Source organism: Equus asinus, chromosome 2, assembly GCF_041296235.1.
Source record: "Equus asinus isolate D_3611 breed Donkey chromosome 2, EquAss-T2T_v2, whole genome shotgun sequence".
Taxonomy (NCBI): domain Eukaryota; kingdom Metazoa; phylum Chordata; class Mammalia; order Perissodactyla; family Equidae; genus Equus; species Equus asinus.
In genome coordinates, this window is record NC_091791.1 from 58,119,173 (window position 1) to 58,246,177 (window position 127,005).

The window sequence follows — 127,005 nt, forward strand, 5'->3', positions numbered from 1 at the left end:
AGTCCGCAAACCACACCGGTGTCCACAGCACATGCACGCTTTCCTCCATCAGTCCGCCCCGTACTGCTGATCCTGCTGCCCACGTGCTTCTGAACACGCGCTCACGGAAAGGGCCAGCTTGCGTCACGTAACACAGCTCGCAGGCCCCGCCTCTTGTCTGTGACATCCCCAAAGGTGCCTGATTGCTTTCTTTTTTTTTAGAGAAAGCTGGCCCCAATCTCAAGTGAAAGAGAGAGAGAATAAGAATCTATCTTTTTCTGGTTTTCATTTCTAAGCTTTTCTTTCCCTTTCAGAGCAATCTTACGGCACTACTTTTTCCTTACTGTTCGGCCGTTTTTCTGGGCAGCTACCCTGCTCGGTCTGGGTCTTTCCAGACAGTAGGCGCCGACGATGTGCGTCACTGTCCACCGCCGTGTCGCCAGGCTGCTCTAGCCAGCCTCCTGTAGGCCCTGCGGCCTCGATGTCCTTCCCCCGGTGTGCCCTGTTGTGGGCTCGGCTCCCGGCGGGGCGCCGGGCTGGCCACCGGGCAGCCGTCTGCTCTGCCCTTCGCGCCCACATTGGGCCCTTTCCTGGGGCTCTGGGGCGCGTCCCTGCCGTTGCCTCCTCCTCCTCTGCCTCGGGAGGCTCCAAAGCCCCGAACACCTCCTTGTTCGTGCCGCTGACTGTGAAACCTCAGGGCCCCAGCGCGGATGGCGACGTAGGGGCCGAGCTAACCCGCCCTCTGGACAAGAGTGAGTGCAGGAGCTGGCGAGGGCAGCGGGGGTGGTGTTTGTAGAGCCCCGGCTCGGCCGGGAGGAAAATGCCCCCCCTCCCCCTGGAGACCCGAGGTCCCCTCGAGCGTTGCTCTCGTGCCTGTCAGTGTCTGCCTCCCTCTCTGGTTTGTGACTTCAAGGCTTGGGACTGCGTCTGATTAGTCTTTTAATGTGCTACCCTAGAAGGGGTCTTTTCCCTTTCACTGGCCTGCTTGTGAATGGTTTAAACTCTCTTGTGATGGAAGCCTTTATGAGTCGTTAGGTGGACGAGCGCATTTTCTAGCATTTTTCTTTATTCCTCCCTCGCTGCCCAGAACTGTTGTCCCCGAGAAGAGGCAAGGGAGTGTGGCAGTGAAAAGCGAGAGGACTTATTTCAAGAGTCTTTGTCATTGGGCACTTACACAAACCAGACGCTGTGTTAGGCGGTATGGTGGTTGCCGAGAGCAACCAGACTCAGAACCAGATCTCTTCTGTTCCAGAAACTTAAAAGTTTTGTGGGGAGGAAAGACATGGGTAACCAACTGTGATACAAAGTAGACCATGATACTGATGTCTTTGCTAAAGGTGGTGGGTACCCTGATCACCTGGGGCCCCAGAGAGAAAGGAATCGCTTAGCATCAGCAAGTGGCAGTGGGTTTTGTCCCCAAAACTAACTTTGGATGGATTTGGTAGGGAGGCATGTGAATGTTTTCAAGGGGAATTTCGGATTATAGGGTTGTACTGCTTGAGTGTCTGGATGATTAGGGAGGTGAGGGAATTTCCTCTGAGCAAATGCAGCTCAGGAAGGCTGAGGGAATGCTGTAGCTCCTCAGAGCACTAGCTGCCCAGGAACTATCTTCAGGCAGTTAGCTTCAACCAGCCACATTGTTGCCTCCTATGGTAATTTTAAAATATGGACTACAACATGCTATGGGTCAAATCCTGGTTTTCAGGGCAGAAGTACAATACTTACACTAAGAACGTGATGGAACTCACAGTATCTTATTCTTTAACAAGGTCTTCGAAGCCCGTGTTAAGCAAGCCGGTTCACTTTACTTGGAGTTGGGGGCTATATTATTTTGATAATTTTAATAATGTAATTATATTATTACTTATTTTAAAGTTGTGATGAAAACACATAACATAAAATTTACTATCTTAACCATTTTTAAGTGTAAAGTTCCCTAGTAAGTATATTCGCATTGTTGTGAAACAGATCTCCAGAACTTTTTCATATTTTGCACCTGAAACTCTAAACCCGTTAAACAACAGTTTTCCCTTTTTAAAGCATACAGTAATTTGTGAGATAATTTGCCTTATGTATTAAATTTAAATATAGATAAATTCTTTTTTTTTTTTAAAGATTTTTTTTTCCTTTTTCTCCCCAAAGCCCCCCGATACATAGTTGTATATTCTTAGTTGTGGGTCCTTCTAGTTGTGGTAGATAAATTCTTATTTTGTACAGCTATTGCAATTTATCTGAAAGTGTGAATGCTTTTGATGCTCCCAGTAAGGAGGTAAAATGAAGCTGTGGACTGTCAGCGTGAGCTTTTCTTCTGGTGGAGAATCCTTAGATACCTCATTGAGTGAGTGTGTGCTGGGTGATTTTTCATTTCCTTTGGCTAGGATTGGTCCAGATGTTGAACTTACTAGAATGATTGTTTTCAGCATTGCAAGAGGGACTCCAGAGAACAGTGAATTACTACAATCTTATATAACCTCATGGTTAAGATATCAAGATTTTCGCACAGAGATTGAGACAAGAAGCTGTTACCTTTTAATCTCTTTCCTGCTCTTCGCCCAAAACATTGGTGTACTTCAAGTCTCTGTCCTGTGTCACCTTGCCTTCTTATTCTACGCTCTCTGCCTAGGGTGGCTCGTTCTCTCTCCTTTCCCCTCAAGTCAGTATTCCCCTCGGATCTTTGTCTCTAGCCTGGACTGCTCTCATTCTCCTTGGACCTGTATATCTAGCTGCCTACCAGGTATCTCCGCTTGGATTTCTTATGTGCACCTGACCTTCGCATGTCCAAGACAACTTATCTACCCCTCACCCTGTTCCTCTCCAGGTGCTCGGGTCAAAAACCTGGTAGTCTTGGTTCTTCCCATCCCCCTCCCCCTACTTCTGACAATCAGAAAGTCCAGTTGACAAGTCCTGTTGATTCTACCTCATAAATATTTATTGGATTAATTCTCTTCCCTCCTTCTCCACTGCAACCAACCTAGCCTAAATTACCAGCTTCTGTCTTTTGACGGGCTATTGAAATAGTCCTTGCGTGTCTCCTTGGACACCTTTGATCTCTCTAATCCATTCTCTGCCTTCAGTCAGAATGTTCTTTTACAAAGATCTAATCATGTTGCTCTCCTGTATGAAATTGTTTAATGTTTGCCGTTGTCCCCTGTGTAAAAGGGTCCTCAGTCACTAGTATGGACTGTAAGGCCCACCTGATCTGGCCTGGGTACCTCTCCAGTGTCATAGCACACCAGTCTCCACGTTCAGCCATATTGATGAAATGTGCACTTTTGCCCCAGGGCCTTTTACACGTGCTTCTCCCTTCTGCCTAGAATGCCTCTGTGTTTCCCTCATTTTTTTTTTTTAAGGAAGATTAGCCCTGAGCTAACTACTACCAATCCTCCTCTTTTTGCTGAGGAAGACTGGCCCTGAGTTAACATCTGTGCCCATCTTCCTCTGCTTTGTATGTGGGGCACCTACCACAGCATTGCTTTCGCCAAGCGGTGCCATGTCCGCACCTGGGATCTGAACCGGTGAACCCCCAGCCGCCCAAGCAGAACGTGTGAACTTAACCACTCTGCCACCGGGCTGGGCCCTCATTTTTTTTTTTAACTGGAATGGCTGATATTGAATGGTTGTGAGACACGGGCACCAATCTAAGCATGTGACTCATTTAATCTTCCTAATAACCCTTATGAGGTAGACACTGTCTTTATTCCCTCCAAATGCTTATTGAATGCCTAATATGTGTCAAGCACTCATCTAGTCACAGAGTAGGTGCTGAATATATATATATATTTTCTGGTTGAATGTAACACATTAGCCGTGTGGATGTAGATTGACTGACTACAAGTAGAAAGATGGTGCATATTTGTGATAGTCATACGGTACTTAAGTGTCTGACCTGCTTTACAATTTACTTACCTCTTCTCCATTTCCAAATTAGTAAAATGAGAATAATATTTTCTCTGCCTACATCTCTGGATTGTGAAAATCATCATAACATGTTTGGCAAAGCACTTTGGAAAGTGTAAGGGGGTGAAAAAAATGCAAACTAGTATCATTTGTACTAAACATTTGCTGTTTGAAAAATGAAATTAAAAGTTGTTGGACTGTTGAGTCAGCCCTGCTGGCCTAGTGGTTAAAGCTGAGCGCTCACTGCTCGGTGGCCTAGGTTTGTTTCCTAGTCGTGGAACCCGTCTGTCAGTTGCTGTGCTGTGGTATGGGCTCACTTAGAAGAACTAGAACGACTCACAACTGGGATATACAGTCATGCACTGGGGCTTTGGGGAGGGGGGATAAAACTGAGGAAGATTGGCAACAACCGTTAGCTTAGGGTGACTCTTGCCTGGGAAATAAAAACGTTAGGTTGTTATCCTGCAGTAGAATCTGTGATGTGTGGAAATTGGAAAAACTATTCCCCTAGGAGCCCAAATAATCTACCCTACCTGTTTAATATAGGTTGATGTGAGGATTTAACAAAATAATGTACAAATTGTTAGCTTATTGTATAAATAGGGGATTTTCTTTTAGCCTCTCTTTCTGTAGGCTCTTAATAGCCAGTGTAAAATTCACTAGATATATTTCTACTCATAATCAGCTGGCTCCACCATAGCAGTGTTTTTGTGTCTTTTGGGCACTGTTATGAATTTTTAAGTGTTTGGAGCTACATTTGACAGCAGAGTGGCCCTCCTCTTTCTGGGAAAGTTGACCAAGCCGGAAGCTTTGAGTGGTCTCAAATGGAGCAGTGAAGGAGGAGGGTAGCACCCAGGCGTTGAGATCAGCCAGGTGAGCCCAGGCTGACCATGGGTGACGGATGCACCTCCAGATCATGATCTCCTTTGATTTTTGATTCATCACTGGCATGTTTATGGGAGGTGGCAGCAACAGATAAAATTGATGGTGGATTTCATTAGCAGCTGTGACTCCTAGGGAAGGCATCAGATTAATTGAGGCAGTTTGTGGTAGTTTGCTCATAGATTCTAGTGGTGGTAGATGACTAGATGCAGGTTGGAACTTGGGTTCATAGAGCTGTGGCAAGAGGGTTGAAGCCACTCACCTCCCTATTAGGGTGAACTGAAGTCGGAGTTTTGGGGAAGCTTGCTTGTTAAAACACCTGAACTGATACGTTCTGGCATACCACTTATGAAGTACAGAATTAGGGTGTAATGCTAAGGGGGTCGAGATTATGGAGACAGTCTCAGTATAGGCTATTAGGCGACACTTTTCTGATCAGAGCGCCTCTGGCTTCCTGGTTGAGAATCATGTTGTTGGTTGCAAGAGGAACCTTATGAAAGAGCAGAGGCTTAACGACGTCACTGTAATTTGATGTACGTATATCAGGTACAGACACATTTGGCAGTGTAGGGAAAAGCCAAGGCTCATCAATCTTAATGCTGCCGTCACACCCATCACCTGAAAGAGATGCAGAAATGTCAGAGATATTTAGCCTAATTTTTGTAATATTGCAGTTTTAGCAAATCTAGTACTACTTCTTTATAATTCCCTTTGTGATGACGTGAAAGGTTCAGCATGAGTTCCTGCCACTACTAGAATGATATTCTGCTGCAACTTCATATTCAGTGACAAGGATAGTAATACTAGTTGCCATGTTAGAGGGGCAGGAACTAAATGCCACTACTAGGTGGTCTTTGATACAATCTCTTCAGGATTGATTCTGCTTTTCCCTTTTAGATCCTGGAGATTTTCTCACCTCTCCTGATCCCTTCTCTCCACCTCTGTTTCCACTTTACCTTTGGCCTTTCCAATTCTGTTATGAAGAAGTTGAGTTGCATACCGTCCCATCTGCTTCTCCAACCCTCAAGTGAGCATGTGGCTTTGGTGTTTGGATGGGCTTCTAGTTAATTACTGATGAGTACAGTGAAACAAGTGAATTAAAACATTTTAACAAAATGGGTAAATCATAAGGTTTAAGTAGTCCCAACCCTGTAGTACTTTGTTCTTCATCCTGATGTCAGTGGAGTGAGTAAAGTGGATCATTATTTTTGTGTAAAGACTCACGTGAGGACATTTGCATCTTAGAAGAGAATCTACTCTGATGGACTGTCTTGAACGTTTTGCTTAGAGTTTGCAGTGGGTTTCTTAATTTTAGCAAATGAGGTTGAATCTCAAAGTAATGATATTAAGTCCCAGGCCCCCATTGTAGGGAGCTGGGAGAAAGCTGTTGCCTGGTTAAAAGTTGTTGTGACTGAGTCATTTCCACTGTGGCTGAAATCCAAAGAGTGTCTCCTTTAATCACTGTTAATTTTAATGAGAACTAATTATGACCAAAAATCAGGTCATTCTGTTAGGAACAATGAAACAGTTAAAGCTTAATTTTTATGAAAAACAAAACTATGTATCTATATACTTCTGTAGATTGCAGTTTCTTTCAGTGCTATTTCCCTTGTGTTAATGTTTTGCAGTTATCTTTTAAAAATTGATAGTGGATTTTAGAAAATCCTTTTAGGTAAAATAAAGTACTGATACAGAGAAATCTCTTTTTTTGTGTGGGTAATACTCATTTTTTAAAACAGCTTTAAAATACCATTTTTATATACCATAAAGTCATCCACTTAAAGTGTATAATTAAGTGATATATTTGCAGGAGTGTACAACTATCACCATAATCTAATTTTAGAACATTTTCATCACCCCACAAAGAAATCCCATACCCGATAGCAGTCACTCCCCATTTCTGCTAGCTCCCTCTCCCCTCTGCCCAGCCCATGGCAACCACTAATCCATATTCTGTTTCTGTTTGGACATTTCATATAAGTAGTATCATATCATATGTGGTCTTTCCTGACTAGTTTCTTTCACTTAGCATGAGAAACCTCATATTTTTGAAGCATTTTATCATCATTCTTGTATAACACTCGAGAGTGTTAGTTACAGAAAATGGGTTAATTCTAAATAAATGTGATGTCTTCGGTTTTTATTGAGTTTGTAGATCAGCAGAATTTCCCCAAGCAATTGCATGTGCTTTTTTTCCGATCTTTTATTTGCCACTGATTTTTCCACTATTGATGCTAAGAAACTGTTGCCCCCACTGAGTACAAAGTAACAGAAACCCAGAAATATGAGGATAGCTGCCTGTGATGGGAGATATATATATGTATGTATCTCACATTTAGTTGTGGGCAACTGTAGTGGCTAAACGAGTGATTATGAAATCCCCTCATTCTGCAAAACAAATTATTGGAAGTGGGATGCTTTGTTCAGGCTTAATTTCTTCAGTGAGCATTGTGTGTGTTGTGGTTGTATGAAAATGCAGTTGGCACTTTTGTGGGAGGTAAAAATACAGGCCATTTGGCCTTTTTGTGTTTCGTGAACAAAAGTTGTATCCTCAATTTTGGCCTCCCTGCCCAGAAATGCAGAGTGTGCGGCTGGATCAGTGAAATATTTATCTCTATAGAATAATGCAGCACAATTAACATGTACAATGTTAATACAATCTCAGTTTGATTGATTTAAAGTATTTTCACCTATAAAGTTATTCACAGTGGCATGTTACTTCATCAGGCATCTAATTCAACCTCCCCTACCACACAGTAATTTCTCTGCCATCACTCTTTTTTTTTTTTTAAAGTTTTTATTTTTCCTTTTTCTCCTCAAAGCCCCCCGGTACATAGCTGTGTGTTGTGTTTTTTAGTTGTGGGTCCTTCTAGTTGTGGCATGTGGGTCGCCACCTCTGCATGGCTTGATGAGCGGTGCCATGTCCACACCCAGGATTCGAACTGGCGAAACCCTGGGCCACTGGAGCAGAGCTCGCAAACTTAACCACTCAGCCACGGGGCCGGCTCCTGCCATCACTCTTGAAATACAGTCATCTAAGCCTTGCTTGAGTACTTTCAGTGACAGAAGGCTGGCACTTTTGTTTTCCTTTTTATTTATTTATTTATTTTTGGGGGAAGATTAGCCCTGAGCTAACATTGCCACCAATCCTCTTTTTGCTGAGGAAGATTGGCCCTGAGCTAACATCCATGCCTGCCTTCCTCTATTTTATATGTGGGATGCCTGCCACAGCGTGGCTTCATAAGTGGTGTGTAGGTCTGCAGCCGGGATCCAAACTGGGGAACCCTGGGCTGCAGAAGTGGAATGTGCAAACTTAACTGCCGCTCCACTGGGCCACCCCCAAGGGCTGGCACTTTTGTGAGGCAACCCTTTTCACTGTTTTAATTGTTAGGAAAGTCTTGTGTAAATTCCACTGGGATCTGTTTCCCTCACTTCCCACTGACTTTAATTATGCCATCTAGAACAAGATAGGTATAATCTGTCCTCCCTAAAATCATCTTCTTCAAACTAAAGGTCATCTTGGCTCCTTTAGTCATTTGTGTGAAAACACGATGATCTGCCCTGACAGTATTGGTTGTCTTTCTAGATGCCTTTTAGCTGCTCACTTAGATGTTCAGAATGGTTGTAAGTAAATGAAACAGAATGTGGTTGTCTAAGGGTGGCCTGATGGAGGCTAGGGGCACTGTCTAATCCTGTAGCAACTTGCTTGTTCCTCTGGAGTAGAACAGGACTATTGCATTGTTTGACTATGATTTTTCTAGATACTCCATTGCACTTAAACCATAAAGAGTTTATGATCAACTAAAACCTTTAGGTTCTTGCAGCACTCAGTAGACTGCTGCCTTGAGTGTTATGACTTCAAGTTTCTTTTGCTTTTTGGGCATTTCTCTATCTGGAAAACAAATGTTAAACAAATGTTAAATTTTGATATCTTTCTTCCAGATGAAGTAAAGAAGATCTTAGACAAGTTTTATAAGAGGAAAGAGATTCAGAAGCTGGCTGCTGATTATGGACTCGATGGTAAGGCTAATAATTTTTCCATTAGAGATATTTTATTACTTCTTAGATTACAGCTTTGTCAGTATTGTGTGGCACCTTGTGTGGTCTGGACATAAGTACACTGTAATCTGGAGGATGTTCCTGACCCTTGCTTTTGTCTGGGCAGGAGACTGGCGAGATGTCCCTGGCTAACCAGACACATGGCAAAGGAGCTGTGTGTTCAGCTCTCCTGCATGTTGTGCTAGGATTTCAGTTTTAGCCCAGACAGTAATAGACCAGCTGTACTACTAGAAAAAAAAGACACTTTGATGAGTTAGGTGTGATGTGTATATGTACTTCTTTTTAATGAGAAATGAAATGAAAACTAAGCCCTACCTATTTTGATTTTGTGTTTCCCACAGCTCGTCTCTTCCACCAAGCTTTCATAAGCTTTAGAAATTATATCATGCAGTCTCATTCCCTGGATGTGGACATTCACATTATTTTGAATGATATTTGCTTCAGTGCAGGCAAGTGTTTAGAGACTTTAAAAAATCCTGTTGAACATACCTTCTGTTTCTTTCCATACTTCATGTTTGTTTCTGTAATCAGGGCTATTTGTCTGAGAACAGGCCCTATTAACATCCTCTGTAGATAATTCAGTGCTTTCCTGAGGCCTTCTAGGTCCTTTTGTTTTTATAGTGGGTCCCTGAGCTAGTTGTTAAATCACCCATGCGTCTTAGACTGGAGGAAGCCTGGGGCCTTAATATGTCACCATCTGCTTCCCACTCTGTTCATATAGGGCACCGTGAAATGAACTCTCACACAAGATAGAATTAATACATAGCAGATTCCATCTGTTTCTGCCACTGGCTTCTTCTTCCTCATATCAGGACAAAGCTTTTGCTATAGAAGAAAATGTAAAGCATCATTATTTTGTTGCCATAGACAGTTTGACTTTGATTATATTTTTAAGATGCATTTGACTATTAAACCTTTACCCTGTGCTAGGCATCGAGCTAAAACCTGGATACAAAGCAGAGTGGGATACAGCCCCACCCTCCTCAGAGCCACTAAGGTGTGGAGACTTCTTGCTGAGGAATGAGTTCACTTTTGTGTTTTGTCCCTCAGTGGTCTCTGTGGTTTAAAAATTATTTTCACCTGCATTTTTCTTCAGTAACCACAGGCCTTCTCTCTAGTGTATGTTTCCAGGTTCTTTATTTTTAATTTAACTTTCACCAGTACTGATCTTTACCTGTTTGTGGAGGAGTAGAATATGGTGGTTGGCAGCCAGTTTTCTGTTTTTCTAGAAAATATAAATGAAATTAAGAGGAAAATGTAAGACAAAGTAGGATCTCAGAAAAGGATAGAGGTCCTTGCTCCTGGGTTTTCCTTTTTATCCTGGCAGTGTCCCCATAACTTAACTCACAAAGAAAAAAGGGTTCACTCACTTCATTTATGGATAACATGTAGATTACACGCGTTAATGCATTGTTTTATTTTCCAGCTCATGTGGATGATTTATTTCCATTTTTCTTGAGACATGCAAAACAGATATTTCCTGTCTTGGAATGTAAGGATGATCTACGTAAAATCAGTGACTTAAGAATACCACCTAACTGGTTAGTTTCTTCATTTATGGATTTGAAATTTTCAGTTTCTAATTGGGAGATTAGTGGCCATTATATTTTTTTATTGTATGCTGGATGATAAATCATAAGGAGTCTCCCTAGAAAAACTGGCATTTAATTTTGGAAGTTAATTAACTGGTGTCTCCCCTTGACCCTGATCAGGCTTGGTTTTAGGTTTTATTAAGACAGATCTAGAGTAGCCCTTACTTTAGGATATTGTCCTTCTGGTCCAGATGTGGCCTTTCTGGTGTCTCAGCTGAATGCCTCTAGAGTGTCAGTATTCCCTCTCTGCCGCCACCGTGGCTGGAACGCCACCGTCTCCTAGCACTTTGCTCCCTCTTTGAGACTTTCCACTCAAACCCTTAGCAAGCTATTGTCTGCTAGACCCTGCACATGTTCAGCCCAGCCATTGGCCAAGGACCCATGGGGAACCCCCCCACAGGCTTCAAGGCTCCCCCTCCATTGCCTCTTTTCCTCACTTCCACACACTGCTGTTCAAAGTCCGGCTGCTTCAGCAGCACTGAACTTGATACCTGCTGCTCTGCTCAGTGAGACTGTCATACTTTGCTTGGGTTCCACCTCCCTGCGTCCTACTGGGGTACACTGGGGCCCATCTCAAGTGCCCTTCTTTCAGGGCTTGTAGTCCTGCGTTGCCTGTTGTCCATGTCCTCAAGAAGCTGCTGCATATATTTCTTGTTTATGGTGGGAGGGCAAGTCCGGTACCATTCATCATGAACAGAAGCAGAAGACTCAGTTATTACATTGTATACATTGAAGTTCAGAAGCCTGGGAATATTTGTTTAGGGATCATGTGTTTAGAGCTGTGGAAATGATGTGAAATGATGGAGCTAACAGCAGTTTAAACTTCTTTTAAGTAACTCCTGAGGAAAAGGGATTGGTACAATGGCAAAAATATCTGAGATTAATTTGCATTTTTCTGTCCTCTAGTTAGTAAATGCCATTCTTGGAAAGCAGTCATTATTTTAGCATGGATATGAAACTCATTTAATTTAGTTTTTCAGAGATATCTTGTGAATGTTAAGAGGATGTTTCATTGGAATTTTTTTTAATTGATACCTTTGCCAGGATGGATTTTGAGGTTAATGAGATTAAGCTATTTACCTACTCATGTTTTAGGTACCCAGAAGCCAGAGCCATACAGCGGAAGATAATATTCCATTCAGGCCCCACAAACAGTGGAAAGACTTATCATGCAATTCAGAAATACTTATCAGCAAAATCTGGAGTGTACTGTGGCCCTTTAAAATTACTGGCACATGAGATCTTCGAAAAGAGTAATGCGGCTGTCAGTATATTACCAAATATTCGCTCTTTTTCTTGTTAATGGGAGTGGGCTGGGGACAGAGTGAAGTGGAGGGGGGGTGTGTGTGTAGTAATTTACCATTAACAAAAATTGCCATATTTCGTTGCATCTAAGCAGCCATCAGTTGTGAGACGTACCATTATTTTATGTACAACTGAGAAAGAAAAAGATGCTGCTAACTGAACTCTGATATGCCATCAATTGTTAAGATGTATCCTGATTTCAGAGATACTAAAATGTGAAAAAATGTGTGTATTAGAATGAGTGAAATACAACATTACAGAAAATTTCACATATACAGAGAAATGCAGAGAATAACATACAAATAACCTGAGCCCACTACCCAACTCCCATCAGATTCTAACATTTTGCCATACTTGTTTTATGTTTTTTTTAAGAAATAAAATATTGATTTAGTTGGAACTCCCTTTGAACTCCTCCTTTGCCTCCTCAGAATTAACCACTACTCTGTTAATTTACCTTTTTTAGATTAGACCTCTGATGCTATCTACTAGAACTAATGATAAAGACTGAAGCCACCTTTTCAGACCTGTAAAGGACTACATGCCCTGTGATCTGAGGCATTATTTCACTAAATGGGCCACATTTTGGTTCATTGTTTTATTATGACTTTATAATGTGAAATTAACCAGTTTTGGTAGGTAATTTGCATTCTCTTTTTTGTTCTGAAAAATTTGTGTAATTTGCATACATAATGCCCTCTTATCCATAAATGCTTTCAGAACAAAGACTTCCTTTTACATAACCACAGGATATTTATCTGAAGCAGGACGTTTAATAGTGATCAAATACTATTATGTAATCCACAGTCCATATTCAAATTTTGCCAGTTGTCCAATAGCAACACCTCTGCTACTTCCCTTCTCCCTGAGATTCTGTTCAGGATCTCACACTGTATTTTGTTGTCATATCTCTAGTTTCCATTAATCTGAAACAATTCCTCAGTCTTTCTTTGTCATAATCTTTACATTTTGGAAGACTACAGGTCAGTTGTGTTTTAAACTGTCACTCAGTTTGGATATGTCTGATGTTTCCTCCTGCTTAGTTTCAGGCCACCAGGGAGACCACTTGTCCCAGTTTGCCTGGAGTCTCCCAGATTAAACAGCAAAAGTCCTTCCTCCTGGGAAACCCCTCAGTCCTGGGCAAACTGGGGTGGTTGATCACTCTACTATACTGTAGCATTGATGTTGGTCCTTCTCAAGGAATTATCTTAGATCCTTACATTCTTAAATTTTATTTATAATATTCTTCTTGAATATAGAAGCAATTCATGTTCATTTTATTTTAATGAACTGAAATAGTGCAGAAATGTACAGTTAAAAAGTGAAACTGCTACAATTTCTCATGCTTTTGTTACCTGAGAATTTAGCTGATTTGAGATGTTTCCAAGTTTACCTAGTTATGTAAGAGAGTGGCTTTTATTTTATTTTTTATAAAAAACTTTTTTTAAAAATCGGTTATATTTTGTTTCAGCTATTAGACAAATAAATTTGTTGGTAATGGAGAGAATACTCTATTAAACATCCAAAACTTGTTTTCTAAGTGGAAATAATTTCAGCTTTCTTTGTGTCATCCTAGGGTGTGCCATGTGACTTGGTAACAGGTGAAGAGCGTGTGACAGTAGAGCCAGATGGGAAACAGGCTGCCCATGTGGCTTGTACTGTTGAAATGTGCAGCGTTACAACTCCTTGTATGTATATGCCATTTAAAAAAACCTTATGATTTTTTTTATTTTAAAACATGTATGAACATATGAAATGTATTTTTTATTGTGAAAAAATTTTTAAATTGGGACAAAGAAGAGAATAGTACGATAAATACCCAGTACCTACCACCACTAATAAATGCCGGACTCTGTCTTGTTTGCATTGTCAACACAAATAATCCATAACCAATTTATAAATCCAAGTTGGGGTGAGTTTATAATTGTAAAGTACTTAGAACAAGCCTGCCAGAAAAGAAACACTTAGTGAGCAATGATGATGATTATAGTAGTGTTGAAAGCTTGAATTTTGGTGGTGTAATTTATTTATAATACTATTTGAGTAGATTGTATTGCTCATGATAACTTTTTATTTTAAGATGAAGTAGCTGTGATTGATGAAATTCAAATGATTAAAGATCCAGCCAGAGGATGGGCCTGGACCAGAGCACTTCTAGGTTGGTGGTCTTTTTTTTTTTTTAATTGAGGTAACATTGGTTTATAACATTATATAAATTTCAAGTATACACCAATATATTTTGATTTCTGTGTAGATTTACATCATGTTCACTACCCAGAGACTAATTACCATCCATCACCATACACATGTACCTGATCAGCCCCTTTTGCCCTCCTCCCTCCCCACCTCCCTTCTAGTAACCACCAATCCCATCTCTTCTCTATGTTTGTTGTTGTTTGTTGTTGTTGTCATCTGCTGAGGAAGATTCACCCTGAGCTAACAGCTGCTACTAATCTTCCTCTTTCTGTATGTGAGCCGCCACCACAGCATAGCTACTGACAGGAGTGGTGTAGATCCATGCCTGGGAACAGAACCCAGGGCCCTGAAGCAGAGCATGCCAAACTTAACCACTAGGGCACTGGGGCTGGCCCTGTTGTTGTTTCTATCTTCTATTTATGAGTGAGATCATTCAGTATTTGACTTTCTTCCTCTAACTTATTTTGCTTAGCATAATACCCTCAAGGTCCATCCGTGTTGTTGTAAATGGCAAGATTTCATCTTTTTTTTTATGGCTGAGTAGTATTCCATTGTGTATATATACCACATCTTCTTTATCCATTTCTTTCTTGATGGGCACCTAGGATGCTTCCAAGTCTTGGCTATTGTGAATAATGCTACAGTGAACATAGGGGTGCGTGTATTAGGTTGGTGGTCTTAATGCTGTAAAACCTATGCCTTTTAACATGTGCACTGAGATACATTTATCTGCTTAACATTGCCAAAGAGAGCCAGCTAGGTCCTCTCTTTTTAACACAAATCAAACAAAAAAGTCAGCTAAGTGTGAGTTTTTATTTTCTAAATATTATTTTAGTAGGGGGAAGTCCATTTTTCCTATTATAAAATTAGCATAACCATTTAATTAAAGTTAAAATGTTCAAATCTCACCATATTTAAACAACCACTATTAATATTTTGGTATTTCATGCCAGTCTTTTTCTCATGCGTATGGTGTTTTGTGAATATATATAATTATGTATCTTGCTCTTTTTCAGTTCTGTTGTTTCATACTTTTTTTTCACACCACGTATTAATATTACATGTTCTCCATTGAAGAGTTGTGCTGTAATTTGTTCCATAGCGTTGAACATTTTCCCTCTTATTAATAATGCTGCAGTAAAGATGTTTGTGGCCATAGCTTTCTATTTATTTATTTTATTATTTCTTTAGGATAGGCTACTGGGAATGAAGTTTTTGAGGTCCAGGAACGTGAAGGAATGTTTCTACTGCTTGATATTGGAGTGAATTTTTGATCAGCATGTTGTGGGGCAGGTGTTGTCACATTTAAAAACAAATAGCTGAACTCTTTCTTCAAAGAGTATGCATTGAAGCCTGTAATGTAAAACAGATGAAAGTGGATCTGCTGAGGAGTAAGGAGCTTGGAGGTTCTTCTGCCCGCCAGCCCCCAGTCTCTTGAGGCACCTCAGTGAGTCCATGGAGCCTAATTTGAAAGCCACAAGATTGGTCTAATGTTCAGTACTATCCATCAGTTTGCAGGTTCTAGTCCTGACTGGCTTCACCCTCTAGTACACTCAAAACCTTGGCCAAAGTAATTTAAAAGCCCTGAAATTTATAAAAATGTAGATAATCTTTGCCCACTAGAAGGTTGTTGTTTTGAGGTTTGAATCAAAGAGATAATATTTATGAAAACACTTGTAAAGTTGTAAACCAGTAGGTAAGCAAACTTTAAGTATTTTTGCTATGTAAAGTGTTGCATGTTTAATTTTTTATCTTTAAAATTAAGAAAAAAAAATCCCTGTTTTGTATTTAACAGGACTCTGTGCTGAAGAAGTCCATTTGTGTGGGGAATCTGCTGCTATTGACCTGGTTACTGAGCTTATGTACACAACTGGGGAGGAAGTGGAGGTACCAGATTATGTGCTTTGTTCTCAAGGGTACATAGCAAATAGCCCAGTACCCAGGCAGTGGCTTCATAGGCCCCAGGTAGTGGCAAAATCAGAACTTAAATGAAAAGAAAGCTTTGTTTCCTCGTAGTTGGCTAGATCATACACACTTGGTTGAACCTTACGATTTGAAGTTCTGACAGAGTGGCCATCACACCCTAAGTCTTCCAAAAGTGCAGGAAGGAGGTGCTTCATCCTCTCATGATAAAAGCTTTTGGAGTTTGAGCAGATCTCCTTAGAATTAAATAAATCAGTAAGGTTGGAAGTTTGAGGCTCAGCAAAAGGTTGTGGTTTTCAAAGTCTTAGATATCAGATATTGGGGCCTTTGATATCCATCTAATTGCTAGAGATAGTTTGTATCTTGTTCTTACATTGCTAGAGTAGGAGGAAGTAACTAGTTTCCTTTTCATCCTGCTTTCATTTTCTTTGCCAGAGTTCTATAATAAGAGATTTTTTTTTTTAAAGATTGGCACCTGAGCTAACAACTGTTGCCAATCTTTTTTTTTTAATTGCTTTTTCTCCCCAAATCCCCCTAGTACATAGTTGTGTATTTTAGTTGTGGGTCCTTCTAGTTGTGGCATGTGGGATGCCACCTCAACATGGCCTGATGACCGGTGCCATGTCCACGCTCAGGATCTGAACTGGTGAAACCCTGGGCCCCCGAAGCGGAGCACACGATCTTAACCACTCGGCCACGGGGCCGGCCCCAAGAAATATTTTTAAATCGGTCTGTTACCTTAGTTTTGTGCTCAGCTTTCAGCGAGCGATAATGGAATGTAGTGGAAGAAATTCTGGGTTCTGGTCTGGGCTTTGCTGTTATTAACTTTGTGTTCTTAAGCAAATCACAGAAGTCTAGAACTGGAACAATCCTCATCAGACCTGATCTTTTTAACGTTTTATTCATTTACAAATACCAGTGAAAACTGATGGTAACATTTATAATTTCAAAATAAATGTTTTTCTCTATTTTCTCTTGAAAAACATGGGATCTTGTCAGGTTTTTAGCTACTCTTGATTGCTTTGCAAGTTTTTCACTCTATTAATTACAAGAAGTTGAGTTAGGTGTGGTATTTTACAAATCATGTCTTTATCGTAGGTTCGAACCTATAAGAGGCTTACCCCCATTACTGTGCTGGACCATGCACTAGAATCTTTAGACAACCTTCGACCTGGGGACTGCATTGTCTGTTTTAGCAAGAATGATATTTATTCTGTGAGTCGGCAGATTGAAATTCGGGGATTGGAATCAGCTGTTATATATGGCAGTCTCCCACCTGGTAATTATTGGCTTTCATCATGATAGGATATGAAATCTCCTATTTTTGCCATTTATGTTGAGATATGTGTAGAAAACACCATAAAAGATATTGAATTAGGTTGCTTGATATATTAGTAATTTGTTATGGGTCATGTAGAAGAAATATTTCACTAATTCATCTTGGTGGGCATAGAAATATTTTAATTATTTATAGCTCTTGTTATTTGCTGCTATTGTTAGACTATATTTTAAATGTTGAGCTGATGATTTTCTTATAGAGATGTCATTAAAATTTGAACTTGGTAATATTCTTCAGGTTGTAGTCCTGAAATCTGTTAATAAGTGTCCTCAGAAATGCTAAGACTAAGGTGGTGGTGAATTGTGTTGCTCTATATGGGATTATTTAAAGGAGTGGAAATAAAGGATAAGTGGTTCTTTGAGGATATGAAGAAATAAGTTTAAAACAATAAGAGTTTCTTGCATAAAAATGAGGGTTTCCGAGATATACTTAGTGTAGTGTAGTAAGAGATTGAGAACGCTGATTTAACATAAACTGTTCTTATTTTAGGGACCAAACTTGCTCAAGCAAAAAAGTTTAATGATCCTGATGATCCATGCAAAATCCTGGTTGCTACAGATGCAATTGGCATGGGACTTAATTTGTAAGTCATTTGTTTTTAATAATTATGGATATTCAGTGGCTTAGATGGCAATTAAAAAATTTCTAACTGGTATTAGAATGACTAAACACTTTGATTTAGGAGAATGGGTATTTTAGTATAGATCTGAGATTTATTTTGCTTACAGCTGTTGAGGGAATAAAAAGAAAATATCTTGTAGCACTAGGAGTTTTGAGTGCTGCTCCTTACCACTGCTAACCTGTTAGGTTACCTCACTTTATTTTCGGTTTCTCAGTCAACAAGTGTGGAGGGTCTGTTATGCATGTGGGACTAACCATTATCTCTAGGGGTAATAGTATTAAGCCTAAATATTCCTCTCTGGGGAATGAAGGCATCTATATGAATCAAAGAACTATTCAAAGCCATTAATGGCAGCCAACTTTGAGAAGCAATCTGAGGGGGCCGGTCCCTTGGCCAAGTGGTTAAGTTCATGGGCTCCACTTTGGTGGCCCCAGGTTTCACCGGTTTGAATCCTGGGCATGGACATGGCACCGGCTCATCAGGCCATGCAAGGCGGCGTCCCACATGCCACAATTAGAAGGACCCACAACTAAAATATGCAACTGTATGCTGGAGAGATTTGGGGAGAAAAAGCAGGGAAAAAAAAACCAATCTGAGAACAAACTATGTAGCTTATTTGTAAAAAAGTTATTTTCTATAGTCTTATTGAGGTATAATTTCCATACTATTTACCCTTGACTGTTGTAAATGTTAATTTGATGATTTCTAGTAAATTTACACAGTTGTTAAACAATACTCTTTAAAGGGAAGAAAAAGAATTACCAACAAACCTCTTTTCCTTATTTTGTAAATAGTGGGCAAGATTGCAAGTAGACCTAAATAGAATCAGAGTGAGCATTTCTGCAGTGACCCAGATGATGGAGGGTTTTTCACACTGCAGTCTGTGAGATCACTTTTATTTCTATTTCAGGAGCATAAGAAGAATTATTTTTTACTCCCTTATAAAGCCCAGTATCAATGAAAAGGGAGAGAAAGAAATAGAACCAATCACCACCTCTCAAGCTTTGCAGATTGCTGGCAGAGCTGGTAGATTCAGTTCGAAATTTAAAGAAGGAGAGGTTACAACAATGAATCGAGAAGACCTCAATTTATTAAGGGAAATTTTGAATAGGCCTGTGGATCCTATAAGGGTAAGGTGTAACATGTTAATTACTTCCTCCCTGTGGTGGAGGACAGTCAATCCTTCCTTTACCTACCTTCCAGACTCTTGCCTCAGACAGCTGAAAACAGACACAAGCGAAGAAAATTTTGCACCATGAAAATCATGTCGAGAAAGCCCTACTTTATTGCTTTGGAGAGTCATAGACTCTGCTTGCTCAGAGAATGGTATGCAAGTGACAGATCCAGATTAAACAAGTTTAGTAAACCTGATTTTCCTTTAGTTCTTCGTATAATCTAGCAGTGGGTGGAGACGGGCACAGTTGCTTCAGGTGGGCACACAGCTATGTCAGCTGACTGAAAAAGTGCCAGAAGCTTGAATGTAGAAGAAACCCTTGAGTGTGGGACAAAAACAGCACTAAGCAATACAACTTCGAGCCAGTAAGGACAAGGTTAAATTTTGGTTAGTGTAGTTAATGAGGCAGAAGTATACTGTTTTAAACAAACTAACTGTTACAATTTAAAGTTGCCTGGAAAATTCACTTAACATGGCTCATCTAATTTTTCAGTGACCCTAGGTAAAAAGGACTATAAATGAGATAATGTAAGGAAAAGTTCCTGGAGGAAAGCTGTGGTTGAAATCATTTCTGTTGCTTTTGTTAAAAGTGCAGTTAATAGGGGCCGCCCAGTGCTACAGCAGTTAAGGTCACACACTCCACTTTGGTGGCCCAGGTTCACTAGTTCGGATCCCAGGCATAGACCTACAACACGCTGCTTATCAAGCTATGCTGTGGCAGGTGTCCCACATATAAAGTAGAGGAAGATGGGCACAGATGTTAGCTAAGGGCCACTCTTCCTCAGCAAAAAGAGGAGGGTTGGCGGCAGATGTTAGCTCAGGGCTAATCTTCCTCCAAAAAAAGTGCAGTTGATAATGACTCACCCCATTTCCCTCCTCTGAACCTCATTTCTTGTGCTCTTTCTCCTTCCCATGACTCCTATGTCTGTCCTCTCCTCTTTCTTTTTTCCATTCTCTCTTTTTTCTTGCTTATGCTTACCTGTGGGCATTTCTTAACACTGCAGTATACTGTTAAAGAGATAACTGACCTCCAGTTTAGACTCATGTATGTATGTTAGTTTTATTGCCCTGTTAGGTTTTTCCTTGTTCGTTTTTGTTCAGTAGAGAGAATTGAGACCCTGAAAAGCATTTTTGGTACTCTATCAGATCATCATATATTTTAGAAATATAACTAAAATAAATAGTTTATATATAACTAATATATGTAGTGTTATTAAATCATCTCATCAGTCTTCCTCATTGCTAATAAATAGTACAATAATGATGCTTTCTCTATTTTACTCAAATTCTTGTCATTTAATTCATTTGATGACAGCTTAGCCTGAATATAGATTTTATCTTGAAATAACTTAAGAAAACTTATCCTTTTTTTTAAAAAAAATAAGCTTAAGGTTGTTTTTTCTTTTACTAAAGGCAGCTGGTCTTCATCCAACTGCTGAACAGATTGAAATGTTTGCCTACCATCTCCCTGACACAACGCTTTCTAATCTCATTGTAAGTAGAAACTCACTTCTAAATCTCTTTTCTAAAAATGTTGATATGCCAGACAATTACCAGTTAACTTTGTGAGCATGACTGAATAGTCTGTTTTAGTGAAGTTGCTATTTATGAAGTTTATCTTGAAAGTGAAAACTTTGTCTCACAATCTGGGACTTTTCTCCTAAGCAGTTCTGTGTATCTCAGGTTGGGAAGGCTGTGGGGGCGTCTTTTAGCTTGAGGCAGTGAATTCAGCAGCCTTTCTGAGTCTGCTATGGATTCAAGAGGTTGTCTTTTGTAGACATGAGTGCTTTATTCATGCCCAATTAGTCCAGTAATTTATCTGTTTTCCCCCCAGGATATTTTTGTAGACTTTTCACAAGTTGATGGGCAGTATTTTGTCTGCAATATGGATGATTTTAAATTTTCTGCAGAATTAATCCAGCACATTCCATTAAGTCTGCGAGTGCGGTATGTTTTCTGCACAGCCCCTATCAACAAGAAGCAGCCTTTTGTCTGCTCGTCATTGTTACAGGTGAGCCTTTATCTCTATGATATTTTGAGTTGTTTCAGGTTGATGCATTTTCCCCAAACAATACTTTGTTATTCAAAATAAAACAATCGGAGAGCACCCTTTAATATGAAATACTATGGAAGAACTTAAATATAAAGTGGCTTTTATTTCTGAAGGATAACTTTTTGAGGAAAGGTGAACTCTTGCTTTGTATTTGAGCTTACATGGTAGCCTTTGTGAAGAAGCTGAAACAAAGATAATCACAATCTTTTCGAAGGACGGGGGTCTCTGTTCTTTGCTGTTGGTAACTTTTTGGAAGGGAGGGGGGTTAGGGATTAGCAGTGGAATAGTGCTCCGTTTTCTTAACGCCAAGACACTGCCCCAGAGATTGCTGTTTCACCTGGGCTTCGGTGCCAAGGTTCCAGCCCCTTTTCTTTTAACTCATTTGGGTCAGGATACAAATCTCTGACTTCTGAGGAGCACAGGATTCACCCAAACAAAGGGGCCAGGGAAGGGCAATGGAAGCCGAACTTGCAGGCCCCGCCGTGTCCTCTCCCCTCTTTGGGCCCGTGCTCACCCTATTGCCTCTGCTTGGAGTGCGCTCCTCACCCCACTAATCCCAAAGCTCCCCTCTTTGGATCTTTTCCTATCTCATTATTGTAGTTTTGCTGCCGTGTTCTCTATAGACCTTAGCATTCTACATACCAGCTCTGTTCTTATCAACCCTGTGTCTAAATTTATGTTTTAAATTACATAATTAATACATAAATACTTTCTCTTTGCACAAAATTGAAACATTACAGATAGATTAAATTGGGCTGCCACCCCCAATATCAGTCCTCTGATGTAACTACTGTCAGTTTGTGTGTGTCTTTGCAGACCTTTTCTGTTGTGTTTGCCTGCGTGCGTGTATGTGTAGAAATTCTAGTTTTGTGTGTGGGTGTTTTCTCATTATAATGAATTGTTCTGCAATTTGCCTTCTCTTTTTCCCTAAATATGTCTTAGAGGTGTTCTACGGCCAGATATTTACCTAGAAAATATATTTCTTAGAGCTGGCATTTGTGAGAGAGCTAGCTAGCATAAGGTTGAAGTTTTTGTGACAAAGGCTTAAATGCTGTAAACTGACCTGGATGGAGCTTGAGTGCATGGCCCTGACTCTGTTTACACCATCCTTTAAGCAGCTATTCTGATGAAGCAGAAGCATTTTACTAAGGAATAAGGAGTTTGAAGCAGTACAGGTCAACAGTTGCTTATGTGTTCTGTTTACAGGTTAGAATGTGAAATCTAGAGGTATTTCCTTTTTTCTTGATCTCCGTTATTACTGAACTATAAAAAAGCTCAATTCCATTGATGGCCTCTGATGCCTCCTAGGACAATTGTTTTGAAACTGTGCTCCACGGAGCTCCTTTAGGGCTGGCTGCTGGATGGAGGTATCTGCATAGATGGGCATCTCTCCCTCCCCCTCTCTAGGCAGCTCTGTACTTACCTTTTTTCCATTTTGGGCTTCCGCTAGTGTTGGCCAAAAATATTAAAGACACTGCCTTTATCAGAGAACTTGCGTTTGGCATGTCCTGCTTATTTAGCATGGTCACATTTCCATCCTTCATGACTATCCTACTTGATATTTATTAAACTTAGCAGAATGCACCAGACTGAATTTAATAAAATCATAACATTATTTAACCACAAATGTTCTAAAACTGCCTTGCCTCTCTAAAGTATTGGCCTTGCTTAAGTTAAACATTTAGAGAGAATTTTCCATAATCAGGAATTGAGCCATTTGAAATCAGCTTATTGTTGAAGCTAAAGATTTTAAACTCTTGCCTGAGAGGTCTTATATGGTTTGTGTTCCTGCCTCCTATAGTGTATTGTGATGTGTAATCATGCCAAGCAGTGTCGAGGGGGCAGCATGGTTTTCAAAGCACATTCTCCAACAGTGTCTTGTGATTCAAGAAGGAGGGATGGTGGTCTTATGGTATTGATGAGAAAGCTGAAGCACAGAGTGGTGACTTGGCCAAAACCAGACTCTGTCTCTTTACTAGTTTGAATGACTCATGACCAACCTTGCATCAAGCCACCTCAAAGAGTTTCTGTGAATAAAAGAGGACATTAACAAGATACAGAAGATTAAGCTCATGTTAGAGGTTATGGGACTATCACATGAAGGGATAGAAATGAGAGTCTTGAGGTACAGTCTGCCCTGAACTTAGAAGGTGAAATGTTCATAGGCTCAGGCCCTGGAAAGTTAGTTCTTGTACAACTTCTGATGCACGTATTATTGCCCTGGTTTTGGAAAAAGAAGGAAATCATCCTTTTTTTTAAAAAAAAAAAAGTACCTATATAAAGTATTAAATGTCCTTAAAAATATAGAAAAGTATAAAGAAGGAAAGAAACCAGCCTGCCTATTGAAATACACCCACAGTTAATATTTTGTTGTGCTTTCTTTTTTTTTCCTAATCACAGACTGAAGTGAATTCTGATTCTTTTACCAAACTCTTCTGTTTCTCTCAGTTTGCCAGGCAGTTTAGCAGGAATGAGCCCCTGACCTTCTCTTGGTTGCGCCGGTATATTAAATGGCCATTACTTCCACCTAAGAATATTAAAGACCTCATGGATCTTGAAGCTGTCCATGATGTCTTGGATCTTTACCTGTGGCTGAGGTACCAACTTTTTCCTTTATGTATTCTAATTTTTCTAAGTAATATGGCAAATCAAAGGTTTTATGAATGATCTATTGCTCTTTCAAATTAGGCACCTGTTTGCAGGGTGCTCTAAATTATGTTTATTCTCCATTGAGACAGTTGAGCCTGGTTTATACCCATTCCAAAAATGACATGAGGAGTTTGTATGATTCTGGTTAAGATGAGGTAGGTGAGGAGGGTCTCTAGATTCATGCTACACAAATGGTGGGCCCTGGACCAAAAGCATCGGTATCACCTGGGGCCTTGTTAGAACTAGAGTATCAGGCCCACCCCAGACTTAATCAAATTCTGCGTTTTAACAAGATCCTCAGGTGATTTATTTGCATGTTAACATTTGAGAGGTACTGCTCTAGGTTGTGATTCTCAAAGAAGGGGCGTGTCCCACTGGGGAGCATCTTGGAATCACTTAAGATACGAGTGAAGACCCACTCATAAAGACATGTTCCTTAGTGTATTGGGGCAGAAATAAAGGTTGAGCAAAGTCGCTGGACAGAGTTTGCAAAAACAGAATATTTGGAATTAATCAGTGTCAAGGTGTAGTTATGTCATCGAGAGTAGTTCAACAACTGTGATAAGAGCTGTTGCTATAATGTAATATGTCTTTTTCCCAGCTACCGATTTATAGATATGTTTCCAGATGCCAGCTTTGTTCGAGACCTCCAGAAAGAGCTAGATGGCATTATCCAAGATGGTGTGCACAACATCACCAAACTGATTAAAATTTCAGAGACACATAAGCTATTGAATTTGGAGAGCTTGTCAACAGAGAGCCAGTCCCGTTTGTCAGGCACGTTAAAGAGCCAAGCTAGAAGAACACGCAGTACCAAAACTTCCGGGAGTAAAGCTGCTGAGCCACCCAGCCCCCATGCAGGAGAGAAGTCCCTTGCTTCCAGATTGGTTCAGCAAGGACTCCTCACTGCAGACATGCTGAAACAGCTAGAAAAAGAGTGGTTGACACAACGAACTGAGCATGGCAAAGAAATAACGGAATCTGGGACTTACTCAAAAGGGACAAGAAGAAAGAAGAAGGAACCTGATTCAGATTAGTTCTATTTTATTTATATTTTTGCAAATAAAAATCTATTTTAAAATCCTCTTTTCCTCATGTACATTTACTGCCTGCTATGATATTGTGGCATACTGGTTTATTTGAGGTTTTTTGCCCAGAAAAATTAACTCTTAAAGATGACTAAACTGCTGTTTGTTTCAACATTTGTAAAATAACAGAATGTCTTAGAGATTTTATTTAAAACTTTATATAATGGCTGTTCGTGGTATAGCACTAACACAGCGCTCTATAAGGAACTCTGCACGGGAATAAAATCAATGTAGTGAGTTGTTTTGACCAGTTTCCTGCCCCTTTGCTAAGGATGTCATCGATGGAATTCTTTGACACACCTTGCTGTCTATTGCACTTGTGTATCAAAGACTGTTCTAGGTGCTGGAAATAGGCAGTAAGCAAGACAGATAATGTTCCTGCCCTCATGGAGATTATGTTTTGATATGAGACAGACAGGAATAAGTTAACAAATAAATAATGTCAGCTTTGTGGAGGCAGAGATTGTTGTTTGTTAGTTCACTGCTAGATCTGCAGTGCTTGGAATATAGTAGAAGCACATTCAGTCTTTGTGAAATGAATGGATGTAATTTCAGAGATAAATGCTAGAAAGAAGTAGAATAAGGGAAGAAAGTGGCAAGTGGTAGTGGTGGGCTATTTTAGATGGAGTAGGTGGTCTTCCCATATCCGAAAGCCAGTCTGATAGGCTTTGGAGCTGGACAGACCTGGGTTCAGCTCCCATCACTTCTAGCTCAGTGACCTTACCCTCTCTGGGGCTTGGTCTCTGCATCTGAAGGAGATGGACAGTGATGCCCACCTCGAGTTGTTCCGGAGGTTAAATGTGATGAGATGCTGTTTAGCACAGGGCCTGGTATACAGGAAGTGTTTTAGGAATGAACCTGAAGCTTTGGGTTCATTCTGGGCTGTAAATTGAGCTCTTAGGTCATTCTAAGAACTGAACTAATTTCTTGAGCAACTGCTAAATTGAGGCTGACTTCAGACTAGGGATTAAGCCTGATTTGGTTGAAAGTGGGTAAGGGAACAGTCCAGTTTGCCAAGCTAGTCATCTCTCTCTGGCTTTTTCTTCAGTAGTTCAAAGTTCAGATGATATCAGATGGCAATCTTTATTCTTTTAACCTTTGCCTTCATGGAAATAAAGGCTGAACAGGTGGCACTAACTATATTTCTCCCTGGCTTGTGAGTAAACAGTAATGAAATGCCTGGAAGGGCATATTTCTTCTAATATTCTACATTTGAGCAACTTCAGCTTCAAGACTTTGCTTTTGCCTGTGACTTACACCATAGCAGACGTAGTCCATTCTTGCCCAGATGATCTCAAGAAATACCCATGAACTGAACTGGATAATGGATTTGGTCTCCTTGTATTTAAGTGATGAAGTACATCACTGAGAGCGTTGTTAATTCTCCCACTTTCTCGAGTTTGAGGACCAGAGTTAGTATGTCGAAGATAAGACAAACTTAGGCAAGTTAAATGTTAGTGAAGCCTCAGACAAAAGGAGTTGGTGTGGGCGTGCGGTAAGGGAAGCGCTGCTTGAACATTGAGCTAAAGAGTGTTTATAAATATTGGTAGATAGTTCACCCCTTCCCCTTTCTCTTCTGAGAGGGAGAGCTCTGTGGTCAGGCAGAAGAGACTAAAGAAAGATGAAGCCAGTTGAAACAAAAAAGGAAAAATATTTGGAGGGCTCTGAATGATTCTCGGCAGTGTGTTTAAAATCGTCACCATGAAAACGGCCGGATCTTCCTTTTCTGCGACAAGTTTGACGTGTCACATCTTCCTTTGTGGGCTTCTTGGCCAGCTTAGTTCCAGACGTACATTTCACTAAGGTCATGTTCTCAGCCTTTCTAAAACACAACTCTTTTTTTTTTTCATGCAGTTTTCTAACAGCTTTTGAAGTACGTACCTGAAAGCCCTCCTTGGATTATTGTGGACTCAGCTGAGTATCAACATGGGGAATGGACTGAGGCGTAGACGCTGACCTCAGGTCCATCAGTACAGATCTGGGTAACTTAATAAATAAAATGTGGTTAGTACATAACTGGATAACGATAATAACCATAACCAATGACTGGTAATGCTTCCGCACATTGTATTCGTGAATGAGTGTAAATCTGCAAAATGGAATTGGATCTTTTGAAAAATGTCTTACTGTGAATCACAAACATACAAAACTATCATCACAAATCACCAGTCTGTTGGAGCTCAGAACTGGGAGTCTGTAATTAGGATACAGTCATTCTATGTGTGTCCAACTCAAAACAAACCTATTAGGATAGAATGGAAAGCTGTGGTTTGCTAAGAGAGAAGCAAATGGATAAACGAATCAGGCCATTTCCCTTCTCTATTTCAAAGCTATAAAATATATAAACGAGCAGAGATCACAATGTTTATAAACGTGCTTCTAAGCTATCTCTTATCCGAAAGCCTGTTGCTTAACACAGTGGGACAATTCCACTCAGAGATGATAAACAATAGTTGTCTTTATGGGCAAAAAATGCTAGAGAAAAAAAGGAACGTCGTAGGATTGGGCTTTGAAGGCAATTTAAGAAGCTGCTTTGGGTAAATTTGGCTGGAGGAGGTGATTCTGCAGTTGGTCCTTTAAGGCTACACTCATCTGCCTACAGCTTTGCTACGTGTTTCCTGTCCACTCCATGCCCTTGAAAAGCCCCTGCTGCTTATGGAAGCTTGGGAAAGGCTTGTAACCCCCGAGACTACTTTGAACCACTGTTTGACACACCTGTAAAGTGCAGTGAAATTGATAATCCCCTACTCGAAAACCTTTTTTTTCAAGTGCTTGTAATCAGATCAAGATCATATATATATATTTAAATTCTTAAGTAATTTGTAATGTTCACAAATTGACTTATTCTCTTAACAGCTACATTTTCGTTTTCTTATGTTTATAACTCATTGTTATCCTTTTAAAACTGATAAATAGATGGATGTTGATCACATTCTATCTATAAAATTCCCTCTGCATATAAGAATTTAAAGTTATACATTATATCAGTTCAAAACAAAGCTCATTTGGAAATATGAACTTTCCCCTAAACCACACTTCTGCACATTAACTTATTTTAATCTATGTACATAAGCCAAATAAGTTTAAGCCCTTTTTTAAAACTTAATTTTTGTCACAGGAATATTTTTTGTCAAAGCTTAAAAACCAGACAAGCACTTTCAACTCTGTTATCTATTTCTTCTGGTATTTACCTCATTGACTCTATATGATATGTATCTTCTATTTCCTGAGTCATTTTAAAACGTTACCTACTGATTTCCTGTTATATCAGATGAGGATTTAGCTTTCTTTTTCTTAAATCACTTCTTTTCTCCACTTCTCTTTTGATAAAGGTATTATTCCTTTGTTGTTGTTGTTAAATCAGTATTTAGAAGTTATACTCATGACTTTTGTACTACTTTTTAGGCAATTTCTCCAATTTTATCTTCTATTGAAATTTAAATTTTCTCTGTCATAGTCTTTGTTTCTTTTTCTTTCTTTTTTTGCTGAGGAAAATTTGCCCTATGCTAACATCTATTGCCAATCGTGCTCTTTTTGCATGTGAGCCACTGCCACAGCATGGCCACTGATGAGTGGTGCAGGTCCTCACCTGGGAACCCAAACCAGGCCGCCAAAGTGGAGCACACCAAACTTAACCACTAGGCCACTGGGACTGGCCCATGGTTTTTGTTTCATAGAGCTCTTTATTATTATTTGATAGTTCTTTTTTATTTTGGAAATAAGAGGAGTAACAATAAACAATGTAATTTCTACATCTAAGAAGAGATTCAGATACACATTTGGAGAGAAAGGGAGTCACAGAATTCGAAAGGATGAAGAGCGGTTTGAGGGCATTGAGGGAGAAAGAAGGTAACAATTTTGTTGCTGCTTCTGAGAGTGGTGGCATTCTCATAGCTGCCCGTCCCCAGTTTCTAGAAAGTAGCTTATTTTAGCGCTGGGCTGTTCTTGGAGGCTTTCAGCCATTACAAGAGAAGAGTCTCCACCTTGAGATGATGGAAGAAAAACCTCTGCGACTTAGTCTGCTAAATTCTGCAGTGATTTCGTTTCATCACCAGCTGGTCCATATACCGTGACTTTTTACTCAGTTATAGGTACACATTTCTATAAATGATTTCCAGCTGAATTATCAATTCTGCCTCTTGTTAATTTTTAGTAATAGTAGGACTCAAGTGTTTTTACTTATTCTTTTAACTCTAAATCTTACCCTATCTTGATACTTTTTATCTTATCTTGCTTGTTTTCCCAGGCTAATGCTCTTCTTTTCTTAGAACTGAATGCACCATATCTTGTCTTGTTATAGCAGAGCTTACAATGTATGCATATATCTATTATCCTTATTTCATTTACAGACAACTCTAGTGTAGTGTTTCTCAGAGGTCATTCTCTTATTAGCTGAAATTAAACTGCTCAAAGCTAATTAAGAACGCTGTAAAATGTAACCAGAGAATATAAATGTTTAATACTATCAAAATAAAAAATACTGGAAAATGTGTCAGAGAGTACACCTTTAAATCATTCCCAGAAAGTTTTATTAGGAAGTTCTCTATAGATTCATATAAGCTTTTTATCAGTTATGGCTTTTCCTAATTAGCCTGAAATTAAATTTCTGTTTTTTGAGTTTAAACCTCTTGCTAGGAAAAAATTACTGAATTTTTTTTGTGTCTTATGGTTCCTCCCCCACAGCCCGCAGTTCTCTTTTTAGTTATCATCTTGTTCTTGTTTCATGGATGCAATATCTTGTTTCCCTAAAGATATTGTAATTTTTAAGTTTTCTTCTGTTTCCTATGTTCTTTTTTTTTCTTGTTTGGTTTAATTTCTGCCTTTACCATGGGAAACTTTTCTTGAGTGTCTGGTAATCTTTGGCTGTGTTTGTATTTAAAAGTGAGGAATTAAGCTAATGGGAAGCTCTGTTTGCATGTGTAGGGCTTATCGACGTTTGGGTTTTGATGTAGATTGAATCATAAGCTGGCTTTTTTTAAAATTGAGAAATAATTGTGTAAGTTTAAGGTGTACAATGTGTTGGTTTGGTGCATTTATATATTGTAATATGATTACTGCAGCAGCATTACCTAGCACCTTTATCATGTCACATTTTTATCGTTTCTTTTCTGTGTTGAGAACAGTTAAGATTTAGTCTCTTAGTGGGGCCAGCCCTGTGGCATAGTGGTTAAGTTTGGTGCACTTTGCTTTGGTGGCCCAGGTTCACCAGGTTGGGTCCTGGGTGTGGATCTACACCATGACTCGTCAGCCATGCTGTGGCGGCAACCCACATATAAAGTGGAGGAAGATTGGTATGGATGTTAGCTCAGGGCTAGTCTTCCTCAGGAAAAAAAAAGAAAAAGAAAAAGATTTTAGTCTCTTAGTAACTTTGAAGTTTACAGTACAGAACTGTTTACTGTAATCATTATGTTGTGCCTTAGATCTCCAGAACTTATTTATCTTCTAGTTATAAGTTGTATCCTTAAACAACGTCTCCTCAATTCCCTCACCCCCTAACTCCTGGTAACCACCATTCTACTCTCTGTTTTTAGAAGCTGTTTTTTCAGATTCCCCATGTAAGTGATATCATACAATATTTGTCCTTCTCAGTCTGACTTATCTCGGTTAGGATAATGCCTTCAACGTCCATCCATGTTGTCGAAAATGGCAGGATTTCCTTCTTTCTCATGGCTGAATAATATTCTGTCGTGTATATATACCACATCTTTATCCATTCATCCCTTGACGGACACTTGGGTTGTTTCCATATCTTGGCTATTGTGAATAATGCTGCTATGAACACAGGTGTGCAGATATCCCTTTGAGATACTGATTTCAGTTCCTTCAGATAGATACCCAGGAGTCGGATTACTGGATCATGTGGGAGTTCAATATGTAGTTTTTTGAAGAACCACCATACTGTTTTCCATAATGGGTGTATCAATTTATGTTCCTACAAACAGAGTGTAAGGGTTCCTTTTTCTCTACATCCTCGCCACTATTTGTTATCTCTTGTCTTTTTGATAAAAGCCATCTTAACAGATGTGAGGTAATATCTCATTGTGGTTTTGATTTGCGTTTCCCTGATGATTAGTGATGTTGAGCACCATTTCATATACCTGTTGGCATTTCTAAATCTTCTTTGGAAAAATGTCTCTTCAGGTCCTTTGCCTATTTTTTAATTGGATTATTTTCTTTTTTGCTATTGAGTTGTATGAGTTCTTTATATGTTTTGGATATTAATGCCTTATCAGATATGTGGTTTGTGAATATTTTTTCTCCTTCTGTAGGTTGTCTTTTCAATTTATTGATTGTTTCCTTTGCTGTGCAGAAGCTCTTTAGTTTAATGTAGTCCCACTTGTTTATTTTAGTTTTTGTTGCCTGTGCTTTTGATGCCTTATCCATGAAATCATTGCCTAGACCAGTGTCAGATCTTTTTCCCTAAGAGTTTTATGGTTTTAGGTCTTACATTTAAATCTTTGATCCATTTTGAGTTAATTTTTGTGAGTGGTGTGAGATAGGGGTCCAGTTTCATTCTTTTGCATGTGGATATCCAGATTTTACAATGAAGAAGCTGTCCTTTCTCCATTGTGTATTCTTGGCACCCTTATCAAAAGTTAGTTGACTATACCTGTGGGGGTTTATGTTTGGACCCTCTATTCGATTCCACTGATCTATGTGCCTGTTTTTATCCAGTACCATACTGATTTGATTACTATAACTTTGTAATATAGCTTAAAATCGGGTATTGTGATGCCTCTAGCTTTGTTCTTCTTTCTCAGGATTGCTTTGGCTACTTGAGGTATAAACTGGCTTTTTTAGTACATTCCCCAAATATCAGCATCTGTAGAGTTTTTTTAAAATAAACTTTAAAAATATTTAGAGTACTTTTAGAGTTACAGAAAAGTTGCAAAGATAGTATAAAGAGTTCTCATGTACCCCACACCAGTTCCCACTATTGTAAAATTTCACGTTAGTGTGGTGTATTTGTTGTAATTAATGAACCAAGATTGGTACATTATTATTAACTAAAGTCCACAGGTTATTTAAATTTCCTTAGTTTTTAGCCTAACGTCCTTCTGCTGTTCCAGGATCCCATCCAGGGTTCTTCATTACATTTACTTGTCATGTCTCCTTGAGTTTCTCCTCTGGGCTATGACAGTTTCTCAGACTTACCTTGCTTTTGATGACCTTGATAGCTTTGAGGAGGACTAGTCACATTATTCTATAGAATATCCCTCAATCGGGATTTTTCTTGATGTTTTTCTTAGGATTAGGCTGTAGTTATGGGTTTTGGGGAGGAAGACCATAGAGGTAAAGTGCTGTCCTCATCACATCATATATAAGATACAGTAGTGCGTCACTTAACTACATTCTGAGAAATGTGTCGTTAGATGATTTTGTCATTGTGCAAACATCATGGAGTGTACTTATACAAACCTAGGTCGTATAGCCTACTACACACTAGGCTGTATGGTACTAATCTTATGGGACCTTCATCATATATGCAGTTAGTCATTGACTGAAATGTTGTTATGTGGCACATGATTGTACATACCATCAACATGGCCTACCTGTTGATGTCAACCTTGATCATCTGATTGAGGTAGTGTTTGTCAGTTTTTTCCACTGTAAAGTTACTCCTTCCCCTGCCTTTCCATACTGTACTCTTTGGGAAGAGGTCACTAGGCACCACCCACACCTTAGGAGTGGGGGGTTATGCTCCACCTTCTTGAGAGGGGAGTATATACATAAATTACTTGGAATTCTTCTACATAAGAGATTTGCCTTGGAGCCGGCCTGGTGGCACAGTGGTTAAGTGCACACGTTCTGCTTTGGCAGCCCGGGGTTTGCCGCTTTGGATCCCAGGTGCGGACATGGCACCGCTTGTCAAGCCATGCTGGGTAGGTGTCCCACATATAAAGTAGAGAAAGATGGGCATGGATGTTAGCTCAGGGCCAGTCTTCCTCAGCAAAAAGAGGAGGATTGGCAATAGTTAGCTCAGGGCTAATCTTCCTCAAAAAAAAAAAAAGATTTGCCTTTTCCTCCCCTATTTATTTATTTATACCAGTTTGGATTAATGGATATTTATACTTTGGGTTATAATCCAATAATACTTTATCTTGTTGCTCAAATTGTTCTAGCTTTGGTTATTGTGAGCTGTTTCACTTGGCTCCAGTGTCCCCTTGACATATCCCCATCATTTTGGTGCTTGCTTTGTTTTTTTTTTTAAGCATTTCCTTATTTTCTGGTGCTACAAGATGCTCCAGGCTCTTCTTGTATATACCCTGCCCCAGCTATAGAATCAGACATTTCAGGGCCGGCCCCATGGCAGAGTGGTTAAGTTTGTGTGCTTCTCTTCGGCGGCCCAGGGTTCACCGGTTCAGATCCTGGGTGCGGACATGGCACCACTCATCAAGCTGTATTGAGGCGGCATCCCACGTAGCAGAGCCAGAAGAACCTACAACTAAAATATACAACTATGTACTGGGGGCCTTTGGGGAGAAGAAGAAGAAAAAAGATGTTACCTCAGCTGCCAATCTTAGGGGAAAAAAAGAATCAGACATTTCTCTGAGCAGCCCTGACTCCTTTCTTTTTGGAGGAGGTATTAGAATGCAAGATCTGGGTACTGGGTGTGCTAGTTGCTACTGGGTATCATTGCTTCTGGGGTCTCTCAGCTGACAAAGCGAGGAAATACATGAATGTACTAACCCAAGTACATGCACATATCTACAAATCTTTCTATATACATATATGTATATATCCATCTATATCTATGTTAAACTAATAGTGAGTTTATACTGATGTCCTCAACTCTAATCCGGTAACATGCGTCATTCTAATCCCCCTCACCCATGCTTGACTGTAACCTCTCACTCCAACAGTGAGAAACCTCCCTCCTGCCATCCACCCTCCATTTACTTAATTGTCCAATTCCAGTATCCATGTGTAGTGATTTCAGAATTGTTAAGCCGAACTCCTATGGGAAACAGCATTATCAGCCAGAGTACAGTGCTATGTATAGTTCCTTTTGCCTTTAGTCTTGCTGACTCCATTCATTTCCAAAGTTACTTAGGTTAGCATCTTTTCTCCCCATCCCCTTCAGTGAAGGTATTTCATACATTTGTAATACAGTTAGATTCTTTTGTTAGTCTGTATTACATCTCTGATCTAAATATTTTCTTAAATTCACATACATTAAATTTATTCTTTGTACTCTAAAGTTCTGGGGGTTTTGACAAATGTGTTATGTCACGTATTCACTGTTACAGCATCATACGACATAGTTGCACTGCCCTAAAAACTCCCCTGTGCTTCACTTATTCAAACTTCCTCTCCGAATTCCTGGCAACTGCTGATCTATTTGCTGTGTCTATGGTTTCGCCTTTTCCAGATCTGTAGCTGTTAAAATTTTTCTCTCAGATCATTTAGTTCTACCAGAGGAAAAACTGGATCCCCCCCAATCTCTCCTGCCCCCCACCCACCGCCCCCTGTGAGGGAGGAAGGGGATGTTTAGAGATAGATGTCTGCTGCTGGAAACCAGACAGAAAACAGTGGTTTGGGGTCTCATTGTTTGGTTTGGGGATTTCACTTGGTGGCTTTGTTTTCAGTCTTGTGCCTCACTTCCGCTTCTCATGGTGCCTGATGGTCCCCAGTCTAGAGGCTGTTGAGCTCAGTCTCTCAGAGAATAAACTCCTAGTCTCCTGTAGGGGAGGGAGTTGGGTGGCCATTCATTGCTCTGGGTGGAGGGGCACACCTGGGGCCTAACTGCTTTCTAATATAGACTTTTAGCCCATCTCTTGTTTGCGTCTCTATGTCTTGCCTCCTGCTTTTCTGAGGTATCCAGGCCTCCAATTTCTGATTATTTCTAGTGTCACAAATACCATCGCTCAATTCTCAGCAGAATCCCTCTGCTGGCCCTTAAGGTTTTGTTTCCTCTGCTCAGCTATTACTTCTCTGTCAGCTTTTTGTCTTCCAAAATTATATTAAGATCTCTTATCAATCACTACTTCATTTCTCCTTGTTCTTGTGGGTTTATGCCATGTTTAACCAGAAGTGTGACTTGTGTTTAGAAGTTGGCAGTTTTATGCAACTGAGATTGTAATTACTCTGAAAAATGTTAAAAGCCATAGGAATTTCATTTTCTTGTATCACTAGTCTCTCGGTATGTATTTTGCAAATACGGCTCTTAGTGTACAATGATGTAAAAAACAATTGTGTGCAATTGATTTTTTCATGAGCACTCACTGTCTTCTCTTGTGTTAGGAATAAATCTATAAAAAATGATCAGTCGCGTTCTTTGGAAACTTGCTGAGGTTAACATTTCTGCTTCACTTGTAGTTGCTCCCATGGAGACACCATAGTAACTGTCACTATTGGCAGGGCTTGGAAGTTTCTACATTGACTCTCTTTTCTAGAAGTTTGCTCTCTCACACACTCTGTTTCTTATTCTTTTGCAGCAAGTGGAATACCACAGGTTAGATTGATTTATATAAGGAACAACTTAACTTTGGACTTATCATTAACAAGAACCTGGGACAAAATTCAAGATCTGTTTTCTTTAGGAATAGGAATAGACTTATTTATAAAATTCCTAACTGTTCCTATAATTCCAGTAAATGGAACTATACCTTCTAATGGTTTGTGGTTATGTTCTGGTGAATGTGCTGAAAGGGCTGCACGCATTTTTCTTTTCCTAAGGGATCAAATGGGATGAGATGAAATAGCAGTTTTAAGAAGGGGTCCCTAGCCAGGTGAAGGCTTAGATTGAAGAGATGCTTTTAGTGTGCCCGCTATGGGCCACATGCCTTCCCTTATGTCATTTACTTTCATTCTCATAGTGACCACTGAGGCAGCTGTGAACCCACTACAGATATGAACTTGGAGCCTTCGCCTTCAGTGAGGGCAGAGCCAGAGTGGGAACCCAGGACCTGTGTGCTTCCCAGTGTGCTATCTGGGGCTTTGGGCTGGTTTTCCCAGCTTAAGTCCCATGTTTTCCCTGTGCTTTGCTTCCAGACCAGTGAAAGCCAGTGTAGCACAGTGGTTAAGCCTGGACTCTGAAGCCATGCTGCCGGCATTCAAATATCTATTCCACCATGTGCAGTTGGGCTCTGTGCCTCAGTTTCTCCATCTGCAAAATGGAGAGAATGACAGTTACTGTGGGAATTAATATTGTAAAACACCTAGTTAACCATATGCAAGTGTTTACTAAATAAACAGGTAAATTCTATTGGACTTCTAGTCCTCCTCTGTGCTCAGTAGTTAAAAGAAAGCAGATATTATCCTTAGGCCTTGCCATAAGGGAGAGCTTTTCAGAAACAAAGATGTGTACAGAGGTGAGAGAGTTTCCCTTCTTAACTTCTTCCCTTCCTTTCCTACCGATTTGGGCCACTTGGGTAGAACACTTTCACTAAAATGTCACTTAGCAGTGCCAACCCTCAAATGGGTGTTCTTAAGCAAAATCTAAGTGCTTATAAAACTTAGACCCAGATGTCCTTGAATAGCTATGTAGAGCTTTAATACGGGTGAAAAATTCCAAAGGTTAGACTGGGATAATCAGATGAGTAATAGTAAAATAATCGAATTATTTTGTCTTTATATAGTAAAGGGGCTGAGCTAGATGACTCCAAATGCATGTGACTTTTATAATCATTAAGCTTCTTGGTTTGATCCACTAACTCAGACCTGGAACGCAGATGCCTATGTGCTTAGATAAAAATGGAATCATGTAATAGATGAAAATCCTCTGGTGTCATTTCCTCATTAAAATTTCCAAAGGCTGCCTATCTGGTGATAGAAGCAAACGCGAGATTGCAGAGATCTTTGGTTATGACTTTGTGTCTTTTTGTCCACTGGTCATTATAACCTCTGTATCCCTATGTTGAATAAATTAATGGTGGTGCCATCCTGCACTGCAGAGGTTACTTTTTATTTATTTTTATTGTTTTTTAAAGATTTTATTTTTCCTTTTTCTCCCAAAGCCCCCCAGTACATAGTTGTGTATTTTTAGTTGTGGGTCCCTCTAGTTGTGGCATGTGGGTTACTGTCTCAGCATGGCCTGATGAGCAGTACCATGTCCACGCCCAGGATTCGAACTGGTGAAACCCTGGGCCACTGAAGCAGAGCACGTGAACTTAACCACTCGGCCACGGGGCCAGCACCCAGAGGTTACTTTTTAAATGGAGGAATTAAGACGATTACCATTATCACTTGTGGGCAGGTGACTGGCCCCATGATTTCATCCTCAACCAGTGCAGACTTAGGCATAGCATGCCTATTACAGAATACCAACAATTCCATCTGGTTTGGGGAACTGAATAGTTTCAACAACTGAAGGTTAACCTTTGCTTGGATGATAGACAAAGTAAAGGAGCTGAAAGGCAGGGCACAGTGTGAAGGGTAAACAGACTGAAAAGGATAAGGTTTCTCAATATGGGAGATGGTTTTATATCAGTCTAGAAGAGTGATCTACAAGAAGAATATCTGGAGTAATTTTGATCAAGTAGTGCAGGCTTCAGCTAGACTTCCAATGGCTCATCTACGGGATGGATGGGTAAAGAGCACTATTGGAGAACCAGTGGCTTCTGAAGAGGCAGCTGTTGAATGTTCTCTCACCAGGCAATTGTTTGGTAATTGTTTTGATTAATGAGATTGTGCAGTAGAAGGGCAAACAAAGCTGAGGCTGCTAAACTGACGAGGAAAACACGTTTTTTCCCTTGTATTGAAGAGCATGTGCTGTGTAGAGCAAGAGACACTGGCGTGCCCAGCCAACCTTCATTGGCATCTGGTTGGTTGCTAATTTTAGGAAGCATTTGATTAGTATTTGGCAAGTTATGGTCAGGAATTCCTTCATTTGCCTTTTTCCCCCACTGGGAAGACCCTTTTGAAGTGATATCTCTGTATTTGGTTTTCCAAGAAGTTAGACTTCTTGATAATAACCCAATAGAATGCTGCTGCTATTAATAGTTATCAAGTGGGTATTTATCACATGGAGAAATAAGGGAGTCAGTATAATATATTGGTTAAGGGCTGAGCCCTGGAATCAAACTCCTGGGTTTGATTCCTCATTGTATCATTTACAAGCTTTGTGATTTTGAAAAAGTCACTTAACCTTTCTAGGCCTCAGTTCTCATCTAAAAAATGGGAATAGTGCTCCATCTATGCTCCATCTATATTAGCTGCTGTTGTTAACACCGTTGTTGTTGTTGATTTCCTTAGCTGACCAATGACTGTGGGAAGAGTGCAAGGTCTGTGGTACCAGCACATTGGCCCCTTCCTGGGACCTTCTCACATCAAGTATGTTGAGTGAGATAAATGAGTAAACCAAATACCTTAGTGGCGTGAGACATTTGCCATCTGTAACTTCAATTTTTCTCCTCAGCAGCAGCTTCCCAGTGAGTATTGGTGACTTCAGTTCATTCTTTCTAATGCATATTTTTTTCTGGGTCACTACCTGTGAAGTCAAGGTTTTTAGCTTAACATTGTGGCTAGATAAACATTTATTGATTCTTTTCCATTACCAAGAGCTGTTAGCTAAGAGATCTGACCTGTCACAAATGGAGGAATTTGTTCCGACGTTCTTGAAATCTCCCTGACCAGGACAAAGTTTAGTCTTAAGACAGTGCCACAGAGGAGCAGGAAGTCATGGAGTTATACTGCTGGGTTGAGGAGAAAACGACGAAAGAGAAAAGCCTGAGAGTAGACATTTGCAGAGCAGCTCACCCGGTTGAAAGTTGGCATTGTTTTACACCCAACATCTCAGAAGATTTTCCTCGCCTGAGTGGGCTTGGTGGAGCACTGGCTTGAGAGTGTTGCTTAGCAACAAGATTTTGTGGCACCCACTTCTCAAAGAGTCAAGCAACCCATCAGTTCCGCCTCCCCCTCCACCAACCCTCAGCTGCCATCCCGAGCTTCCTATTAGAGAAGTGTGTGCTGGAGGGAGGGACCAGAGAGAGGGGGCGAAGTTTAATCATTGAACTAAGCAGCCTGGAAGTATTTAATCTGTAGCACCAGTTCCCCCGGAGGTCTGCCGGCTGAACTGGAAGTGGGCAGCGCCCCGGGGCCGTGGAGTAAACACCCCCCAGAAATCTCTGCCCATCTCAGGAGAAAACAAACTTGGGAAAAATGTTTGCGGTACACTTGATGGCATTTTACTTCACCAAGCTGAAGGAGGATCAGATCAAGAAGGTAAGGACTCACAATGCTGAGAGACGCCTAGTCATTCTTCGCTAACAGAACTGATGTCCTGCCTACATCCAAAAGGATTTAAGAGAGCTTATTAGAGGGGCCGGGTCCGTGGCCGAGTGGTTAAGTTGGCGTGCTCCGCTGCGGTGGCCCAGGGTTCAGATCCTGGGCGCTGACATGGCACCACTTGTCAGGCCACGTTGAGGCGGCGTCCAACATCCCACAACTAGAAGGACCTGCAACTAAGATATACAATTATGTACAGGGGTGGGGGTTGGAGAGAGAAAGCAGAAAAAAAAAAAAAGAGAGCTTATTAGAAAAGATACAGGCAGCATAGGACCAGTAAAACACTCACAGAGGGGCAAGGGGAAGTAAGTAAATCTCCCACAAGCTGGGCATTGCATATTCTCCTGAGCCTTGAATTTCACTCAGAACTTATTGGCAGATGTCAGATGGGAAGGGGATGAAGAATATTGGGCTTGAAGCTTGAAGATGACTGTGTTTGATGTAAGGGGTGTCTGGGGGGAAAGGCTACAAAGGAGAGGAGAGTCATTTTTAAGGAAATTTTGAGAACTTTTTAAGTAATTCCCATGATTCTTCTTGTGTTTGAAAAAATATAAATATGGGCACCAAGAGGGATGTGAGTTTTAATGTACAATAATTGAAATATTTGTTATTGGAAAGTGCTGTTTGCCAGTGGTATGCTATTAGTGGTGCGCATTACTTTGCCACTTTGCCCAAGAACCCTGTCTACAGAATTTATTCTAAGTGGGCTGGTTAAAAGTTGCCCAGGCTCAAGTGGGGGCTCCCGGTCTGCCATTCTAGCCACACCAGCTGCCAGCAGCAGGGCCCTGGGCACTAGCATCTCCATTTACAGATAACAGAAGTCCTCCCAGATGGCGAATTTAGCCCAGGTCACCAGGGTATTTAAGGTGACGTGAAGATTGAACCCACGTTGCTGACTGCTCCTCCAGCATTCTTTCCATTGTGCCATGATGCCTCCTGGCCTTTTAAACTGAGAGGAAGCACGGTCCCTTACTGCCTTCATGTGCTTGGTGGGATAAACTCCCACTAAATTCTGTTCATTAGAGAATTGCATTAGAGATTATAGCAAATCTTAAAATATTATAAATCAATCAGATTTAATCCAAGATTTCCACTTGTTGATTAGATTCATGGAGCCTTGTATTAGCTTCTTAATGAAGTGGGGAAATCCTAAAGAGCACTGCTTAAGAATTCACCTTCTGTCATTACCTGCTTAGTCGAGATGCAGCCTGCATGGTGTCTCCCACCCCCTAAGGGGGTGTCTTTAGAACCCTGATGCCTTTGGTTCTGCGTGTTTCATTTCCTCGGGCCCCTTTGTGGTGGTGAACCTTTCATTACACACAAGAGTTAGGCAGCACATGTTTGTCCACCAGCCCAGGTGCAGGCTCAGGAGGCGGATGTGCAGGCTCAGGAGGTGGATGTGCAGCCTCCATCGATCCGTTCCAGGTCCTTCTGGTTGGAGGGTCAGCCTACGTCAAGGCCTGGAGTTGATCCTTCCCTCTCCCTGTGGGAGGCAAGAAAGCTCGTGGGAGTGAGCCGAGCAGGGATGGGCAGGAGCACTTTGTAGCCGCCTTATGCCAGGGACCCAGCAGGCGTCTGGGATAGTCTGGAGGCTGGTTTATGGCTGCTGGAATGAGTCACAGTGCTGAGAACACCGGCTCATTCACTCCTCCACGTGGTGGAAGCACACCTGCTCAAAAGGCACAGGCTCTTTCTCTTTCTGGATCAGATAGCCAGGCCCCTTCTTAGTTCCTGGCTTCCTGACTCTAGAGTTGTGAAGATCCTGGGCCGTGCTTGACTGCGGGGTGACTATTCAGACCCTGGAACAATTTTTTAAAATCTTCCTATACTGTGGCCAGTCCAGTGGCACAGTGGTTAAGTTTGCACGTTCCGCTTCGGTGGCCCTGGGTTCGCCGGTTGGGATCCCGGGTGTGGACCTGTGCACTACTTGTCAGACCATGCTGTGGTAGGCATCCCACATAAGTAGGGGAAGGTGGGCATGGATGTTAGCTCAGCACCAGTCTTCCTCAGCAAAAAGAGGAGGATTGATGGCAGATGTTAGCTCAGGGCTGATCTTCCTCAAAAAAAAAAAAAGATTAAAATCTTCCTATACCAACATTAAAACAAAAACAAAACTAAATGGAAGGAAAGGAAGGAAAAAAATAAACTGAGAAACCACTCTGACAGCTTCTCTTCCAATTCAATATATTGACATTATTTAACCTATTGATGACATTGGCCTGGGCCTGGTCACTGACCTGCAGATTGTTCACTCATAAGAGGAGGACTGTTAGGTTTTCAGTATGTACTTTTTACAGTTTACTAAGTAAGTCAACATTACGAAAAGTGGCAATGTTACCTTTAATCCCACCCCCTCACAAACATTTACGTTCGTGATGTGGAAGCCCTTGTAGCCTTTTACATGGTGTATGTTTTTACAGTTATGTTGTACATACGATTCTGAATCTTGTGTCCTTCACTTACAGTTATATTGTAACTACTTGTGTACATTTCTCCAGTTCTTCATAATTACCATTTAATAGCCTCCCAATATTCAATCAAGTTGGATATGCCATAATTTAACCTTTTCCCCCTTGTTGGACATTCGGCTACTTTCAAAAAGATTTTTTAACAATTAAAATATAGCTATGATAAACATTATGTATTTAGTGTTCTCCCTCTTTGGGATTATTTCCTAAAGATAGATTACCAGAAGTGGAACCACTGGGTCAAAGGGCTGAGACTTTTATGACTCTCGACTCATAATATAGGACCTTTGGTCTAAGTGATCTCTGCTGTCCCTGCCAGCCCGCACTTCTGTAATTCAGTAGCTCTGAGCTTACGTTCTTGAATGGACTCTTCCTACGTTAAACGTGCTGCTCTCGTTGGTTATTTGTTTAGAAGATAGCCACATTCTGGTTTGTGAGTCACTCCAAAAGTGGGGCTTGGTTTTCTGCAGCTCATGCACCCTCCCTCAGTGCCTACAACATGGGTGCCTGATTACACAGGCCCCAAATCACATGTTTGGATTTAAAATATAGCTTTTTTGTCCCAACATATGTTTCATTCTTCTCTTCTAGCTACTACTGTACCAGGTGTTGTGGAAGATTGAAAGAAAAACAAGCAGCCGTGCTAAGTTGACATCCTTTCTGTCATAACTCTAACTTATTCCAACAGCAGCAGCGGCAACCCAAAGTCCTGAATCACTCTGCTAACCTGCAGCTGCCGAACGACCCCAATGGGGCCTCAAACTGTTACTTACATAGAAGGGATGGCGCTAAGGGGATGCCTCTCTATACTCTGGGGACGAGCGAAAGTGGGCAATAGGTTCACGTACACTGTGGAGGGGCCTTGGGATGATAAAGGGGCAGGTTTGGTTCCCGTGTGGTGCATCTCACCCTTCCCCAAGCCCCAATTACTTGAGTCACGTCCCTTCCGTCGGTTTTCTCCGTGTATGTGTGTGTGTGTGCGTGTAGCTGTGCCAACCAATTAGTCATAAACGGACTCAGGGTGAACAGGAAGGCCTAATGAAGCATGACCTGCTTCCGTCCTATCTTCTCAAATATGCTGAAAGCTCAATTGTCCTTTTTTGATAATGGCTCTCTGATGGTTTTCTGGCCCCCGAGTCCCTGGAGCCATTTCGCTGACTCTATATTGGCCCCATTTTGAGCTGGGATGCCTGCCCTCTAGGCCGGGCTAATGACTGGGTGCCTGTCCTATGATGAATGTCATGTGACCCCTGCGCTTGTGATGGAATTTGCCTGTGGGGGCTCGTGGGTCCCACCCTGAGCTGTGAACCAAAACCAGGCTATGGGGTGAGGAGTATGGAGACCGCGTTGTAGACCCAGTGCTGTCACTTAACCATGGCACTCCCAGTGCTGCTTAAGGGCTCTGAGCTGTGGCTTCCTCATCTCTCAACTAGGGACAAGAATTTCGGCCTTTCCTGGCTGCCGCAAAGGGAGGTCATGGAGATTAGACAAGGTGACATACACAAAAGCACTTTGTAGACTGCAACACAGTCTATGTTCTTAGCCTTAGATAAAAGCGTGGGAGAGCACTTCCTCCAGGAGTGTGCTGGGATCGAGGCTCCCTGTGACCTGGATGAGTAGAGAGGCCACTCAGTATATAAAGAAGGGGTGGCAAATACTGGGCAAATACTGTCCCTCTTCTTGCCTCATCGATAATCCATCCCAGTGAGCCCTGGGAATCCAGGCTGCCACCACCAGCTGATTAACATTAGCATGGGGGAGGAAGTTTTTCTGCCATTCCTGATGTGACATATTACCTTCAAGTGAACTGAGCACAGCCATAGTAATTTTTGTAACTTCCTTCCACTGGGGCAGTAGTACTTTGCCCCGATTTCCCGGCTACCTGAGTGGCATCCACTCATATCCCATAGCAATTTGAACTGGCTTTAAAAATTAAACTTTATCTTAATTAGAACAACTTCAGTTAAAAACAAAATGGAGATTTAAAGGACTAGATTTTAGAGATTGCAGTTGGAAACTGAATTTGGTTCTGAGCTTCCTGGCAGCCAATAAACAGAGTGAAACATGTTTGGATATTTATTGTCATCACTGGACACAAGAAAGCTTCTATGTTGGGGAATTTAAGGTTCAAGCCATAGCTAGTCTTTTCCAGCAGAGAGACAATGGAACAATGGTGAGGGCCCTGAACTGGGAATTAGAAACCCTGGATCCTTCTTCGTTATTGTCCCTCCACTGTCCCATAAAAAAAAAAAAAAATGCAGGAATCACTTTTTCCTCAAAGTTTGCCCTTCAGAGGAATAATCCCCACCTCCTCAGCCTTCCCTTTCAGTCCGTTCTTCTAACTCTCCATCTCCTCCCGGCTTGATAAGGAGGCAGGCAAGGAGCCTTTGGGAGCTCACATCAAGAAGCTGACCCCAAAGTCAGGAATCCAGCTTGTGATGGGAATGGGAATTCATAGAATTGACTGGAGGGCAAGCACCCCCTGCAGCCATCCCTGGTCACCCTGGTGTCTGTTTCAGGTGGACAGATTCCTGTATCACATGCGGCTCTCCGATGAGACCCTTTTGGACATCATGGCTCGGTTCCAGGCTGAAATGCAGAAGGGGCTGGGGAAGGACACCAACCCCACAGCCTCAGTGAAGATGCTGCCCACCTTTGTCAGGGCCATTCCAGATGGCTCAGGTGAGTGGGGCTGGGGCTGCCAGGGACCCTGATCCCCTGGTTTTTTCTTGGCTGATGGGTACCTAAATTTTTCTCCTGTACCCTGGCTTCTCTCTCCAGCTCTTTCTCCACATTCCCCCTCCCACTCTCTCTGACTTTCTATGCTTCAATTGTACTGAACGCCAGAAGTTTTAAACCAAAGTTCCACAGACAAATGCACCTTGCTTTCTCTCTGCTTGCCTTGGCTTCACGGATTCTGTTCCCTCTCCTGCTGGAGCAGCCCAATGTTCTTCCTCTTGTGAACACCGACATAGCTGTTCAATCTCAGTGTAGAGATAACTGCCTGCATCTGGGAAGCATCCCCATGCTGGGTTAGGTGCTTGTCAGAATGCCTATCATCCTGCTTTTGGAGAGTCTCCCCACTGGAACGATCTCCATGAGGGCAAGGTCTGTGTCTTCTTCACCACAGTGTTCTGAGCACCTAGCATAGTGCCTGATGCACACTAGACCCGGAAATATTTATTAAATGAATAATAAACGGCATTTTACTCCTAGGTATCTCGATTCTAGCCTATAGATAGTAAACAATAGAAGGAAGCATGATGTAGTGGAAATAATATTAAATGATAATTCAACAAACCTGGGTTCTAGGACCTGGTCTATCATTCCTCAATGACCTTTGGCAAAATGTTGAGCCTTAGTTTCTCCGTCTGTAAAATGAGGGAGTTGGCCTACGTATTAGCTTTCTATAGCTGCTGTAACAGGTTACCACAAACTTAGCAGCTTAAAACAACAGATTTATTCTCTCGCAGCTCTGGAGCTCAGAAGTCTGAAATGGGCCTCTGCTTCCTTGCCTCTTCCAGCATCTAGAGGCCACCTGTGCTCCTTGGCGCATGCCCCTTTCCCTCTCCAAGCCAGCCGTGTAGCATCTTCAAATCTCTGACCCTTCCGCCTCGCTCTTCCACATTTAAAGACCCTGTGATTATGTTAGGTCCACCCAGATAGTCCAGGGTAATCTCCCAAGCTCAAGGTCAATCAATTAGCAGTTTTGATTCCATCTGCAACCTTAATTCCTCCTTGCTGTGTAACCTAACGTATTCACAGGATCCATGGATTTGCATGTGGACGTCTTTAGGGGCCCAGTATTTTGCTTACCACAGCCTACAGAGCTCTAGAGGGAATCTGTGAAGTTCCATCCAACTCCTCTGTTCTCGGCCTCTGGGCAAAGCCGTAGGAGTTCTTCAAAGCCAGTTCTTTTCCAGGTACCTTCTATGGCCGTGGGGTGCTAGGGGCTCACTGCTTCATGCAATCCCCATAAGAACCCTGCGGTGTAACTGTTATCCCTGACTCAGGTGATGAGACCGAGGTTTCCCCAATATCAGAGTCCCAGTGCTCCGACCAAGCTCCAGCAGGGCTTTGGGGCTCTTGAAGGAGCAGGGACTGAAGTTCAGGATGCTCTCAGGGGCCTTTGATTGTATTAGCCAGGTTCTGGGCTCCCTGGGACAATGCCCGGGTCAAAGTAGCTTAACTCTGCTGTTCGGGAGGCCCCTGGGAAACTGGGATGGGAAAGGCCTGTTCCCTTGCTGGTGTGCGGGTGCATAGGGTGGCCAGTGTACCACCCTGGGGTAACATGAGGTTTGGGGAGAGACAGTCCTGCTTCGGAATCTTGCCTGGTTCCTGACACCACTCTGTGAGAGTACTGAGGGGACTGTGGTCCTTGACAGGTCATTCAGGGCTATTCTGAGGAAGCCTCTGAGTCATGGGGTGTGTGTGTGGGAGGAGGGCACCAGGGCAAAGTCCTCCCGGCTTCCTGTGCTGCGGCTCCTCCTGCAGAGGTGCTTTCCCCAGAAGCAGGGGAAAGTGGCCTTTGATGGTCTGGAGTTGCTGGGCCGCATGTGCCTTCCTGGGCGTGGCAGCTTCAGGAGGGTTTGGAAGTGAAGCTGACCGAGTTTTAGAACTCCCTTCTCCTCAGGCCAGGAGACCCCGCCTCCTTCCTCCCTGTCTCCTCGGAGCCCCCCATCTCACCCTAGATCTCACTGGTGGCCCTGTTGCAGTGAGGTCCCTTGCCCACAGTCCCTGTGGAGCCAGGTGGTCTTGGCAAGTCCCAGGAGCACTGCACTCCTGTCCTCCTCAGTAAAAGGGGCTGTGGCCAGTTTGTCCCACCAACTTGCAGGGTTGTTAGGATCAGATGAGGCCATGTGGAAGGAGTGCTTTAAAATCTCCAAAATGTCCCAAGTGCTCTGGAGCTCCTGTGAGCTGGTGGTGTAATGTCATGATTACTAACGAACAAAACCAAAGAAAACTCTCCTAAGCCCTTGGGGTCTTCATTGCAGAAATGTATGCAGTTTCCAGAGAAACCCTTCTGAGTTCACCTGCTGTCTGTAGTTTCCCCTCCTTTCGTCTGAACCTACCTGAGAGGGGACCTGTTGGAGCCTTAGTTACCTCTGGTCTTTCAGGCAGGGAGCTGTGATGGACTGCCCTTACAAAGTGCCTGAAAAGTCGTGATGTCACTTGTGCCTTCTCCTCTAGTTTCAGGGAAGGCGGACAGGAAGTGCCATCACGAGATTGTGAAGGTGACTGTGATTCTGTAGGCCTCACCCCGGCTGCCTCTCTGCTTGGCCTCTGCCTCCAGACAGGCAGCCTCCTAGGCCTCCTGGAGGGTGAGCCCTGAGGTAGTGGGCTGACGGGCCCAGGGGTCTGTGCTAGGACAGGGTCCCGTACTTGCCTGAGAAAGACTCACCTGGGGCAACTCCTAATCATGTGGTTTCCCAGTCCTCTCCCCTTGGAGATTCTGAATCGCCAGGATTCTCCACATTCCGTCACCATGCGCCTCTGGGAGCTGCTGCACTAGGGAATCGGGGGCGGCCGAGGCACAGCCCTGGCAGGGGCCTAGGAGAAGGAGGCTCGGCGCCCGAGGCAAGCTGGAACCACTGAGCCGGGGAGGCAGGATCACCCACGGGGCAGCTGACTCTCACGGCCACCTCACCCTCTTGGGAGATCATTCTCTTTATTGCTGTAAAGACCCTGAAGGCCCCACTGCTGCTGTTGCTCTCTTCTTCTGGGTGGCTCCTCCCTCACCCCGGGGTTCAATAAGTCATTTTTCTGGGGTCAGAGTCACAGAAGGGAGCATGTCACGTGGTTCCCATGAAATAGTGTCTTGGGTCAGTGGTGGAGCGAGGTGATTGATTGCACAGTGATAATGGCGCTTGTGGCCAGAGGAAGGAATGAGTCTGTGCAGACGCTACGCCCGGTCTTGAATATCACCTCCAATCTGGATTGTAGCACAGTACCTCTTTTGTTAACACCCTCCATTCCGTCCTGGTTGGTGCCAAAGGTGGTTTCCCAAAATCTTCATCAGATCTTGGCACTCCCTTGCTTAAAATCTTTCTGTGGCTCCCCCTCACCTGTTGGATAAAGCCCAGCTCCTTGGGGTGGGGCAACTTTTCCAAATCTTTGCTAATTTAACCCGAGACTACCTGCCAGCCTCATTTCTGTGTCAGCCTCCCTGTTTTCTCAAAAGCGCAGGCCCCTGTTTGCGCTCATTCTTTGCTCCTGGTTTCCTCTCCCTGGGACCCCAGTTCTCCCCCGTCTGGCTGCCTGACTCCCTTTCATCCTTCAGCTCTCAGCTCTGTATCACCTCCTCTGGCATGTTGACTCCTGCTCTGATTTAGATGCCTCTCCCTGTGCTGCCCACGATCAGGGCACTTGTCCTACTGTATGGAAATGGCTCATGCACTTGCCGGTATTTCCGATTTCCGTACCTAGTGCCTGGCACGTTACTTTGCATGGAGTCGGTAGTCAATAAATGTTAATGGATTGTGCGATCTACTCTACTTCCTATGCAGTAAAACGTCTGTGAAAGCATCTCTTGCTTGGTACATGATGAGTGCTTAATCAAAGTTGCACAGGATTGGCTCCCCAGATTCCCTCCGCAAATAATAAACAGTTCTGTCAGGTTCCTTTCAGGACTGATCTGGAGAGATAAGAATCCCACTTTCCAGATTTCGCCACAAAAACAAAAGATGGAGCTGGCTGGGTCAGTTAATGAGATTCTAAGCCTTCGCTTCTTTGACTGTGGTCCACAGACCTGCAAGAGCACCTGGGAGCTCGTTCAGAAATGCAAAATCTCAGGCCCCACTTCCACTGAATCACAGTCTGCATGTTAACAAAATTCTTGGGAGGTTCACACACACGTTAAGGTTTGAAGAGTGCTGCTCTATGCCAATTGCCAGTCAGAGGGCCTGCCTCCAGCTCTTTGATCACCAGGAACAGAGAAACCTAGTCAGGCCAGGTCATGCAGCTTTTGTTGTACGAGGACACATAGACCAAGAAGGGACACACGCAGGATCTCATGGGAATCCATGGACAGGAACTGTGGTACATTCAAGCCTCTAGGGAAGTGGGACTCGAGAGGTTTCTTCCCTGTGGTTTCAGCCTACATACACGTGGCCACCTTGGCTATCCAGCTGACCTCTGGTTTTGGGGACGCTTCCATTTCATTTTTTCCTTTTTTTTTTTGAGGAAGATTATCCCTAAGCTAACATCCACTGCCAATCCTCTTTTTTTTGCTGAGGAAGACTGGCCCTGAGTTAACATCCATGCCCGTCTTCCTCTACATTATATGTGGAACACCTGCCACACCATGGCTTGATAAATGGTGTGTAGGTCCATGCCTGGGATCCGAAGCAGTGAACCCTGGGCTGCCAAAGCAGAATGTGTGAACTTAACTGCTATACCACTGGGCCAGCCCCCTATTTCAGTTTTTGCTACCTACTAGCAACTTCCCACTATGGTCTGTTTTTTGGGGGTTTTATTGGTGAAGAAGATTGGCCCTGAGCTAACATCTGTGGTCATCTTCCTCTATTTTGTATGTGGGTTGCTGCCACAGTGTGGCTGCTGATGAGTGGTATAGGTCTGTGCCTGGAATCTGAAGCTGTGAACGTGGGCTGCTGAAGCGGAACATACCAAACTCAACCACCAGGCCACGGGACTGGCCCCCTCTTTTTTTTTTTAAGAGTTACTAGATTTTTGAGGCTTGCCCAGTGGCATAGCGGTTAAATTCATGTGCTCCACTTCAGCAGCCCAGGGTTCGAAGGTTCGGATCCCCTGCATGGACCTACTGCTCATCAAGCCATGCTGTGGCAGTGACCCACATACAAAATAGAGGGAGATTGGCACAGATGATAGGTCAATGACAATCTTCCTCAAACAAAAAGAGGAAGATTGGCAACAGATGTGAGCTCAGGTCCAATCTTCCTCACCAAAAAAAACCCCAAAAAGAGTGAGTTAGTAGATTTTTAAAATTTTATTTATTTATTTATTTAGCAGGGAAAGATTGGCCCTGAGCTCACATCTGTTGCCAGTCTGCCTCGTTTTTTTTCTCCCCAAAGCCCCGGTACACAGTTGTGTATCCTAGTTGTAAGTCCTTCTAGTTCTTCTGTGAGCCACCACCACAGCATGGCTACTGACAGACGGGTGGTGTGGTTCCACTACTGGGAAGCGAACTTGGGCCACGGAAGCAGTGAATGCCGAACTTTAACTACTAGGCCATCAGGGCTGGCACTTTCCATTAGGTTTTATTTCACATTTTGCAAGGAGTGAATCTGAATGGCCAGCTGGCGCCTTAGATCCACACAGCTGTGTCTAGGGTCACATGATACAAAACAAGGCCACCTGGGGACCTGGATTTGTGGGCGTGAAGTTTCACTTATTTGTGCCTTGGGCACATATCATGAAGTGTGCCTGGTACATGCAGCCACTTTTTAGGCCCAGAAAATTCTGTACAAAGGCTTATTGGCTCAAGGGTATGAGTTCCCCTTCCATATCTGTGGCTGACACGGAAGGTGCTAACTGGGGTTCTGGGCAGGAATTCTGGCTGGATCCTGAGTAGAAGTCATCAGGGTGGGCTGCTTGACCCCAACACATGTGTCATTTCCACCTTTCTATTAATAGCATCTATCTTGCCCTGGGCTGGGTTGTGTTCCATTTTTCTCCTTTTGGAGTGACTCTGGCCCAAAATATTAAGCATCCAAGGCCCAGTAAGAGTCCTCATTTGGTCCCTTCCTCCTGGGAGCATTTTCCCTCTGGCTGTGAGACTGAGGCTTGATGGGGCTGGTTTCTCTTCCCTGCACTTTCCCTGCCTTTTTCTCTGCACCTTATCCGCACCTCCCCAGCTTGGAGCATCAGCTCTCTTCCTGGTTGGGGCATGCTAGAATAGGCTCCACCCTCTGGGCCATTTCTAACACCACCTGCCTGAAATGGGTTCACATTTCCTTCTCCAAATGAACACCTTTGTTCCCTGCAGCATGGTCCAGTGGGCAGGGCTCAGGCTGTGGAGTCAGGCAGATGGGTCCCACCCCAGCTTGGCCCCTTCCTGGGGGGGCTCGGGTCAATGCTGCACTGCTGGAGTCTCAGCCAGTGGGCATCATGATACCTAGCTCATGTGCTGGTTTTGAAACTTACTGATACTATGTGTCCAGCTTCTAATGCAAAGCTTGCTGTATAGCGGACCCTCAAGAAATGATAACTTTTTGTTTGTTTTTTAATAGAAAATGGGGAGTTTCTTTCCCTGGATCTTGGAGGATCCAAGTTTCGAGTCTTGAAGGTGCAAGTCTCTGAAGAGGGGAAACGAAACGTCCAGATGGAAAGTCAGTTCTACCCAACACCCAATGAAATTATCCGAGGGAATGGCATCGAGGTACTGGGGAAGGGGCCCTCCGAACTGGGGGAGGCCGGCATCCGGTCTGTGAGCGGCCACACCTCAGCCTGTGTCCTGTGCTTTCTCTCCTCTGCAGCTGTTTGAGTACGTAGCTGACTGTCTGGCAGACTTCATGAACACCAAAGGATTGAAGCATAAGAGGTTGCCCCTCGGCCTAACCTTTTCTTTTCCCTGCAGGCAGACTAAACTGGAAGAGGTAAGGGCCATGTGGAAGGAAGAAGCTGTGTAGGACCAGGGTTGGGGGCTGGAGAGTGTGGGCGTGTGCAGGAGTCAGGCTGGGTACAGGAGGGGTCAACAGGAGTTTTCTTGTTTTCTTTTTCCTTTTTCTTTTGTAAACGATGAGATGGAAATGTGAGACAGAGAACTTGTTAAGGCAGCTGTGGCTGCCTTCATCTTACGCTTACCATGCTCATAGCACAGGGGAACGGCGATGGTTTTCACCCCTCAGCTCAGTGGTTCTCAGACCTTCGTGTGCGTTGGAATTTCCGTCAGGGCTTGTTAAATACAGATTGCTGGGCGCCACCCAGGAGTTCCTTAATCAGTGGGGCCTTAGCTTTGCATTCATAACAGGTTCCAAGTGATGAGGATGCTGCTGGTCCGGGGACCACACTTAGAAAGACTGACAGCTGACTAGAGTAAGAGCAGGACGGCTCGGGGAATCTTGCCTCTACTGTGAGCCCGTAGGAGGAGGATTGAGGTGGAGTCATTGGGGTGACGAGGTTCTTGAGCAGACGCTGCACCTGGGATGTGCAGTCTCAGTTGTGTCACTAGCCCCCGGGGGTCTCAGGTAATTCATCTTTGCCTGCTTCCTTTTTTCAATTTGTTACTAGGGAGGAGTCAAACCTGATCTTATGTACATCTGTGAAAATAAATATGGGGTCATATAAAAGGATAATGACCTTCCTGGGGCCAGCAGGTTACGGTCAAGAGTCAGGTCTTCCTGGGCCACGCCCCTCCGGGGTGGTGGCCTGTGATCTCCCACTGCACACACTGTCATTCTGCCAGCTGCCATTCCTGGAGCACCGTGATATCTCGGGCTGCCTTGGGATGTGTTTGGTGTTGTTTTGAGCTGCATACTGGTGTGGGATAGTGGAAAGGGAACGGGTGTGCAGGCCCGTAGACCTGGCTTTGAATCACGCCTCAGAACAAGTTGTGTGTCCTGAGCAAGTTACCTAACTTCTTGAGGCCCTTGTTGTCTCATCTGTGAAACAGGGACAGTAATACCTACTTGCTGGGCTGGGGTGAAGCTTAGACAAAATGTCTGTACTGTGCCCAGCACTGGGCCCGGGGCATCAATGGCAGCTGAGGAGTACGATGGCTGTCCCTGTGGCTTGTCTCTTCATGCTGTTGTGCCTTGTCCCCCAATTCAACAGCTGTTTCTGGAGAGCAGGCACTATTGTATGTCATCTTCCTATCTGCCCCCAGGGGTGCTAGCGCATGTCTTATGTTTGATAGGGGCCCCATCACTATCTGACGCCTGAAAGGCACAGTCACCCACTTGACCCTGCTGAATGGGAATTTGCCATCATCTATCCACACAGGGAATGGACTGACGTTTACTTTGTCATTATTTTATAAAGAAACGATTGGAAAAAATAGTATAAAGAAAGATTCAGAGCACGTTAGAAGAGGCCAGGCAGACCTTTGCTCTGAAGTCTCACCGTCTTTGCTGGCTGGAGGAGCAGAGGCCCCGGGGGGCACAGAGGAAGGGCAGGAAGAGTTGGGAATCGGGCATTGAGACTGGATTCGCCAAATAAACACCTCTTATTCGAGCTCAGGAACAGAGACCCCAGGAAGAAAGAAGAAAATTCTCAAGCTCTGTGAGAGTTAATTTGACTTTGAGAACCAAACTTGCATATTTTTTTGATAACTCAAGGGTGAATGTATGGTTTGTCAATCCAGGATTTTGGCATTTATCTAAGTCAAATACCCCTCAGCATCTTTCTATAATAATAGTAATAGCAGCACTGTACTTCAGATTCTGACACTGTATCTTGCATTATGCTGAACCCTTTATGTGTCTTATCTCATTAAAATCCCAAAACAATCATATGAGGTACATATGATTATTTTCATTTTATTTTTGAGAAAGCCTGCAGCTCAGAGATGTTAAGGAAACTTGCCCAAGGCCACACAGCCAAGAGTGGCTCAGCCCAAGTTCCCAAACTTCTTGACCACACTGCTTTTCCAGAAAGACACAGCTATAGAACTTTGTTTCGCATGCTAGCAGGTGCCTAAAAGCGTTTTGACCCATTTTGTGTCATATCCCAACAAGGATTTTCAGGCAACATTTAAACTAGGGAAGGGTGCTTGATTTATCTAGGAAGGGAGAAATGCTTTTTCCCGTCAAAGTCTAGTTGAATTACTTGTATTTTACAAAATCTCCTTCCAAACTGATTTCAGTGAAGTCTAAAGTTAAATAGGAAAGCTTCAGCCACAAGAAAATGCATTAGTAATAAGAACCGAACGTGGGCTTTGCTATTTAACCATGGTTCTGCTGCAGGTGTAGATTTCGAGACGCTCAAATAAGGGCTCCTGGAGAAGGCGGGGTCTGATGAGCGAGTACTGCAGAGGGAGGTGGGAGGGGAAGCCTTGCTGAGGAGGTGTGGCTAACGGGGCCTCCTCGTGAGACTAAAAAGTGATTGAAAAAGAGAAGAAGATTTAATTCTCTTACTGGATGTTAAAGGAGCAGGTCACTTTGTTGTTGTGTTGTTTTGTTTTGTTTTTTTAAATGAGAGAACAAAAAAGTCTTAGCCAAGGAGAAATTTCTTAATGTGTGTGTGTGTTTCTGATAATAAAAATGATAATACTTTAAGGTAGAAAAAAAGAGAAAAGGGTAGGAATTGAAAAGTTTAAATAGAAAATAGAAATCACCTCAAATCCCAGCCTTCAGAGATACCCACTACTAGAATTATTGGGTTTTCCTTCCAGTCATCTCTGTATTAAATACTGGTATTATGCTGTGTATATATAGTTTTTAAAAATATAGTTGCATGAACTGCTGTTTTTTCACTTAACGGTATATCACAAGCATTTATTCCCAACTCCCCCCCACACACTCCCCTATGAGGTGCCACATTGTTCCTAGCACCCTTTTTGGGGAGAAGCCACCCTACAGTCTCTCACTGCTTTTATCAGGCGAAGCAGGGATGGTACCATAGCCCGTGAAGGCAGAAGTTAGGGAGAGCTGCCACTAGAAGGCGCTGTGGTGCAGGGAAAAAACCCTGGTTGCTGGTGGCTTTTCAGAGACCAGCGCTCTGGTGGGCTCTGTCCTTCCCTCACTGGGCCACCTAGAGCAATTCCCTCCTCTCCAAATTTCTGCTTCTTTATCCGTCAACTGAGGGATTGGGGAAGCTGTGCTCTGGGTGTTTGTGAGTTTGAGCTCAGCCACTCTCGACCAGGTGGCCTTGGGCACATCTCTTAATTGCCAAGTTGTCTTCCAGTCTGAAAAATACAACTGTTTGCTATTTTAGACATGAAACTCTTGGGAAACATCAATTTTAAGCCAATAATGGATAATGCAAATTGAGAACCGTTTTTCTAAGTTGAAATTAAGTTCCTGAGGGAGTGCTACAAAGTAAAACCACGTTAGTTTTGTTTTGTGGACCTGGCAAACCACGCATTCTGCACACATGGTAGGTACGTACACGCGCCGGATGTCCCATCGGAGCGTTCCTCTACAGAGGCAAGGAAGTGACCTTTCCACTTTACAGATGAGTAAACTGAGGCTCAGAGGAGTTACATGACTTGTCCAGTGTCTTGTGAAGCCAAGTGTTCTGACTCTTCAGCAATTGTTCTTTCCGCCACTATGTATAAAGTTTCCAACTGCTCAGACGAGAGTAATAAAGATGTTTAAATTATTAGAAAAGGCCTCTGAAGAAATGTTGAAAGAATTAGGGTGATTTAGCTTAAAGAAGAGAAGGCCACGGAGGATGCACTTTAAGCATGAAATTTCTGCAGCTCGTTTCCAGAACTGAGTGCCTTCTTCATTTTAACCGGGTCTACAATCTTCCCCCAGGGTGTCCTGCTTTCATGGACGAAGAAGTTTAAGGCACGGGGAGTTCAGGACACAGATGTAGTGAGCTGTCTGACCAGGGCTATGAAAAGACACAAGGTGAGGAATCTGCCTCAGCGTGGGGGCTCTCCCAGCCTGGGTCCAGGGTCCAGGGGAGAGAGAAGCAACCAGGGGCTGAGTGGAAGCCATGCTCCTGTGCTGTGGGTGAAGGCCCTGAACCCTTCTCTTTAAGGTGGGGGTGGGTCTCACACTGCGCCTGCCTGGAAAAGAACCAGGGAAGAAATGGTCTTAGGGACGGTCACTATAGTACAGATGTGGCCAACTGGGATCAACCCGCTGGTGAGACTTGTATGTGGAGCTTCTTCCAATCTGTGGAAAGGTGGCCCCACACTTCCTGGGGACCTGCTCAGCTGTCACAGCCCCCTCAGGAGGTCTTGGTTAGACCCAATGCTGTGTGTAATTCCCCAACCCCACCTCTCCTCTCTGAAGCTTAAAAGATCACTTTCTTTCCAGTCAGCTCTCTGTTCCACTTTCTGCCTTCTAGTCATAGAATATCTCTATTTGTTGGATAAATTTTACAATAATCTAAAAAAGCAAGATATGCTCCCTGCTGAACTGGAAAGCACACGGGTAAACCCAAATCACTGGTTACCCTGACGGCAAGAGGAATATTCTGATGGATACACTTCCAGTCTTTTTTCTCTTTAAAAATCTGATCGTATTCTTCTGTATCCTGCATTTTTCTCTTATTTTTTTCATTTTACTTTAAAATGCCCCCCCAAACCTTGGGGAACTGTGGTGCAATAACCCAAGTTGACTTGGCAGAATGGGAAACCTAGGTGGGAAACCCATGGTGCTGCCCTGGAGAGGCCTGGGCTGAGGATGGTTAAGGTGTCCCCTGAGTGCCACCAGAGTCTCCAGAAAACAGAAAACAAACAAACAAAACGTCCCCAGGGTAAGGACTTTGGTGTCTTCTCCTAGAAACATCATTGTTCCCAGGATAAATGTGCTTTCCTCAGAGTCCCTCAAACGAGGGCTGGGGTCCTGGTGGTCCGTCCCTCGTGTTTCCACCGCACAGAGGCCTTCACCTGTAGCGCAGGAGTGTGGCTTCCATGCAGCTCCCAGTTGCTTTTCTCTGCCCTGGACCCTGAACCTTGACGGAGTCCTGGTCTCTTCCAGGCAGGCCCGGCAGGCAGGATGTCGCGATTGGCTCAACCAGTCGCCCTCATACTTTTGCTTCCTCTGTGGGGAAAGATAAAGGGATAATGCCTCCTTCCCACCCACTGATGCCCTCTCGGCCTGTGTTCCACCAGGACATCAATGTGGACACCCTGGCCTTGGTCAATGACACTGTGGGGACCATGATGACGTGCGCCTATGACGATCCCTACTGCGAAGTTGGTGTCATCATTGGTAACTCAATTAGACTTGCTTTTTGGGGGTGGGGAAAGGGGCTGGGTTGAGGCTTAGTTTCAGCAAAGTCCCAGTAAGTTCTGTGGGAAGAGTGCTGTCACTTTCTATTTAGGAGAAGCAACATGAGGAGATGGAAAATTAATACACGCATTCATTCATTCATTCATTCAACAAGTGTTCACTGAGTGTGTGAGCCAGGCCTGCACCCTGCATTGGGTCCTCAGTGGTGAGTTCACACTCAAAGGTCCCTGTGCTCACGGAGCTCTCAGTGGGGAGGCGGGTGAAAGGCCAGAAAGGCCTGAACAAGTAAGATAATTTCAGGTGGGCATTACGTGATAAAGATGAAGCAAGGTGATGTGACTGAGAGTGAGCTTGTGGGGTGGTCAGAGCAGGCCTCTCTGAGGGGTGACATTTGAGCAGGGACCTCAGTGACGAGGAGGAGAGAGCAAAGTGGCGATGGAGAGGGAGTGAGTCCCTGGCAAAGGAAAGAGGAAACCTATGGCGTCTGAGATGGAGTGAGTCTCTGGAGCTCGAGGAGCACTCAGAAGCTGCATGGTGGCTGGGTCAACCTGAGTGAAGGCTGACAGCCGTGGGCTATTCAGGTCGGAGAGCGCGGACAGGACTGGGAGATTGCGGAGGACATGGGACGCAGCGCCTGTGAGGTTATCGGCTTTGACCCCAAGGGAGGTAGGACGGCACTGGAGGACTTTGGGTGGGGGATGGATAAATGGGGTATGCATTTTTAAAAACCTCATTTTGGCTGCTGTGTGGAGAATCGACTACTGGGGGCAAAAGTGGAAGCAAGCTAGAGGCCATTGCACTGTGCAGGCGAGACATGCTGGCAGCCTGGACCAGGGCGGTCGCAGCGCTGTGGAGGCGTCCAGAGGGTGGTCGCAACACCTGAGCTGAGAGGTGCTCTGACGAGGGGTCTGTGAGAAGGCAGTCTGGGAAAGAATAAAGCCAAATGGATCAGATTTATAGGCAGCTCTTGAATATCCCCTTCTGCTTTCCCATTCCTCTGCTACTATTGGGGAAAGGTTTCTGAATTGCTTTATCCTTGTTTCCAGCCCCACTCTCCTTAGCCTGGCTTCCCCAAAGGGCAGGATCTTTACACCTGAGGGGCTTGGTCTGCCTTCCTGTTTCCAGGGCCCACTCCTCAGAATGGGATAGGTCTTGCCAGGCAGGAAATCCAGCTCCTGTCCACTGTGTCTGTCTTGGTGACAGTCTGGTAACCCACAGCTTGGGTGCCACACCTGAACAGTATCCACACCTTTCTGCGAAAACCTTTCTCCAAATATTGTATTGCATTCTGCTTCTCTACATTTCTTATTTCTCATGTTGGCCTTTAAAATCTTCAGAGTATCAGCCAGGGGAAGATGCTTTAAAATTTTTTTAAAAAACAGTTTTATTAAGGCATAAAAATTCTCTCATTTTAGGTGTACAATTCAATAATTTTTAGTAAATTTACAGAGTTTGGTAACCATCACCACCAAGCAATTATAGCACACTTCCATCATCCCAATAGGTCCCAGAAGGATTGTGCCCATTTTCGGTCACTCCCCAACACTCAAGTGTTTGAGGCGCTTCCTCAGAGTGATTTCGTGTTTGAATGAGGGAATGTTGCTTTCTTATGTGATGGCTAATCACTGTCAAAGATAAGGGTGTACCTCATGCTAGGAACATATTGTGGCAGGCCATGAGTAAGGAATCTTTTTAGTATCAAAGAGAGAAGAAGCTAAGTAGTTTAGGGAAAGGATTAAAAAATTAATTTTTTTCATGGTGGATTGGTGATTTAATTTTTTTGATATTTATAAGCTTAGGATAACTCACCCTCCTCTTTGTAAATGTGCTTTGTGAGCTTTCATACATATTCATCAGGGACTTGTTTACAATTGACTCCATTCATAAGAGCAAACCATTAACAGCCTGAGAAGTGTAGACTTGACATGTCAGCTTTATCCTCATGAACTCCCGGGCTTGCCACAGCTGCTTCCCTCAGCGAGAACCAGCCCCGGGAGTGGATCAAAGGCACTTTGTGGTACATTCGGAAGACTCTCAGGAGGCTGAGAGTTCTCTCTGTCTGTGCCCGGCTGGGAGCCCTTCCGTCTCTGCACGTTCTCTCTGACCCCTTGTTCAGGCACTGGCACCAACGCGTGTTACATGGAGGACATGAGCAACATAGACCTGGTGGAAGGTGACGAGGGCAGGATGTGCATCAACACAGAGTGGGGGGCCTTTGGGGACGACGGGGCCCTGGAAGACATCCGCACCGAGTTCGACCGGGAGTTGGACCTCGGCTCTCTCAACCCCGGGAAGCAACTGTAAGTACCCTTGTGCTGTGATCTGGGCATCGGCACCAGTAAATTCCCGATCACTCAGGTGCACTTTCCCCTGGGGGGTTTTCAGTTGTGACTAGTTATCCATCACAGTGAGGTTATGAGGCAAGGCTTGTATTTAGTTTCATTGGACAGATGAGCAAAGTGAAGCCAAGGAAATTGAGGGACTTCCCTGATGTCAAAACCCGAATTCTAATTTAATCCATATTTCTGGAGCACATATGTGTGAGGCAGAGGAGATATAGCTGTGAACCAGATGTCTTGGGTCCTGCCCTCTTGGCGCATTTGGACGAGTGGCCACAGGACAAACCAGTGCAGCCGGAGAAAGCAGGACTCAGCCAAATTCCTCATTTGTGTTTCCAGTGCTCCCCTGCCACCTTGTTTTCTTAGGTGCCTAATCATACAGCACAGGTGGGAGTCCTTCCCTAAGGTGTCCTGGAGCCTTTCTCAGCTCTCATCCCACGCTCACCTGTAGTACGACTATTTAGGGTCTGCCTCAGCTCCATGTGCTGAGCTCTCTGAAGGCAGGCTACACGGGTGATTTTTCTTTCCTTTCTACACACAGTGTCTTGCACATTATTGCAGCTTATTGAGCGTTTGTTGAATGAAAAAACATTTTTTAAAAATTTAAAATAATTTCACGCTTGAGGAAAAGTTGCGAAAACGGTGCAAAAATTCCCCTTCACACAGATCCCCTAAATAGTAACATGGTCTCTGTATGTTTGTGTGTATATGCACACACACACACACGAAATACACATATGCATAAGTACACATCTGTCTGTATGAAATTATTTTTCGGAACCATTTGAAACTAAGTTGCGAACATAATATCCCTCTTCTCCTAAATACCTCAGAGTGTATTATCTGAAAACAAGTACATTCTCTTACATAGCCAAAGTATAATTATCAAAATTAGGAAATTAACACTTAATCAGTTCTAATGTCTAATTTACAGACCTGATTCAAAATTCACCAGCTGCCCCACAAATGTCCTTTATGAAAAAAGAAAAAACATTGTCCTGGTCCAGGCTCCAGTCCAGGATCACAGACTGCCTGTTGCTGCCGTGGCTCCTTAGTGTCCTTTAATCTGGAAAACTTCTGTAGTCTCTTTTTTTCATGATCTTGAAGCATACAAGCCATTTATTTGACAGAATGTCCCTCAATTTGCATTTGTCAGCTGTTTGCTCATGATTAGGTTCAGATGATGCGTTTGTGCAGGAATGTCACACAAGCGATGTGTGTCCTCCTCAGTGCGTCATATCTGGAGGCGCGTGAGGTTCATTCCGTTACTGGTGATGCTAACTTGAATCACTTGGTCGAGGGGATACGCAACAGGCTTCTCCATCATCAGGTTATTCTTAATCCCTCTGTAAGGAATAAGTAGCTGGTGAAGAGATACTTTGAGACTATATACATATCCTGTTTCTCTTTAAACTTTCACTCTCTCGTTTTAGCATCCATTGATGAATTTCTGAATCCGTCATCCTCTCTATGCTTATGAGCTGTTATTCAAGTATAAGGAAGAAATTTCCTACCTCCTCCATTTACCTAAATATACTAATATGGACTCATGCATTCTATTTTAATTTAATGGGTTATAATTTTTTCCTATCATTATTTCTATGCTCAAACTTTTTCAGATTTGGCCAATGGAAGCCCCTTCAAGCTGATCCCTATGTCCTTTTGACATGTTCCCATTACTCTTTAAGTTCTTCCTTATTTTCTGGCACAGTAAGATGCTCCAGACTCATTGTGCATTTTCCCAGTCCCAATCTGGAATCTAACATTTTTCTAAGAAGCCCTGGTAAATAAATATAAGTGTCTCCTAGAAACCATTCAAACACTAGAAATGCATACCTGGAAAACAAATTTCCACTTTGTGTGTGTGTGTGTGAGAGGAAGATTAGCCCTTAGCTAACTGCTGCCAATCCTCCTCTTTTTTGCTGAGGAAGACTGGCCCTGAGCTAACATCTATGCCCATCTTCCTCTACTTTATATGTGGGACGCCTACCACAGCATGGCGTGCCAAGCAGTGCCATGTTCACACCCAGGATCCGAAACACTGAACCCTGGACTGCCGAAGTGGAATGTGTGCACTTAACTGCTGCACCACCAGGCCGGTCCCCAAATTTCCACTTTTGATGTACCTGCTCCCCAGCACACACCCATTTCACTGGTGACACAGAGCAGTCACGGCCCAAGAAAGAGGTGCCCATTTTTTGGACTTTATCATTCTCACCTTCTCCATTTCACTTAAAATAAATTCCATCCCTCAAACCCAACCTGGATTTTTTTTAAATAGATAAAGTTGGTTAGGAAACAGATCGTCCTTGATTTGTGTCTTCTTATGTTTAGAAAATAAAAATTATATTTAATAGTTTACCTGGGAAACAATTAGTGATTGCCTGTCGGATGCAGACTGAGAGTCAGGGTGTGGGTAGCCTGGTGGGATAGTCCATCCACATTATCGTCAAACCTCTCTGGGCTATCCAAGCCCTTCTCACAGACACAGCATCTTTCTCTCTTGGAGAGAAGCATGGTGTAGAAGTTGGAAGCATCTGACATTTGGATTTGTCTGCCACGGTTGCTGATCTTGGGAAAGTACCAGAAGTCTCTGAAGTTGAGCTTCCTTGTGCCTAACGTGAGAAGAGCACCCCTATGGCCAAGGGTGATTTTTGATAAAGACTCTTAGAATCGAGCACTTTGTGAGCAGGAATATCTTAGATCTCCTCTAGTTTAGTCCTCCCCTTTTCTAGGTGAAGAGAGTGCAGCTCAGAGAGGGTGAGTGGGCTCCCAAGGGCACCTCAAGCTGGGAAAGGGGCTGAGGCCTCCTGACCTGTGGAACAGCCTTTCCACTACTCATGCTCCTGACCAGGGAACGTGGCTCATGGGCTTTGGGAAAGGATGCTACAGAACCAAAGGTGTTGCTGCCACTGATCTGTTTGCTGAATCGTAGGTTTGAGAAGATGATCAGTGGCCTGTACCTGGGTGAACTCGTCAGGCTCATCTTGCTGAAGATGGCCAAGGCAGGCCTCTTGTTTGGTGGTGAGAAATCCTCTGCTCTCCACACTAAGGGCAAGATTGAAACACGGCACGTGGCTGCCATGGAAAAGTAAGCTACCAACTGGGTCTCTCCCGCCTTGACTCTGCAGAGGGTTAGGGTGGCAGTCAAGGTGTGGGATGCTCATGGTAGTGGTACAGCAAGAAGGAACCAGAGCTTCCTTCTACACCAGGCAATTTCAGGCTTGAGCACAGCTTCATGGGGGTTAGCAACGCCTGCCGTGACTCAAATGTGGCTTCTCGTTGATTTCACCAGCCAGGGATTCTGCTGTCAGAGGCATACCTCCTCTCTGTGTTTTGCTGCCTTCTTCTTCACTAAAGTGGAGACCTGGAACTTTTTTAGGGTCGCAGACCCATTTGAGAATCCGATTCAAGTTCTGGACCCTTTACCCCCCAAATGCACATTTACACACAATTTTTCTTACAATATCAGGGCATCCTTGGACCCGTTAAAGCCCATACACGGAATCCAAGTTAAGAACTTCTTCCATAGTGAGCGCCTCCTCTACCTGGTACCATTGGGGACTGGCTTTGGCTCTGATGATCTGAGGCCTCATGCACAGGTCCCTGCAATGAGGAGTTGGCTAGTGAAGGTCCTGGCCCCAGTCAACTCAGGGTCCTGTTCCTCGGGCCTGGAAACCCTGGCATTGCCCTGAGCTTTGTAATCAGTTTAGATTCTGAGCTCAGCAGAGTGGCATCTGACTCCCAGAGTCTGTGTTTGTGCAGAACTTGGTTGGGACTGAGTTTCTGTGAAAGGAAATATTGTACAGAGTGGTTAAAAGGCTGAGCTCTGTAATCTAACTGTTTAAATCCTGGCCCTTGTACTTACTAGCTGTGTGACTGTGAACAAGTTACTTACCACCTCTGTGCCTCAGGTCTCTTTTCTGTACAATAGGGTAATGATAGTAGTTTGCCCCGGATTGTTGTGAGGGTTGAATTAATACATGTCAAATCCTTAGACACGTGCCTGACACGTGCCTGGCACATAGTGAGTACTCAGTAAAGGGCGGCTTCTCTGGTCACTGTTGTTATTATATATATTTATTTATATTATTATATATATTATTATATATATTTATATATAGTTATTATATAACAACTGATATTGTTGTTATTGTTATATTACTATTTGCCAGCCTATTTATTTTCACAGTCCTGAGATGTAGGAAAGCTGATTCTCTGAGGGGGATCCCCTGGGGTGGAGAAGTGTGGTCCTCTCATTACTGTCCCTGGCCAGGTATAAAGAAGGCCTTGCCAATACAAGAGAGATCCTGACGGATCTGGGCCTTGAGCCTTCGGAGGCCGACTGCATTGCGGTCCAGCACGTCTGCACCATCGTCTCCTTCCGCTCAGCCAATCTCTGTGCAGCGGCCCTGGCAGCCATCCTGACGCGCCTCCGGGAGAACAAGAAGCTGGTGCGGCTCCGGACCACGGTGGGCATGGACGGCACACTGTACAAGATACACCCTCAGTGAGTGCTGCCTGCCGGCCCACACCCCCCACGAATGAGTCCCCCCTGGAACAGAGCCCCTGCGTTCTCTGTAAGCGATGCTGCTTCTCTGGGTTACTGGAACCAACTGTCTCCTATTGGTTCTGAGATTATAGGGGAAAGGGTGAATTCAGAGACTACATTCATCTAGCTGGCTAGGTTGCTTTGGGCATCATTCTGTTTTTTTTTTTTTTAAAGATTTTATTTTTCCTTTTTCTCCCCAAAGCCTCCCCCCAGTACATAGTTGTGTATTTTTAGTTGTGGGTCCTTCTAGTTGTGGTATGTGGGATGCCGCCTCAGCATGGCCTGACGAGCAGTGCCATGTCCACGCCCAGCATCCGAATGGGTGAAACCCTGGGCCGCCAAAGCAGAACGCACGAACTTAACCACTAGGCCAAGGGGCCAGCCCCGGGCATCATTCTTAAGGAAATATTCTGCTAACACCAATTGCCTGACTAGAAAGACCATCCGTCTGTGTGTTTATTCATCTTTCCACTCATCTATCCATCATTTCATCTATCTATCCAGTATTATTGAATACCTACTATGTGGTAAGATTGGAAAGTAAGATACACCCAGTTATAGATGGGGAAACCTCAGGATGGCAGAGGTTGCGAAGTTCACCTGAAGGATACTGGTAGGGAAATGAGAATTTCCCAGAAGGAGGGAGAAAGAAGCCCCTCTGGCTAACAGAGGTGGTGTTGGAAGTCAGGCGGGTACACCCAGAAGGAGCTGGGGAAAGCTTCCCCTTTGGGCAGAGATGATGCTCAGCCAATACGTTATACGTGGACATGCTCTACTGGTTGAAGTATTAGTGATAAAATGGCCACTTCTTTGAGCCTCGCAAGTGTCCCTTCCACTGCCCCAGCTGCCCTAGTCCCTCCCTCAGTCACCCCCTGCCCCCAACCATCCAGAAACTGAAGGAGCGAGCCGTGGCCCAGCAGGGCTCCCCACGACCCAGCTCTGCTGCTCCTGTGTCTTCCCTGCTGGCTGGCCCAGCCTTTATGCTTGTTGTGTATTTTGTTGTCACCCTGCCTTCAGATACCCGAAACGCCTGCACAAGGTGGTGAGGAGACTGGTCCCGAATTGTGACGTCCGCTTCCTCCTGTCAGAGAGTGGCAGCGCCAAGGGGGCTGCCATGGTGACAGCGGTGGCCTCCCGAGTGCAGGCTCAGCGGAAGCAGATTGACCTGGTGCTGGCTTTGTTCCGGCTGACGCAAGAGCAGCTTGTGGGTGTGCAGGACAAGATGCGGGCTGAGCTCGAGTATGGGCTGAAGAGGGACACCCACTCCCTGGCCACAGTCAAGATGCTGCCCACCTACGTCTGTGGGATGCCGGATGGCACAGGTGGGCTGCGCACAGCTCCTTCTCTGAGGGGCCACCCAGAGGTCTCATCAAAACTCCTTGAATCCAGTTAGGTTTTTTGTTTTAAGAGCCTTGGATTCATGTCTGTAATGGATTCAATGTCTGTTTGGGAGGGAGAGCAGGGCAGAAGGTCAGTACTCCTTCTGAATCTATTTGTCTTGGTCCATCCAAGGCATTTGTAGTGAAATAATACCTGAGTTAGGTTATGTGCGTGTGTGTGTGTGTGTGTGTGTGTATGTGTGTGTGTCTACATAGTTGAGAACACGGAGTGTACCCCATACTCTTGGCAAACAGAAGACCCAGATGCTGTCCCCGGGAGCTGCCATCTGGACGCTTGGAGTTGTCTGGCTTATCTTCCCACCCGCTTCTCTGCCTCTCTTCTCCCCTGGGGCTTGGCTCTCTTCCCTCTCCCCTCTCATCAGTTTTTGCCCCTGACTTTTCTGACCCTGATCCTTCTCCTGGTCCTCTGTGCTCAGCTGAAAGGAGCCACTAAACCGTGGAGTCAGTTCTTTAGACAAGTTACTTCACCTCTTTGAACCTCATGAGCCTCACCCAGAAATAATGACTTTTGTAAAATGCTTTATGTCTTGTAATTTGCTTTTGAACCTTTAATTTCATTTCATCTTCACAAACACTTTGCATGATACATAAAGAGAGAATGATTCCCATTTTATGGATGCCAAAACTGAGACTCAGAGTGGTTAGATGACATTCTCAAGGTCACACAACTGTACTTGGGGTCTCTCAACAGCAAAGATCTTTTCCAGAATCAATATCCTTCGAGTCTACGTAGGGAAAAAAACTGAGAGCAGTAGAAGACACTGTTCAGTTATTCATTCATCCCTTTTACGCTTCTGCCTTCATTCCTCAAGTTTCATTAAGCACTTACTATATGTCAGGCTCTGTTCTAGGCACAGTGATAGAGCAGTGAGCCTTGTGGCTCACGTTCTATTGGGCTGGCAGACAATAAACAAATAAATGACATATGGTACCATGTAATGAGAGGGGTTATGAAGAAAGATGAGCAGGATAAGGGAAAGGGAGCTGGCTGGGAGTGATGTCTTTGGCAAATTCAAGGAACAGCAAAATGACCAGTGTGGTTAGAACAGAGTGAGTGAGGCAGTGAGCGAGGTGAAATGTTACACAGAACAGACTATGAAGCTCTGTGATGTTGGAGTGGTGAGAGGCCTGGGGTAGCCCTGGGCGGTAGGGGTGTTGGGACTTGATATGGTTTCTTGTTAGTCAGGTGGCATCTGGGGAAGGGGAGAGTGGGGACAGGAAGAATCGTTTCATGCTGGTGATGCACAATTCCTCTAGGCCATACAGACAGGATGGAAACACCTCCCAGAGTTCTTTGCGGTCAGGGTAGCCTGGCCTGGATTCATCCTCAGAGGATCCTTGAACATAAGTGTCATGTGTGACCTTTACCGGATACGAAGAAAAGCAGGCCAGCCTCAGACAGGCTCCAAGTGCGTGCCCAGTGCTCTCATGCTGTGCTTAGTGACCGCCGTGCCCCTCTGGCCCATGAGCCCCAGAGGGGCACGTCCTGGATCTGCTCTGTTTCGGTGTCTCCTCGTCCTCCCAATGCCTCCACATGGGTCCCTGCTCTGTGCATGCTGGTGGAATGCAACCCCCGCTCTCTCCACCACAGAGAAAGGAAAGTTCCTTGCCCTGGATCTGGGGGGAACCAACTTCCGGGTCCTTCTGGTGAAGATCAGAAGTGGACGGAGGTCGGTGCGAATGTACAATAAGATCTTCGCCATCCCCCTGGAGATTATGCAGGGCACCGGCGAGGAGGTAAATGCTGGGCCGGGGGTTCTGTGCTCCGAGGTGCCAGCCTGCCACCTCGTATCACCGCTGACCGAGGACGACTGCCGCTCTCTCCCTGCAGCTCTTTGACCACATTGTGCAGTGCATCGCGGACTTCCTGGACTACATGGGCCTCAAGGGAGCCCAGCTGCCTTTGGGCTTCACCTTCTCGTTTCCCTGCAGGCAGGCGAGCATTGACAAGGTAAGACAGCCCAGCCAGGCTCACAGCCAGCCCAGTGGGCTTCCTTCCTCCACCAGAGGAATCTCAAGGTGCCTCTGAGTCACTGTTCGTCCTAGGTAGGGGTCTCAAGTTCAGGGTAGTTGGGGAAACATGATGGAGGATTCGAACCATTTCTTTTTTTCTATTTATTGTGTTCCATTTTCGTTATTATTTTTTGGATTGGGCTTCACAAAAGAATTTAGGATGGTATACAATGAAGGGACACATGCATAAGAATACTGTTAAAAGAGAGGTCAGATCACAGTATGAAGAGATAGCAAGAGGTAATGAGCAGTTAAGGCGAGTTATCCCTCTAAGCCAGTTATATCATCTGTGTCTTCCTGGGCAGCCAGTGTGCGCCGGGAAACACAATAGGTTGTAGGGTTTTTATCGTCTGATCAACAAAAACTTACCAGCGCATCAGAAGAAATGCGTTTCTTTCCTGATATTAGAATCTCAGAAGACTGATTTAGTTGACTTTGAAGAACATCATGGATAATAATTTTAATAAATTATTTGTAATAATTTAGAAATGTATCACAAGGTCTCTTTGGAATTCTTGGGTAAAAACACTATCTGCCAGCTTGTGGAGAGCAGAGCGTTATCTCTCTCTCTGACAGGCTTATGTCAATCAGGCTTATAGGACTGGCATAAAAACAGAACACTGTGTCTGAATTTATAGGGAGAACTCTGGTCAGCACGGCAAGTCAACCAGAGAGCTCCTGACATTAAAAAGAAGAATGACACCAAAGATTTGTTAAGATTTTGTCTAATCCACTCAGTGTCCCCATCAGGTACACACTGGTTTTGTTTTGTTTTGTTTTTTACTATTTATTTATTTATGGTAAAATAGATATAAAACTTACCACTTTCACCATTTTTAAGTGTGTAGTTCTGTGGCATTAAGCACATTCACATTGTTCTGAAACCATCACCACAGTCCATCTTCTGAACTTTTTCATCTTCCCAACCTGAAACTCTATAGCCATTAAACATTAACTCCCCATATACCCCTCCCCCAGATCCTCGTAACCTCTATTCTGCTGTCCGTCTCTATGAATTTGACTATTCTGAGTATCTCATATAAGTGGAATCATACAGTATTTGTCCTTTTGTGACTGGCTCATTTTGCCTAGCATAATGTCTTTAAGGTCCATCCATGTTGTAGCATCTGTCAGAATTTCCTTCCTTTTTAAGGCTGAATAATATTCCATTGTATGTATACACACTATTTTTAATCACCATTTTGTGGTTGAGAAAAACAGAGACACAGAGAGATTAAGCAAGTTGTCCAAATTGCCACATCTGTGAACGGTGGTGGAGGGTTCCAGCCCAGGACACTGGCCCGAGAGCCAGGCTCTTGCACTTGGCCTGCGAGGAGACCAGGCCTGGGGCCCAGTGTTTTAGCACCATCTTGGCTGTGATGCACAGTACACCTACGTGTGTGTAATCAAAGCAAAAAATCAAGAAATCATACTTCCCCTTACTGTGTGCGTTATGCTCTGCTTTCTATCCTATTTCGTTTCCATGTGAGGAAATTGAGGCATGCGGGTCTCGTCCGATGGGTGGGTGTGCAGTTGGAACTGAAGCAGAGCTCCCCAGGGCTCTGAGAATGCCGTGGAAACACACGCTTCAGTGGGCTTCCCTCCTCCCCCACTCCAGTCATTCAGAGAGCGGGGAGAGAGGGCTTCAGAAGGCCACGTTATCTGGCAATATGGCTAGATCTCTCAAAATTAAAAGTGCCAGAATGCTAAGAGCCAGAAGATCTGTTTCTCAAGATTCCATTTCTCAAACACATGCCCAAGGAGGAATGAACGAGAGGTTCACCACAGCACCTCTTTTTAATCATGAAAAATTAGAAATAACTCCTATGTCTGGCAGTGGAGCAGGACTGAATAAACTGTGCAATCAATCAGATGGAGTTAACTACTTGATTTTTATTTAACAGACACATACATGGTGCTTGCTCTGTGCCAGACGTGGTTCTAAGTGCTCCACAGATGTTACTCACCTGACGGGAGGCAGCGGAGTGCAATAGTTAAGAGCAGGGGCCTGGAACCACAGCGCCTCCATTTGAATGTTGGCTTCTCCACTTACTGGCTGTGTGTCCTTGGGAAAGTTATTTAACGTCTCTGTACCTTGGTTTCCTCATTTGAAAAAATGGGGATAAAAATAGTACTTATTTTATAAGTGTGTTTTGTGGCTTTTTTTATTTCCTTGCAATTATATTTGAGGAGTATTTTGCACAGTGAAGGAATGTGGCAGATCCATGTTAATTGACCTGGAAAGGTCTGGGAGATAAGTTATTGAGTGAGAAAAACAAATTGCAGTAGTCCACACACAGTAAGAATTTATTTATTTAAAAATACATGTAAACAGAGAGAAAAAGGTCTGAAAGGATTCGTATCAGACGGGTAATAGAGGTGACCTCTCAGATTGGGGGGATGGGGAGTTAAGGGAGTTGATCCTTATCAGTAACACTTTAATTTTTAATAAGGGTAATGCGTTTCTGTGTTACTACTGTGTACATTATTAATTAGTAATTAATAAAAATTAATACATCATCAGGGAGGGGAGCCTTGTGCAGCTGTCCACGGTCTTGAACAATCGATGGACGCTAGGACACCACTGTTTCTCCTCACCCAGGACACTGGGCCTCCAGGCCTCTCTCCCAGCACTGCTGACAGGTTCATGAAGACACAGCTAAGAGGGAGGGAGAGACCAAGGGACAGCGGGAGCAAAGGTGTCAATGGCTGGAGAGACAAAAGAGAGACTTTTAAAAAATATTATCTTTATATAATTGCAACTAATAAGAAAGGGAGTTTTTTTATTTGGGGGTGAATCTCTAATGTACGCCTCCCACCAGGAAAGAAACAAGGGAGTCTAGCTTCCCCAGGACTGTGGGGAAAAGGAGAGACCAGGGCTGAGGGCCTCAGGGGGAGGTGGCCATCCAGCCCACAGAGTTGAGAGCACTGCCATCAAAGCTGCTAGCCACCTCTCCTATCCCAGGGCCTCTCCTGGCCTAGATGCCCCAGCTTTACATGCCCGCACCCCACCGCCGGCTCTAGCTATGGAGTCTGAGGCTAGACTAACTCCGGCCTCCAGCTATCAGTGTAACCTTGGGCTTCCTATTAAAAATTAAAAATACGTTTTTATCAGTATTATAAAAATTATGCATGCTAATTTTGGAAAACTAGGAAATATAGACAAACAAAAAAGGGAGACTAAAAGGCACCCATAATCTTGCACCCAGAGAGAACCACTCTCAACCCCCTGGTGTATGCATTGTTCCAGACCGTTTTCCAGATTTGAGTGTGTGTGTGTGGTTTTTAAAATAATAATGGAATAATTCACCATCTGTGTTTGTTTAATGTGTGTTCACTGAACAGTGTATGGTGAACATCTTTCTCTAACATCCAATGTCCTCTTACAGCATGATTTTTTATAGCTGTATAGTATTTCCTATATCGATATACAAGATGATGGATCCATGCCGTTGGAATGATTCGATGCCTCTAGTTTTTCACTGTGCAACAATGCTTTGATGAACATTTTGTAGCTTTATCTTTAATCACATCTTAATCAGTCCTTGGCTAAATTAGAAGTGGGACCACTATGGTCCAGGCCTTTGTTCTGTGCAGTCGTGGCCAGGGAACACTAGTTGACCCTTGATGAATATGAATTACTGCAGTTAATCCACTCGGCAGCAGACCTTGTTTGAGCATCATGCTCTGTGATGCCTCTGGGCCCAGTGTTAGGGCAGCAGAGATGGAAGCACTGTCAAAAGCACATGCGTTTGACCAGAGGTCAACTATAGTGCCTTGCATCTATTTGACTTTGAGGGTGTACAGTAGTCCCAGCAAACTATTTCTCAAATGAATTTCCTCTCCCTTCTTTCAGGGAACACTCATTGGGTGGACCAAAGGCTTCAAGGCCACTGACTGTGAAGGAGAAGATGTAGTGGACATGCTCAGGGAAGCTATCAAGAGGAGAAACGTATGATGTGGTGTTGAGGCTCGTGCCCGATCGTGCCCCTTCTCCCAGGCCCCTCCTGAGCCTGTTTGGCTTGTACACTCTGCTGACAGTAGTGCTGCTTCCTCTGCAGGAATTTGACCTGGACATAGTTGCAGTCGTGAATGACACAGTGGGGACCATGATGACCTGTGGCTATGAAGATCCTAATTGTGAGATTGGCCTGATTGCGGGTAAGTGGTCAGGCATGTCCCATTGGCCTACTCCTGTCTGCTCTTTCCCTTTTTACATAGTGAGAAGCTGGGGGTCATTGTTCCATTACACAGAGGCTCTGAAGCCAGCTTTTCCAAGGCAGAGATGACGTTAAGATTGGAATTCCAGGTGTCCTAATTCTGAGGTCTTTACTTAATATCTTTCTCTTTGAGGGTCCTAAGCCAAGGTTATCCTTTCTATTGAGGATGGAGAATAACATAGAAAGAGGGAATTTTCAAATTAGAGCCTTGGGGCAGATTATCCTGAGGGGAAGGAGGCCGCTGTTGGATCGTGTTGACCTGAGCCCGAGGGAGCTAGATCTTCATGCTGCCTCCAACACATACCTCCTCTGTTCTCTGACCTCTTCTGGCTTTCAGAGTGTACAGGATGGGGAAGAGCAGGAAAGAAATCTAGGAGAGGAGAAGGGTGGAGCGTGAGGTATAACGTAGGCATTTTAGAGGTCTTTAGAAGTCCAGCAGTGATTAAGGGCAAAGGTGGAGTCTAGAGGGATGACTCTAAGAGGTGAGGGGACAGGTGGGATTTGAACAGGGGGAGCAGAGATAATGGACATTCCAAGTGACAGGCACAGGTGAAGTAATGACAGAATCTGGGGAAATTGTTCCAGTTGGTTGTCTGGGCTTCCTGAAAGTGAGTAGTAGGTAGAACAAGGAGATGGGAATAAACTGAGGTGTCTTCATTCAATGCCAGGTAAGAAGTTTCCTCTCACTCTAACTCTTACCCTTTTTGTGACCTTGGGCAGGTTACTTATTCTGTCTGGACTTGAGTTTCCTCATCCGTGGGAAGGGTTAGGCTAGATCTAGGAGGGCAAAGAGGTGAGACTTGTTTGATTGAATATAATAGTTGACTGGACTCTTGTGTTGAGAGTAGTTCTGAGAGTAGGTCATGGGCAAAGGAGAAGAGGGCAGCTTACAGATGCCATGCGTTTACTCATCCAAGACGTGATGATTCTTCATGGTCCCTTCCAGCTCTGACTGCTAACTCGGTGACTACTTGGAAGCTCACTTTGTATACCTGTAGCTTAACAATAACGATGAGGAGGATGATGATGTGATGTGGTGATGGTAATGATGATGATATCATGGGTACCATTTATTGAATACTGTCTATGTGGAGGAAACTAACTGATGTCATCTCGGGTTTTTTTTCTTTATAAGGCAGGTATTATTTCCTTTTTACAGAGGAAGAAATTTGCCCTCTGAAAGATGAGATACTTGCCTATGAGTGTAAAGTTAGAATCCACACCCAGTTTATCTGCTTCAAGCCTAAATTCCTATCCACTGCACTCCACTGGCTCTTTAAGACCTTGTGGTGTCTTTTGAAGACTAAAGTCCCTTCACGATTCCTTCTAGGAACAGGCAGCAACCTATGCTACATGGAGGAGATGAGGAACATCGAACTGGTAGAAGGGGACGAAGGGAAGATGTGCATTAACACAGAGTGGGGAGGATTTGGAGATAATGGCTGTATAGACGACATCCGGACCCAATATGACAAGGAGGTGGACGAGGGGTCCTTGAATCCTGGCAAACAGAGGTGAGGAGGGTGGGTGTGTACATTATGTAGGTTGTGCAGTATATGACTTTACCAGATCTAAGAAGGGTTCCATTTTCATATCATGGACACTATAGCATTGTATATTTATTACAAATCTCCATTAGATGTCAGTGAAGTGTCTTATTTGAAAAGCAAAATATTATTTTTTTATAGAATAAACTATTTTTTTTATTATCATAGTCTATTTTAGATGTTAGATAAATGGTTTTTTCTCTTTTTTTATTGCAGTAACATTGGTTTATAACATTATATAACTTTCTGGTATACATCATAATATATTTTGAATTCTGTGTAGATTACATCATGTTCATTACCCAAATATTAATTACAATCCATCACCACACATGTGCCTAATCATCCTTTCACCCTTCTCCCTCCCCCTTCCCCTCTGGTAACCACCAATCCAATCTCTGTTGCTATGTGTTTGCTTGTCGTTGTTTTTATCTTCTACTTATGAGTGAGATCATACAGACTCTGAGTTATTTCACTTAGCATAATACCCTTAAGGTCCATTCATGTTGTCGTAAATGGCCAGATTTCATCGTTTCTTATGACTGAGTAGTATTCCGTTGTGTATATATATCACATCTTCTTTATCCATTCGTCCCTTGATGGGCACCTAGGTTGCTTCCAAGTCTTGGCTATTGTGAACAATGCTTCAGTGAACATAGGGGTGCATGTATCTTTATGCATTTGTGTTTTCATGTTCTTTAGAGAAATACCCAGTAGCGGAATAATCTTAATTAATCTTAATTTTCTGAGGAATCTCCATACTCTTTTCCATAGTGGCTGCACTAGTTAAAAGCAAAATATTATGATGTTTCCAACAAGTATAAAGAAGGGGTGCCTTTTTCTAGTTGCCATAAGGTGCCATGAGGTCTGGTAGTGGCTTTGGAAGTGAGGCAGAGGTTGTCAAAAAGTCCATTCATTGTGAGCGAGTGTCACAGAGCAGGGATGTGGTGACTTAGTGGGCCCTCTTGGGATGAGCTTCTGGTAGGTCCAGTTTAGAGGTCAACATCCTCAGCCTTTCAGGAGCTGGCTGCCAGATTGATAACCTCTGTTGTTCTGGAAGTGGGGAAGAGGCCACAGGTGATGGATGGGAGTCTGGTTCTCAACCCTGACATCATGTCCCACCATGGATCACAATCACTTGTGAGGTGTATTCCAATTACTAACCATACTGAAAACAATGAGTGATTCTTTTTTTTTTTTTTTTTAAAGATTTTATTTTTTCCTTTTTCTCCCCAAAGCCCCCCGGTACATAGTTGTATATTCTTCATTGTGGGTCCTTCTAGTTGTGGCATGTGGGACGCTGCCTCAGCGTGGTTTGATGAGCAGTGCCATGTCTGCGCCCAGGATTCAAACCAACGCAACACTGGGCCGTCTGCAGCGGAGTGCGCGAACTTAACCACTCGGCCATGGGGCCAGCCCCTGAGTGATTCTTTAAAAAAAAAAAAAAAGAGTGTTTTTTTGATTTGTTTTGTTTTTTTTTGCTAAGGAAGATTCACTCTGAGCTAACATCCATGCCAGTCTTCCTCTGTTTTTTAGTATGTGGGCTGCCAGCACAGCATGGCTACTAACAGAGCTGTGTAAGTCTGTGCCTGGGAACCAAACCTGGGCCGCTGAAGTCGAGTATACTGAACTTAAGCACTAGGCCCCCAGGGATTTCCCAAGAGTACATTTTAATTACATTCTCATATACCTTCCTGAGTAGGAGAGAAAGGGGTTAATGGGGAATAGAGCTAGGATGCTGGGAGTTGATGATTTAACTTGGGCTCATCCTTTACAACAGGGGTTGACAAACTTTTTCTGTAAAGGACCAGATAGTAAAAAATGCTTTACTATCAGGCCATGTGGTCTTTGTTATAACTAAACTTAGTGTCTCAATATACAAAATAAGATGAAAATATAGATTTATTGTGATGGACGATATGTAAGTGGAGAAGTTGAGCAGATAGGTAAGCCCACCTGCACTAGGATTGCTCCAGAACCCAGGGACCTTATCTCTGAATCCCAAGTTGGGACATCTGAGTATCAAAGCTCTTCTCAAGGAGCAGGTTCCCCCTGACTTAATTTTGTGTCTAAATCTACTGGAGGCTCACATTTTTGGAGTGAGAGTTTAAGGGGGCAACACATTTGAATTTGCCTTGCAGTCACCATAATTTGTCTGTATCATGTTGGTTCCTTAGACTGATGAGGTCCTGAACAGTTAAGAGAACACAAGTCCTGGGGCCGGCCCCGTGGCCGAATGGTTAAGTTCATGTACTCTTCTTCAGTGGCCCAGGGTTTCGCCAGTTTGGATCCTGGGTGCAGACATGGCACCACTCATCGGGCCATGCTGGGGCAGCGTCCCACATGCCACAACTAGAAGGACCCACAACTAAAAATACACAACTCTGTACTGGGGGCTTTGGGGAGAAAAAGGAAAAATAAAATCTTTAAAAAGAGAGAGAGAACACAAGTCCAGCACATAAGTCTCAGGCACCCTCAGATTTGCATTTGGCCTTGCAGGCAGTGGCAGTCCAGCTCCACAATAACAACAATCACTGTTATTAATACTGCCACACATACCTGAGCAGAGTGCCTGGCCAGTGCCTGTCTGTTACAAAGCCCCTTTTCCTCTTGTTCCTTCCCTCATGGAGCTCACAGCCTGGTAGAAAGGGGAAAGGGAGCTAACACTTTTTGAGCCCCCGCCGCGGGTGCTGACAGCTCACGGAGCGAAGTCTATAGTGGAACAGATTTCTTCAAATACAAAGCCAAGGAGAATCTCCAGTAGAACAGGTTTATAATACAAAGCCACAGAGAACCGGTTTGGGGGCCAGGAAAGGGACTTACTTTTGCTTAGTGCCTACTGTGTACCAGAAGCTAGCCTCCCAACAGTCTCGTGGGGTCGTTGTTTTGCTCCCTGTTTCATAGATGATGGTTTTCAGTGCTTGCTCAGGTCATGCAGCTAGTATGTGGCAGAGGTCGGACCTGGCTCCTGGTCAACACGGCTCCAAAGCCTGGCTTTCCCACATCATGCTGGCTCCTGCATTGCTTTTCTCTTGGCCTGCTGCCCACTCTGAACCGCTCCGAACGAGGCAGCTGGCCGATCCAGTGGTGTGCTTTCCACACCCCGACCCATGGTCCTTTTGGGAGCCACTCACCAGCCCTGATTTTTCTACTCTCACCAACCTTATCCCTTTCTCCAAACAGATATGAGAAAATGACCAGTGGGATGTATCTGGGAGAGATCGTGCGGCAGATCCTGATTGACCTGACCAAGCAGGGTCTTCTCTTCCGTGGGCAGATTTCAGAGCGTCTCCGAACCAGAGGCATCTTTGAAACCAAGTTCCTGTCGCAGATCGAAAGGTGACGTTTGGCCGAGTTCACCTGCTCGGTGCGAGAGGCCCTGATTGGGATGTGCTGCTGTCACAGCACATTTGGGTGTCTAGCAGATTTGAGATTTAAAAACAAAGACACTGAGGGCCTGGCTGGGCACAGGGCTGCCTCCGGGGGCTGCTCCCTCTCTCCAGCAGCATCAGGACCACAGCACATAGCCGAGGGGCCAGCAGCCTGCCTGGTTCCTAAACTGTTAGACAGGAGTTAGCCTAGCCTAGAAAATGATACTTTTTCATTCCTGAAAAGATGAGGTATCCGTAATATGAAAGAAAAGTCTTTTAAAAAATCATCCATATGCTCACTACTAAATATGGCTGTTTTGATTTTTGCGTATATATTTCCTTTCAAGTTCTTGAATGTGTGTAAACATATTTTCATAATTGAAATCATATTATACATATCATTCTGTATATTGTTTATTCAGTGTTCATGGAAATTTTCATTTATAATTCTGGTTTTTATTTTTTGTTACGGAAAGTTTTAAATATATACAAAAGTGGGGGGAGTAGTAAAATGGCGCTGATGTTTCCATCACCACCTTCAACAATGATCAACTCACGGCCAGACTGGATTCATGTACATACCCCTGCTTTCCCCACTCCCAGACTGGATTGATTTGAAACAAAACCCACGTCTTATGTCAGTTCATCTATAAATATTTCAAAATGTATTTATAAATATGAGTTCTTTAAAAAAACATAACCACATTACCATCACCATGCCTGAAATAGCTAATGATAAACTTTAATCTCATAAAATATCCTGTCAGTGTTCCTATTTCCCAAATTACCTAAAAATAATGGTTTTTACAATTCATTTGTTTGCATCAGTATCCAGACAAGATCCATACAGGGCATTTGGTTGGTATCTTTTGAAAATCTCTTTTAATCTATAGACTTCTCCTTCCTCTCTCATTTCCCCTTATAATATATTTGATAAAGAAACTATCATTTTATACTATGTTTCCTATGTTCTCGATTTTGCTGATTGCAGCATTTAGCATTTTCCTCTGTCCCTTGTATTTCTTGCAAAGTCATAGTTAGACCCAGATGCGTGGTTAGATTCAGTGTGGAATCTTGGACAAGACTATTTCGTAGGTGGCACTGAGTTGTCTGTCTGTCTGTCTCCCTTTCATGTTAGCAGTCACTGATGATCATTGCCTAGATCTATGATTTCCCTAGAGATTGTGAAACGGTGATAATGTAATGCTATCACTCCTTCTGCAGTTATTAGCTGGAATATTTTTAGAAAGAGGAACTTCCCCATATCAACTCTTTGGTGTAATTATCATTTTAAATGGCTGCATAATGTTATATTATGTTGCTATCCTATAATTTACTAAACTTTCCCTTTACTATAGGATGTCTAGCTTATAATTTGTGGATTTCTGCAATTCTAAGTAACACCGTAATTATTCTTTTTGTACACATAGTCATTTGCATCTCATAAATTATTTCCTTACGAGTAGAAGCATTTGGTTAAAAGAAACATTTCCCTATGGACACACTTTTTTAAAAGGTAGTTCTAGTCTCCACCACCACCACCAGTTATGTACAAGTGCGCCAGTGTCACTGCTTTTCATAGCAGCGCTTGATGTTATCAGAGGCTTTGTGTCTGCAATTTCTCTCAGTTTGCATTCATTCATTCAGTTCTCTCGGTCTAGATGCCAGCAAGTCAAAAATCACTTCAGGAACAAAATTAACTTGACAAATGAAAGAAGTGTACTTAATGAGGTAGATGAGATGGATGGTTGCAGAGGAACTCCCGCTGTCTAAGGAGACGGTGGCGGGACGGGCAGCAGCAGCCATTTTGTGTTTTGAAGCATTGATTGGCAGATGCTCTGCATCCTTTTTTGGTCTGGTCTTCAACCCCTCAGATCTGAAAGTGCAAGTTAAAAGTCGTCATCTTTGGTGACCAGGGGGATCCTCTTCTGCTGTGGGGGAAATTGTCTCTCCCTCATGTGTGGGAGAGAAGCAGATTAACTTATCTTTGCCTTGGGTTTTTCTGGCCTGAATAACAAAGAAAGTTGTTTCTGGACGAGAGCAAGTTGGCAGGACCTATATGCCTCCAGAAATCTTTGCTTCTGCCACCCAAAAGCTGCCTGCTTTGGATGCTTTGATTTCTCCTGGTGTTTTTTTAAACCATCATGGAATTAGAGGAAAATCACCTCCATCTAGCACCAATTGTAAGACAGTAGGTGCTGCTGACTGCGGCCCATGTCCAAGCATGTTGTTGGTGGGGTGGGACAGTGAGTCCAGTGATTGTCAGGGAAGAAGCCTGAGATTCTCAGAGCCTGAGTTGTTTTTTTCAAAGATTGGCACCTAAGTTAACATCTGTCGCCAATCTTCTTTTCTTTCCCCCTTCTTCTCCCCAAAGCCCCTTAGTACATAGTTGTATATTCCAGCTGTAGATCCTTCTGGCTCTGCCATGTGGGACACTGCCTCAGCAAGGCCTGATGAGCGGTGCTAGGTCAACACCCAGGATCCGAACCGGGAAACCCTGGGCTGCCCAAGCAGAGTGCGCGAACTTAACCACTCGGCCACGGGGCTGGCCCCCTCAGAACCTGAGTTTAAGATTCATCTCTACCACTTAACTTGTTTGTGCTGTGTGACCTTAGGCAGGTTGCTTTACCTCTCTGGACCCCAATTTCCTTCTTTATAAGATAAATAATTGCTCTGCTGCTTAACCCCAAGGATTGCTCTGAAGATCAACTAAGGGAATGTTTGTGAAAGAACTAGGTAAACTGTGAAGGGCTGGACTGTGGAAGGAGCTTCAGGTTTTATTTTTCTACATACTAGAAAAACCCACTTTTTTTCTTCCTATGCAAATATTACTCATTTATAAGCAAAAGGAAGAAAATAAGAATTACTGATAATCCTATCAACATCTGAATAGATTTCCTTCTGCTCTTTTTTTCTGTGCAAGGGCAGACATTGAAAAACAAACCAGGCTCATACGGCACATAGTATTTTATGATCTATTTTTTCACTTACTATGTCAGGAACATTTTCCGTAGCATTAAATATTCTCATGCAAACTCATCTTTAAGGTCTGCAAAGAATTGTATTGTCTGGCTACACCATTTACCTGCTGAATCTGCTATATGGCCATGCAGGCTGTATCTCAGTTGTCCTCTTGACAGCACTCTTCTTCCTTAAATACGGTATCTCCCCTTTCCATGGTTTCACTTTCCCTGGTTTCAGTTACCTGTGATCAACCGCATATTAAATGGAAGATTCCAGAAATAAGCAATTCATAAGTTTTAAATTGCACGCCGTTCTGAGTAGCGTGATGAAATCTTGCACAGTTCTTCTCCACCCGCCCTGGACATGAATCAGCCCTTTGGCGTATTCACGCTGTATACACGCTACTTGCCCGTTAGCCACTTGTAGCCGTCTGGGTTATCAGAATGACTGTCAAGGTGTCGCAGTGCTTGTGTTTAAATAACCCTTATTTTACCCAATAATGGTGCCAAAGTGCAAATTAGTGATGCTGGCAATTTAAATATGCCCGAGAGAAGATGCTTCCTTTAAGTGAAAAGGTGAAAGTTCTCAATTTAATAAGGAAAGAAAAAAAATCCTATGCTGAGGTTGCTAAGGTCTATGGTAACTTTTATTACAGTATATTGTACTAGTTGTTTTATGTTATTGTTGTTAATCTCTTATTGTGCCTAATTTGTTAATTAAACTTTATCATAGGTGTATATGTATAGGGAAAAACATAGTGTATATAGAGTTTTGTACCATCCACGGTTTCAGGCATCCACTGGGGGTCTTGGAACGTATCCTCCATGGATAAGGGGGGACTCCTGCATTACCTGAGACACTCAAGGCTATAACTTCACACTGTTTAGCTTGGGAGTCAGAGCTCTGTAAGTTCACTGAGAGATCATTAGGGTCTAGACTCGAGGCCAGCCTGTATCCACGATGGGTGCCTCTCTGCGTGTGCTGATGGTCCTAACAGGTTCCTAGTCACTAAGGCACTGATTGTACGTTGCATATTCATTTATTCACTTGCTCATTGAACGTATGCAGCCCTATGCTGGCTACTATTGAGAATACAGTCTTACCCTCAAAGAGCTTGTAGTCTAGTTCGAAAGAGAAAGTAGAGAATCAGGAAAAGTTAAATAGAAGGAAAGTTGGCCCCAGTTGAATGGAGCCAGAGTACTGGAGCGGGTGTGTTCAATGAGAGAGGCTAGACTCGGTGTGAGAAGGCGTGTGTTTGAATCCCTGCTCTCTACTGTCTGTGGTCAAGTCTCTAGCACTCTGAACCTCAGGATCCTCTTCTGAAAATCAGGCACCTGATGTGTTGGTTACTGAATCTAATAATAGCTCCTAGTGAGATAATAGATTTGAACATGCCTAACAATAGAGGTGCTCACACTTTTTTTTTTTTTGAGGAAGATTAGCCCTGAGCTAACATCCACCACCAATCCTCCTCTTTCCTGCCGAGAAAGAGTGGCCCTCAGCTAACATCAGTGCCCATCTTCCTCGATTTTATATGTGGGACGTCTGCTGCAGTGTGGCTCGATAAGTGGTGTGTAGGTCCCTACCTGGGATACGAACTAGCAAACCCTGGGCTGCAGAAGCAGAGCATGTGAACTTAACCATTGCACCACTGGGCTGGCCCCTCACACTTCATTTTTTTAAAGATGATAGGACTTCCTGGGGGTGGCAGACCTTCCTGGGTCTCAGCTTCTAAGGCGTTCTGCTCCAAATTAGCTGTTGTCTGGATCATTTTCTCCTCCCTCCTGCCAGGGCATCCAGGGATGAGGGCTGTGAGCCATGCGGAGCGGGTGCCAGGGCCCCAAGAAGCAGACCCTGACATCCTGCTGTGCTTGCCTGCAGTGATCGGCTGGCCCTCCTCCAGGTCAGGAGGATCCTGCAGCAGCTCGGCCTGGACAGCACGTGTGAGGACAGCATTGTGGTGAAGGAGGTGTGCGGAGCTGTGTCCCGGCGGGCGGCCCAGCTCTGTGGCGCTGGCTTGGCCGCCATTGTAGAGAAAAGGAGGGAAGACCAGGGGCTCGAGCGCCTGAGGATCACCGTGGGCGTGGACGGCACCCTGTACAAGCTGCACCCGCAGTGAGTGCCCCAGAAAGGCGGGACTGGGAGGGTGCTGAGGCCAAGTGTGGACTCAGTTGAATCTGACAGGCAAGGTGTGAGCCCTGGGGGCTCTGCTTCCTAGAAGCATGATGATGGAGTGTTAGCCAGTGTCCTCATCTGTAAAAGGCAGGCAGTAATAATCTCCATCTCATAGGGCTGCATGAAGATTAAGAGGGTTAATACAGGTAAAGTGCTTCACACAGCGCTCAATAAATACAGGTGATTATTATGAACGTATTCCCACCCCACCTCACAAGGGAGGGGAGTAATGAGAACTGATCATTTTGCACAGCACAGAGTATTGGTCAAGTGTGAGCTGGTTATAATTTCCTCAGCTCAGAGTCAGTGGACAGAAGAGTTAAGAGCCCTGCCAGGCAATGTGCGTTTGAATCCCGGCTCCACCACTTAGAAGCTAGGAGGCCTAGGGCCAGTTGCTTACCCTCTCTGAACCTCAGTTCTTTATCTGTAAAATGAGGACAAAAACTGTACCTACCTCACAGGCTGTCATGGGGATTAAATTAAATAGCATCTTAGAATGCATAGCACGTCACGAAAACTTCAATGATGAAAGCTATTCGTTTTATTTAACGTTTTACATTTTATTTTGGTGAATAGGAAAAGTTTCAACACGCTTATACAAATTTCTGATCATGCTGAAATGTATCCACAAACATATTATCACTCTAATCCTTGATCCTTAGCCCTTTCCATGCTGCTAATGAATATCCAGAATAACTGACTGGAGTCTTCTCTCTTGGTTTCCCCTTGGGGTCACATATTTTTAGTTTAGATGGCCTCGCCCTTGAACCAAGACTTGACCAAAGGACAAAAACCGCATGGTCAGGGGCAGACAAAGGATTTGATAAAATCCAACACCTTTCAGAATAAAAGCCATGAAGGGATCAACAAACTAAGTACAAGGGAACTTCCTCAGCCTGATAAAGAGCATCTGTGAAAAACCTAGGGGCCGGCCCGGTGGCACAGTGGTTAAGTTTGCACATTCTGCTTCAGGCGGCCTGGGTTTGGCGGTTTGGATCCCGGGTGCAGACATGGCACCGCTTGGCACACCATGCTGTGGTAGGCGTCCCACGTATAAAGTAGAGGAAGGTAGGCATGGATGTTAGCTCAGGGCCAGTCTTCCTCAGCAAAAAGAGGAGGATTGGCAGCAGTTAGCTCAGGGCTAATCTTCCTCAAAAGACAAAAAACAAAACAAAACAAAAATGAAAAACCCAGAGCTGACATTGTACTTACTGGTGAAAGACTGGATGCTTTTCCCTTAGGATCAGGAAGAAGACAAGGGTGTCCCCTCTCACCCCTGCTCTTTCAACGTTGCGCTGCTTCTAGTGCTGCCTCCAGATGGTCATGTGGTTTTTGCCTCTCAGTCAAATCTTCGTTCAAGGGAGAGGCTTGTAGGAACCAGGCCCAAAATATGTGACCTCAAGGGAAAAATCAAGGGTAAGTCTAGCCAGGGCAGTTGGGCAAGAAAAAGAAATAAAACGCATCTGTATTGGAAAGACCAAAGTAAGACTATCTTTTTTTGCAAATGGCATGATTTTGTATGTAGAAAATCCTAAGGAATCCATGAAAAACTATTGGAAATAATAAACAAGCTCAGCAAGTTTCAGGATACAAGATCAGTATACAAAAATCAATTGCATTTCCATGCATTAGCAATGACTAATATGAAATTAAGAAAACAATTCCATTTACAACAGCATCAAAAACAATAAAATACTTAGTAATACATTTTAAAAAAGAAGTCCAAGACCTATACGTTGAAAACTATAAAACATCATTGAAAGAAATTAAAGAAGACCTAAATAAATGGAAAGATATCTTGTGTTAATGGGTCAGAAGACTTAATATTGTTAAGATAGCCATACTTCCAAAAGTGATCTTCAGATTCAGCACGATCAGTGTCAAAATACCAGCAGACTTCCTTACAGAAATTGGCAAGTTGATCATCCATAAAGTTCATATGGAAATGCAAGGAATTCAGAATAATCAAAACGATCTTCAAAGAAGAACAAAACTGGAGAATTCACATGACTCTATTTCAAAACTTACTATAAAGCTATGATGATCAAGACAGTGTGATACTGACATAAGGATAAACATATACATCATTGGAATAGAATTGAGAGTCCAGAAATAAACCCACACATTTATGGTCAATTGCTTTTCTTTTCTTTTTGTGAGGAAGATTGGCCCTGAGCTAACATCTGTTGCCAATCTTCTTCTCTTTTGCTTCAGGAAGATTGTCCCTCAGCTAACATTTGTGCCAGTCGTCCTCTATTTTGTATGTGGGATGCCACCACAGCTTGCCTTGATGGCGGTGTGTAGGTCCACGCCCAGGATCCGAACCCATGAACCCTGGGCTGCAGAAGTGGAGCATGTGAACTTAACTACTCCACCACTGGGCCAGCCCCGGACAATTACTTTTCAACAAGGATGCCAAAACCATTCAATGGGGGAAGGAGTATTCTTTTCAACAAGTAGTGCAACAACTGGATATCCACATGCAAAAACACAGAGTGGGACTCCTACCTCATGCCATGTACAAAAATTAACTCAAAATGGATCAAAGTCCTGAATTTAAGAGCTAAAACTATATTAGGCAATGATTTCTTAAATATGAAATCAAAAAGCATAAGCAACAACAAAAAAATATATAAATTTGGCTTCATCAAAATTAAAAACTTTTGTACTTCAAAGGACACCCAGAGAAAGTAAAAAGACACAATGGGAGAAAATATTTGCAAATCATATATCTGATGAGGGACTTATATCTAGAATATATAAAGAACTTTTACAGCTCAACAATGAAAAGAGAAGTAACCTAGTTAACAAATGGGCAAAGGGTTTAAATAGGTTTCACTCCAAAGAAGATCTGCGAATGGCCAATAAGCATGTGAAAAGATGCTCTTTATCACTAGTCACTAGGGAAATGCAAATCAAAACCATGAGATACCATTTCACACCCACTAGGATGGCTATAATAAAAAAGACTGACAATAATAAGTGTTGATGAGGATGTGATGAAATTGGAGTGCTCATACATTGCTGGTGGGAAACAGTTGGGAGTTCCTAAGAAAGATAAACGTAAAGTTATGATATGTCCCAGCAATTCCATTCCCAGTTGTACCCAAGAGAATCGAAAACTTGTTCTCACAAAAACTTGTTGGATGTTCTTAGCAGCATTATTCATGATAGCCAAAAGGGGAAACAACCCAAATATCCAACTGATGAATGGATAAACAAAATGTGGTATGTCCATACAATGGAATATTACTCATAAAAAGGAACGAAGTACTGACACATGCTACAACTTTGACAAACCTTGAAAAATATCATGTTAAGTGAAAGAAGCCAGACACAAAAGACTATACGCTATGTATATGATTCCATTACATGAAATGTCCAGAATAGGCAAATCAGTAGAGATAGAAAGTAGATTAATGATTGCTGAGGCTCCTGGGGGTTGGCGTGGAGGGGGAGTGATTATTTATGTGTGTAGGGTTTCTTTTTAGGATGATGAAAATGTTCTGGGATTAGATAGTGGTGATGGTTGCACAACTTTGTGAATACACTAAAAACCACTGAATTGTACAGGTTTCAAAAACTTAAAAAATAAAATAAAGACAGACTTGACTGATGAGGGACTGCCAAGCCATTTCCTCCTTTCTTCCAGAAAGTCTGGGGCTAACCAACCTGCTGTGCCTTCAGTAAGACCTCAGACCTCCTCTTCCCGCTTAACCAGTAGGACCCCAGGGAGCATCAGTGGTTGGCCAGAGTCCCACACTGGCTGTGTGTTAGAGTCGGGTTCAGAACCTGTCCTGGCATGCTGGCCCTCAGAGATGACCACCATCTGTACCATTCACAGTAACCCAGGATCCCAGGACCTAAGGCCTAGATGCGCAGGCCTCTGGTAAACATACTTAGACCCCAGAGACTGGCCTCGTAACTGACTCCGAAGATGTCCATTCAAACGGATTTAATGTTTCAAGAGACAGCTGAGAGAGGCCAAGTATCATTGTGGTTGAGACTATGTGCTTTGGCGGAAAACTAGTGGAGGTGGGGACGGATAAAGGAATGGGTGGAGAAAGTAAATAGGGCAACATTGTAACTTTTTTTGAGTCTAGGAAGAGGGTGTACAGGTTTCCACTGAGCTATTATTTCAACTTTTCTCTAAGTTTGAAAATTTTCGAAATAAAAATTGGGGGAAAATTTGAACAATAAAAAGGTAGAATTTGGAAAAAGGTCTGGTTCAAATCCTAATAAACTTACTAGTTATACAAACTTGCACAAGTTTCTTAACTTTTGAGCATCAATTTATTTATGTAGTGAAGATAGTAATAATTATTTTCAAACTTTTTTTTTTTGAGGAAGATTAGCCCTGAGCTAACATCTGCCACCAATCCTCCTCTTTTTGCTGAGGAAGACTGGCCCTGAGCTAACATCCGTGCCCATCTTCCTCTACTTAAACGTGGGACGCCTGCCACAGCACGGTGTGCCAAGCGGTGCCATGTCCGCACCCAGGATCCAAACCGGCGAACCCGGGCCGCGGAAGTGGAACATGCGCACTTAACTGCTGCACCACCAGGCCGGCCCCTCAAACTGTTATTTATTACACTTTGACGTTCTGCATGTAAAACGTCTAGAATGTTCTCTGCTCTTAGTAGTTGCTCAAAAAAAGGTAAAATTAAAACAGCTATTTAAGAAACGGTGTAAGAAGCTATTCTAGAGCCTTGAGAAGCAAACGGGAAGGAACAAACTAGATTGGCATCATTCATAAATATGTTGATCCGATATGTAAAAGCTGATGGTGTTTCTCTTTCTCTTTTTCATAGCTTTTCTCGGATATTGCAGGAAACTGTGAAAGAACTAGCCCCTCGATGTGATGTGACATTCATGCTGTCAGAAGATGGAAGTGGAAAGGGAGCAGCTCTGATCACTGCTGTGGCCAAGAGATTACAGCAGGCATGGAAGAACTAGCAGTCCCTCGAGGTTGGGCTGATGCGCCTTGGGTACTGACCAGCCCTGCCGCTGGCAGATGAGTTGGTCAGGGACCAACAGGCAAGCTTCTGGCTGACTTCACCTTCTGGATGGCTGAAAGAGAACCCCAGGTTCTCGGGCACTCTTAGCATTTTGTTACTGCTTTTCAAGGGCATTAAATGGCATCTCTATTTGGCATATTTGGGCCAAAGATGAGCCAACTTGTAAAATCAAATTGTTGGACCCAAGAGATCCCCTTTTAGCAAAGTTTTCAGCTGAGGCCTGAGCTGTTAGTTCTCGCTGGCTTTGGGTCCCGCGGCTGCTGGACTCGGAAGCATATACATGATCTGCCCATGTGACCTGACTGGCTGAGTTCCCCACTGGGATGCTTCAGCCATCGCCTGGCCAGGATTGGGCCCTCTACTTGTGGATGAACAGTGGAGAGGGATAGAGACTCATGCAACAAACTGGAGATCTAATCTAACGTGACCTTAACTTGTCATGTCGACTTCAAATGTGAAGAGAACAAAGACTTTGGAGCATTCAGCCCCAGGATGAAGAAGGGTTGATTGCCAGGGAGCCCTGTAGGAATCTATTCATGCCTAAAGTGAGTCATATCAGCACCCTGTAGGGTTTTGTTTCTCAATATGCTTGTGTCTTGGGGAAGGGTGCCATTTGGGGCACCTGTTTTTCATTTTACATCTGGTTTGTGTTGCTACTGTTGATAGTTGTTTTAAGGACTCTTAGGTATATGAAATCCAGTAAATGAATAAAAAATGTTTGATTTCCCAAGAATCTTTTCATGAGGTATTAATATTTCATCTGGGAGGCTCTGTTGATAACTTCATGCTCTGCTGATGGAATAAGGGACATGTGGAGTCAGAAATTGCTGAGAGCATCTCTTTAGTCCAAACTTCCTTCCACAGGGGGAAATAAATGGAATATCTTCTACGATATCTTTAACAAATTATTCAATTTCATTTGAATGAATACTTCGTGGATTGGGCATTTACCACATGCTTTTAAACAGCTGGAGGTGACAGGAAGTCCTTTTGACCTCCAAGCTGACCTTGACCGCCCTGGAACCTGGCGTCTCCCACATGCCCCATTAGTCTCCATTCTGCCCTCCAGAACAAAGTGGAATTGGCTTGTCCCTGACCATTTCTCCAGTGAACATCCTCTCTCTTTCTTTTTTGATCCCCCACTTTATCTGAACCACCTGTGACTTTCTAGTTTGCCTCGGTTATCTGTACGCCTTTCTTATGTGGCCTAGTGGGTTATAAGCTCTTTGTTAGGTGCATTTTTGTATTGCCTCAGTGAACCCAGCATTGTGCTGTTCTTATCAGATACTTATTGGGTGGAGGCATAATTGAAAAATAAAGTGTTCCAAGAAATTTTCCTTGGAAAAAGTGGAGACCATTATCATGGGAAACAGAATGCAAATGATCTTCCAGATCATCCATGATGATTTTATTTTGATTTATGTACTTAATTCCTAGTGCTAATTGTCACCATTTGCTGAAGCAGGACATTAGACAGAATGGTGGAGGCTGGAGGAGGCTAAGAGAGAGGCCAGCCGGGGCTAGGGGCCGATGAGGGAGCTGAAGTGCCTTGGGAGATGTTTTTTCATACGTTCAGTAAACATGTGTGGAGATACTGCTATGGGAGGGTACTAGATTTACCAAAATGAATTTTTGGAATTTTAAGGTTATATCTCTCTGTGGAGATGTGGTATGGATTTATTAAATTTATTTTTTTGTATTTTGCGGTTATGCCTCTATGAGGAAATGTCTTACTTTCCCGGATTTTGTCTTAGTAAACCCCAAACCTTGTTGTCGTTGTTATCGTTCTCCAGTCCTCCCATTCCTTAAGACACCCCCAGCTCCCAGCCCCTCTCACCCCTGGTTCTACTGAGAGTCTCTTCCTTTGCCATCTTGGCTGAACAGATGGTCAGGCACAGAGATTCAGGTAGCTGTGCCACCACGTTCTCCCACGCGCTGGTCTCTCAGCACGTTTCATAGGTTTGAAGAGGTCGCCCAACCCACTTGTCTCCCAGCTCCTGTCTCTTACAAGAAAAAGAAGCCCTAAGGTATCTAGGCAACTTTGTACATTCTAATTGATAGCATCATAGAATCCTTGAACCAGATTGGAACTCCAGAGAGAGCAGACATACATCTTGCTGTCTGTGGACAGGCCAGCCCCTGAAACACCTGGGGCAATGGAGGGCTAACCTTTTCTCAGAGTTTACTAGGCAAGACCAGCAACCACACAACAAGGTAAACCGTCCTCATGCGAACCCCACAGGCTTTTCCTCTTGGGAAGAGCCACCTACATTGTCTAGTCCCGTGGTTACTCTTGCCCAGTGACCTTTCGGCTAGACAGAGCTGATGAATACAGATTTAAGAACTGTGTCTTCCCCGTGACTCTCCAAAACAAGGGACCTCATTCCCATCTGTCTGTCTTCAGACATCTTGTTTTCTCTTCTTCCCATTAGCTGAAATGGGCACTCCAGGAGATTAAGGACTTGGGTCTCATTTTTCCTGTTGTCCCCAGAGCCTACCACAGTGGCTGGCATTGAGTAGCCATTGGACAATTCTCTAAATGAATGACTGAATATTCAAACTAGCAGGTGAATGAATTATTGCTCTAAATTCTCCATTCTTATGCCTCAGCCAATGGGACTTGAGCCTTATACACAGTAGATACTCTATAAATGATGGCTCAATGAATGCCAAACACTGTTCTAGGCACCGAGGACCCCAAGACATATGAGACACCATTCCTGCTTTGTAAGAACTCACAGGCCAGCAAGGAAGGAAAGGCATAAATATCTGCAATACAGTATGGCAAACAGGAGCAAGATGAAAACATAATTCCTGACCATGTCCTGCATCCTTTAGATCAGGAACTCACAATCTGTGTGTATGTACGTATGTGCAAATGCGTGCACCTGTGTGTGTGTGTGTGCGCCATAAACCCCTTTGGCAATCATCTGGAACCTATGGATCCTTCCTCAGAATAATGTTTTTAAATGAATAAAATACATAGCATTACAAAGGAAACCAATGGTATTTAATTACAGTTATTAGAATATTAAAGTGGTGATATGGTAATATATGTGCTTACTTGTTTCTTGATACACTCTGTAACAACAAGGTCCAGTGGGAACCTAATGGCAGTCATAATTCTGAAGTCCTGAGGGGTATAGACAATGTTTTGAGACATGCAACAACAGCACAGACATGAAAATGTGTGATTTCTGCTGGAGACAAAGTCACCAGTGCAGCTAACCCTACTGTGGCTTGTTGCCCACATTCATAATGGAAGGAAATGCTAAATTTCAGTTAGAGATGATTGAAGGGGCTGGCTCCGTGGTGTAGTGGTTAAGTCTGGCACACTCCATTTTGGTGGCCTGGGTTCGCAGGTTCAGATCCTGGGCACAGACCTACACCACTCGTCAAGCCATGCTGTGGCAGTGACCCACATAAAAAATAGACAAAGATTGGCAGAGTTGTTAGCTTAGGGCTAATCTTCCTCAAGCAAAAAAAAAAAAAAAAGAATATTGGCAATGGATGTTAGATCAGATCAAATCTTCCTCACCAAAAAAAAAAAAGCTTGAAAAAAGTTGCAACTTTTTCTCAAAGATGTTTATAGACTACCCTCTTTGGGCATCCCCTCCTTGGGGCCCAGGTTAATAATCTTCAATTGAAAAGTCCCGATAGACTGTACTTATTTAGGGATAGCATCCTAGATGGTAGAGAGACAGAGTGTTTTGGACTTAGAAGAACTGGGGATGCGATTTAACCTTCCTGAGCTTCAATTTCTTCATGTGAGAAAGGAGAATAATATAACAGCCTAGCAAGGATATGTGAACCTCACAAGCTAAATGTGTGGACATATGGGTAAGCTCTAAGCCACTTGTACACGTGTGAGGTGGTTGTGTTCTGGTTGTTGCTGTTATTAGGGGACCTGTCTTGCCATTGGTATGATCAACTTAAACATCGACCTTAAAGTCCTTCCAAACCTGTTGCCCAGATACGTGGATGGCTAATGAAGGGCATTTGGGGGAAATGTGTTTCTCACACCCACTTCCCTCCACCCCATTGTATTGATATTCTCTTTCTTGATGTTTCACAGTTGAAACTCCTGGTGAACTATATTCTAGTAGAGGAAGGAGGGAACTTGAGAGAAATTGAGTAATAATAGAAGGATCTGGTAGCTCATATTTGGAGTGGACTAAGAGGGGCAAGTAGAGTGGAAGAGTTGGATTAGTTTTGGTCCAGACAGGGAAAGAATGAAGCTGGGGAGAAAGTGAAAATTCTAACAATCTTCCAGGTTTTTTTTAACATGAGAAGGAAAGAGAGATAGGGAGAAAGGTCATTGACAATTTAGGGGACTCAGAATGGCTTGGGGATTGGCCTAAAGAGCAGGGATGCACTGACACATTCAATCACATTCGCAGTCTGTAGGTGGCCCAGTTCCTGTCTAGTCACCTCTGGGCCAGCTAGCATGGTCCAGAGTGGCCTTCCCCAAAGGATGTCTTAGGTCTAACTGGACACGCCCATGTCCACCAATCTCTGGAGTCACCCTTTCCTTTAATACTCAAGTAAAATGATTCATTTCTCCATCCTACACACTGCAGAGAGGTCTATCTCCCACCATTTCAAACATTTCTGCAGGGAATGCTTATGTCCTCCAGTTGCTACTCAAATTCCTGCTTCCAGTTTGCTCCCCAGGCATCCCTGTGGCTCTCACAATTCCTCTCTGCTTTGCCTGATCTCCAGAACTGTCCCCTCCTCTTTGATTCCCCCAAACACCATTAATCCAAGGCCAATGTCTGGAACAGATTTATCTAAAGGTTTTATTGTGGAGGGAAGCTAATTCACAGAATAGGAACAATTTAAACATGAATATGACATATCAAAGTTCTATGACCAGCCCCACCCCTGAGAATTTCTCACTGGCCATCTTTCTCCATAGGCGCCGCTGGCTACCGTGTTTTATGGGTTCTTCTCACTTTTTCTGGGGACTTCTTTCTCATATTATCGTCTTCTCTGAAATTTTGACAAGTCCCATAAAATGAAAAATTCCTGCTGTTTTATCTCACAAAGCAGGTGATTCTGCTGTGGTCTCAATCCTCTCCTAGGCCAGCCCAAGGAGCCTCACCTTTTCCAAGCAAGAAGGCCCATTGAGGTGTTTCCATAAAAAGAAGGTTTTTCTCTCTGAGAGGAATTATTCTGTTCTCTTAGAGTCACACTACAGCAAGCTTTTTTCCTTGACATACAGTAAATTGCACATATTTAAAGTGTGTAATTTGATGACATCCTTACCAGGATCAAGATAATGAACATATCTATCACCACCAAAAGTTTCCTCGTGGCCCCTTGTAGTCCCTCCCTCCCGCTCCTCCCCGCCTCCCCCATACTCAGATAACTACTGATTTGCTTTCCCTTTCTATATAATTTAGTTTGCATGTTCTAGAATTTTATGTAAATGGTATGCTTTTTTGATCTGCATCTTTCAGCATATTTATTTTGAGACTCATTCATGTTGTTGCAAGTATCAAGTTTTTTCCTTCTGTCGCTGAGTATTCCCTTGTGTAGATGGTCATTGTTTGCTGTCCGTTCGCCTGTGCATGGACATTTGGGTTGTTTCCAGGTTTTGGCGATTACAAATAAAGCAGCTATGAACATTGTAAACAAGTCTTTGTATGGACATATGCTTTCATTTCTCCTGGGTAAATACCTAGGCGTGGAATAGCGAGGTCATTTGGTTAAATTTTTAGGTAAAAGCCAAACTAGTTTCCAAAGTGGTTGAGCCATTTTACACTCCCATCAGCAGTATATGAGAGTTCTGGTTTCTCCACATTTTGCCAACATTTCGGCTGGTTGGCCTTTTTAATTTTAGACATTCTAATAGGTGTGTAGTGATGTTTAGTTGTGGTTTAAATTTGTATTTCCCTGAGATTGAATATCTCTTCATATGTTTACTGATCAAATGTTTTCCTTCTTTTGTGAAATGCTTTATTCATGGCTTTGCCTATTTTTAAATTTAGCTGTTTCTTTTTTATTGATTTGTAGGAGTTCTTTATATATTATGGATCTAGTCCTTTGTCAATTTTAGGCATTCCAAATATCTTCTCCCCATTGTAGCTTGTCTTTTCATTTTCTTTAATGTTTTGATGAGCATAGTTCTTAATCTAATATTGTCAAAATTATCAATCATTAAAAAAAGTTAGCATTTTTTGTGTCTTGTTTAACCACTCTGCTAACCAGTTTTCAAGGTCACTGGTCTTTTTTTCTGCTGTGTCCAATCTGCCATTAAGCCTAGTCAATGAATTCTTTCTTTCTTTGCTTTTTTTAAATGAAATTCTACATGAGAAATGCTTAGCACTGGACATGACTAGGGGGAATGCACAATAAATTATTATCAGCATTAAATTAAAAGAAAATGTTTTTTGCTATTTTTTATATTGATTTCCAGTTTTATTGGGTAGTGATAAGAGAATGTCTCGTGTAGTATGACAACATAAAACAAATTGGGATTTAAATTTTTTTAATTGATATATAATTGAAATATAACTGTATTAGTTTCAGGTGTACAACAAAATCATTTGATATATATATTTATGATACATATATATTTATTATATATATATTTAATTAACATCCATCAGCACACATAGTTACAAATATTTTTTTCTTGTGATGGGAACTTTTAAGAACTACTCTTTTAACAAATTTCAAATATATGATACAGTATTGTTAACTATAGTCACCATGCAGTACATTACATGCTCAGGCCTTATTTATCTTAAAACTGGAACTTCGTATCTTTTTTCAAACTTCACTCATTTTTGCCCACCCCCAACCCCTGCCTCTGGCAACCACCAATCTGTTCTCTGCATCTATCACTTTGGTTTTTTTCAGATTTCGCATGTAACTGACGTGATATAGTATTTCTTTTTCTCTGTGTGACTTATTTCACTTAGCCTAATGCTCTCAAGCTTCATCTATGTTGTTGCAAATGGCAGGATTTCCTTCATTTTATGGCTGAATAATATTTCATTGTATATATATACCACATTTTCTTTATCCATTCATCCGTTGATGGGCACTTAGGTTGTTTCCATGTCTTGGCTACTGTGAATAATGCTGCAGTGAGCATGGGGGTGCAGATATCTTTTCAAGATAGTGATTCAGTTTCCTGTGGATAAATAAATTCCTAGAAGTGGAATTTATGGATCATATAGTAACTCTATTTTTAATTTTTAAAGGAACTTCCATACTGTTTTCCATAGTGGTTGCACCAATTTACATTCCCACCAACAGTGCACAGGGTTCCCTTTCCTCCATATCCTTGCCAACACTTGTTATTTCTTGTCTTTTTGATAATAGACGTTCTAAAAAGTGTGAGATGATATCTCATTGTGGTTTTGATTTGCATGTCCCTGATGATTAGTGATGTTGAGTACTCTTTCGTGTACCTGTTGGCCGTTTGTATGTCTCCTTTGGAAAAATGTCTATTCAGATACTCTGCCCATTTTTAAATTGTATGGTTTATTTTTTTCTATTGAGTTGTATGAATTCTTTGTATATTTCGAAGATTAACCCCTTATCAGATATATACGATTTACAAATATTTTCTCCTATTTGGTAAGTTGCCTTTTCATTTTGTTGATTTTATTTGATGTAGAGATGCTTTTTAGTTTGATACAGTCCCATTTGTTTATTTTTGCTGTTGTTGCCTTTGCTTTTGCTATCAAATCTAAAAAAATCACCTCCAAGACCAATGTACAAGAAGCTTACCTCCTATGTTTTCTTCTGGGAGTTTTATGGTTGTAGGCCTTACATTCAAGTCTTTAATGTATTCTGAGTTGATTTTTGTGTATGGTGTGAGATAGTGGTCCACTTTCATTCTTTTGCATCTGGCTGTCCAGTTTTCCCAACACATTTATTGAAGAGACTATCTTTTCTCCATGGTACATTCACAGCTCCTTTGTTGTAAATTAATTAACCACATATGTGTGAGTTTATTGGTCTGTTCAGATTTTCTATTTCTTCATGATTCAGTCTTGGTAGGTTGTATGTTTCTAGGAACTTATCCATTTCTTTTGGGTTGTTCAATTTGTTAGCATATAATTATGTATAGTAGTCTCTTATAATGTTTTGTATTTCTATGGTATCAGTTGTAACATCTCCTCTTTCATTTCTACTTTTATTTACTTGAGTTCTTCCTCTTTTCTTCTTGGTGAGTGTAGCTAAAGGTTTGTCTATCTTTTAAAAAAATAGCTCTTAGTTTCATTGATCTTTTCTATTGTCTTTCTAGTGTCTGCTTCATTTATTTCCACTTTGATCTTCGTTATTCCTTTCTTTCTAGTAAATTTGGGCTTAGTTTGTTCTTTTTTTTCTAGTTCCTTGAGGTGTAGAGTTAGGTTGTTTATTTCATATCTTCCTAGTTTCTTAATGTAGATGTTTATTGCTATGAATTTCCCTCTTAGAATGACTTTTCCTGCATCCCATGAATTTTGGTATGTTGTATTTCCATTTTCATTTGTCTCAAGATATTTTTTTAATTTCTCTTTTGATTTCCTCTTTGACTCATTTGTTGTTTAGTAGCCAATGAAGAACTGTTTCTTTGTTTGCTACTGTCCCATTGAAACTGTGAACACAAGCCCCACTGGCCACCAGAGTCAGGCCATCAAGGGATGTATCCTTTGGATGCCAGGCACAAAAGCTGGGGTACCAGAGGGGTGCACAAGCTCCTTTTGTGGAGACACTGGAGCCCTGGAGTAGGGCAGAGGAAAAGCACAAAGATGGTGCCTACCAACCTCCTGGGTCTCTGGAGAGGATTGCAATTGTCCTCTAGATGTGTGTTAAGTTAGAACCTGACTCTCAGGCTGCAGCTTTTAAGATCTGTAAATAGGCCTCTTTCACAGAAAAACTGGGTGTTTCAGTCTGGTGCCTCTGCACTGTGCCCTAGGGGGATAGGTGGTTAAGAACTGTTTCTGTTTGTTACAGTCCTGTGGGATCCACAAATATAAGCTCCACTGGCAGCCAGATCCAGCCTGGTGGCAGCTGCAAAACTTGGGGCATTAGACATGTGCACACCAGGAAAGACAGGTGACCTGGAGTGAAGCAGAGGGAGAATGCAAAGATGGATTAATGAATTGTCAATTTAAAATATTGTCTTTTTTCAATTGTGGGATATCCCTGTTCTTTTTTAGCAATTCAATTTCTCTGTTGACATTCTTCATCTTTTTATGTTTTGTCCATCTTTTCTTCTGTTTTTTTTTTTAAACATATTTATAACAGTTATTTTAAAGTCTTTGTCTGCTAATTCTGACATGGGGGTCACCTGTAGGACTGTTTCTATTGTCTATTTTTTCTCTTGATTACAGGTCACATTTTCTACTTCTTTGCATTATCTCTCTCTCTCTCTATCTTTTACATGGTGTCTAATAGCCATAGAGTCTGAAGTAGATGTCATTTTCCCCCAGGGAGAGAACGACCCTTCCTATCTCAAGCAGCTAAGATGATGGCCTCATTACTTCAGACTTATATGGAGCCGGATGAGTTTACCTGTAGTTCAAATATCAAGAGTAATGCCAATATTGTGTTTATTGCAGGCCCTCCTTCGCGCACTTTTCTTTCCCGAGCACAATAATGTCTCAGGAAACCTTGCTTTGACTTTCCAGTCTGGCCCCCAGTGTCCTCTCCTGCCCAGCACAGAGCAAACATCCTGCAGGGGAGCCCTGGCGGTGGGGGAAACGGGCTGTGCATGGGAGGCTTCTCCAAATTCTACTTTGTCAAGCCAGCCCACATGGCCACTAAAAGCCGGCTGGTTTCCCGTTCTCTCAGAGCAGGTTTGCCTCTGCTCTAAGTCCAGTCTCTGTCAGTCGATGCTCAGACTCAGCAAATGCCCTCAGAGACGAAAGCAGTCGCCAGTCTTCCCTCACCTTGGAAGGGTTCTTTCTGCTCTCGAATTTAGTTCCTTTAGACTTCTTTGTATCCATGGCTTTCTAGTGTCTCTAAAAAGAATACAATTTTTTCAGTTTATCCATTTTTTAAACTGTTACAGTGAGTACAATGATCTGCTTCTGCCTTCTATATCTTAACCCCCAGTTCTAAATATTTTAAATTCCCATGATTTCTTATTTCACTCAGTTATTTAAAAGAACTTTTAAGTTTGTACTGTTATAATTTCCAAAAATATGAAGTTTTAAAATTTATCATTTTGTTATTAACTTCTAACTTAATTGTGTGTTGATCATAGAATATGGTCTATATCAGGGGTTAGGAAACTTTTTCTGTAAATGGCCAGATAATAAGTATTTTAGGCTTTGTGGGCCACATGGTCTGTTCCATTGTAGCTAAAAGTAGCCATAGACAATATGTAAATGAATGGGTATGGCTGTGTGCTAATAAAACTTTATTTACAAAAACAGATAGAGGGCTGGATTTGGCCTGGAGGCGATAGTTTGCTCACCTCTGATCTATATTATATTTATTATTTAGAAATCAATAAAGCTAGCTTTGTAAATATTTCATGTGTGCTTGAAAAGAATATATATTCTCTATTAAAGACTTCTATATATGTCTATTAGATTAAACTTGTTAATATTATTGTTCACATTTCTGTATCTTTGTTGATTTTGTTTATTTGACCTAACAACAGAGAGAAATGTGTTTGAATCTCCTCTTAAAATGTGGAATTGTCAGATTCTTTCTAAAGGTCTAACAATTTTTGCTTTAAATATTTAGAGGTCAATTTATTAGAATTTGAATATCTTCTTTAGGAATTGAATTTTTATCATTCTTGTAGTGACCCTCTTTGTCTAATGGTGTTTTTCGTTTTATATTCTATATTGTCTGATAGTAACTCACCAGCTTTCTTTTAGCAAGTATTCACATGATAAACCTTTTTTCACCCTTTTGCGTTCGACTCATGTTCTCCTGCTTTAGACATGCCTCTTCTAAACAGCATTTGGCAGTGTTTTTGTTGCTTAGTACATTTTCATTTCTGTAATTATTGTATTTGAATTTTGCTACTATCTTAGTTTTTGTGCCTATTTTAATCTATTTTTTTAACCTATGTATCCTTTTATATATATTTCCTTTTCCTCCTTTTTTGAGGGGATGGGGTGGGAAGTTGATAGATATGTCTTCTCCTAAAGAAGACAAGTATTTAGGAAGCTTTCATGTACTTTGGTTTCTCCTACCCCTAGATGCCATCATATTTACATTGTTTAGAATTTAGTTATGTTATTATTGATAAACTCTCACTTATTTGACTATTTTCTCCAAAAGTATTTTCAAGGAGAACCTTTATGTGGCAAACTGAATATTTATATGCCTGAAAATATTATTATGCCCTTATATTTGAGTAACAATGTGGTTGGATATAAAATTCTAGATTCAAGAATCCTTTCCTGGGGCCGGCTCCATGGCCGAGTGGTTAAGTTTGCCCGCTCCGCTGCAGCAGCCCAGGGTTCGGATCCTGGGCGCGGACATGGCACCACTTGTCAGGCCACGTTGAGGTGGCATCCCACATCCCACAACTAGAAGGACCTGCAACTAAGATATACAACTATGTACCGGGGGGTTTGGGAAATGAAGCAGAAAAAGAAAAAAATAAAAGATTGGCAACAGTTGTTAGCCCAGGTGCCAATCTTTAAAAAAAAAAAAAAGAATCCTTTCCTTTAATTTATTAAATTTGGTACTCCATTGTTTTCTCACCTCATTGTCACTGTTGAGAAGCCTAATGTTAATCTGGTTCTTGTTCCTTTCTGGGTGATCCGCTCTGTCTCTCCAGAAGCCTGTGGGATTTTCTTTGTTTTGTCTATGATGGTCTGTAATACAGGGTCGATTTTCCCTCATGTCTCTGGTTTAGCACTCTGTGGCCCTTTCAATCTGAGGTCCTTTGTTTTTACTTAATTGGAGGAAACATATCTGTTTTTTCTTCAAATATTTTCTATTTCTATTTTTTTGTCTTTTTCTAGAACTCCTATTTTTTTTTTTTTAAAGATTTTATTTTTTCCTTTTCCTCCCCAAAGCCCCCCAGTACATAGTTGCGTATTCTTCGTTGTGGGTTCTTCTAGTTGTGGCATGTGGGACGCTGCCTCAGCGTGGTCTGATGAGCAGTGCCATGTCCGCGCCCAGGATTCGAACCGACGAAACACTGGGCTGCCTGCAGCGGAGCGCGCGAACTTAACCACTCGGCCACGGGGCCAGCCCCTCTAGAACTCCTATTATCCAGCTGTTGGCACTTCTACTTCTGTCCTCCATTGTTTAACTTTTCTATTCTTTTTCTTTCCCTGCTGTTTACTGGGAGAGTTCCTCAGTCTGATCTTCCAGCTCAGCAATTTCTGCAGCTGTGTCCATCGATTACGTTTTTGCCTTTTATATGCTTAACAGTGTTTTTCAAGAGCAAAAGTTTTTAATTTTGATGAAGGCTGATTTACTATTTTTTCTTTTATGCCTTGTATTTTTTGTGTTTACCTAAAAAATATATTTTTGCCTAATTTTCTGTTATTTTTTTCAACTATCTATATTATATTTTTAATATATAGTATTTCTAGTTTTTAAAATAATTTCATGTTATTTTTAATCTTACTAAGTATATTTCTCATCCTTATTTACATTCTCAGTCTGCTGGTTATAATATTTCTGATTCAAATGGTGTATATAGATTGCCTAGTTTGTTGTTCTTTTTGGGCAGTTTTGTTCCTCAGAAGTCTAGTTAGTTTTGCCTGGTGAGCTTATATTCCCACTACTCTGTCTTGGAAGGTGTATGGGTCAGAGCCTAAGGCAAGGCCTTCATCTGGGTCAGTCCCAGCGAGCTCATGGAGAGGGGAGAGGCAGACCTCTAGGACAGAGTCCTGGCCCCAGACCCGCAGTTCAACACTCCCCTTGGCCCCAGGTGTCTGCCTTGCTCAGGATTTAGGGATTGGCCTTCAGTCTCTCAGGGAGAAGCAGGGCCAGGAGGAAACGTATCTTTGGATTATCATCTGCCAGCCATTGGGGATGGCTGCGTGATGCCGGTGGCTAGTCAAGCCTCACCAGCTTTCCCAACTCTTTACCCAAGCAGGGCTTATGCCGTCATGTTACCCCGTGGTCGCCTGTACCGGGTTCTGAGTTATTCCTGCCCGTTGTGAAGGAGTAGAAAGCAATTGTCTCTGTTTCTATGCAGGGAGAGGCAGGAGCAGATTTTAATCACTCTTCTGTAAACTTTATGATTTTTCACTTACAAAAACAGACGTTTCATGTGGTGCAGTTGATACACATGGACATAGTCGTTTCCGTTTGTGGCAGTGGTGATAAAGATGGAATTCCACTCTACACATTGCTTCTACATCTAGCTTTTTTGGTTTAACAATACATCATGGATAATCATTATGATTTATGTCATCTTTTGTTTTTTTATAGCTCCTTATAAGCCTAAATAAAATACTACGCACCAGGTACCCCAGTGCTGATAAAAACTATGTTATAGTGAACTTTGGAGGGACAGGGCACGGAGCTGGGCACGAAAGTAAATATGATGGTGGGATTAGGGCTGGGGGTGGGGGCAGAGGAAAGGAGATTGACATTTCCCAGGGAAATTGACAGGTTATCCAGTGTCCCAGGCCACGTGCGTCTTCTGGAACCACCTGGCCTTTCCTCTGACACCTAAAGGACCTACCATAAAGCACTTGCTGCTCACACTGTGGCTGCCTGGCTCACTTTTTTTTGGCTATATGCGTGCTTAGTCTAGGTTATGTCTATCAGCTCTTTGACGGCTTCATAGTTCTCTCTGCCTGCCCCTCCCTCCGCTCACCAACACCCTTCCGCTCCTGTGCCTGGTACATAGGAGGCAGCACCTACTAGAGCAAATTGGAAATCCAGCTCCCCTCTCGAAGAGAGCTAGAGCTATGTGGCCAGTCTCTTGCCTCCGACTCGAGTCTGTCTAGATTTCTGAGTCTGCCTGTGAGGTCAGGGAACGCTTCTGGGGTGAGCACAGAGTGGACTATCCTGGGATTGAAGCCTGGATCTGAACTGTTGGACAGTGTCTGGAGTTTTGCACAAAAGAGGATTGAATTGTAGATCAGCTGAGAGGTTATTGTGATAGCCTGGTGCCCTGCGCCTCCCGGGCACTGGAACCCTGTGGGAGCACATAGCTGGCATTTTTTGCTTGAGATTAGGAAGTCTTTTGCTTCCTCTGTAAAGGGGTTTGAATTCAATGGACTCTTGTGGTATGATGGAGCCTTTTTTTGGTAAAAATGGAACATAGATTTGGCTCCGGTTGTTATGAGGTGGTGGGCAGATGAGCTTTCTCTCCAGCGTTTGGTGCAAAGCCAGTTTAAGAGCATGTGGTTGCATTTTTGTCCGACATCGTCAAGAGCATAGAGAAGCTGTGATTCCAGCCCCAGAGGAGTGAGCTTTTATCTCGATGTTTCTCCAAAGACCATCTTTATGCAAGAAGTGTCAGAGCCCCATTTCATAGTAAGTTTCTTTTGATGTTTTATGTTGGTTGATAAATTCCCTATCATCACTCGAGGGCTGACATCATCTCCAGATAGTGGTGTCCCCGACAGCCTTCCCAGGCCTGGGGGCCACTGATTGGTGATGGGATGACCGGGCTGAGAGGCAGGTCCCTGTGTTGTATTTCTTCCTGGGCTTCAGTCTTGCTCTCTCTGAAATGGGCTGATCATCTCCCTGACTTCTTCCTCACGTTGCAAAGGATGCTAGGAGAGCATGAGAGTCCAAGCTTGAAAGGGAATTTAAGCTGCTCTTTTAACTCTGCCACATTTCGTTTTCCCTGAGTTGGGTCTTCTGTTAGCGTATTCTTTGGAGTAGAACTTACCTAGGGTTGACTTTGGTTTCTCAGTTTGAAGAACTTGGGTAGTGCCCAAGTGCAGGTAGACTGAGGAGGATGGAGCGGGACTGGATATGCAGGATGGTTACATGAATGTGTGAATGAACGTACAACTGGTTGGGTGTGATGAGGAACCTCAGAATGACACAAGAAACATGTTCTGTTTCTTCCTGAAACTAGGTAGATCCTGGGCTGTGAAGTAGTTAATAGCCTTGAAAAACACTTATAGTTTAAACATATGGTCCAAAAATTTCTTCTTCACCAGCCAAGTCATGAGCACAAGTCTTGAAAGAAACCACATGGAAGAGGTGTCCGTGAGCTAGGGGACATCAGAGGTTTAGGCCAGAGTTAGGAATCAGATTCTTGTGACCTTCCCATTCTCCAGAGTGTGGGCCAATCTGCATAGTCACTCTCACGTCAGCAGGCCCAGCTGAAGGGCCCGTGTAGTTGAAGTTTCTGTCACATTCACTCTCGCTTTAATAAGAACATTTGTAAGTCCAGGGTCTTATACGTTGGTTGGTCAATGATTCTGTCTTCACGATAAACAGTAAATAAGCATGATTGCCACTCTTCGGAGATCGTAGCAAAGGCGGAGAGGGTTTCTCTGCAAGAATCCAGAGAACTAAGACCAACAGAAGGAGGTCAGAGGGAGGCAGAGTTCATCACAGACGTAACTAGCCAACAATGGAAAAGGCTGCTTTGAAGGCCAAGGTACCCTTGTCTTAGATGAGATTAGGAAGGGGGCAGGATGTGCTGGGTTCTTTCCAGTTTCCAAATAACATGCTTTTAGCTTCTGGAGTATCACCCCTGGGCAATTAATCTCGGAATTGCTAACATCCCTGTATTTTATCCCCCAACCCCCACCCCATCAAACTACTTGTCCCATTAACCTCTACAGCTTACAGACCCCAGCAGGCCTCTCTCAGAATATCATCTGTGAATTCGTCTTCCATGTGGAGAACATGAGAGAGCGGCAGAGAACTAGGATCTATTATGCTTTTAACGAGTGAATCCACTTGACTGTTGGCATCTAGAACATGGCTTTCAACGTTAGCAGGTCATAGAATCACCAGGAGGGCTTGTTAAACACAGATTGTTGGCTCCGTCCCCAAAGTTTGCAATTCCATAGGTCTGGGGCGGGGCCTGAGAATGTGCGTTTCTAACAAGTTCCCAGGTAATGCTGCTGCCCTGGCCAAGGCACTATCCTTTGAGAACCACTGCCCCAGAGGAAGAGCCCCAAGCCAGCCCATTGTCAGCCACGCTCAAATCTGGATGGGGCCAGACAAGAGGGCCTGATAAGTATTAGGACACGTCACCCTCCTACCACTTTCTCCTCTTTTCTCAAGGCTCACCTGGCCCTGCCTCAGGACCATCCAAAGAAAACTCTGACCCAGACCAATGTCTCCTAGATCCAAAGTCACTTTCTCTAGGAAGCCTTCCATGATCCCCCAGGTCTAGGTGTCATGGCTCCCTGTACTTCTTCATGAGATTTACCACATGCAATTCACAGTTTGTACTTGTTAACTCATGTGATTTCTTAACTAATATCTCTTTCCCCTAGAGACTGCAAGCTCCATGAGGGCAGGATTTAAGGACAGTAGGAAAGAGGTGAGGTAGTTAGGTAGGGGAATGGTGGTGGGTCACTCCTGGGATTGCGGGAGAGGACAGAAGAACACGGGGTTTTGTCCCCAAAGAAATGCCTCATGAAGGGAGGAGGAAAGAAGGAGGTGGCCTGGGACATTCACAGGACTTTGGGCTCAGGTCTACCCCAGCTCCATTGGGCACCAACCAGCGGTTTGCCTTCTCTGTTTTTTCCACCAACTTGGGCATTTCATTTCTCCGCAGATTTTAAAACCTGAGTTAGCGTTACTAGCTCTGAGCTACTTGCTGGCTCTAAGCCTCAGCTACGGCACCCATAAAATAAAGAGCTAAAGCCCCAGGGTGGGAGAGACCCGAGTTCAAAACCCTGATCTACTACTGCTGTGTTCCTATGAGCACATGACTTATCATCTCCAAGCTTTGGCCTCCCCGGGCACAAGGAAGCAGTTTCTACTTCCTGAAATTGTTGGGAAACTTCCTGAGTCAATGCACGTGAAGTTGTTAGCACAGAGCCTGGTACACGAGGGCTCGATGCACATGAGCTGCCATTGTCATCACCATCTTCACCATCCTCTCCATCGTTGTCACCATTCCTGTCCCCACTGCCCAAGGTTTCTGTGAGGTCCCAGTGGCACAAAGAACTTCATAATCATAAAGCACTGTCTGAATGTCAAAGGCACCAAGTTGAGCCCCTGCCCACGAGGCCACAGTAACGTCCTCTTGGTTGGAAACAAAGCCTGTGCCCTTCCTTCCACATGATGCTGGTGCAGCCTCTACCCCTTCCAGTCCTTTGGTGACTCTTGATATTATGACAAATGCATCTTTTGTCCCTTTCTGTTCTCAGGACTCCAGCTAATCAGCTAAAGAACTGTTACCCAGAGCATTGTTCTTGAGGAAGAAAAGAGCCAAACACCCACCCACACCTGCTTTGTGCCAAGAATCTACAGTTGGGTTGCAAGGACAGCATATGTTGTCCTTTTGGAAAAATGAGAGTGAGACCAAGTGAAGAGCCAGCAGAGGTGTCTCAAGTTATCCCAAGGCAAGTGAGGGGGCAGCCAAACCACAGTGGTCTCACTCCTCCCTGAGACAGACCCTCCTTGGCCTTTTGCATTAGGAGCTTCCTGTCCTTCTCTGTAACATAAGATGAGTAAAGAGAAACCCAAGTTTCATATCTCAAAGGATACATCCTGGAGTTTAAACCCACTTACTTCACTGATGAGACCCAGAAAGGGACAAACACTTTCCCAAGGTTAAACAGTGATTTGTAACTGGACCAAAACTCACTCAAGATCGGTCGTTTTGTTTGGAGTAACTGGGCTAATGTTATTTACAGTGTGATTTTTTTTTTTAAAGGCAAATGCTGTGCTTGTATTCATCATAGCTTGATAAATTGTGAAAGGCCTCTCTCCCCTGAGTATTCATTTGCCCTTCTTATTAACCTTGGTGTCTGGATTGATGCCATGCTGTAGAGGGAGAGTGTAGTGGAGGGGCTGACAGTGCAGGAGCTGGAGCCAGTCAAGTCTCAGCTTGGCTGCTTGCCAGCGGTATGACTTTGGCAAGTTACTGGACCTCTTTGAATCTCAGTTTTCTCATCTGTAAAACGGGATAATATTACTTATGAATGGTGAATTAATGCCTTGAGTTATTTGTAGCAGTGCCTGACGAATAATAGGCACTCAATAATTACTAGTTATCTTTTCGCCAAAGTGAGACACTTAAGGGAAAGATGGGAAGTCAATTGATTGGGGGGAGGGGTGGTGTTGGTGCATGTTCTCTGAAAAAGAGGCTGAAATGGTACCAAAAAGAGCATAGCTGGAAACAAACAGAGAATCCAGCCATTAGCAAATGCAAATGGATTGTGGATATTTCTGTTATTAAAATGCTGGGAAATCAGGATCCCTAAATTCAGATAAATGACACAAGAAGTGAAGCATCTATTTTGAAATCATGTTATAATGGTGCCTGTCCAGCTTTTTTGGGACCAGCAACACTTGGTTTACACAGGTGCTGTAGGTTCTGAGGAGGGAGCTCTAGAGAGATGTGTGTGAGGACAGTGGGCTCCCAGGCTGATGGAGTGATAGGGGATTGCCAGCTCCCAGTATGAAGTAGGTATGCCTGCAGAATGGAACCACTAGATACAGACTGGGCTCCTGGCAGGCCAGTGGAAATGCCACCAATTTCTACGTGAGCTCTGGGCCAAGCAGTCTCTTGACAAAGAGCAACGCTGCTTTGAATGATCTTCCAGCTGAGGGCCCTGGGCCAGACCTGAGGGCTCCTTTCTCCCATTCACTCCTGTGTCCTGGTTAGCAGCGGATAGTGAGGCACAGAAGAAGATGATAGCACAGTCTTCTCTGTCATACGACAGACCCGTGGACACTTTAAGTAATAAATACCAACGGGAAACTTGTAACATTTATTTCCTGTAAGGTTGCTTTGGTGATCCAGCGCGGTGTTTGAACTGGCCTTGGGAATCCGCCTGGGTATTAGAAAGGAAGGCAGGAGTACATGTGGAATTTGTTGATGAACTATGTTTTGTTTTTTGGGGGTTTTTTGCTGAGGAAGATTGGCCCTGAGCTAGCATCCATTGCCAATCTTCCTTTTTTGGCTTGAGGAAGATCTGCCCTGAGCTAATGTCTGTGCCAGTCTTCCTCTATTTTCTATGTGGGTCACTGCCACAGCATGGCCACCAATGATGAGTGACATAGGTCTACGCCTGGGAACCAAACCCAGGCTGCTAAAGCAGAGCACATCAAACTTAACCAGGCCACAGAGCCAGCCCCTTGATGAACTGCTTTGAATGCTGGTGGGCAGCTGAGCTTCTGCAGGCTCTCCTTGCAGAGGGCCTGGAACTGGGGAGCATACAGTTCACCCCACTCCAGCATTCACTAGGCTGAGGCACGAGGAGGGTGATGACATGACACAGACCCTGGAGGAGAGGCAGCAGGTGGAGCTGGAAGAAAGTGGGCTTCTGGAGTCCGTAAGATCTGAGCCCATGCTTGTCTTCCCATATCCTGCTGTGTGACCTTGGGCAAGTTACAGCACCCCTCTGAATGTCAGCATCCTCATCTATAAGATAGGATTGTATTATCCACCTTGTAATGGTGTTACCAGGATCAAATGTGAAAATGTGTAAGAAATGTGATGCACAGTTAGTGCTCTGTGAATGCAGCTCTTTCTTCGTGTGGCATTATTAATGATTATCGGGCAACAAAGTTCCTTTACTGGCAGTTTCCATTCAGGACGTGCTAATAATAGCTCCCTTGAGGGATCCAAGTGGCTGTGTGTGATCTTCACAACAACCCTGGGAGGTAGACAGGAGAGTGACTGTTATCAGGTGACGCTGAGGCTTGGCAGGGTTAAGCATCTTCCCTGAGACCGATAGGGAACAGGTGGTGGACCCAGGACTGGAGCCGGCTCTCTGACTCCTGGGTCAGGGCTTTTCCACTACAGCCTACTCCTGGGCAGGGACTGACTCCTTGGGGCTCAGGTATCTATAGCTGTGTTAAAAAATCACCCCAAAACTTAGTGGCTTAAAACAATAAGCTCACAATTCTGTTTCAGCAATTTGGGCTGGGCTCAGCTGGGTGATTGTAAAGGGAGAAAAATTCCACCTGTGTGTCTCCTTCTCACTCCTCACTCTGACCCCTCTAGTCACCAAATGTGTGGGGTTTCTTTCTCTCACCAAGCAATTCTGTGATACCAACGGAGTATCCTATAATGCAACTCAGTTCTGATACTATCTGTCTGGAGATAGTGGCAGACTCCACAGGTTAAGGGCTCAGTCCTACAAAACTGCCTCCCCTCTTCAGATGCCAATCACAAGTCCACATTGTCACCTGTGCTTCTGACCAACCAGCTATAGATCAGAGGTTCCTAGAACCCCCTCTCACGTTTGGTTAATTTGCTAGAGCAGTTCACAGAACTCAGGAAAACAGTTTACTTACTAGATTACCAGTTTATTATAAAAGGATAAACTTGGGAACAGCCAGATGGAAGAGACACATAGGGCAAGGTATGTGGGAAGGGGCCTGGAGCTGCCATATCCTCTCTGGGCGCGCCACTGTCCTAGTATCTCCATGTGTTCCCTAACTTGGAAGCTCTCTGAACCCCGTCCTTCTGGAGTTTTATGGAGGCTTCATTACATAGGCATCGTTGAATAAATCATTGGCCATTGCTGATTGATTCAAACTCCAGCCTCGCTCCCTTCCCCGGAGGTGGGAAGGGTTCCTGGAAGTTCCAACCCTCTAATCACATGATTGCTTCCCCAGGCAACCAACCCCCTCATCATTAACATAAAGTCAGGGGTGGATGAAAGCGGCTTGTTATGAATAACAAGCCATCCCTTTCACCTTATCACTCTGGAGCTATTTTAGGAGCTGGAGCTATTTGACAAAATAATACAATAAACATAATAAAATAATACTTAGTATAACAAAAGATTCTCCCATTGCTCTTAGCACTTAGGAAATTACAAGGGTTTTAAGAGCTGTGTACCAGGAACAGGGACAAAGACCAAATATATATTTCTTATTGTTAATCACAATATCACAATGGGTCTGCCGATCTGAGCCAGGTGTGGCTGGTCTCCGTTGATCTCACGCCTGCATCTCGGTCGGCTCCCTGGTTGGTTGGGGGCTGGCGGCCTAAGATGCTCGGCTGGGATGGCTCATTTCCACCCCACTGTGACCTCTCATCATCCAGCAGGCTAACTGGGGCTTCTCCCCATGGCAGCAGTGGCAGGGGTCCCAAGAGCGATGAGAGAGTAAGCCCCCAGGCATAAGCCCTTTTCTAGTTTTTTCACTTGCCATTGTCCGATTGCCCAAAGCAAGTCATTTGTCCAAGCCCAGGTCTTTGTAGATGGGAACTAGCCAAGGGTGTGGATACAGAGAGGCGTGTCCCTGATTGCAGCAGTCTACATGTGAACAGCGAGTGCCAGGGCTCCAGTCTCTGTCCAGCCTGGGATTCGGTGCCGTGAACCAAAGGCTGGCGTTCTTACTTTGAAAAGACTTCTTAGATTCCCAAGTATATGTAGTTCCCCACTCTTCTCTCATCACAATGCACTGTAATTGCTCTTTAATTATTATAAACTCTTCAAGGGCAGGGGCTGTGTCCATTTTTTCCACTATGGTGCTCCTGACATCTAGTATTGAGAATAGCATGCAGTTCATGCCAAATAAATACTTGTTGAATGCACATTTGTATAACTTCTCTTTTGAGAATTACCGAGAGGTGTTTTCTCATGTCTCATAACGGGGCTATATCTGGCAACCTGATACCCCTACCTGGGCTTCTCAGGGTTAGAATAATCTCTTGCCCACTATCAGTTGGTAAGTGTAGATAAAACAAAAAAATAATAATAATATTTGCCATTTATTTAGTACTTACAGTTGTTGCATATTAAGTACGTACTGTATACCAGGCTCTCTGCATTACTTAATCTGCAACACCTGTCAGGAGTGTTCCTAGAGTCTACTCAGCCTTCAGATTCAAAGACTGCCACAGGCCACACTTGGCCCCAGTCTGCCTGCAAGGCTATCAGACAGGAACCACAGTTCACCGGCAGGGCAATGCCAAGTGCTCCTCTTCTGAGTGGTCCTTGCAGCAGGCCACACATGGAGCAGCTCAGATGGGGAGAGACAAGATCTCACTGGGCAGGTGCAGGATTTCTCCCTGGCCTAAAAGTCTCCTGCCCCTCTAGAGCCAAATTCTCTTGTAACAACTCCATAAGGACATCCTCCAGAGTCGCTGCTGGGGACAAGAGTCATCTCAGGGAAGCACAGAGCCATGGCATCTCATCTAATGTTTACACTTCCTCCAGCCCAGAAGCAATCTACCAACCAGGGGTCATTTTTATCATCAGAAATGTTGCTCAGTAATATATTTGACCTACTACCGTTACTGCGTAACCAAGGGAAGAGAACTAGAGAGTTAACCTAAGGGCATATTCTAATGCAGAAATGGAAAAGCTTACTCATTCTCACCTATTATTACCCCCGTTTTACAGACGAAGACACAGGCTCAGAGAAGTTCAGGAAGTGGCAGAGCAAGGGTTAGAACCCAGGTCCCAGGCTACATTGCTATTTTCACTGTTAGCTAATCTAGCATCATTAGGAGAATACCATTTTATGAAAACAGGCAAATCATAAATTACAAAGCAAAATGTATATTATGTTTAGATCACATTCTGCTTTGGACTGTGCCAGCTGTTGGAATTTCATTAGCACAGGCTGATGGAGGCCGTCACCTCCTGTCAGTGTCTCCAGAGTAAGTTAGTAGAGGAGCTGGGGACAAAACCGAGATGGCTTTACGCTCTTGGCCAGGGCTCCCCAAAGTTTTTGGCATGCACTCCATCAGTGAGATATTTTTGTGGACGCATTCCGCAATACATATATCTTAATTATTTTGAGATTTTATACATTTACGATTCTACATATGCAAAATGTCCAAAATAGGCAAATCTATAGAGAAAGAAAGTAGATTAGTGGGTGCTGGGGTTGTGGGGAGGAGCAAGTAGGGAGTGAGTGCTGATAGATATAGGGTTTCTTTTGGGGGTGCTGAAAATGTTCTGGAATTGATAGTGGTGATGGTTGCACAACCTTATGAATATACTAAAAACCGCTGAATTATATACAAACTTCAAAGGGTGAATCTTTTGATATGTGAATTGTACCTCAATTTTTAAAAATGAAATACATTTAGTAACATACTAAAATGATGTGTACATTATAACGAGTTACTTTAAAAAGTTATAGGGTGAGATCACACAAAGTCATAAATAAAAGTTCTGATACTGTCTTCCCTCACCCCAGTAAACTGTTGTGTGCTCTCCTTGTGGACCCACTGCTTTGAGCCACCTCTAAACAGGCTGTGCCTCCAGTTATTAGCCATTTACAGCCCTAAGCTAAAGCCCTTTTTGCTTTCACAACCGTTTTGAATTTCAGTAAAATTACTGGTTAATCAGTGGTAATAATGGCTCACTTACAGACGTTGGGTAGTTGCCAAGCACTGTTCTAAGTGCTCTGTTGCGTGCACACCCCCGCGTTCCTATGTGATTCCATTGGCACAGTTACCATCCCCCTTTACAGGTGAGGAAACAGGGTCAGGTAGGTGAAGTAACTTTTCCAGAGTCGAAGCTATCACATAGGGCTTCACACCGAGCAGCCCGACCTCAAGGCTGCGTTCATCGCCTACTATGTGCCTAGCATTGGGGACACGTAAAGTCCCTGCACCCTGGCGCTTGTCCTCTAGTAGGAGGAGGGGCCGTTATCAGGTAACTGTAGGACCAGTACCCATATTTGTCAGTTCTCTGAAGAATATATAAAAGTCAAGTTCTGTGTTTTCTCTCTTCCAGCAACCCTTGGGATGAAAGGATTAAGTATGAGCTTTAAATCAACTCTTGTGCATGTAAATGAATAACAAAAAACTCCCACAAATTCTGTTTATGCCTTTGAGCTTGGCCAGGGATGTTAGGGGTGACAGGTATTCTGCCAAGACCAGCTCTGGCAGAATTCACCCCCGTGAGCCGTTGGGATTCAGTGGCTGGATGCCCAGCGCTACACCAGTGTTAGAAGCCTGGACTCTTGCCTTACCCTCTTAGAACTGAAAAGGCCTTGAAGAGTAAGGAGGCTTCTGGAGTTGCTGAGGTGCTAATTGTCAGGCAAATCACATAACATCTGTAAGCTGTTCAGGACGTGCTAGGGACAATAAAAGTGCTACGAATTTTAACTTAGGATATCTGACATTTATTGAAAAGGGATTCTTGAGTTGGCCTTTCTGTATATCAGTTATACGGTATAACCAATAAAAATGATGAGATCTGTATTTGTTGATGTGAAAAAATTTTCATAATGTATTATTCTGTGGAGAAAAGTAGATTTAAAAGGAGTATTACAGCATGATTTCATTTCAGTGTTGTTTTCGGTATGTAGTTACCTGGAGAAAAATCTAAGAAAGGAGATATACCAAAATGTTAATGGAACTTGTTTCTATAAGAGTAAAGGTGATTTTTATTTTTAAACAACTTGCCTGTATTTTCTGACTTCTTTGGTCATGAGTGTGCATTGCATTTATAATTAGAAAAGTAATTTTTACCCAGAGATACTCCCTACCCTATTTAAATTAGACAGGGGAAAGGAATGACACTGTGATGATCACACTTCTGAAATTTTGGCCCTTGGAAGCTGCCAGTTTCCATTTCTATTTGATTTCCTCCCCAAAGCAAAACCCTTTTTGCAGCCTCATCTGAAGCAGAGGAGGCTGTAGCTAGTGGGAGACACCACCTGCAGACAAGCCTCCAGGGAATTCCTTCTAGAATAACATCCTTCCAGAAAACTTATGATATTTTATTTGGGATTACAGGTCCTCCTGGAAACAGAGGCCTGCATTCTGCCCACAGTCCTCAGTTTTGGGGTCTTTAGCCTCCCAAGTGGTGAGGACAGGAATGAGGCTGACCATCCTCTGACGCTGCCTCCTTTGGGCTCTGCTTTTCTCCAGGCGTCCCAGCCCCTGCTGCTGAGAGCAGAAGAGAAGAAAGGCCTGGGGCTCAGCAGCTGTTCTCCCCACCATGGGACAGACCTGCCAGCGAGGATGGGTAAGACCTCCCCTAGCTTTTCTCTGACTTCACGTGGTCACATGCACCGTGGCCTGCTCAGCCCACTCTCTCTGGTAGGGTGTTATATTGGGGTCCATTTTATGGAATGGAAACCCCAGACCAAGGGCACAGCAGGGACGTGTTATGGGACAAGGTGGGGGCTCCTCAGATCCCGCCTCTGTGCGGGTTAATTCTCACCTGGGCCACGTAGGTCCTGACCCGGGGGAGCCCAGAGGATAGTTCATGTAACGCCTGTGGTTCATCCCTTCTTAGAGTTATGCCGCGAAGTCACAAATGTGTGCTGCAAACAGGAGTGTGGCTTTTTCTCTCTAACAGAAGCCTTCCTAGGCCAGAGTTTACGTTGCCACGTAAAAGCAGAAGACAATTCCTATCTCTTAGCGAGAACTTTCCTTCTCCCCCGGATGCTGAAACAAATCTTGGAAAATGTTTATAGGACACGTTACATTCTCCTGAGTAGCCGGCTCACTTTCACTTAACCTGTGCTGCAGGCGACCCCTCTGGAGCAAGTTGCTCCCTGTTAACAGTTTGAGAAATTGAGGTACAGTGAGGTGTAAGCCCAATGGCGAACACAGGGCTAGGATCTATGGATTGCCCTGGGTGCCACGACTTCTCAGAGCAGCACCTCAGTCACTGCAATGGCCTGAGCTGCTCAGCCCTTGAGTGACAAATTAGTGCTCGGATAGCATCTGAAAGTAGAGAGGGACTGCAGCTCAAGGAGCTGCTTTTCCCTGCAGGTGAGGGGCCTGGGTATGCCCAGCAGGGGGGGCACTTTCCCTCAGCCCTACAGGACTGGTTTAAAAATGCCCTTTTCCTTGTCTCTGAGGAGGGCTTTGTAAAGTCCAGCCCAGACACACCCTTCCTACCTTGCAGGGCTTTGAGAGGACTGAATTCTGTCCTGTTTCTAATGCCCAAATGGGAGCTCAGCCTCACTTGCAGAACCTGAGGCGCCTGTTTGGGTTATAGTGGAGAATGGAGGCCACTAAACACGTAAACTTGAAGACTCCTTGTGGCCTCTGGACCTCCGACACCTCTTCTCTCTCTTTTCCTTTACTAGAAAAGGGCGAAAAAAAGCTTTGCCTGCTCTGGGAAATGGAGAGCACCTCCAAACAAGGAGGTTTGTTTGAGATGTCATTGCCACCTCTCTTGGTCCCCACTGCTTCCTTCCTGTGCCACTGCCCAGCTTTGCCAGCCCCAGGCAGAATGCCACCAAGAGTTTAAAGCAGGCCCGGCCACCCTTGGAGAGGTGGCACAAAGCAGCCAGTGTCACAGGCGCCACGTGGCAGTCAGCAGGCTTGGGCGCTGGCATTGGGAGTTCAGTGTCATTCTGTGGGTCAAGGGCTGGTACTTGGGGGTCCAGAGAGAGGAACACAGCCCCTCAGGTCTCAGACAAAAATTGGAAACCCAGGAGTTGAAATTGGCTTGACTGCTCAAGTCGCCGTAAGCTGCAGTTATTGCCCTGTGCCTCCGTAAATCCACGGTCTTTACTGTGGCTACTGCCATTTAATGAGCAATTTCTCTGCACCAGCCACTCCACTTTACATGGTCTCCTTTAATTTTCACAAAGGCCCAGCAAAGTTGGTGTCACTCCATTTTACAGAGGGGGAAACTGAGGCTTAGGAAAGTTAAGTTACTCGCCCAAGGTTGCACAGCTGGCCAGTGGCAGATCCAGGACATAAACTCAGGCCTCCCTGACTCCAAACCTGTGCTCTTTCTACCTCCGCATCAAACTCAAGGCTGAAGGTGAGGCTGCTCCAACCATAACTTGCTAAGGATAGTTACATTTTCGGTTGTTTCAAGCTTAGAAATATTGTTCTCTGGATATTGAATTTCCACTCAATCTGAGGAAGGGCCAAAATTTGTATGGTCCTTCAGTTCCTTTCTTTCTCCAAGCCCCAGGTGGTATTTTTCACTGTTGCCTGACTCTGAATTCCTGCGTAGGCCTGTAAGTATCTGCAAGGCTTCATCAGAGCCCTTTCGGCAGGAAGGTTGCTCTCCTGCAGATATTGGTGCGAGGCCTATAGTGTTTGGGCCTTGGGCATGGGGAAAGCCCATGCCTAGATTGCCTAGATTGTCTTGGTCACTTGGGCTGTCTATGGGATGCCCTTTCTTGCTTCCCTAGCACCATGATTTCTATGGAGCTTGTTTGATTTGGGCCTACTCAGAAGAGAGCACCGCTTTTCAGTTCATGAACAGCAAACATTTATTGAGCACCTACTGTATGCGAGGCAGAATAAGATGGGCTGAAAAGATGGCCCCTGCCCTTCAGGGAGGACGCATGGGTTACCCCTGATTCTTACAGCAATTGGCTGTACGTCTGTGGGCTCCTATGCGACCTTCTGGAAACCTCAGTCTCCTTCCTTACACAGTGGGATTGCCTCTTGTGCTCTGTCATTCTGGGTTCTGTCCCTTCTCACCCACTAAGAGTGGTGATTGCAAGAGTCCCAAGAGCAGCAAGAGAGGGCAAGCCCCCAGCACAGTTCTCCAGCCTCTGCTTGCACGACATTGAAGTTGTCCTACTGGCCAAAGCAAGTCACACAACCAATCCCAGAGTCGCTGTGGGAGGAGACTGTGTGAGAATACGGGCACAGAGAGGAGAACTGCTGTGGCTGTTTTTGCAAACAATTTACAACACCCTCCTTATCCCTTCAGCTGCCATCATGAAGAAATCCACATGAACCTTTCTCTTGATTGTGAGCAGCTTCCAAAATCTGTGAGGCATGGGAAGTTAAAAAAAGGTTGTGAAAGAGCTAACTAACAGGATGCTAACTCCCCGAGGATGCTAACCTCATCAAGTTGGTCGCTGCTTGCTGGCCATGTTCCCTCCATGCTCATTTAGGAAGCATCGCATCCTGCAGTCTTGGGGACACATGGGGCCAATGGTTAAGCAGGGACAGACCTTTATGTTCCCATAGCTCCCCTACACACCTCTCCAGCAGCTCAGCCGGTGCCGTGCTTCCATTATTGATTGACACATCTGTCTTCTCTAGTGGATCACGGGCTCCCTGACGGCAGAGCCACTGTTGTTTCTCATATTTGAATCTTCACATTTGTAAGCACCTAATAAATGTTGGTGTGAATAAATTTGTGAATCAGACATTTCTGAGCTCTGCCGCATTTCTTCCAGAGGTGAAATCATGTTAGAATTTGCTAAGCTATTTCAAGGTTACTTGTAATTACTTTTGCTTTCTGAGCATGAATAGTTATTAGCATAGTATGTTGTGAATGCAAGTTGCGGAGAGGTCTTTGTAGCACCTTACCTTGTCTTGTCTTTCTTTAAGGATGCAGCATCTGAAAGGCCAATCCGGCCCCCGCTTACTGAAAGTAAGGTAAGAAGCCTAAACGTTCTTTCCATTTCCTTTTGTACCATTTTCTATAAAAGAGAGAATTGTGTGATAATTCCCTTTGGGAGTTCTGATCATGGCTTTAGTGAGCCCAGCAGCCCAGCAGTGGATTTCCAGGGTAAGAACACTTACCTCCAACTGCTCCTGCTGGGCCCTGCCCTGCCCCTCAGAAGTGCTTTCTGAGGGGTCTTTGTTACCAGGCTCCCTCCTTAACCCTTTCTTGGAAGCAAAATGCTAAGTGTCAGAGCTAAACATCCTGTATTTAACTTTCCTGCCTTGGAGCTGCGTGACATCCTGACTGTGGGAGAGACTCTGGAAGAGGGAATGGAAAAGTTTCTCCCTCTCTTGCCTTTTCCAGTGTGCAGAATCAGGCATGCCAGGAACTTGGCACCCATCCCCTCTGCTCTTGAACATGGACGAGTTTCAGGTCTTTCTTACTGACATATCCCATATCGTTCCAAATCAGAGAATTTTCTGTGCTATTTGTGATGGCAACCCTTCCTCTCTCCCATTCCCCAAGCTGGTGCCCCACCATGTCTTTAAAATGGCAATAGAGTGGATCTGAGGTGGGTTGCTTCATGCGAAGATAGTAAGGTGAAGTCTTTAAGAGCCAACTCGCTGGGAGAAAAGTACAATAACTCTCGATTTCCCCCGCATCTGGGTCCATTTTCTGGTCCCGGGTGAGGCCCAAGGCTGGGTCTGGATGCATAGCCACCTCTGCCTTGCTCCTCATTCCACTGACTGAGCAGCTATATTCTTGTTCTTTCGAAAATGAATAAGAGTCTCCAGAGTCTGAGGACTTAATGGCCGAGAAGTGAAACTCAGTATGCAAAAAGGAAAAAAGTTACAGCATCGGGTGACATATGCCATGAGAGCCAGATAAGGGAGGGATCAACCTTGTCTTGGGGAGAGAAGGAAGTTTGGCTAGAGGAGGTGAGATTTGCAAAGGGTCTTGAAACAGGAGAAGGAATTTGCAAGGCCAGGAAGGATGTTCCAAGCAGAGAGAGCAGCAGGTACAAGAGCAGAGCCTGTGAAGGCTGGAAAGAAGCCTGGAGAGGCTGACTGGTGTGATGTCGGGCGGAAGGCAGGAGGGGAGGCTCGTGAAGTTGGGTGGGGCTGGCATTGGATATCCAGTTAAGGAACTCTATTGACAGGGCCCAGAAGACCTTTGGGCTGAGGAGTCATGTGGTTAAGTTGTGTTCTGTCTGGCAGTGGCAAGGAGCATGAGCCTTGGGCATCCAGGAACCCAGACAGGGGGCAGTGGAGACAAGTGTAGAGAGATCTCCAGAGGGAGTGTGTGCGTAAGATAATTCACCTTGGGGTGGGAAGAAAATATTACAAGTTCCATTGTTACCAATTTTTTAAGGACCAGTCAACACTGGCAGCTGTGGCTGTGCTTGGTCAGCCTTCTAGATGGTTACTTGTGTCATCCTGTCCCCAGGGTCTCTCATAATGAGAGGGGCTGATAGCAGCCCCTTCCTTTGTTTCCTGGGCCATTTTTAGCATATTATGAGGGATTACCATCTTATAACTGCCTGATTGAAGTAGTTTTATGCATCATGTTATCTGGCTTTAACTACACTGACCTTCACAAAATCAGGAAGTGGCCTAGAAAGATTTCTGCATAGGAACTGTGGACTGAAGCTAATGAACAATGAGAAAACAAGAGTGCTGACAATTTTCCTATCCCTGGTACGAGCTACTCATCAGCCACATCTTGGGGTTAAAAGAAAATAAAGATCTGATCAGATATAATAAGTAATCAGCCAAAATAAATAAATAAAAACAAGCAAGGCTATTTGAATTGTGGCTTTATTTTGTATATTGCTAATGACGAGCTAATCTCTATGTATACAGAGGGCCTTGAGATGATTAGCTAATGATTCTACTAGCCCACCACATTTTAAAATAGTTTATCATCTTTATCTCTTTATTTTTTTATTCAAGTATAATTTACTAGCAGTCAAATGCATAAATCCTAAGTGTCAGCTCAGTGAGTTTGCACACACGTATAAACCTAAGTAACTATCACCCAGTGTTCAAGATAAAGAACATTTCCATCATTTCCAAAAAATCTCCTCACGCCCCTTTCTAGTCACTACTTCCGCATCCTCTGTCCTGAGGTTATAATTGTTCTGACTTCTATCACCATAGGTTAGTTTTCCTGTTCTTGAACCTCATGTAAATGTAATTATATACATGTGTTCTTTTGTACCTGGCTTCAATGTTTTTATATTGCTGCATGTATCAAGAGTTCATTCCTGAGGCCGGCCCTGTGGCCAAGTGGTTGAGTTGGCGCGCTCTGCTTGAGTGGCCCACGGTTTCACTGGTTCAGATCCAGGGTGCGGACATGGCACCACTCATCAGGCCGTATTGAGGCGGTGTCCCATATGGCACAACTAGAAGGACCCACAACTAAAATATACAACTATGTACTGGGGGGCTTTGGGGAGAAGAAGAAAGAAAAAAAAAGAAAACGAAGAAGAAGATTGGCAACAGATGTTAGCTCAGGTGCCAATCTTTAAAAGAAAAAAAAGAATACTTATTAAAACAAAAAAAAGAGTTCATTCCTACATGATCTTGTATATAGAAAATCCTAAGGTGTCCCCACACACAAGCCCTCAAAAATTATTAGAACTAATAAGCACATTCAGTAAGATTGTAGGATACAAAATCTATATAAAAAAATCCATTGTACTTCTATATATTTGCAATGAACAATCCAAAAATAAAATTAAGAAAACAATTTCATTTACAATAGCCCCAGAAAGAACAAAATACTTAAGAATAAGTTTAAAAGAAGGGTAAAACATACTCTGAAAACTACAAAACATTGTTGAAAGAAATTAAAGAAGATCTAATAAATGGAAAGACATCCTATGATCATGGATTGGAAGACAGTATTGTTAAGATGGTCCTGCGCCCCACATTGATCTATAGGTTCAACACAATCTCTGTCAAAATGCTAGCTGGCTTCTTTGCAGAAATGGACCAGCTAATCCTAAAATTCATATAGAAATAAAAGGGACTCAGAATAGCCAAGACATCTTGAATGAGAAAAAGAAAGTTGAAGACCTTACATTTCCTGTTTTCAAAACTTATAAAGCAACAGTAATCAAGACAGTGTGGTACTGGCAATAGGATAGACATATAGATCAATGGAATAGAATTGAGAGTCCAGAAATAAGCTCTTACATTTACAGTCTTTTGATTTTTGACAAGGGTATGAAAACAATTCAATGGAGTAAGAATAGTCTCTTCAACAAATGGTGCTGGAACAACTGGATATCTACGTGTGAAAGAATGAAGTTGAACCCCTACCTCATACCATATACAAAAATTAATTCAAAATGGGTCAAAGATCTAAATGCAATAGTTAAAATTATAAAACTCTTAGAGAAAAACTTAGGTATGAATTTTTGTGACCTTGCATTTGGCAATAGTGTCTTAATATGACACCTGTTATGGGCTGAATTGTGTCACCCCCAAATTCATATATTGAATTCTAAACCCCTAGTGCCTCAGAATGTAAGCATTTTTGGAGATAAGGTCTTTAAAGAGGCAATTAAGTTGAAACGAGGTCTTTAGGGTGGGCCCTAATCCAGTCTGACTGATGTCTTTCTAAGAAGAGGAAATCTGGGCACACCAAGAGACATCAGGGATGTCTGCACACAGAGAGGAGACCATGTGAGGAAGGTGGCCATCTACAAGCCAAGGAGAGAGGCCTCAGAGGAAACCAAACCTGCCGCCACCTTGATCTTGGACTTCTAGCCTCCAGAGTTGTGAGAAAATACATTCCTGTTGTTTAAGCCACCCAGTCTGTGGTATTTTGTTATGGCGGCCCTGACAAACTAAGACACCACCAAAAGAACCCCAAAACCAGAAACAAGCAAATGTCCATCAACTGATGAATGGATAGACAAATTGTCGTATATCTACACAATGGAATGTTATTCATATACAAAAAAGAATGAAGTTCAGATATGTACTACGAGATGGATGCACCTTAAAAACATTATGCTAAATGAAAGAAGCCAGTCACCAAAGATCACATAGTGTATGATTCCATTTATATGAAATGTTCTGAACAGGCAAATCTGCAAAGACAGAAAGTAGACTAGTGGTTGCCTAGGGTTGGGGAGCATAGGGGTTTGGGAGATGACAGCTAATGGGTACAAGGTTTCTTTTTGGGATGATGAAAATGTTCTAAAATTGATGATGGTGATGATCTCACAACTCTGTGATTGTATTAGAAATCATTGAATTACACACTTTAAATGGGTGAGTTATATCTCAATAAAACTGTTACCCCCCAAAAAAAGCATTCCTTTTTTATAGATAAGAATTGTGAAGTATGTATATATATACTACAATTTGTTTATCCACTCATCTGCTCATGGACATTTGGGTTGTTTTCTAGGTTTGGCTACTACTAATAAAGCACCTTGAACGTTTGTGTACAGATCTTTAGATGGACATATGCTTAAATTTCTCTTGGTAAACACCCAGGAATGGAAGTGCTAGGTCGTGAAGTAGGTGTACGTTGAACTTTATTAGAAGCAGCCAAACATTTCCAAAGTAGTTATATCATTTTATGCTCCTATCCGTCTCATCTGTTTTCGTGTCTATGTTTTAGGTGTGTTTTATAACACACGTAATATATTAGTACAGTACTATGCATTGATAGTTGTAAATAAATATATGTATTATTGAGATACATGATCAAAACATTTTTACTACAGAGATTTCGGAACAAGCAAGTTCCAGAGCCTGGGGCTAGAAGAGAGTGGATATTGCCAAGGACTTTGTACAGTCATGCATCTCTTAACAACAGGGATACAGTCTGAGAAATGCGTCGTTAGATGATTTCATTGTTGTGCAAACATCATACAGTGAACTTACACAAACCCGGATGGTACAACCTACTACACACCTAGGCTATATGGTGCTGCTCTTATGGGACCGCCGTCATATACGCGGTCCACTGTTGACTGAAACGCCGTTTGAGACACATGACTGCATTAGTTTCCTACGACTGCAAGAACAAATTACCATAAACTTGGTGGTTTAAAATAACAACGTTTTATTGTCTCACAGTTCTGTAGGCTGGAAGTCCAAAGTCAAGGTGTCAGCAGGGCCATGCCCCCTCCACAGGCTCCAGGGAAGAGTCCTTCCTTGCCTCTTCCACTTCTGGTGGCTCCAGAGGTTCCTTGGTTTGTGGCTGCAGAGCTCTCTCGAATCTCTGCCTCCTTCTCCACAAGCCATTCTCCTTTTTCTCCCTATGTCTTCTCTTTTGCCTCTATCAAGACAGTCATTGGATTTAGGGCCCACTGATAATTCAGGGTGATCTTATCTCAAGATCCTTAACTTAATTACATATACAAAGACCTTTTTCCAAACAAGGTCACATTCCCAGATTGTGAGGGTTAGGACATATCTTTTGGGGGGTGGGTACCATTTAACCCCCTACAGGCCTGTTCTAGCAGAACGAATGGGGAGGAGAGGATGGAGTCAAGAGAGTTTTTAGGCTTGATTTGTTTCTTCTGTTTTGTTTGTTCTTGAGACACATTTATAGGTAGACTTGATAGGGTGTGGTGACAGATTAGATGTGGGCATTTGGGAGGGGGAAGAGCTCAAGCAAGGATGATGCCCAGGTTTCCAGCTTGGGAGACAGGGAGATGGTTCTGCTTGGAACACTCTTTTCCCAGACCCTGGCATGGCACACGCTCTCATTTTATTCTGGTTTCTGCTCAAATGTCCCATCCTCAGAGAGGCCATCCCAGTCCATCCTAACTAAAGCAATCCTCATGCCCTCTACTTGATCAACCTGGGTTTTAGTTAGGGTTAGATTTGGCTGGCAGTAACAGAAATCCCCCACATAGCAGTTGGGTTAATACATTGGAATTTTACTTTTCTCTCAAGTTCTAGAAATCTGGAGGTAGTCAGTGAGGGGCTGATATGGGGCACCTTGGTGACAGGGACACAAGCTCCTTCTATTTTATTCTGTTGCTTTGTTTTGTGTGGCTGCCATTCCCAAGGTTATCTCATAATCCCAGAGGGTTGCTGGCTTTCCAGCCAGTCTGTGTTTCAGCCAGCAGGAAGGGGGAAGGGGGGCTGACCGCGAGGGAAAGCCGCAGTGTCGCTGCGTCCTAAGGAGACACTCTCAGCTCTTTAGCCAGAACTTGGTCACGTGGCCACATCTAGTTGAGGGGAGGCTAGGAATGCACTCTTTATTTGGGGCCAGGGGGTCTGAATTCAGCTAAAAATTGGAGCATTCCAATTTTTAAGACAAAGGGAAAATAGAAATCGTAGGATGCAGCTGGGTCTACTACACTCTGCTTCATTTCTCCTCCTAGCACCTGACCTAATATATATTTAATTTGTGATTTGTTTACTGTCTGTCTCTGCACACCTGAATGTGTGTAGGGACTCTGTCTTGCTCATTTCTAGTGACTAGGAAGTGCACAACAGATCAGATGCTTCACAGATATTTGTTGAGTGAATAAATGACAAAGCGGGAATTGAGAAGAAAGAGTATAAGAAGAAGAAAATGACTGTGATAGGAGACATACACTCATGCATTGCATAACATTAGGGACGTGTTCTGAGAAATGCATCCTTAGCTGATTTCATCATTGTGTGAACATCACAGTGTGTGCTTACACAAACCTACGTGGTAGAGCCTACTATGCACCTAGGCTATATGGTACTCATCTTACGGGACCACCGTCATATATGCTGTCTGTTGTTGACTGGAATGTTGGTATGCAGCACATGACTGAATTGAGGCTCAGGTGCCTTTGAGATATCTACGAGTTGATGGTTACAGGCAATTGGAAATGTGGGTCTTCAGCTTGGGAGAGAGGTGAGGGCCTGACCTCTTAACAAGAGCCATTCTTTGGGTAGAGCACGTTGGGATGGAGCTACAACAGATAGTGAGAGAGGAAGGCACACTCAGCCAGCTCAGCTCAATCAACCAAGCGCCCCCCTACCCCAGAGGGAGGGGCAACTGCTTCCATACCTCCCTTACAGCCCCCTCTGGTTATGGGGATCTCCCTCACCATACCGGTTGGCTTGGGAACGCCCTTTATAAGAGCGCTCTGCAGAGCCGGGGCTGTGTGCCATGCTCTACAAAGCTAACCAGGTACAGCTCAGTACCCTGGGGGAGAGGCTCTGTAACGCAGGTCCTTAGACCCATCTGTGACTGAGGCATCATTGGGCCTGGGTGGAATAAGAGAAATAAAGACAATATGGTAAAATGAATATTTCACCTTGTTAGAGCAGCAGGGTGGTCTGGAGCCTAGCTGTTCCACTCCGTAGCCGTGTGACCTTGGAGAAGTCACTTAACCTCCCTGTGACTCAGTATTCTCAGCTATAAAATGGGGATATAACTAGTATCTACTTCACTGCATTGTTCTGAGAGTCAAACAAGTTAATATAAGTAAGAATTTAGAACAATACCTTGTATGTAGTAAGTTCTACCCAAGCACTAGCTATTAGTATAAAGCCAAATGTTTTCGTTTAAAATTCAGTTTAAAAAGCAGTCCTAATTTTTACATCTCTGGGTTAAAACATCTCTTCCTTCAGGAACTTAATGGTGGTAGGAGATGAAAATTATAACTGTAAAAATTACCCTTTCTTAGCAAAATAAAAAGTCAGCACCTAGTTTGTGTTTTTATCTTCAGTGTGCCGGGCTGTGATATCTCTCAGCCGAGGAACCCTGCCTAGGTGCTGACATGTGCTCTCTTCCATGAGCATTTCTCTCTATATTTTGGTGCTAATTCTAAGGGGCAGGATCAAGGAACTTGTGTTGGCCCTGTGATGGCAGTTGTGTGTGGGCTCTGGGGAGAACTATCCCAGGAAACTCAGGGTACCCAGCAGGGTGATTTGAGATTGCTGTTCCAACAAGATATGGGCTTCCTTTGGGGAAGGAGCTGGCCTGAGATAAGGGGCAGAGCTGAAGCCAGGCAGGCCTCTGCAGTTTGGTTAACCCTTCTTCCTCCAGGCCATTATTCTTCAGGCACAGGAAGCTTGTCAGGTTCAGAGGCAATGGAATGAGCATGGGATGTCCAGGAAATGACAGGCCAGGCTGGGGAACTGTCATCCCCAGAGGGGGAGTAGAAGCCTTGTTAGGACAGAAGCTGAGAAGGGTACCTCTGGGGGTCAGGCCCTTTCTGAGCTGGGTAAACAGATCGGGGTTGAGCAAGGGGCAGGCGGGCAGGGGTCTTATGACACCTGCAAGGACTGGGACTTAGGTGAAGCAAGAGAGGGGCCTAGGGTGCAAGATCCAGGTGCAAGATTTAAATCTTGCACATCTAGGTGCCTCTCTTGCCTCAACTTAATCCTAGCCCTAATACCTGAGGCTTTCTGCTTGTAAATCCCAATTATCAGTTGAAAACTTAAATGCCTACAGGGGCCAGTCAGCAATGGGTATCAGTGAAGTGTGGGCTGCGTGGGGTCTGGGGCAAGCTGTAGGACCCCTGCCCTGTCTGAAGGGGGCAGTGGGCGCTCAATTCTAGCTGTTTGTTGCCACTCGATAACATGGGCCCTGTGTGGCTAGACCTTAGGTGCCAGAAACCTGGATTTTAAAGTGAAATCTCCTAATTTTCAAGTGTTGGCTCATGCTTATAAAACCTTAGGTGGGCCAAGTAAGATATGTTGTAGGCCACGTTTTAGCTTGGTGGTTACCAGTGTATAACCTCTGTTATGATGTCATCGGAGGGCAGAACTTTGGGCAAATTAAAGAGGAAAGGATTCAGGCTGAGAATGAGATTTTACAACCTCAGCCACTGCAGGGGCTAGGCACCTGTGCCTCCTCATCAGCCTTCTTAGGCAGAAAGCAGAACTGTCTGCAGCGTTGATGAGGAAGTCACAACGAACTTTCATGCCAGTGTGCTCTGGATCTGCAGAGCCTCTAAGACCCTGGAGGAACTGCCTGCAGCATTGGCCAAGAGAGACTGCTAAAATATTACAGGTCAGTTCATTCAGAAGTTTCCTCCAGATGTTCCGTGGAACGTTAGGGTTTAAATCAGTTGTTCTCATTCCTGACAGCACCTGAGACTCACCTGGGGAACTTTTAAAAGGTCATGTTTGGACTGCACCCCAGACCAATTCAGCTGTCATCTCTGGGACTCGGGCCTGGGCATTAGCATTCGTAAAAGCTCTCCAGGTGATTTTTTTGTAAGGCTGAGTTGAAAACCACGGACCTAACTAATACAAATGCTGGGTCAGTTTCCCTTCCTGGTGCTTCTTTTCAGAATATGCTGTGCATGACAGGCCCCCCCACTGTGTCAGGACTCCACAAAGTTGCTGTGCTTTGGGCACTGGCCTTAATTCATCCTTTTTCATTTTCTCTTTGTCTTTGAGACCTTAAACGAGCTCTACAACTTCCACAATCCTCACTGACTGATTAAGTGGGGATAATGATATTTGCCCTTCTAACCTCACCAGCGTGTTATCAGGAGAAATGAGGCAATAAATGAGAAACTGCTCTGTAAACTGTCAATATTATGCAAACATTGCTGTTACAGGCGTGCTCGCAGGCACTGGGGTACAGCTTTGATCCGTTGGAAAGAATTTCTGGAGTAACATTCGAAGCGCCGTGGGTCAGATGTGAATTGTTACATTCTGCCTTAGCTGGAGCCTGCATTCTCTTAGTTCTCTTACTGGCAGGTGGGAGTCAAGCACTATCTGATTCCCCCCACCCCAACTCAAACAAGAGGAAGCACAGGAAATGAACAGAGAAACCCAGGGGACTTCAGGGAGTGGGGAGGCCTACCTGTTCCCGGAGGGTGAGAGACTTATGGAACTAGACTTCCTGTGGTTGAGGTCTTCGCTGCTCTTCCTGAGGGCCCAGGGAGCAATCAGCAGGGGGCTTAGCTGGGGCCTATGAGCTATGTGACAGCACAAAGAGGCAGAATAATAAAGAAATGCATGAAGTGCTAACTGGCATGATAAAGAGGGGACACAGGCCCAGCTCTGACTCCAGCAGAGGGCACAGCAGTGTAGTATGGGCTCTGGCTTCAGGAAGCTGTCTGATTGGGACAGATAAGGCCGGCTCCCCCTGCAGACAGTCAACAATATCAGGCCAACTGTTATGACTCAGTGCTACTTATCTGAGACCCAGGCTGCAGTGAGGTGGTGAGGAAGGATGGACAGAGCAACGGCCGGGCATCAGAACTGGGTTTGAGTCCCAGCTCCAAACTCACCACAACCTGACACGGGGCATGATGGCCCACTGGCTGTGCCTCAGGTCCCTCATCTGTAAAGGAGAGTCTTGGTCCAGATCTAGATGGACTCTGAGCACTGTCTGAGTTTGCCCTGCGGAGGTGCTGAGGTCCGGGAGACTGGGGTGAGTAGTCAGGGTCAGGAAAGGCTTTATGGGAGGGTGGGCCAGCTGGGCCTTAGGCGAGAGGGACACTTGGTTAGGCGGAGGTGAGTGGGCAAGCAAGGAGATATGAGCAGGGGCTCAAATGGAATGGACTTGGTCGGGGGTGAGGACAGTGGGAAGTGGCCTTGCTGTGGGCAAGGGCAGAGGAAGAGATAAATGGGCAAGAGTGGAGTCAGACTACAGAGGGCCTCAGACACCAGGCAGAGAAGTTTAAATTGCCTCCATCAGGAAGGAAGGGGCTGTCCTGAGGGATATGGGGCAGAGTTATGATGCGATCAGGCTTCTTTATAGCAGGAATAATGTGGCTGGACCTCAGAATGACTTGGATGGCAGGAAGCTGGGAACCAGGAAGGGCAGGTGGAAGCCTTCTGTAACATTTTTGGCCTGTGGTGATGAGGCCTAGAGGTCGGGAGGAGGCAGTGGGTCAGGCCTAGAGATATTTCTCAGGAAATATTGACAGGCCTTGGGGCCTGGCTGCATTCAAGGGGTGGGGAGGAGTGAGTCTTTTTGAGAAGTAGGGAAGAGAAAGAATTGGCAGCCTCCTTGCCTGCAAACAGAACATCTCAGGGTGGCCTGGCCTTTGGGAGGGTCAGCTTCATGCTGGCTTCAGCTAAGAGATCTCAGTGGTAACCAGGGCACTGTGATGGTGCTGGCGGGGGCTGGGTTAAGGGGTCATTGCACTGGGCCCTGTGCAAGGTGTGGGAGACAGAGCAATTAGCAAATCACAGTTCTCAATCCTCAAGGAGCTTCCTGGCAGAATCACACCTGCAGGACTCAAATGGCACTTGAGATAACCAAATTGTTCTCATTGCCCCATTTTTGCTTTATGGCCATGTAGGTAGTAAAGTATCTGGTAGATTCCAGAAAGCTTCTGTTCCTGGTTTATAATGATACTATCCAGTGGATAAGTCCAGGTTTTGTGGGGCTTGAAGCTTAAAATAATTTTGGGGAGTCTCTGGGAAATTATTCAAAATTACAAATATAAAATTGCTTAGGCCATCTCAGGGTCTACAGTTGGGGGAGTACAAATGAGAAGCCCCAAAGCTTAAACCTCATCAGCTTCTCAAACTTATAATACCTGGCATTTGTTAAATGTTTATTATAAGAAGGTATTTTACTCATACTAATTCACGACAACCAAGAAGGGGTGGGCATTTGTGTCTGTCTTAGGGATGAGGAAGGAGGCTGAGAGAGGTGAGTCAAGATGCCACAGCCATAAAGCCAGTGTGGGGGTTGCGCTTTGGACTGAGTCATCTGGCCTCAAGGGCCACATCTGAGGTCCTCTTCGGTTGGTGATGGCTCCTTAGGTTCCTGAAGAGGGCTGATCCCGGACCTAACGCGTCTCCGCCTGCTTCACTGTACCTCTCCCAGGCCTGCCCAGGGGCCCTCAGGATCCAGGGCTGGGGTAGAGGTCGGGGAGCTGGACTCGGGCCATCTCAGGTCACCACATGGTGCAGCCTTGGTCCAGGGATCATGGCCTTTTTAGGCAGAGGGGCTACATACAACTGGGAGGACGGCAACCCCAGGGGTGAGCACCGGCTTGGAACACACACAGACCCAAGGTCTAATCCTGGATCTACAACTTCCTGGTTGTATAAAGTAAGGCGAGGTAAATGGCCTCACTGAGCCTCAACTTCCTCACCTGTTCAATCAGGACAGTAACCACTTTTTAGTATTTTGAGCTCATTACACGTCATCTTGTAAGGTAGTAAAGCTCTTTGTGGTGTCCGGCACACAGAAGCAATTTCTAAGAATCTTACGTTTGCCATCGGTCCTAGTAGCAGCAATAACACCTCTGACTCCGCACCGCCCCTCCCCCCTTCAAAGCTGACTGGTTTTCTAGGGATTCCTCCCAGGCCCCCTAACTTCCTCTGGGAAGTAAAAGCAGTGGCACTTGGGAGGGGCCCCTAAACTGTCCCCCAGGCCTCAGCGAGCCAGGATGCCCAAGAGGCAGAGGAGGCCTGCGGGACGGGAACAGACTGGGGCCTGCGGCCCAACTCCCGCCCAGCCGGCGTGCGCCCTCAGGGAGACCGCAGGAACCGGTGACTCGGGCGGGCGCTGTGAGGCGTCGCTCTCAGTTTAGCAATACAAATCCACAGCCGGAGCTTAGGCCGGAGTAGCCAGAGGGGCCGCGGCACGGGCGGGACGGGGTGGAGCTGGGGGATGCATGCCGGTGAGGCCCCAGGTGGGGCGCCGCGCTCGGCCCCCATGGCCCGCGAGAGCCCTCTGGCGCGTCGCCCCGCGTGCAAGGCCGGCGAAGGCTCCGGGCTGCGGCTTCCGCCGGCACAGGCCCAGCTCGCTTTCCACGCCCACTTCTGCAAGCCCCCTCCCAGCCTCTCCCCCTCCGCGGACTGCCGGGGGCGAGCCGTAATTTCCGAAGAAGGGGAC

At 43.8% G+C, this 127,005-nt stretch overlaps 2 protein-coding genes across 3 annotated transcripts; both read left to right on the plus strand.

The window, feature by feature from the left end:
• Nucleotides 1–368: 368 nt before the first annotated feature.
• SUPV3L1 (Suv3 like RNA helicase) lies at nt 369–24,753 on the plus strand. 2 transcript variants are annotated; one of them, XM_014862798.3, is made up of 15 exons: nt 369–731; nt 8,701–8,778; nt 9,159–9,266; nt 10,244–10,358; nt 11,505–11,673; nt 13,291–13,402; nt 13,795–13,872; nt 15,706–15,797; nt 16,932–17,112; nt 17,662–17,755; nt 18,705–18,924; nt 20,382–20,462; nt 20,803–20,979; nt 23,470–23,618; nt 24,272–24,753. In XM_014862798.3, the coding sequence occupies exons 1-15, from the start codon at nt 461–463 to the stop codon at nt 24,705–24,707; spliced, it is 2,361 nt and encodes a 786-aa protein (XP_014718284.1). In that variant the 5' UTR covers nt 369–460; the 3' UTR covers nt 24,708–24,753. The 2 variants fall into 2 exon arrangements, with proteins under 2 accessions (XP_014718284.1, XP_044612195.1); XM_044756260.2 differs by having other exon boundaries at nt 393–731; nt 15,706–15,875.
• Nucleotides 24,754–38,636: 13,883 nt separating this feature from the next.
• HKDC1 (hexokinase domain containing 1) lies at nt 38,637–86,610 on the plus strand. The gene is made up of 18 exons (XM_014862800.3): nt 38,637–38,924; nt 43,975–44,137; nt 50,665–50,813; nt 50,911–51,030; nt 54,853–54,948; nt 56,163–56,262; nt 58,400–58,583; nt 61,558–61,713; nt 62,899–63,132; nt 64,192–64,496; nt 66,166–66,311; nt 66,406–66,525; nt 70,444–70,539; nt 70,649–70,748; nt 72,138–72,321; nt 75,538–75,693; nt 80,571–80,804; nt 85,676–86,610. Exons 1-18 carry the CDS (start codon nt 38,862–38,864, stop codon nt 85,818–85,820), a joined length of 2,751 nt encoding a protein of 916 aa, XP_014718286.3. The 5' UTR covers nt 38,637–38,861; the 3' UTR covers nt 85,821–86,610.
• The last annotated feature ends 40,395 nt before the right edge of the window (nt 86,611–127,005 follow it).

Excerpts from the sequence above, each read along its gene's own strand:
- SUPV3L1 (XM_044756260.2), top strand. The coding sequence starts at position 461 with ATGTCCTTCCCCCGGTGTGCCCTGTTGTGGGCTCGGCTCCCGGCGGGG. Across the intron at positions 9,267-10,243 it reads TGATATTTGCTTCAGTGCAG|CTCATGTGGATGATTTATTT; the intron begins GCAAGTGTTTAG and ends TTTATTTTCCAG. Across the intron at positions 13,873-15,705 it reads CTGGACCAGAGCACTTCTAG|GACTCTGTGCTGAAGAAGTC; the intron begins GTTGGTGGTCTT and ends TGTATTTAACAG.
- HKDC1 (XM_014862800.3), top strand. The coding sequence starts at position 38,862 with ATGTTTGCGGTACACTTGATGGCATTTTACTTCACCAAGCTGAAGGAG. Across the intron at positions 63,133-64,191 it reads CTGTACAAGATACACCCTCA|ATACCCGAAACGCCTGCACA; the intron begins GTGAGTGCTGCC and ends CCCTGCCTTCAG. Across the intron at positions 80,805-85,675 it reads CTGTACAAGCTGCACCCGCA|CTTTTCTCGGATATTGCAGG; the intron begins GTGAGTGCCCCA and ends TCTTTTTCATAG.